General features: G+C 40.3%; 12 protein-coding genes across 21 annotated transcripts in view; 2 read left to right on the top strand and 10 right to left on the bottom strand.

The window, feature by feature from the left end:
- Positions 1-3,353: 3,353 nt before the first annotated feature.
- On the bottom strand, positions 3,354-16,733 carry dglucy (D-glutamate cyclase). Of its 2 annotated transcripts, none has more exons than XM_080479415.1 (16): positions 16,699-16,733; positions 15,837-15,950; positions 15,668-15,751; positions 12,752-12,905; positions 12,050-12,136; positions 11,368-11,521; positions 10,724-10,874; positions 10,525-10,647; positions 10,093-10,308; positions 9,605-9,722; positions 8,480-8,622; positions 8,298-8,397; positions 8,041-8,189; positions 7,439-7,558; positions 6,114-6,274; positions 3,354-5,039 (listed from the first exon to the last, which is right to left on the bottom strand). In XM_080479415.1, the coding sequence occupies exons 3-16, from the start codon at positions 15,741-15,743 to the stop codon at positions 4,878-4,880; spliced, it is 1,914 nt and encodes a 637-aa protein (XP_080335541.1). In that variant the 5' UTR covers positions 15,744-15,751; positions 15,837-15,950; positions 16,699-16,733; the 3' UTR covers positions 3,354-4,877. The 2 variants fall into 2 exon arrangements, with proteins under 2 accessions (XP_080335541.1, XP_080335540.1); XM_080479414.1 differs by lacking the exon at positions 16,699-16,733 and adding an exon at positions 16,273-16,292.
- Positions 16,734-19,349: 2,616 nt separating this feature from the next.
- Positions 19,350-45,881, top strand: apoba (apolipoprotein Ba). The gene is made up of 29 exons (XM_080479827.1): positions 19,350-19,479; positions 20,482-20,520; positions 21,536-21,648; positions 21,780-21,925; positions 23,308-23,455; positions 23,559-23,702; positions 24,787-24,911; positions 25,000-25,076; positions 25,325-25,781; positions 26,665-26,797; positions 26,902-27,048; positions 27,133-27,335; positions 28,253-28,442; positions 28,523-28,651; positions 28,779-28,982; positions 30,284-30,448; positions 30,535-30,740; positions 30,845-31,027; positions 32,002-32,132; positions 32,494-32,704; positions 32,872-33,044; positions 33,135-33,310; positions 33,976-34,097; positions 34,191-34,564; positions 34,661-42,223; positions 42,311-42,422; positions 43,146-43,178; positions 43,303-43,489; positions 43,629-45,881. Exons 1-29 carry the CDS (start codon positions 19,428-19,430, stop codon positions 44,799-44,801), a joined length of 13,116 nt encoding a protein of 4,371 aa, XP_080335953.1. The 5' UTR covers positions 19,350-19,427; the 3' UTR covers positions 44,802-45,881.
- A 2,963-nt stretch (positions 45,882-48,844) lies between these two features.
- Positions 48,845-54,563, top strand: ldah (lipid droplet associated hydrolase). Of its 3 annotated transcripts, none has more exons than XM_080479486.1 (7): positions 48,845-48,943; positions 49,976-50,121; positions 50,449-50,583; positions 50,674-50,843; positions 52,068-52,308; positions 52,695-52,777; positions 52,859-54,563. In XM_080479486.1, the coding sequence occupies exons 2-7, from the start codon at positions 49,992-49,994 to the stop codon at positions 53,045-53,047; spliced, it is 948 nt and encodes a 315-aa protein (XP_080335612.1). In that variant the 5' UTR covers positions 48,845-48,943; positions 49,976-49,991; the 3' UTR covers positions 53,048-54,563. The 3 variants fall into 3 exon arrangements, with proteins under 3 accessions (XP_080335612.1, XP_080335613.1, XP_080335614.1); XM_080479487.1 differs by having other exon boundaries at positions 49,976-50,099; positions 52,859-54,050; XM_080479488.1 differs by having other exon boundaries at positions 48,858-48,943; positions 50,477-50,583; positions 52,859-54,050.
- Positions 54,564-55,258: 695 nt separating this feature from the next.
- gdf7 (growth differentiation factor 7) lies at positions 55,259-57,962 on the bottom strand (the record flags this gene model as incomplete). The annotated part of the gene is made up of 2 exons (XM_080479828.1): positions 55,259-56,190; positions 57,725-57,962. The coding sequence occupies 2 exons, from the start codon at positions 57,960-57,962 to the stop codon at positions 55,259-55,261; spliced, it is 1,170 nt and encodes a 389-aa protein (XP_080335954.1).
- A 2,333-nt stretch (positions 57,963-60,295) lies between these two features.
- Positions 60,296-63,038, bottom strand: LOC308119970 (interferon-inducible GTPase 5-like). Its single transcript, XM_080480300.1, has 3 exons — positions 62,952-63,038; positions 62,023-62,601; positions 60,296-61,727 (listed from the first exon to the last, which is right to left on the bottom strand). Exons 2-3 carry the CDS (start codon positions 62,585-62,587, stop codon positions 61,090-61,092), a joined length of 1,203 nt encoding a protein of 400 aa, XP_080336426.1. The 5' UTR covers positions 62,588-62,601; positions 62,952-63,038; the 3' UTR covers positions 60,296-61,089.
- A 4,982-nt stretch (positions 63,039-68,020) lies between these two features.
- On the bottom strand, positions 68,021-82,743 carry LOC308119497 (interferon-gamma-inducible GTPase 10-like). 4 transcript variants are annotated; one of them, XR_013935960.1, is made up of 4 exons: positions 80,911-81,077; positions 79,587-80,165; positions 77,814-78,882; positions 68,021-68,434 (listed from the first exon to the last, which is right to left on the bottom strand). XR_013935960.1 is itself a non-coding variant. In XM_080479532.1 (4 exons), the coding sequence occupies exons 3-4, from the start codon at positions 80,149-80,151 to the stop codon at positions 78,245-78,247; spliced, it is 1,203 nt and encodes a 400-aa protein (XP_080335658.1). In that variant the 5' UTR covers positions 80,152-80,165; positions 80,911-80,998; positions 82,565-82,743; the 3' UTR covers positions 76,058-78,244. The 4 variants fall into 4 exon arrangements, 3 of the variants coding, with proteins under 3 accessions (XP_080335658.1, XP_080335657.1, XP_080335656.1); XM_080479532.1 differs by lacking the exon at positions 68,021-68,434 and adding an exon at positions 82,565-82,743 and having other exon boundaries at positions 76,058-78,882; positions 80,911-80,998; XM_080479531.1 differs by lacking the exon at positions 68,021-68,434 and adding an exon at positions 82,565-82,731 and having other exon boundaries at positions 76,058-78,882; positions 80,911-80,986.
- LOC308119647 (interferon-gamma-inducible GTPase 10-like) lies at positions 69,131-70,364 on the bottom strand (the record flags this gene model as incomplete). Its single annotated transcript, XM_080479795.1, has 3 exons — positions 69,131-69,146; positions 69,302-69,503; positions 69,800-70,364. The coding sequence occupies 3 exons, from the start codon at positions 70,362-70,364 to the stop codon at positions 69,131-69,133; spliced, it is 783 nt and encodes a 260-aa protein (XP_080335921.1).
- LOC308119648 (interferon-inducible GTPase 5-like) lies at positions 71,051-72,783 on the bottom strand (the record flags this gene model as incomplete). The annotated part of the gene is made up of 2 exons (XM_080479796.1): positions 71,051-71,922; positions 72,219-72,783. 2 exons carry the CDS (start codon positions 72,781-72,783, stop codon positions 71,285-71,287), a joined length of 1,203 nt encoding a protein of 400 aa, XP_080335922.1. The 3' UTR covers positions 71,051-71,284.
- Positions 82,744-89,729: 6,986 nt separating the features above from the next.
- LOC308119680 (interferon-gamma-inducible GTPase 10-like) lies at positions 89,730-91,458 on the bottom strand (the record flags this gene model as incomplete). The annotated part of the gene is made up of 2 exons (XM_080479829.1): positions 89,730-90,609; positions 90,906-91,458. Coding segments are annotated over 2 exons (786 nt in total), but the record flags the coding sequence as incomplete, so codon positions are not given.
- A 3,287-nt stretch (positions 91,459-94,745) lies between these two features.
- Positions 94,746-102,991, bottom strand: LOC308119502 (interferon-gamma-inducible GTPase 10-like). 4 transcript variants are annotated; one of them, XM_080479540.1, is made up of 5 exons: positions 102,831-102,991; positions 101,216-101,291; positions 99,604-99,691; positions 98,268-98,846; positions 94,746-97,563 (listed from the first exon to the last, which is right to left on the bottom strand). In XM_080479540.1, the coding sequence occupies exons 4-5, from the start codon at positions 98,830-98,832 to the stop codon at positions 96,926-96,928; spliced, it is 1,203 nt and encodes a 400-aa protein (XP_080335666.1). In that variant the 5' UTR covers positions 98,833-98,846; positions 99,604-99,691; positions 101,216-101,291; positions 102,831-102,991; the 3' UTR covers positions 94,746-96,925. The 4 variants fall into 4 exon arrangements, with proteins under 4 accessions (XP_080335666.1, XP_080335667.1, XP_080335665.1 ...); XM_080479541.1 differs by having other exon boundaries at positions 99,604-99,679; positions 101,216-101,303; positions 102,831-102,981; XM_080479539.1 differs by having other exon boundaries at positions 101,216-101,303; positions 102,831-102,973.
- Positions 102,992-109,110: 6,119 nt separating this feature from the next.
- Positions 109,111-112,366, bottom strand: LOC308119968 (interferon-inducible GTPase 5-like). The gene is made up of 3 exons (XM_080480298.1): positions 112,214-112,366; positions 110,890-111,468; positions 109,111-110,593 (listed from the first exon to the last, which is right to left on the bottom strand). The coding sequence occupies exons 2-3, from the start codon at positions 111,452-111,454 to the stop codon at positions 109,956-109,958; spliced, it is 1,203 nt and encodes a 400-aa protein (XP_080336424.1). The 5' UTR covers positions 111,455-111,468; positions 112,214-112,366; the 3' UTR covers positions 109,111-109,955.
- A 30,101-nt stretch (positions 112,367-142,467) lies between these two features.
- LOC308120049 (interferon-gamma-inducible GTPase 10-like) overlaps positions 142,468-143,078 on the bottom strand; it is a 14,725-nt gene continuing 14,114 nt past the window's right edge. The window contains exon 4 of the transcript XR_013936013.1: positions 142,468-142,881. The gene's annotated coding sequence lies outside the window, so the exon portion shown is untranslated. The remainder of the gene's footprint in view (positions 142,882-143,078) is intronic.

Below are 143,078 nucleotides of genomic sequence, written 5' to 3' on the forward strand. Positions count from 1 at the left end.
AAGGTGTATTGTTTTAAATGTTTTCAAGATATAGGTTTATTGTAAGTGTAAGCAAGTCTCACGTGGTACAAATCTTTCAGAATATGAATGCACACAGTAAGCATAAGTCAAAGTGGTGGTCTAACTCTTAATGCTATATCCTCACAGTGATGAATGTGATATAGAGTATTTTTTATAAAGCTCTGAAAACTATATGCTCGAATAGAAGGCCTTTTTCTTGAACGACGTGTGATTGCATTTTGTGTTTTTTTTAATCTAATTTCTATATTACAGTTTGAGCTCAGCACTTTTGTTGCATTATCTACCAGTTATTACATTATATTTTATCACAATTTGGGTCGTTGTTACCATATTGTACCCTAAGAAAGGACAAGATCCCAAAATATAGTCCACATTTCATTATTTAAACTAACTGGATGCGACCGACTGCACGTTTTATTCCAGAACATAAAAACACAGAGCCTCATGTTGATCAAGACGTTTTTAGAAACAGGTTTTAGAAAACTAGATGAGATGAAAAGTAGAAGGAAAGCAAACTATAATACCCAAGGTTATGGAAATGCATTACATCAAATATCTACAAGGACAGAGTCGCAGTGTGTGTTTGTGTTTATTACTGCTGTGTGAATCTGTTTAAACTGTCTTTCCTGTGAGGATAAAAGTTCATGTGACCCATTCAAAACTTTAAATAATTAAATGTTATGCTGAATACATGGTTTAGGGTTAGGTTGAGGTCTGAAACGTGTGTGTGTGTCTCTGTCCTTCTCCCCATGTTATCCCTGTGATGGACGACCAACCGGTCCGGAGTGTGGGCTGTGGTGAGTTCAGGCACAAACATTCATTTTATATGCAGGGGAAAAAAAATGTAATGAAGTCAACATATTGATTGTTTGGATGATGCCCACTGATCAATAGGCCTTTTGAGATCATCCAATAGACAGCCAGTAAGTAAGTAAGTAAGTACAGAGATGTGGTTAGGAGCCGCTGTTCTCTGACTGATGCTCATAAAGTCAGTTGTATTTCCTCCTGGCTTTGAATAAATCCAATGGTTTCCTTTTATGGACCACAACTTCTGTCCTGATGGGTCAATGGGCAACAAAGTTGACGTCTCAAAAAGAGCAATAACGCACACACACCCATATAGACTCAATTTAGAAAACACCCATTTACCCAACATGCATGTTTTTAAGAGTTTGATATCTGGTAAACGATGGCAGAGTCAGACCACGCTCATTTAAGTGTGTTTAATCAGTATTGTTGTGATGAAACGATGTGATGCATTTTTTTCCACCATGTCTGCTTGTGTAGCGTTGAACATGTGTCACTCCGATGCCATTTTAAGTCACGTTAATGCAGAAGGTTGGAATATTTAAATGGGGTCGTGTGCTCTGCTTGCCACAATGAGCTTTGTAAACATAATAGCACAGAATCTGATTATTTTAAGCTGGTTGAAATAAAGTGGAAGAAAAGTCAGTAGTTTTACTGATGACAAATCAACATCCTATTAGTAAAACTGAATGCAGCAATACTTTCATGTGGCTCAGTATCTGCGTTACTACCTCAGCGTCTGGTGAAGTACCGGGATTATATGATGGGCTGGACGAGTGTTTGTTGGTGTTTATTGGTTTTGGGGAGATTAATAATGACAGTCGTCAGGTGAATCAAAAGCTGAGAATGAAAACGAGCGTGAGTGGAAAACCAAAAGTGTTCGTCTGTGCGTGAGTGTGTTTGTTTTTGTAGCAGAGTCCTTCCTCTGGGGGGACCTGCAGTGTCAAATGAGAGCGAACAAGTGCAGAGAGTGTGTGTGTGTGTGTGTGTGTGTGTGTGTGTGTGTGTGTGTGTGTGTGTGTGTGTGTGTGTGTGTGTGTGTGTGTGTGTGTGTGTGTGTGTGTGTGTGTGTGTGTGTGTGTGTGTGTGTGTGTGTGTGTGTGTGTGTGTGTGTGTGTGTATTAATCTTGGCAGTATTGGCTGCTGCTGGCTGCAGCTGCTGGCCAGCAGGATGTCGCCTTAAACCCGTGTCATGTGAGGGTCAAAGGTCACAGTTGAATAAGAGATGAGGGGAGATGAGAGCGACAGCAGGACGTCACAGAAGATGAAAAGCGAGTTTAAAAAAATAAAAAATCTATCTTCCATTCTGTCGCTTTTACACATAAAACATTTACTGGATCTGCGTTTCATCTGCCTCCCTGAGGAGTTATTAAACTGGAGGATGAGGATGATGATGATGATGATGCACCAGCAGCTCATCAATTCTTACACGTCATTCCTCATTGTCCGGTTGTGCAAAATGTTGATGGAGGGCGGTGAATTGAGGAACCGCATTGCACTGGAGCAGAAACCACATCGGCAGGCCGCCGGCCAGCGCTGTGTGGGGGCGGGGCTGGGAGCCGGGTGTCCCATCATGCACCCTGAGCCTCCAGGTACCGCCAGCTCGCATGTTAGGGCGGCGGCGCCGCGCGACATCGACCTGCTTTATTTTAATGTCACCACACATAGACGCCCCGGCCTAACTGAGCCTTCCAAGCAGAGTCTGATTAGTTCCTGTTATTGCAGCCACAGTCTAGAAATAGTTCATGTTTTGAAGAAAGCAGCTCGTCTAAACCACGTCTGGGAAAGGCGACCTCAGTTGTTTACAGCGCCGTCTCTCCCTCAACAGCTTCGCACCAGGGTGATTACAAATGCACGGGAACCTATAGAGGGAGTGAAACGATTTTCTGCTCTTTGAGTGCAGAAGAGCATTTGTATGAAAAGCGGTCGGTCACTCAGCGGTTTGCACTGTCGCCTCACCGCGACTCCCTGGTTCCTCTCTCGTCTATTAGCCGCACAAGACCCCGGATCGATGGATAGGATAGATGCCATTTAAAACGGGCTCAAGTAAGTCGGTGTCGGATCAAAATTCTGCACGCTTAACAGGACCCGTTTGCTGCATCAACACAATGCGTTTTCATTTAACTTTAAAACCGCCAGCAGCTGACGACGTTTAGTTTCACTGCATCGACATGAACGAACCCTCGTCTGTTAGCGTAGGGTCTTTAACATTTAAAATTTAAATGAATAAAATATGATAACGGAATAAACCATAACGAATCATTTGCATATTTTGTGCACAGCATAAACTCACCTGCGCCTTCTCCGGTAATGGTTAAAATAATTACCTGCAGTAGAAATTAACTCTACATGTTGAGGATGAAAAAGAGGTTTTGGTTCCTCGACTTGTTTGCATACAAAGCTTCATTTGTCTCATTCATACTGTACGCTAACTGACAATAAATACTCTTGATTCTCGTCGATGGTCAACATTAACTTAAAAATAAAAACGAGGACGCATCAAAAGTTCTTTTTTCATTTTTATTCAAATCACAATCGACATCATTTTCCATGAAATAGTAAATAATGAAATGTGAGAAGGGGAGTTGCAGATTTATACAGTCGATCAGATTTCCTTTTCACAAAAACATGAACATTCATCTTTGCGACTTATTTTTGACAATACTCATCTGAATACTTCAGGTGCTTCATATAAAAAGTAAAAAAAAAAAAAAAAACAGTTCCTGCAAAAAAAAAAAAGCTGAATTATTGACACAAGAATTTAACTTTTCAAAAGCACGAACTTGAATTTAAAAACAAACCACGATCTGTTACTAGATTAAACATAAGTACAATGACGCACCTATCAGTTACAGTCTCGGGACTTAAATTAAGAAGCAACTGAAATATCAACGCATACCCTCTGGGACCACTAGATGGCACTGTACGGCAAAAGGAACGCTGCTACAGTACTGACAGTGAAAGCAAAATGTTGCTAAAATAAAAAGATCCACAGCAGAATTTGAACTGAATATTATAGAGACACTTTCATGACATGTTGTACGTTAAGTAATTATAAAAAAATTGCCTATTGTGTAGTTTTTCCAGATTAACAAGTGAAAAACTTACTGAACTTATGTGAAATTGCACTAAAATGTGTCTCCTTTGAAAGAAAATTCTTATTAAAACAATTAATAAAAGGAATATAAGAGTTGGAGACGAGCATTATTGTCTGAGAAATGTTCAAAACTCAATTGGAAAAAGTCCCTAAAATGTATTTTATAAAAAGAAAAGTGGGGATTCCTGTAGACAAAGAAAACACAACTTCATGACATTTTGGATGATGCAATAATAAAAGCACAAGAATTTAAAAAAGTTTTTGAGGTACACATGCTTCAACACCGGAGTGATGAAAAGTCAAAATCTACTATTCATTCATTGTTGTGTAATGGAACAATCACAGCTTTGCAAAAAATGTTTTAAAAACTAGACTAAACATTGATTACCATCATGTTTGTTCATAAATCTATTTTACAGCTCTGATTTATTTACTATCAAGGCAGCAGAGGCGGAGGGGAGGGGGTAGTCGATTTTTTTTGGGGGGCCGATTCCAATATTGGGGGGAAAAAATTATTCTGATGACTGATATTTTTAGCAAACTAGTTAACTTACCACCGAGGTAAAGTGTTCGGTTCAGTAAATGCCGCTTGACTTACTCACTCGTCACTACTTCACTCTGCTGTGGGCCGACTGAAGTGTGACAAGATAGGAATTGGAAGCGCCCTCTACTGGATACGTAACACAATGACATCAGAAAAACAAAATTTTCCCTGTATTTTATTAGTTTAAAAAAAACAACAACTAACATTGGCGTTGTGCAGCCAACGTCTGGCCGATTAGCGATTATTCTTTAATGGCTATAATCGGCCGAATAAGTCGGTCAAGCCTTACAAGGCAGCCGTGAAAATCTCAGTGCAACACTCAATCAATCAATCTGGAACTCGAGCTGAATCGTTTCCCAGGACCATCGGATGAATAAGCCCCTTTTAGAAAACACAGCAGGGGCTGGTTTAGGGGTTTCTTCTGGCGGGGCTTGTTGTTGCTTCCAGCAGTCTGGTGATGATGTCGGAGTGAGTGGGGTGAAAGGTCAAGCCGTCCACCTCCATGGCCAGGTGACCCGTCTTCCCACTCCGGATTCCAAAACTCACCAGGGTGGAGAGGAAAGACTCCTCCTGGTAACGACAACCACACAGACGAGTGTTGCTGTTCAGGGCGGCGCTGTGATGTTGTTATACAACTCGTTATACACTCGGAGTGTGAGAGAGAAGCTGGTCGCTGTCGGAGACGGTTTTGGGGAGAGAATACAGTCGATGGGCATTTTGAGGGGAAGAAGGGAGGCTGAGGTCGACTGTGGAGTCGAGCTGCAATTTTCTTTAATCACTTCAAGCAACCCTTTCCACATCAAACACAGTCGCTGGAACCAAAATGACTGTTTAGTTAAGTGACTCACTGTTGCTTGGAAAAGAGAAGCTGATGTGCTTCTTTTTAGGTTTTCATTTTAGAGTCAAAAACTAAATACTCTTTGCTACTTATGGTATTTTCCCTTCGCTTCTTTAATAAAAATCTTAGTATAACTTATGTCACAATGTTTTTGTTGCGTTAACTTGTATTGTTTAAACTGAGTGGACAAGAAGCCAGTGAATGCAGCAGTATGAAATCTGTTCTCTGCTTTTGTTTTGGGGATAACTTTTAAGACCTGTGATAGATTTTATGTTGCAGTAACATCAGAAACGCTGGTTCCTTTTACTGCTCGATTGACTTCTGAGCTCAGGTATGTTCCAAATATATTAAGGCCACGTTTACACATACCCAGGTTTTTACAAAAACTGACATTTCCCCCCTCTACATTTAGAAAAAACTCTTCATTGACTCGGACCTGCGTGTACACCTTGTTCAGAGCTGCTGTGAGCAGCCGAGCCTGTAGGGGGCAGTGTAATGAGAAGCATGAAGCCATGATAGCCAATCAGAATCCTGGAAAAACAATAAATATCTGCCTGCCACCTTTTCAGAAGTAAACAGAGACACAGAGTTTTGCTAAAGTGCCACTGTGGCCGCAGTTTTCAGAAATCATCGTTTGTGGTGAGTCGTCACTGCGTATATGTGTAACCGCGCGGCCCAAACGCAGAAAAATATCACCGTTTTTTTTTTTTTTAAAAGACCCGGTTACGTGTAAACTTGGGTAGATGTTTTAACTGATCCAACCCAAGATCCATATAAGTAGGGGGTGGTGGGAGTGGATCTGTTACCTTTTCCACAGATGGCAGGTTGGAAGTCCAGTCCAGCAGGTGCTCTTTTGGGGTCTCGCCGTCCGGTCCCAGTCCTCGCTTCACATAGCGCTGGTGTGACGGACACGTTCGGAGCAGGTAGAGCCCACAAGCCACAGCATATCCTCCCCAGTTAGACACACCTGCAGCAAGAAGGAAATGACAGGAAGATGCCCAGTTAGTTCATTTAAGTTTTGGTTTTTAGAAGTAAACAAAAAAGGTTCTCAAGATAAATGGACATCGAGAAAAAGATTAAAGGAAGAGTAGAGCACAAACTAAAGATTGATTGACTTTTAACTTTAGTTCACTTGTAACTTAAATGTAAATTAATTTTCTGAATCACTTTGACAACAATATCTTAAAAAAAAATGATTCAAATCGTATCAAAACCATTGTTTCCTCTATTCCTGATTGTTTTTCCATCAACTATCTGACTTCGCAGCATGATGTCAACGTTGGCTTCCTTTTCAAGAAGCTGCCTGTGTGTTGGTAGTTTATTTGAAGCGGATTATAGAGGATCTTCCTCCACTTAACTGCTGTAAGCTCATGTTGTGCCCCCCTATAAGAACTTTATTAGCAGTACTGACAGATTTTGGGGGGGAAATTACTTCCTGTTTTGTTTTATTTTGCTTCATTGAACACGCTGCCCCCGGACTAATCCCACCTCTCCTCTCCTATCTATTCATTCATTTCTATTACATTTCTTTATACTTAAATAATTTTTCTACTTTTCTATTATTTATTGTTATTATTATTCTGATTGCTTTTATTCAATTAAATTTTTTATTTTATTTTCACATTTAATTCATTATTATTATTATTATTATTATTATTATTATTTATTTTGCCTTAAGTTTTGTTTTTAGTGTGGGGGGGGGGGGGGGGTTCAGGAATTTTTTTTGGGGGGGGGGGGGGTTTCTTAAGTCCCTGCAATAATGTGCAGTATGCTTAATGACCTCTGTCTGTATAAATCTTGTTGAAATCTGTTACCTTTCATTTGCTATGATAATAATAATTTTAAAAAATAAGAACTTTCTTCTTTATACTTCACTTCTACATTTTAAATCAGGCAGCATAACTTTAAATAAATACCGGCCAGTTGCAGCTGGTTTCGTTGTTTATCTACAGCGTTTGCGGTTTTGTGAGTGGAAGTCTGCTTTATCTACAAAGTCGGTTCAAGAGTGAAGGGTGTGCGTGTGTGCATGCGTGTGTGTGTGTGAGAATCCCCATTGCTCTCGTCATTATCCAGTAATCTGGCCTGTTTACATTCACATGTGCGCTCAGTGTGGAGGTCTGGACGTCCGTACCAGCAGTAATGGCGTAATCGGCGGGAACATCACAGGCTATGAGGCTCCCTTTGGGCATCAGGCTCACCACTCTATCCTTCACTTTGCCCATCCCCAACTCGTTGCCGCCGTCTCCGATTCCTACAGGAACACATAGGACACCTGCTTAGGCAAACTGAGGCCACGACAAGGGAGAGACAAACACCCGTTAACGTCATGAGTGAAGGGCACAGCCACAATATATACCGACAAGTCTCTGGGACAAAGTTCAGAATGTCAACAGCGCCCTCTGGTGTTACAAATGGCTTCGTACAACATTTTCAGGAAGACGTGAATGCAACAGTAACATTCATTTTTCACGAAGTCCAATAAAAGATAGAGCTTTTTTTTCCTGTTGAAAGAAGCTTTGAATTAAGTTAAATTTACCATGTCATTAATACGCCATCAGATATGTGAATAATCTTCAAAAAAAAAAGTCTTTAAATAGTCGTTTAGAGTAGTAAAACCAAACCTGTCTCTGAGGTTAAAAGGCAATACACACAAAGCATTACAGTTACTCCATTATGTCCGGCAAAGCAGCAGCTACTAAATGAACAAACGTTTCGAACTAGGCGTTTCTGTACCTGTAGTGATGATTCCCGATATGTCCTTGGCAGCAATAAACAGATTATCTATGGGATCCACCAGATGTTTGATGTTCACTGCCCTCATGTTGTAATAATTTCCATCTGCAGCACGTCCGCTGCGCTCAATCGCCAAAAGGTGGTCGTACCTGTTGAATCCAAAAGTCTTACGTCACCGCTGAAGCCGCTTTATGTTTAATTATAGACGTGACGTGTTTCCACTGAGAGCACAAGGGTGAATCCACCAATCGGCCCACCTGGGTTTGTCCGGGTCTCCATTGACACACAGGAAGTGGCGTGCAGATTCTGGACCACTGTCTTCAAAAGTGACCAATGGGATATGGGTTTTCAGCACTCCTGCGGGTACAAGGAAAGATGGTCATATTCGGTGTTAACCGCAGCTCCGGATTCAGGGTCACTGGTTTGATCCCCCCCCCACCTGTGGTCACAGCCCGATCGATGAGTGCCTTGTTCATCTCCACGGCTCTGCTGTCTGTCACCATCGTCACCTGTTTCCCCAAAGACTGCAGCATGGTGGCAATAGCGATGGCTCCGGGGGGCCCGTCGGTCTCATCAGGAGGGCTAACGGGCCAAACACAAAGACCATGTTGAGGACACAAAACACGTTTACACATATTCATATACAAAAATCTTATAATCGCTTTTTTGACTTTGTCTTCGTGAAGGAACCCATCGGTGGAATATATAAAGCAACAAGAGAAAGATGTTGTTTTATTAAATTGATTTGTTGGAAGCAGAATATCTTTGTGGGGAGTGAAAGTGTTCCCAGTCCGCATTGGTCTTTATCTATCGAACTGGTGACGAGGTGGTGGTGCAGCCAAACCGTTGGGCACCTTGGAGGCGCTACTTTGCAGCTTCCAAGACTTAAAAGATCTGCTCCTAACATCTGGGTGCCAAATATAAGCAGGATATAGTTAAAAAAAATTATTAAATCCTCTCCAAATATTACATTTTTATAGTCTAAATTATCGTTTTGTTTGTTTATTGACTCAATTTTTTTTCTTTTATTTAGCTGTGAACCACTTTAAAACATAAATGTAGTTCCTACTACTATATCAATTTGGTTCATCTCTAGAAGGAATCTCTAGATTCACTTAGAACAAAGCAAATTAATGAACGCATAAAGTTAAAAGATCACTGCTGGGAACTGACGCCACCTTTTCTCTTCCACGTGGAGCGTTTTGTTAGTTGAACCCAAACGCAGACACTAAAATGTAAAAACGAGCCGTTTGGGAGCGGAATGCCTCGCAGCGAGATAACAGCCTGCATTCCTATTTACACATATATGAAAATCCGATCAGTTCACCGTCTCACTATATGATGGCAGCCATTCAACTGTGTGTATCGAGTAATGAGATGCTGCACCAGGTCTATTCCTGGTCGCGCCTTAAGCTAAAGGTTCATAAAAGTCGCCTCGTATCGGGAAAAAAAGATGCATTACAGACCCCCCCCTCATGTACTGAATAATTCACAAGAGCCCCACAATAAATGTTGTGAAACTGCGTCTACCGCTGACGGCGCGTTCAGGTGGAAATGTACGTACTTGTGCATGTAGTGCGTGGGAAAACCTGTTGTTATGGCAACGGAGGAGGAGTGAGAGAGTGCCAGACAGGAGCGCAGAAGTTCATCCTGGACAAACAAAGCTTTGATTCCTCGTTGACCTGATGACGGAAAGAAAACAGAGGCTTTACAACCAGCTCATAACCAAACCGGAACTTTATTCTTAAACATTTAGATGGCAAATTAAATTTGGAAGCACAGAAATGGAGGTTTGTGCCCAAATACTCGTCAGTACCAGTGGCAATATGTTTGTTACGTGAACTCCACAGTATCAACAAAGTAATATTTAATAACTCGCAGAAACTGAAAGCTCAAGATATCAAAAAAGATAAAAATGACTTGCCAACTGCACATTTGACATTTCCAAAGCTGCTAAATCTTTTTCACTAATTGAGAAAAATGCCTTTGTGTATCTAATTTGAGAAACTGCACTGACATGTGCATGCATAGAGATCTTTATTACATGTTTACCTGGGTCCTCTATGATGATATTTTCCAGCTGTCTGATCTTCTCCACTGCGAGTTGAGACGCCAGGCTGTAGAGCAAAGGACTGCGAGACAGCTCGAAGCAGAGGGGCGTGAGCTCCGGCGTGAGATTGACGCACAGAACGTCCTCGGACGGAGGAGAGTCTCGGACGTCGGTCAGGAACATACAACCTGGAGAATGACTGAACGCCAAGGACGGCTCTGGGGAAAAAAATAAATAAATAAATAAAAATACATGTTATGTTCTCAACGTAACGCACCTTAAAGCTCCATCGATTCTAAAATGGTTGAAACGGCTTGAAACGAGAACATCGCTGCCTGCAATTATACAAATACTAAAAGCATTTCTGTCAAGAGTTTGCACTTCAGGACTCTGCGGCCATAAGTATAGATGGACGGGTGAAACGTGCTGCTCACTGCTGCTGAGGATCGCCTCTATAGCCGTCACCCCACACGCCCAGAAGGCTGGCACATCACCGGGCTGCAGCTCCACTCTCTCCCCGTACTCCGGTCTGGACAGGTCCTTTATGCCTAACAAAGCTGCACACAAACAGTCATGGAGTGTGCAGACGTCTTCATGCGCTGGTGAGTCATGTGCATTGAGTTCAATTTTTACCTGGGTCTCCTATGTGTACAGGAGCTCCATGTGCTAGTGGGTTAAGATGCGTCGCCTCCACTACTATGTCCAGCATGCTGGCTGGGATCGGGCGCATAGTGACCACTAGGGGGCAGCTGAATGCCCCTGCAGGAACACAGCGAACCGCCGTCTGAAAATGCGTAAAAAATAAAGATGCTGGGGGAACGATTCGCTTCAAAGTGTCAGGCAAGTAAAAGGGAAATTTACTGTACTTCCTCTTATGAGTTTGTCTGATCGAATCTAGTAAACCCAATTATACAACTATAGTGAATAACATTGTTCGAGTTTTTGGTCTTTAGCAGAGGTGATGGTTTACCTACACGTATGAGAAGTAATGACTGGATTTGTTTCATGTTTTGCATGAAAAAAACATATATGTAATTCTGACTGTGTGTTGCTTAAGATCTTTGTCTTACAGTTCTCTGTGTGTACGCAAACAGGTGTAGACTTTTTCTTTTTCACACTGAATCACCGCTTCGTGACCAACACAGTGGCTTACCCTGCAAAATGCTTAAACCAGAGATCAACAGTCTTTTTCAGAAAGAGAGTCTTCAGTTGCAAAGGTGATCTTAGTGCTGCTCAGTTAAATGAGAGTTTAACTGTGATGGTAATTGGCATCATACCCGGTACATGCTGACATTTCTGCCTTGCTCCACGTTCCTGACCGGGACTCCGGCTTTCTTCAGTTTGCCTTCGAAGCCAAAGCTGCAGCCCAGATAGAAACACACCATGTCGGACAGAGGACCGGCTCGCTCGTCCTGCTGCTTTGGCACGGTCCTGAAAGAAGGGAAACAAGATGCAGGGGAGATGAGACGATGAAAAATAAATGTAACACTGTTAAAAGGTTGACCTGAATTACTACTTCAAACTAAACGTATAGAATACTTTTTAAGATTCTTGCTCATAGATTTGTTGGCCCTAATGTGCTATAATTGCCCACAAATACTAACACACATGATATGTTGTCTTTTTTCTTTAAAGTTATTCTGGAGAAAGTTTTTTCAGCTGTGAGCGCCTCGATAGTTCATCTTCTGTGACTGAAAATTCTAGCCTTTTGCTATTTACATTTATTTTTTTTACAATTACCTAGTAATTAAGGCAAATAGGAAGCAAGTTAATGAAGAAGAGAGTAATTCCCTTACATCGTGTTGACTTTTATTATTAAATAGAGCGTTGTATGTTTACAAGAATGTATTTCTGAATGAGGGGACAATTCCAGCATATCAAAGCCCAAATACATGTCTTTATACCCAGGATTCCTTTCAGGAACAATAACTGCCCTGTCAGTAAAGTCTGTTAACGTACCCCGGGTCACCGTCGTAACTCTGTAGACTGGACACGGAGTTGACCAGGCGACCCTCCTGGTACACACAGTACTGTGAGATATCGGTCCTGTTTACACAGAAAATACATCCAGAAGAGCAAAAATATAAACAAGGAGAGTCCAGGTGAAACATAAAGTTTGTAAAGCCAGATTGCATCGTAAAACAGAAAACAATTCCCTATACTATTACCTGTACTGACATTTTTTATTTTAATTTATTTATCATAATTTTTTTAAATCTCAAGATGCCATTACCGTGTGTGTGTGTGTGTGTGTGTGTGTGTGTGTGTGTGTGTGTGTGTGTGTGTGTGTGTGTGTGTGTGTGTGTGTGTGTGTGTGTGTGTGTGTGTGTGTGTGTGTGTGTGTGTGTGTGTGTGTGTGTGTGTGTGTGTGTGTGTGTGTGTGTGTGTGTGATGATGGGTTAAAAAGAAATCTCCACGAAAACAGAGAAAAAGGAGATGTCATTCAAGGCAGCTGAAGGCGAGTTTATAAACAATCAGCAGAAGAATGAAGAAAAAGATTTACGAGGCACTAAAGACGTTTCGACAAACATTTAAATAACGTTTTACTAATGTTTGTCTCTCAGGGGGTTTAATTAAAACCCATTACTTTTATGAATTGAGGGTTTATTCCAGTTTATTAAAAAAAAAAAACTTGTCTGTGTGTGTGTTGTTCGTCCTTACCTTATGTCGGCATGTTCAGCCAGAGGGGGACAGGCCGTCTCTCCCAATTTACTGCGATAGAGGAGCGGCAAGGGGGCCGGATTACTATGACAGAACGCTTCAAAATCATCGGCCAGATGATGAGGCAGGACGACGACGTTGGCCTGTTGGTATCCTGACAAACAGGTTAACGCACATCACAACAGGCACATCACAAACGGTGGAAGAAAAACGTCCTGACAGTTTAATTAATAAAACGACGTGACGGAAGAACGAGGCTCGGAGCGCGATACGCCGTCTCTCACCATTGGCGAGTCCACTGGTCGTGGTTATCCGGGCGTCCTGTCGCCTGATTAACAGCCTCAGTTCAGCCGGACTCAGGCCGTCTAAATGATCGGACCGCTGCATATCTCAGCAGCTCAACAGTCTTGTGTAAGCTACTCTAACCTGGATGGGCGGGTGAATCCCGCTGTTGTAGAGAGTGGTCTAACCTGAAGAGTCACCAGGGTTAATGTTTGTCTGAAGACGAGTTAGAAGTGGTTTAATCTTTGAAAAGCACAGTGGTTGAAGATGCGTGAGAAACAATAATGGGGAGGAATCTGTATGAAAGATTTAAAAGAGAAAAGCAGAGGTATGTGTTTAGCTTTGATTTTCACGCTATTTCTATACACATCTATGTAGGCGATGATGCATTCGTATAAGTTTGAGTACGAGTTTATGGCACCAAGGACACCTTAAATAAATTGACAACTTTTGTTATTTTCCGTCTTGTGCTCAGTGTCAGTAATGCAACACACGAAATGTGAAAATACATGGTTTCCCTGTGTGTATGTTTTTCTCCCACAGTCCAAAACACATATGCATTTGTGGTGAATGCAAGCGTGTGTGTTTTTTCTCTCTATGTTTGCCTGGAGGAGGAATGGAACTGAAGGTGGATGCCAGACCAAAAACATCTTCATCGCCCCCTTGTGGCTCACTACAGTATATACAGGTACTTCTCAAAAAATTAGCATATTGTGATAAAGTTCATTATTTTCCATAATGTAATGATAAAAATTAGACTTTCATATATTTTAGATTCATTACACACAACTGAAGTAGTTCAAGCCTTTTATTGATTTAATATTGATGATTTTGGCAAAAAAGTAAAGAAAAACCAAAAATCCCCATCTCAAAAAATTAGCATATCATGAAAAGGTACTCTAAATGAGATATTAACCTAATCATCTGGAGCACCACACCCACCCTTGAATCAAAGAATTAACTCTAAACACCTGCAAAAGATTCCTGAGGCTTTTAAAACTTCCCAGCTGTTTCATTACTCAAAACCGCAATCATGGTAAGACTGCCGACCTGACTGCTGTCCAGAAGGCCATCATTGACACCCTCAAGCAAGAGGGTAAGACACAAAAAGAAATTTCTGAGCGAATAGGCTGTTCCCAGAGTGCTGTATCAAGGCACCTCAGTGGGAAGTCTGTGGGAAGAGAAAAGTGTGGCAAAAAACGCTGCACAACCAGTAGAGGTGACCGGACCCTGAGGAAGATTGTGGAGAAGGACCGATTCCAGACCTTGGGGGACCTGCGGAAGCAGTGGACTGAGTCTGGAGTGGAAACATCCAGAGCCACCGTGCACAGGCGTGTGCAGGAAATGGGCTACAGGTGCCACATTCCCCAGGTCAAGCCACTTTTGAACAAGAAACAGCGGCAGAAGCGCCTGACCTGGGCTACAGAGAAGCAGCACTGGACTGTTGCTCATTGGTCCAAAGTACTTTTTTCGGATGAAAGCAAATTTTGCATGTCATTCGGAAATAAAGGTTCCAGAGTCTGGAGGAAGACTGGGGAGAAGGACATGCCAAAATGCCTGAAGTCCAGTGTCAAGTACCCACAGTCAGTGATGGTCTGGGGTGCCATGTCAGCTGCTGGTGTTGGTCCACTTTGTTTTATCAAGGGCAGGGTCAATGCAGCTAGCTATCAGGAGATTTTGGAGCACTTCATGCTTCCATCTGCTGAAAAGCTTTATGGAGATGAAGATTTCCTTTTTCAGCATGACCTGGCACCTGCTCACAGTGCCAAAACCACTGGCAAATGGTTTACTGACCATGGTATTACTGTGCTCGATTGGCCCGCCAACTCTCCTGACCTGAACCCCATTGAGAATATGTGGGATATTGTGAAGAGGAAGTTGAGAGACACCAGACCCAACACCGTGGATGAGCTTAAGGCCGCTATCAAAGCATCCTGGGCCTCCAGAACACCTGAGCAGTGCCACCGGCTGATTGACTCCATGCCACGCCGCATTGAAGCAGTCATTTCTGCAAAAGGATTCCCGACCAAGTATTGAATGCATAACTGAACATAATTATTTGAAGGTTGACTTTTTTTTTATTAAAAACACTTTTCTTTTATTGGTCAGATGAAATATGCTAATTTTTTGAGATGGGGATTTTTGGTTTTTCTTAACTTTTTTGCCAAAATCATCTATATTAAAACAATAAAAGGCTTGAACTACTTCAGTTTTGTGTAATGAATCTAAAATAAATCAAAGTCTAATTTTTATCATTACATTATGGAAAATAATGAACTTTATCACAATATGCTAATTTTTTGAGAAGTACCTGTATATCATGAACTATGTCAGGGGCTAAACCACAAATCTAAACTGAAAACATGAATGAGCACTACAAAAAAGTTTTTTTTGTTTTTAAGGTGATTTCAAATACATTGCTTGATTGTTCAAATGTGACACATCAAAATTTTAAAGTCGACCTGATGTCTGGACTGAGCTGTTTTTGAGAAAAATTGAGACTTTCGATAGGGTCGAGACTTCAGCAGGAAATGATGTGCTCGTGCAAAACATTACATCTTCACTCGCGTACAGTGGGAAGAAATAGAACTGCGTCGTCCTTCTGAATCTTCTGCCCGTGTTCTTGCGTCTCACCTTTGTCCATGGCAGCGCTACAAACGCTCCTGGAGAATCTGAGGGAACGCCTGGCAGCTCTTAATGCAGGCAGCATTGTCTCACCTAGACGGAAGCACAAAGGGGATTGTTCCCAGCAGTAGAATGTGGAGGGGAAGAAAACGTAGGATCTGCCAGACTGAAGGTTTACCTGCCAGTTAATGTAACTGATGTATGTTGTGTGTTGGTCACTTTCGTCTTTAGAGATCCACAAGAGATCCCCTCTCCCGTAGATCAGCAAAAGGGGTACCAACAGAAAATACACCTGACGAGATAAATCCAAAAACAAAATCCTGTAAGTATTTAATAAATAAAATATCACTAATGCGCATGGCCATAAAGCACAATGAATACTAAAAAGTATATTTATAAATAAAAGCTAATTATGCTCATGCTAATGTAAGAACAAATAACAGTTTCTCTATAAAGCATGTTGGGTGAAAACAATACAAATTGCTTATTCTTTTTATTCTATTAAATATGCCCTTGTCACATTTACATATTAAATACTGCTTGACCAGCTTTCTGGTCGTTATTGTTAGTTTTCCTTCTGATGCTTGCAGACACACCACATACATTGAGAATACCATTTCCTGCCACATAATACGATGACGCCACGTGAAGAATGAAATAAAAGTTTAGTACTTGAAGGCTTGAAGCTGCTGTTTTCTACATGACTGCGGAACAAGAGAGACCTCAGTCACACAAACTCGGCGGAAGTCGGGATGAAATGTGTTAGAAAATAAAAGAAAAATGAAAACATTACTATATTATAGTTTGTGGGAGTCACACCTGCGATTGACTTACTACTAATAAGTATTAGTTTGCGACAACGGTAATCACAGTGTATTTTAAAACTTCTATGAGTAAAACACAACTAGCAGAAAATCAATTTTTATCAAATGAAGAGACGCGACTGTAACGTTATTCACCGTTTGCTCGCATGTAGCACGCTGATGACTTTAAACGGTAAGTAGTTAACTCAAAGCTTTGCGTGTTTGTTATTTTCAGACCTTTTAAAAGGTGTTTTCTTGCTTTTGTGAGTCGCTTACAGCCAAGCTCGTCAGAGCTACAGACGAGCTACAGAGTGAGGACACCGCGACGGAAATGACGCGTCTGGTGAACTTTCAGAATAAAAGCCCCTCATCCACAGTTTGTAAACAATCTGTTAACACGACCTCTAAAAAGTCGGTAAACATAATCTGTAAACAGTTTCACAGTCTGTAAAGTCTGTGCACACGATCTGTACATACAGTTTGTACACATTGTTGTATAGACCACGTAACTTCCGGTTTCACAATCAAAGCACAGACATCCAGGAGAGCTATAATATTAGTGGCACGTGATCATGACAAATGAATGGTCTTTATTCTACGGAGATTTTCTTTGCCACTTTCAGACCAGTGTCTTAAAAAGTGTCATTTCCTCATTGTCAGAAAATCTTTTTTTCTTCTTTGATCACGTAAAGGGTTCATTCTTCATCTCCACATTGCTTAATATTTCTAAAGGTGGCAAGTTTGATTCTTGAATTTTCTGTGACTGGTGTCATTGAAAATTATTTTTGTTTATTTTTTGGACGATGTTCATTTCAACTGAGGTAATTCTGGCAATAGGGTATAGCGATGTCCTGTCAAGATTGTCTTTTATTTCTTGAAACAAGGGTGTACTGTTAAATTTGCAAAGTCGGTCTAAATTTGGAGAAATATGAATTCTAATGTATTGATTTTATTTTCCTGTTCTTTTTAAGACTGGATTGACATGTTAGAATATTTTGAATCCATAAGCCATGTTTACTGTATGTTTACTGTAAACGTATTATTCATCAGCCTTCAGTACAAAAGAGGATTATGAAGTGCATTTGCAAAAAAACAAAACAAACAACAAAAAAAACGGCCTCGACAGAGCTTGAATTGGCATGACTTGGATGTGTTTTAACTTCTGGTTGGAGACCTTTTTTGTTTACCTTTTGAAATGACCGGTTCTTTTAATGTACAACCAAAGTCCGCAAAAAAAAAAAACCCCAGCATTTGGGTTTGTGAGACAAGAATAACAGTGCCCTACTTTTTGCATGAGCAAATACAATGACTGCTGTAAAACTATTACATGTAAATGTATAATTGTTCATTTTGCTGGACAGGGTTGCTTTAATTTGACTTCACAATTTTATCCTGCGATGCTTTTAGGAGTATTGATCTTAACTAAAAAACACAGTGGCATTACAGGCTGTCCTTTAACCTTTACCACAAATGATTTCTGAGAATCTAATCAGGAAAAAGCTGAGGCAGGTCACACTTTTAGTCACTATTCAGTCACTGTTTGCATTTCCTTTACAAAAATGTAGAAACATAAAAACTACAAGCCCCACTCACCGACAGTTGAGGGGCAAGTTGGTCAATAACATTGTTGGTATAGACTAACATAGAGGAGATGTAAACAGATGTAGATGGATGTTTAGTCCTTTGTGCACCACTGCACTGTAAAATAGACACACAACTATGTGGTGGAAACCAGTGAATACGCAGAGGGACACGCCTGACACACCTTTGTCGATGGACACGATTTGTCACAACATTCACAAGGGTGAAGTGAAACCTTGACGTCTATATGAAGAAGATGCAGTTTCATGTCACCCCTTGGCCACTCGTTTCAGATCAGAGTATCTTCGAGTGAAAGTAAATGCATGGAAAATGTTAGAAGAGTGAACGAGATGAAAAAGATATCCAGAAAAACTGCAGAACTAAAATGTCACATGCTGAAATTATTATGCGAGTATTCTGGATGTTTAAACACAGACAGTGCAATGATAGTTGTCAAATAAAGGAAGTATACGTACTGTACCTAAGCCGGATCTTTATCTTTGTAGTCCATATGCACCTGCCCATATTTACCCTGAATACACTCTGTGACCTATTATATTTGTCGGCGAGTTATCATAGTGACCCCTATGGACAGGAAATGTGGCACCGTGTACAGGTGATTCTTAAAACAAACTTCACAGAGAAACTTTTATGTAAATGGGGATGCAGAAACCGGCAAGACTCTCCACGGTGCTGTTCAAACCAGCGTGATACAGCCATGAATGTACAAACTGTTGTTGTTCCAGCAAGACAACTGTATTTAGCCTGAGATAGTGTCTCTTCTCTGCCGCTGCCACCAAGCGACTCCATCCATCCATCCATCCATCCATCTGAGCAGAAATAAGTATGAAACCCAATTTTGCAAAAAATATAGTAAACATACATAAAACCGCCACATCAAATTTTTACTTTTCTGATGCTGGAGGATGGAAAGATGAAACTACAATTTAACCTGAAGTAGAAAATGCATTTATTTCGGTGATTTGTTTTTTCATGACTTATTGGCATTGGTATTGGCGTACTGATGGAAGTACGTATGACAATCTGATTTCAGCATCCACTTGTGCTGAGTGTAGATAATACATCAGGTTGAATAAGTATTTTTATTTTTTTTTCTAAGAAAACAATTCAATTATTTGATTTGTAATGTTTAATTCTCCTGGCAGAAGAGTAAAAAAAAAGCCTTTAGCTCTTGTCAGAGTTTGAACTTTGAAATAACCTCCTGGGCTTCGCTGTGCGTGATGTCACTGGTACACAGGGCGACAAAGAAGAGCGGCTTTATATAAGCTCTGAACGGAGGGGTTCGCACTGCAAGTTCAGCTTGAGAGGACTGGAGATCACAGAGGAGACCATTCTATATTCCCTTCTTTCTCTTTTGGCCCGTAATGGGTTACAAGCTGTGTCTGCTTCTGCTGCTGAGCAGCTACGCTGTGGCTCGTGAGTAAAACACACACTTTTATTTCTATATTATCATTAGAAAATCTGCACAAAAATCCCTGTGGAATTATTTGTAAATGAAGAAAAAAAGTTGTAATTAACACGTCAAATCCCCAAACTATGATGTAAACACTTGGAATTAATGTCTTCTTTGCTTATTTACACTTTTGCATAAAGGCCAATATAGTAGTAATATCCCAGCTTCGTTTTACATCCTGGTTTACTGTCACTTACTTTGATAGTCACATTCAAAGTAATACTTTGAAACTCAGGTCGAGTATGCATGTTTGCTTATAACGCAGTGAAACGTCGAGACGTGCACAACGCGGGTGAAATACTGATTCCAGGAGGTGTAAATAGATTGATGTTGTCATATTAGCCCATAAGGAACTCAGATGGTGCAGCTGCCATGTATCTATTGAGCGATCCTGAAAAATTCCTCATACAGCTTTATTCTTGACTTTAACTCATGAATTGTTTCCCCTTTGTAGATCTTGAGATGTTATATTTAAAATATCCCTAAATGCTGTTGCTGGTTTTTCCACAAGATTCTGTTTTCGGAAGTTTGCCCATAAAAAAAATATTTGAGATACAAACCATTTGAGTAAAGTTAGTAAAAACACTCTTTGTGCAGGGAACTGTGGTGTTTTGTTGTTTACCACAGTGAGTTAATCCTTATCCCAAAACACTGGGTCCAATCCGACCCACACAAATAGTTGTGTTTGCTCAGATAACATGTGCCGCATCAGGCCGACGTTTCATCATACAGACCGCCTATCTATCATGAATCCAACATGAATTCATTTTCTAAAGTGATACGGGCAGAAGACGTCCATCAATGCTGAGCATCAATTAAAAAAAAAAAAAAATTTCGCTTCATTTATCTTGCGAACTGTTTTCTTATTATTGTTGAAATATCTTCAACTATATTTACTATATTTTATATATATTAACTCCATGCCTGTCGACCATCATCCTGTCTCTGTTTCTTTGTTTTTCCAGAGGACAGTATTGACAGTGAGCGATCTCCAACATGTGTGTGTAAGTTGTGATTTACTCATCGACACACTTTTCAGGTGTCTGTTCAAAAATAACCATCATATGCGAGCATCGTTTTTTTTTTCTTCTTTTTTTAATGTTTTCTTCAGGTGTTAATCATTTGAATTTGAGTGTTTGTACACAGCGAGGGGAGGGAAGTGATACACTGCTGCAAACAGACACATTGACCTGCCAACAGATCAATGGTGGCTTTGAACACATGACCTGTTTTCTGGAGATAACGTCGAGGCCTCATGGACTCTTGCTCTTTGCTGTTTGTGATTTCGGACAATTGCTAATGCGTCATATTTTAAAAAAAATTTTTAAAAATTTAAAATCTCACTTACCTGCTGCTGTGTCTGAAGCCGGCTGCCAGGCGATGATGTGGAAATTTAATGGTGAACTAAAGACTATGAGAAACCTTAAACACCTTCTCTTTAAAAGTGTGTGATTGGCTTGAAATCATTTTTGTTTCATTAGCATGTTTTGCTTTAGCAGGAGCAAAGTGCTTCAAGAGGAAAACTAGTGATGGAAGTGATATGTCAGAAAATAAACCAGCTCATAAGTTAATATGATTTTTAAATCGGTAAAGTGGTTAGAAACCGTTTCTAAAGTTTCAGTGGTGAAAATATTTCCAACTGCTGTCTTTCTCTGTCCTTCTAACCAAGCTGGCTGTTTGCATTAGTCTTACTAAATAGTTACTATTTCACTAAACTCTGGAATACCAGGGTCTCATCCCGATCTAACTCGGTTCTCTTGAAGCAACACGAAAGATGTCAAACATTGATATCTCCCTCAATTCATACGCTTAATTAGCGTTATCACACTCATATTACAGTTATATTCCTTTTATAAGCTCTGTCTACTTCTGTATGCATGTTGGTACTTTATATTTTCCTTTCATTTATTATTTTGTTTGAAGCACTAAAATCCAGATTATCGAGTTCGTCACCTCTAATTAACTGTTGTCCCAAAATGATGGAGTGCAAGACTTTGTGATCATGTTAATGTGTTGCAGTGGCAGCCAGATTCAAGCCCTATAAGAAATATGTATACCGGTACACCACGGAGAGTCAGAATGGCGTGGTGGGCACGGCCAACCTAAGAAATGGCCCAAAAGTCTCATGTCAGGTACTCGTCTGTTCTTTTTTCTTTTCTTTTTTTTTGTTTTTAACCGAATGTTGTCCGTTTACCTGATAAAAAATGACCTGTTATCTCTCTGCTTTTCCCCTGACCGTGCATCCGCCATCACGTGTTTTCAGGTCGAGATCGAAGTCCCCCAAATGTGCTGGTTCATCCTGCACACGACGGACTGCTCTCTCAGTGAGGTGTCCGGCATGGATCCCCAGGGCCAGCCGGTCTACAGCCAGGCCCCCACTTCGGATACCTTCAGGGCTGCCATGGAAAAGTCAGTGTTGACTCGTTTTCTCGCAATTATCTGGTTCACTATTCAGAGAAGAGGCTTTAAATACGTGTGGGAGTACAGTGAGATTTAAAAACCATCGCTGCAGTCGCAAGAACGGTGTTAGGTTTGATATGTAAGCAATGTGACCTTGTTGGTAAAATCAGAAAAATTAAACAATCATCGCTGAAATATGCAGTGAGGCTACAAGCTGATTGTGTGGCTTTTCAGATGCAATGTCTCCTGTAGCCGCAGTTGGAAATAAATCCTAAAAATATATTCAATAGCATTTTTAAAGTGAGTAAAGAAGCAATAAATATACAAATATCCACACCCTTCATTGGTTTATAGATTTTGCCTTCACAACTTTGGGTACTTTTGCATTTGGCACGTCAAAACCAATAAAGACACACAATGAACCAGACAAGCAGATAATTGGTCTTGTGAAACAAGACAAACAAGACAAGGGCTCGACTTTCCGCTATTCGGCCAATGAATAATTAATATAAGATCAATAATAGATAAAGAGAAACCACAAGAAAAACACAAGAAAACCTTCCAGAGATTAAAAAAAAAAAAAAAAAGCAGTCACTAACATAAATCAGGATAAGAACATTTAAATGAAGAGTGATGATAATAAATGGAGCTAAAAAATGGATAAATAGAATAAATACGATAAAGTTCAATGTCATTGGGTCTTATTCAGTTCAGTGACGGCGGCAGGAACAAAGCTGAAACATAAAGTCATAAACATATAAAGTACATACTGCATTTTAACAAAGAACATACAAACTAATTTAGTGAACAAATAAGATGAATCACTGACTGACACATAAATAAATAAATGAATAAATAAATAGATAGATAGATAAATAGATAAATAAATAAATAAATAAATGTCAACACTAGATGGGCCTTGCAATATGATTTTTAGTGGGAGTTTTGAAATGAATAGAGCACTTCAAAAACAAATGAACAAACTAAATCTCTGAAGATGTAGTAAAGTATTAGAAAAATCGTAAAAAAAAAAAAAAAAGTGATTTAATTTTGGCAAAGAACATATCTAAACCAAAAAATAATAAAAAGAAATGCACCAGCCAGTATAACAAATATAGTTTTGTTTTTGTTTTGTTTTCATATGAAGCAGATGTAGTATAATTGAAGATGAATGCACGATTAAAATGCTTTTTGAATTAAAAAAACAAACAAACGAACAAACAAGGAAAGACACAGACCTTTATCAAGGATTTGTGCACGACGGTGAAACAGAACTGTTCCTTTTAAATCACGGCCTCATTATCATAGGGAGAAAAGGTCGTTCACAGATGTTTTAAAAATAACATGCCTGACGATCCATTTTCATATTGCTTGTGCTTTGAAAACCTCAGGAACGCTCTGAAATTCACAGTGGAGAATTTCCCCGGCGTGGAGCTTTTCCCCGAGCCGGACGAGCCGGTCAACATCCTCAATATTAAGAGAGGAATCATCTCTGCTCTGGTTGTCCCCATTTTGGAGGAGGAGAGGGAGACGCGACTGGTCAGTGTCTTTTCCCCAAACATGAGAGACCAGTTTAACCCTCTGCTGAAAAGTTCATATTCATGAGGCGACCGGACGCTTTCTTACTTTTGTTATTCCCCAGAACACAGTGCATGGGGATTGTTTCACTTACTATTCATTGGACCGCGCGACCATGGACGTGACACTGTCGAGAGATCTGTCCAAATGTGAGGAGTTTTACGGCAGGGCGCTTCCCAACAGCCCTCTGGCCCTGGTGCAAAAACTGGTGAGCATTTCCCTACGATTTGATTTGTGTCCAGACGTAATATGTGTCATACCTTCACACTATTTCAACAAAGAAAAAAGTATGTGAACACTCTCCTGCTTTTTTTTAATTAAGCATTAAATGGGATCCTCTAAGTCTCCGGATGTAGACAGACAAATTTCTCGTGCTTTGTTTGTATTGCACCCATTTCATGTACAGCACTTTGTGATTTTTATCTGTGAAAAGCACTTTATAAATAAACTTCACTCACTTACAAACACCTAATATCTCTTGAACAGTTTTAATATTTAATGTCAAACTCAGCCATTAAACCTCTCCAGTGAATAAATAAAAGTCTATTGATGTGGCCCTTGCCTTTCAAAAAGTAGATATTCAAAATATTGATGATTTGGCCTTTAGGTTCATTATCACAAACTAAGCTATTACGTGGATAGTCCACAAAGGTAAATTCTCCAAAATTGAACATAACTCTAGGTGTAGGGTTTTCTCCCAAATTTCCTAATGGCAAAATACTGTGTGGATTGATGATATTTAGGTTGAATTGTTGGGGAAAAACACAGTACAGTGCGTAGGAGCATACCAAAATCACCCCCACTGTAAAGGTGGAAGGGGGTGTCTTGTTTTTGTTTTGTTTTTTGCTGTGTTTGAAACGACAATTCTGTCCACCAGTTGAAGTGCAGGAGATTTTGATTTCAACAACTAGGACTTTTCAAATAGTTTTTATAATTTTATTGCTAATCTACCTCTGACACACATTTATCAAAAAAATCATCCAAAATAACTGGAGCGACCTTGTTTCTCATTTCAACCACTTTTCAGATCTTTCTATGAAACAACATTCTTTTTTTTTTAAGTCACGACTCCAATGAGCTGACCAGTAATAACTCCATCTGAAAGCACATTGCCTTTGCCAATGTTACTTCTGTCAATTGGACTGTGGATGACGAATGCACATCCGTCAGTGTGGTCAAGTCAGCCTGCTATTGTCGGGCCAAAAACCACCTTCCATATTTGATTTCACACTTTTGACATTTATTACTTCAGTAACCAAATTAACTAAAAAAACGTCTTTCTCCATTTGCAGCATCGCCCCTTGTCTAAGCTGATTACAAGCTCTCAGGACTGCAACTATCAGTTCGACACAAAAGGAAAACACATCACCACCGGGAGGTGCACAGAAAAACACCTTTACTCGCCTTTCTCCAATGGGTAAGTCAATATCTTGGTCCATGTCGTTGTGTTTGGATCACATGTTAGGAACTCTTTGGCACGATGCCTCTTTCATCCTTCTTTTCAGGGAGAGCGGAATATCCTCAGTCGTGACTCAGGAGCTCAGCTTACAGAACGCCAAAAGGATCAGCAACCGAGGAGTTGGTGAGCTCATCTCTTCCAGCATCTGTATTCGTGTGTGGTGTCGCATGGTGTTGTTAAATTGTGGTTTTTGGAAGAGATTCCAAGCTGAGGTATGGTCATGATAGAGTTTTCTCATCCGGTCAAAAGCAGCTTTCAGGAAGGGGGAGGCCTTAAAGAGACCAAACCCAAGACCTTCTTTCATCAAATAATGATTTATTTATTTTTCATATATATTAATTTCTGTCATTATCAACTGTGTGTACGCACAGATGTGAACCGTAACCACAGAAAGCCCCTCCACTTTGAAGACCCTGATGACAAAGCTCCACTCCAGACAAAAGAGACGGTTCTGAGCACGTTCCGGGAACTTGCAGCTCTGGCCAACACGGAGCAGGGCCAGAAGAGGGCCGGCCTGTTCCACAAGCTAGTGTCCAGCATGCGCGTCCTGAGGAACGAGACTCTGAGCCGAACGGTGGCGGAGATGTTTGATACGTCAGGCTGGCTCACCTGGCAGGCCCTGTTCCAGTGTGGCACCTCGGAGTGCACCAGCGCCATGCTCCAGATCATTCGGACCATTGATGGAGTGTCGCTGGAGGTGGACGCGCTGGTCTACGGCCTGGGCCTGCTTGCTGACCCTGATGAGGCGGGTGTCCGTGACATGCTCAGCATGGCTCAGTACAAACAGAGCAAAGCAATCATGTACGCCCTGGCCAACACAGTTGAGAAGTAAGCCAACGTTCCCCGTGCATGTTAGTCTTAGGCCACGTTTACACATACATGGGTATTTGGAAAAAAATGTGATATTTCTCCGCGTTTGGGCCGCGCATTTACACATAAACGCAGCTACGACTCACCACAAACGATGATTCTTGAAAACTCCGGCCACAGTGGCGATCTGGAAAAACTCCATGTCTCTGGTTGCATCGAAATGGGGGGTAGGTGGATATCTACGTCACAATTTGTGACGTCTTGTTTTTTTCCTGGATTTTGATTGGCTATCATGGCTTCATGCTTCTCGCTACACTGCCCCCTACAGGTTTGGCATGCCCATAGCAGCTCTGAACCAGGTGTATATGCGAGTCCACGTAAATGAAGATTTCTTTTTGAAAGGTAGAGGGGGAAATATCTGTTTTTGTAAAAGCCCAGGTACATGTAAACGTGGCCTTAAATTCAAATGTGATGTCCTGAAGCAATACATGATGACACAGCTTGGTGAACACCTATATCAGTGCTTGTTGTTTTCAATTCTTTCTAGAAATTTCTTGATATTTATTGCTTACGTTATTTATTCCAAACATTAAGTCCAACATAACAGCAATAGGCCTACAATTAAAAGCAGTTGGCCTTATGAGGTAAAAAGAGATGTTCTCCTAATTTGCATTTTTGTCATTACTTCCATGGCTTTGACTCGTTATAAGATTAGGTGGGAAAACCTTATGCTGTGTGCATACTTGTATGTGCATTATCCATTTAAAAAGCTGCAACAACCATGGAGAACAAAAAGTCAATACACCCTGGACGAAATCTTTAAAACTGAATTCACAAGCTACATCCAAATGGCTACATTAAAAAAACCACAACAACTAACTTCTCTTTTTCTTGTCCACAGGTTCCACAATTCAGAAGTCACCCCAGTGGTCACAGACGTGTCAAAGTTTATGGAAACACTCTTGGATGACTGCTCAGGAGAAATCAGAGATACAGAAGTCGACCCTGAGGAGACGTACTTCCTCGTTCTCAAGGTACATCAGTCATCATCACACAAGCCTTTCACAGGGATTGAAGTCTCACGATGCATCAAGAGTCTGACCTGACTTGACGATGATTTTTGTCTCAAAATCTCTAGGTTGTTGGTGTCATGGGTCACGCCATGCAAGATGTTAGCCCCGGCCTGATTAATTCAATTTCACAGTGTGCAAAGAAAAAAGATTTGTCATTGGCGACTCAGAAAGCAGCTATACAGGCCTTCAGGAGGATGGACTTGAATGTTGAGGTAGAATTAAATATCTAAATACTATTCTTCATTGTTTTTCTATTCCAAAATGACTGAATAACATTATCACCCGGTTGGTCACAGATCAAAAATGTTCTCATGGAAGTGTACCAGGACACTAAGAACCCTGCTGAGAAACGCATCGCAGCTTACCTGATTCTCATGAAGAACCCAGACATCGCGCTGGTTAGAGACGTGACTAACAACTTTGAGAAGGAACCAAACGAGCAGCTCAAAAGTTTTGTGCTCTCCCACCTGAACAACATCCGCATGTCAAAAAATCCAGAGTGAGTGATCAGTTGGCATTTTCTATCATGTTTCCTGTTCAAATGAAGTACCTCACCTCTGAAAATGATTGTTGACGTTTAGAATGGTGTTTTGGGACGTTCACATGCTGGCTTGGGCGAACGTTCTGGCACAACCTACATATTTTACTTTTTCATATTGAGCAGTAATGACAAAATGAAGACATGATTCTCAATTATTTCCTGTTTCTGGAATATTTATTGTGTGAAATTTAATAATAATTGTAATGTATTTTCTAAAATATGTCAAAGTAGGAGGCCAATTAATATCTCAAACTAAATTACCTTTGCTGAGATAACTGTTATATAACTGTGCTATTAAAGTAAACTGAACAATAGTCGGTAGTAGCCACCAAAACTTTACAAAAGAACTGATCAAAGCAACAACAAAAACAAAAAAAACTAAAAAGTCTAAAGATAAAAACTTAAAGGGCTCATATTTTGCAAAATTCACTTTCTAAAGGTTTTCCAACAGTACTAATCGTCCACATACCAGGAATGACGCCCCAGAAGTGAAGAAAGTCTGTCCTCTCTCTCCCTGGCTTGTTTAAATTGGCTGATTTCACATCATCAGGTCATGATATTAAAAAAATATATATACAAACGCTGTCAGCATAAATTCAATATTTGGATTCCATGAAGGCATTTTTTATTTTATTTTATTTTATTTTATATAATATAATACAGTCTGTCACTGTGTACAGAATCTCTCAGTCCCAAAAAGGATTTAACCAAGGAGAAAAGTAAACAAATCTACAATATGCACGTGTGAATTTGCAGATTTTGTTCAAAATGTGTACATCAAACATTGGCTTCTTCTATGCACCCTTTTGACTGCAAGAGAAATATCGTTTTTTCTCTCGATGTTATCTCAGTAATAATGTTCCTCCTTTCTACAGAGTCAGTAGGTTCATTGAGCTCATCTTGAGCGACATGCCAATGTTGAATAAAATGTCGGGCAACTACAAAGTAGACTCCCCATTGGGCTCCATACAGAGTAACTTAATCTTTGATGACGACACGTTACCTAAGGAGATGATGCTCGGAGGAAATATAAAAGTTTTTGAAGACGACTATGACATTTTTGAGGTATCGTATGAAGTCCTTGCTTACAATTTAAAAAAAAAAACAATTCACAAATATGTTTATAAATTATCCTCTTTCTCAAGGTGGGCATGGAAGGGAATGGATTCAAGCCAACATTTGATGCGCTTTTTGGCGAGAACGGTTTCTTCCGTGAATCCATCTCCAAGATCATGGACAGAGTTTCCCCCCAGAAAAACAGAATGAAGAGACAGGTACATTTATTTATTGATTTATTGAGTTATAATATTTTTATGATATGCATCTATGGAATGATATGATCCACCTGACATATTGCGCATGAGAACAAACCTAAAACGTTCATTGATAATATCATTTCAGGTTCCAGAGAGTCTTTTCAGAGACATCACTAATGCTTTCCAGAAGCTCTTGGACGATGTGCGTTTCTCATCTTCACCTGAAGCCATCGCCTATCTCCGGCTTCTGGGAAAAGAGATAGGATACATGAAGAGCACAGACATGAGACAAATGCTTCAGACTTTCCTCATGTACCAACATGCCTTCATGAGGCTGCTACCATCCAAGGTCAGAAGCTTAATTTTATGAAGCAATAAAAGGAGAAGAAAGGAACATTTTTGCTGTACATGACTCAAAAATACTAAAAATGTTATAATGGTGCAATAATAATGTAATTTGAATTTGAATTTGAATTCAAATTTGAATTTGAATTCATTGTAAGGAAAGCCTCTTGAGATGCAACATCTCGTTTACAAGGGGGACCTAATACATTTTCAACTCATGTAATAGCACCACATTTTGTAATAAACTGCCGCATTTTGTAATTAAATTGTTACATATTTTAACAGTTATTACAAAATGTGGGTGTTCCACTTCTTTTTTTTTTATGAAAATGTGAAAATTTTGTGCATTGTGTAAGACATTTTGCCCTTTATTTGTATGCATGGTTCTACATTTAATAATGAGAAAAAAAAAATCAAGATTATGCACATGTCCTGCCAACATAGCTATGGCAGAATGTCGGGCTCTAAATCAGGTTGAACTTTTTAGATCACCTGCCATTGTGGCTGATAGATTTTTAAAGTTACAAGCCAAACAGTATTTCCACCAGCCATTTCTTTTTTTCTTGAAGAAATTAAACCAGATTGTAAAGTGCCACTGAGTGCAATTCATCATTTAACCCACATTTTGTAATAACTGTTCTAATATGTAACAAGTTATTACAAAATGCGATGTTATTACACAGTGTGTTGGAATGTATTACATTATTACATATTGCACCATTATTACATAATGCGGCGCAACAGGGCATCAAAACATCAGAATTTCAACTCCAGTGAATATGCTTCACTTTAACAGTCTGAGAGTATATAGTGCTGATATACAGCAGTAAACTGAGCTGAATTCTACAATCAACATTAGATAGAAAATAATTAAAGAAAAACTGATTGGTTTGTATCTATGCTCAGCTCCAGCAGCAACTTGCAAAATTGTGATGCTGGTATCAAACTACAAGCACTTAATGCAGCTTTTTGGGAGGATCAATATGAATAGCAAGGATATAGCCAGTCAAGAAATGAACCTTGGAGTTCTCTTTCGAGATGATCGCAGTGATTAGGGAAACCTTGAGCCCAACATTTTTGGATGTTGATGTGGAATAGAGGCAGGGGATAGTTTGACATGGAGAGCAATGAACGATATGGCGCCCCCGGAAGGGAGCAGCCTAAAGACTTGATGTATGTGTGTGCCTTTTAACATCAAACTGCACACCGTACTCTGTCTGAATGTGTAATCTATTACTCCAGAGGCAACTACTTGAGGTTTTGAAAGTCAACCAACTCAATCTTACCCTGTTTTATTTTCCAAAGGCCTTTTCTGCCTTAACGTCCAGCACTGAAAACCAAGTTTTTGGTCACTACATCTTCATGGAGAACGCCTTCTCTCTACCCACTGCCTCTGGCTTCCCTCTGAAATACTCACTGGCAGGCGTTTCTGCGCTTGGCGCCAAAGGAGGCCTGCTTCCCTCAGCAAAGGTAAATTAGTGTGTGTGTGAGTGTGTGTGTGTGTGTGTTCTATGAAGTACTGCTATAAGTATAAGCTCTTAAAAAATCCTCTACAGACCGAACTGTCCTTCATGCCTTCGGTCGGGCTGGAATTCATTACCGAAATGGGAGTGCACATCCCAGATTTTGTGGACGCCGGGATTGAGATGCACACCACTTTGTTCCATGAGAGCTCCCTCAACGCTAAAATGACCTTTAACAAGAACCAAGTTAAGCTGTCCATTCCTGCTCCCACCACAAGCACTCAGTTGTTCAGCGTCAGGTAAGTGGCGGCACCTTAGAATGACGCGAAACTCTATCAGTGTATCGATGCATACGTACTGTGGTACTCCCTCACCACTCTTTTTCTCTCTTGATGAAACACAGCAATGAGCTGCTTTCCGTCTCGTCTGGTAAAACAAGACAAGTGCCGTCTGTGATGGACGACAAGGCAGAGTCGGTTGAGTGCCAGCCTCTAGTCAGCGGCCTCAACTTGTGCACTATAACGCGTTACCCTAACGCCACCTCAGCAGACCAAGCCCCGTATTACCCACTGACTGGAGAAACTAAGTAAGAGGAAGCGATACTGGAGTACTAATATTTTTATTCTGGCTTATGAAATCACATTGTTGTCAGATTTAGTCATTTATTTTTTGTGTGAAAAATAATGTCTGTGTATATTTCCAAAACAAATCCTATTGTTGCAGTCGGGTTCATTTCCACAGGGTTACCAAAGAAATTGAATTAAATATGAGACATAGGTAGGACAGTAGGAAATATGTAGCTGTAGAATCTTGATCCCTTCTGCTTACAAGGAGACCCAAGATATTATACTCTTAGATTATATAATAAGTATGGAAAAAAAAGAGTTTTTTTTCAAACCACAATCTCCATGTGGAAACAACAAAATGCATTGGGTTGGATCAATATCCAAATTATAACACTCATGAAGCTCTCTCTGCTGTGATTTTGTGTCATTAGACCAAACGTTAGAGCGTCATAAGATTTTTATGTCCCAATTGTAAACATTATTTATTTCAATGCTAAATGATTGATTTTACCAAATTACCCTAGTTTTATTTTATTCTTTTATTTTTTTAATCACTGTATTGTAATGCCACTAACTTAAAAATGTATTTTTCTATTTGTTCAAGCGACTTTTAAAACTATTATCTATTTAATGATTGTCTTGTGTATAACCCACCCATGCTCTCCTATGTCAAGTTGCTGAATGGCATCATTATTCTTTTCTCCCCTTTTAATCATTTTCGCCATCAGAGTTCGCAATAGATTAGTTTTATAGCGAGAAGACATTGAGTAAAAGCTTTACTTTCAAATAGAAATTAGATTTTGATACTATTTCAGTTGCTGGGAACAAAATATGACAATAAAATAATCCAAATGAGAGCCTTTTCAACTAATATCAAGCTTTCCGAGGATCATCTGATAGTTCATCTTTATGGAGTTGATACTTTCATTAATCAGTTGATACCTCAACTACCCTAAATGAGTCCCAGTTAATAAAACCTTTGTTACTTTCTCAGGTTTGCTGTTGAGATTCGGCCCACAGGGAAGGTTTCTGAATACACAGCCACCATCTCTGATGAAACTCTCAGAGAGGGTAAAAAGGGTCGTCACAAGGTGGAAACTCTGAAGCTGACCCTGAAGGCAGAAGGTACCGTGATCAAGTCTGAAAATGTGTGTGAGCACTTTGCATGGCAGCGCTCGTTAGTGTGTGTGTGTGTGTGTGTGTGTGTGTATTATTGTGCATGCGAATAGATGCATGAGACTGACCACATAAAGTGTGTTGATACTGCTCATGCTGTAACATAGTAAAGTAATTTAATTCATATCTTAAAAATGGAATATAGTCCTTACTAAGACGGAAGTCAGAGTATGAAATACTTGAACTGTACTAGTGCAAAATACATTAACTCTCAGCATAGGGCTTGGAGTGATGTGACGTTTATTATGTATGAATATGCGTCAGCTGAAATTTCTAAAACATTAATAAGCTTTTCTTCTCCTACCTCAAGGAGACGAATCTACAGAGGCCACCATAGCCTTGAAATACAATCGGAATAAACACATCTTGTCCACTGAGGTTGTCATTCCCGACTATGACGTGGAAGCAGGCATCAAGCTGGCTTTGACCGACAGCGACAGTAATGGACTGAAGATGCGCGGCGTCACCATCGACGTCACAAACAAAAACATTCCCCAGGTGACTGTTGTTGGACGCACAAGGTACGTGGGTCTATCAACCGAACTTCAAGTCTTTCTATTCATTGATAACGTTAAAGGACCAGCTTGACTTTTTACGTTTTCCTGAAAGAAACAATATACTCGCACAGAATTCTCCACAAATAAACGTGCGATTTTATCAACCCACATGCATTTGTTTTGCAACATAGACTTGACAAAATGAGAGATGCCATGCTGCAACTCCAGATGGTTATCCCGTCACTTAATACAGATGCATCCATCACTGCAAATCTGAGGAAGGATGAGAATATGCTCATGGACCTTGAAACAGTCGTCCAACTCCCCGAAACATCCTATCAACAAAAGGCTTCCCTGAGATATGGTACTTCAAATCATCAACACAGAAAACTGAGTTATTGCATTCTCCTTATAGACGTATTGAAAGGTGATTTGGGGATTTTTCTCTTCACAGATGATGACAAGTTTGAACTGGAAATGAAATCAAACTTGGATTCAGAGATACAAAAGATGATACCAAATCTGGAAAATCACCACAGGAGGCTTCAACAGCTTATTGATAATATCCTGGACCATAAAGTAGCAAAGACTGACATGAAACTGAGACACATTGTCACCAAAGGACTTGAGGTAGGTTTGTTTTTGTTTTGTTTTTTCATTATTAGGTTTTTGTTGTTGCTTTTGAACCGTAATTACCTAAACATGGAGACTGTTTGTAAGCAAGCCCACTTCATCTAAACACCATCAATTTTCCAAAGTATATTTATTTGCTATGGACTTCATCCTAATAAGAGGGACAAAAATTTCTTTCTGCTTCCACAAGCAGTTTTAACATCTCATATTGAGTCGGGTTTTATTCAATTCAATTCAATTCAAATGCTTTATCGTCATTGTCATAAATACAACACAATTCTGTTAGAGCATCACAACCCAACATAGTATGTTGTAGGAAAAAAAAGTACATTGATTACTTTAAGGTGATAAATAGAAGGAAAAAAAATATGAATTATGCTTCTTTTCCCTCTGAAGTTTGGAAAATGATTGCTTTAACTATTTTTTTTTTCTTTTCTGTGAGTAATATGTCCCCTGTGATATAGCCATAACTTTACTTGCAGATGAATTAAGCAAACTACAAATCATTTGAGTAGTAAATGTTTTCCTAAGCCTGCAGTAAGTAAGGCTGTCTCATAATGGGAGTGTTCAAAAAAAATTATTAATCAGTGTAGTGCAGTAAAGTTCCATTATTACTACATAGTGTCATAGTGTATTGTAATTCTCTTTATGTTCCTCTGAAGGCAGGAAACATTTGGCTGGACAAACTGACAGCAAGCGTCCCCTATCTCACTAATCTTCGAAGTAAGAGGAGCACTTCAGATCTTACTCTGCCCGCCCTGCCTGAAAAGCTGTTTTTGCAATCGTGAGTGTTTTAACGTTACAGTTAAAAAGTCAATCACCTTCAAAATATCACTGAGCATAAACTATATCTGATGTCTTTGTTTTAACTCAACAGTGACAGCTTGCTCCGATACCAGTTCAACAAGGAGAGAATGGCCGTGTCGTTGCCTCTTCCATTCGGAGGCAAAAAGTCTGAGGAGCTGAACATCCCAAACACTCTTTCTGTCCCGGTCATAGATGTACCAGAGTTAGGCCTGTACATCCCAGCCAATAGCTACCAGCTACCAACGTTCACCATACCACCTTCTTTGGATTTTACCGTTCCGCTCCTCGGCTTGGCTGAAGCGTCCACCAAGATCAACAGCAACTTCTACAGTTGGGAAGGGTCAGTCTCTGGTGGCAACAACACCGTCGATGTCCCCAGCTATGTGGCACACTACAAGGCGATGGCTCAAACTCCTTTTTGCCTGTTGTCATACAAGCTTGAAGGTAACGTCGCTTTTATAATGAAATCGTCAAAGATATCCTTTTTTTTGAATGTTAAGACACTAAGAGTGATATCCTTTTTTTTTCTTTTGTTTCAAGGAACTGGGATGATGTCTGGAAGACCTGATGATAATCTCAAGTATCTAGTGAATAACTCCTTCAGTCATTGCCTCGTAGACACAAGCTTCAGTGTCTTAGAAACATTAAGGGTAACAGATAAATTGAACGCCAGAGCAAATTACAAGTTTGAAGCGTCGAGTCCCTTAGGCCTGCAAGCTTCTCTCTACTACTCTGCCCAGTCCACTTCCACTCTGGATTCAGATGAAATCTCAGGAGACGGCACTGTGGACGGGTCATTCAAAATGGGCTCGTTCTACGCAAACACGTCTTACACGAACAGCTACAATGTGCGTCCATTAGATCGAGAGGGGAGAGGGGAGTCCACCATGCATTTTGATTCACCAATCATCGAGGTTGACAACACGATCCAAGGAGTTTATGCAAATGACGAGTTGAAAATTGTGTCCAAAACAAATGCCCAAAAAGACATTCTCAAACATGTAGCAGAGCTGAAGTATAAAAATGCACAGTTGACCCTGAAGTGCAATACCATTGCCAAAGCCTTGGGTAAATCGCTGAGTAACAAAGTGGAACTTGGTGCGTCCAGTGACATGGCTCTGGTCCGAATTGAGTCGCAGGCAGAAGATGATACAAACAGGGCTTATTCACTTATCACTGGACTCCTGGACTCAAATGGGCTCGAGCTAAACTCTGAGGGTACCGTCATCTTTGACACAGGTCGTGGATTGCACAAGGCTTCAGTGAAAATCGGTAAAAATGGTCTCACCACAAGTGGAACTAACAGCATTCAGTGCAGTCCTGTGACATTGGAGAATATCTTCAGTTGTGGTATAGATAGCAATGGAGCATCCATGTCCTCTACTATGAAAGCAATGGCTGAGGAGGGCAAAGGAGAGATGAAAATTGAGGGTAAAATCACCCCGACCGAAGCCTCTTTTATTGGTGACCTTGAGGGCCATGCATATGACGGAACCACAACGAACAACGTGAATATGGCGCTGAACAGAAGAGGACTTACCCTTAGAGGCAACAACAGAGGAACAATGAAGCAGATGGAAACTGAGAATAGCCACACTCTAACCCTCACTTTGTGGACGCTCAATTTGCGCTCCAAGACCAAAAACTTCCTCGGTGACGACGTCCACTACAAACACAATGCCGTGGTTGATATGAAGCCGTTCGTTATGGGAGTCGACCTGACAAACGACCTGAAGTTATATGACGTCAGTTTGAACAATGAAGGCCACTTGAAGCTCGAGCCAGTTAAGGTGGATCTCAGTGGAAGTTTGAAGGCGGCGTATGGAGACGACCACAACATGAGGCACTCCTATGAACTGACCTATAACGACATGGCTGGCACAGTGAAAAGCAGCACTTCCGGGAACCTAAAGGACACCCAGCTGAGTCACAACTGCGAAGTGGAATTTGCGGGGCTCTCCTCAACGTCAAACTGTGAGGCGCGAATAAATTCGGCTCCTCTTCGCTTCGACGGCACTATTCGCACAATGGCGCTGCCTTTCAGCCTCACGGTCGACGCTCTTGTGAACAGCGATGGAGAAATCCATCTAAACGGAAAGCACACTGGACAATTGTACAGCAAGCTGTTGCTGAAAGCCGAGCCGCTGGCACTTGCTTACTCGCATGACAGCCGAGTATCGGCCACACATGAGCTCTCGAACGGCGACGCTTCCACTAATCTAGACAACAAAATTGAAGGCCTCTTAACTCCGAGCGACCAACATTTGAAGTGGAATGTGAAATCTAAACTCAATGACCACAGTTACCAGCAAGATATTAGCGCTTACAATAATCCAGAGAAGGTTGGGTTGGAGTTTTCGGGGGTACTGTCGACAGGGATTTTAGGCAAATTGATGAGGTCCGCCCCAGAAATGCAAGAATACAGCATGGCTGGTTTCCTCAAATATGACAAGAACAGTGACTGTCACATAATACACATTCCCTTCATTGAGAGTTTCCCTGCTGCTTTTGAGCAGCTCAAGAACACACTTGTGCAAGCCTTGGAATCCCTACAACAGTACGTTAACAATTTAGACATGAATCAGCTCATCACTGATTTTAGAGTCAGCTTGGACCAGCTGCCGAGGCAAGTGAGTGACCTCATGCAAGCAATGGATTTGGAAAACAAAGTGAATCAAGTAAAGGCAAAACTTGATTACATGATCAATGAATTTGGAATAACATTGGATGACCTGGAGCTTGCAGTGAAAAACCTGATACAAAACTTGGAGAATGTTCTAAGGCATATTTTCGTCAACACTCGTAACTTTCTCCTCGACGTTGCGAACTATATCAGAGAAGGACACTTTGCCGACAAGGTAACATCCCTTTTTGTGAATATTGGGAATAATCTACAAGGCTTCGATGATAAATATAAAATCATTGAGAAAGTCATCAAAATGCTAGATGTTATTGATGACATCATTAAGCAGATTGATTTACAGAAACTTGGAGAAACCAGCGCTGCTTTCCTGCAAAACCTTGATGCGAAATATGGAATTTTGAATACAATGAGAACTAGACTGCCTTATATAAAGGATGCTATAGAGACTTTTGACATCAACCAGTCTTTACAAAACATCAAAAATCATCTTCTCTCAATTGATTGGGCAGCGTATGTTGAACAACTAAGAGATATTGTCCCATCATTAGAAATAGCATCCGTTATGGAATCTATGAATGACGTTATTGTTAACTGGATTGATGAATATGAAATACCCAATAAGCTAAATGCAGTATATTCCTACCTCAAGGATTTAGTTTTGAAATACAATCTTGACGATACGTTTAAAGAATTCATGGATCGGGCCGTTGTTCTCGTGAATGACTTTAAACTTGCCGAGACAGTGAAGTCAATGACTGAAACTTTGAAATCCATCAATTATGAGTCTTTTTATAACAACATAATGCAATTTCTGTATAGTGTCACAGACCAACTCAAAGCGATTGACTTCAAGAAAAGCATTGATGACCTTAACAAGAGTATTTCATCCACGCTTAAGGCAATGAAGAGCTTTGACTACAATAACTTTGTTGATGAGGCTAACAACAAAATTGCTGAATTTACTCAATATGTCAATGACCACATTAAAACATATGAGATTGTGCAGAAAATTGAGGCCCTTAGAGATTTCTTCAGGGAAATTCAAAGTTCTATTTTCGCATACTTGGAAGAACTCAAAAACACCAAGGTGGCTGATGCGCTAAAGAATCTAAAAAATGTGATTGACACTACATTTTACAATGACTTAAAAATAAAAGTGCAGGACATGCTTGAGGATGCGAGACAGAGAATCTCTGACATGGATATTCGAGACGAAATGTACAAGTACCTCCGAAGAGCAAGTGAATCCTACAGCAACATCGTCGCCTACATTTCTGCACAGTTTGACCAAGTAATGAAAAAGATAAAAACGGTGGTCCAGGACGATGTCCTTTATGAACTAAAACGAGTTGTAGATCGTATTCTGGCCAGGCTCAGAAAAGCTGAGATTGAGATTCCCTCTTTTACCGTTCCGCTCACTGACCTTGTTGTACCAGCATTTGCAGTGAATCTGAACAAACTCCAGGATATCACCATTCCTGCTAAAATTTCACTCCCTGAATTCACCATCCTCAACACATACACAATCCCTGCCTTGACTATAGACTTTGAGGAGATCAAAGCTAAGGTGATCGCCATCATAGATGACATCCGAGAATTTGAGCTCCAGACCCCTGACCCCGAGGACATCTTTGGTGATCTAAAAGTTCTCTACCTGTCCGATCTACCAGATGTCACACTCCCGGAAATAACTCTTTTAGAAATAAATGTGCCAGTCATCACAATTCCTAAATTAAACCTTAATGACTTCAAAATCACAATGCTTCCGATTCCTGAAATCAAACTTCCCACAGTTCCAACTGACATTTGTATCCCAGTTTTTGGAAAACTTCATGGAGAATTCAACCTGAACATCCCACAGTACACGCTGTTAACCACTGCAAAAATTGAAAACTCGACTACCAATCTGAAAAGCCCACAGTTTACAGCCAGCCTCACGTCGCAAGCCAAATCTTCCGTGGAGGCCCTGGAATACATGTTTGAAGCCACTGCTCAGGTGGAAGCTCCCAGAATGAAAAAATTGTTGTTCAAGGAGACGGTCAAAGCTACACACATGACCTTCTCTTTTGACCATGAAGGATCCTTGTCACTCACTGGACCCTCTGCCGAGGCCTCTGCGAAGACTGCTGCCAAAGCTACAACCCCAATGTACACCGCAGACTTGATTAACAATATGGCACTAACATTATCTGATGGAATCCGTGCAACCATGGACACAACCTACAACCACAACATGAACATCCCATCAATTGAAACTTCAAATCAGGCGTCCGTGAAGCAAAACGTAGCAGCTACAATCGAACCGGGCAAAATTACAGTGACTGCTGACACTGCCGGTGATGGAAAGTGGACTATTCAAGACTACTCTGATGAGGGTACACATAAAAGCAATGTCGAATTTGACATCAATTCTAGTGTCGCAAAGTTAACTTTTGTGGAGGAAACTGACTCCAAGGCAGTCAAAATGAAGAAAACCCTGAAAGCTGAAGCTGTGAGTTTGAGTCATATGACTCTTGAAGCCAGATGCGAAAGTGAAATTCCATCTGTCAAGAAGAGCGTTCTAGTTTTGAATGGGGAAGCTCATATTGGGGATTTAAAAGTTGCAATCACAGCCACTCATGACGCTGAGTTCAATGAAAATGTGATGGGATCTATGTCCAACTCATTGGACTTTATGGCCCACCCCTTTGAGATTGTCCTAGATGTTAAAAACAAATTAAACTCAAAGATGTTCTTCCCCCTAAAACTCACTGGCAAGCTCGATGTCGAGCACAATTATGGTCTGGTCCTCAACTCTGACAAACAGCTTGCATTTTGGTTGGCTTTGGCACGGTTCAATCAGTACAAGTACAGTCACAACATGAAAGCTGAAAACAATGAAATGGACATCTTTTTCCATGCGTCGGCAAATGGAGAGGCTAATTTGGAGTTTTTGACTGTCCCTCTCTCTATCCCAGAGATTACCATACCTTTTCTTGAAATCACCACTCCACAGGTTATCGACTTTTCTCTGTGGGAAAATGCTGGACTCAAAAACTTGCTTGCCACCCCTCAGCAATCCTTTGATATGAATCTGAAGCTTCAGTACTCCAAGAACCCTGACGCGCACAGCTTCGAACTGCATCTCGAACCATTCTATAATGCTTTCAGTGACAACGTCAACATTATCCAGGCTCAGTTTGAAGGCTCCCGAGACAGAGTGGTTGCACTCTTGCAAGATTCCTACAACCAAGCAAAGTCCCAGTATATCAAACACAAAATTGACACTTCCAGCATCCCTCCCAGAATCTTCAGAGTCCCAGGATATAAAATACCAATTTTGAATATCGAGGTTTCTGCTTTCAGGGCTGAAATGCCAGCTTTTAGCTACTTTGTCCCCAAGGAAGTCAGTACACCAAGCTTCAAAATGCCAGCACTGGGATTCTCTGTGCCGTCCTATACCCTTGTGCTACCAACTTTGAAGTTCCCTGTCATCCATGTTCCAGAAACTTTGAGTGATTTGAAACTACCCAGTTTCAGCCTGCCAGTCATGCAGAACAGCATTGTGATCCCAGCTATGGGTAACATCACTCTTGACTACTCCTTCAAATCCACTGTGATCACCTTGACAGCTAATGCAGGCCTTTACAATCAGTCTGACATCGTTGCTCGGTTCGGTGGTTCGTCAACTTCAGTGTTTGACATTCTGAACTCCAAAATTGATGGCACCACAAGCTTGACAAGAAAGAGAGGACTAAAATTGGCCACAACTGTGTCCTTGGAGCACAACAACATAGAAGCAAGTCATGAATGTGCAATCAGCCTCAACAAAAGGAACATGGAAGCTTCTGTAGCTAACGCTGCAAAAATCAATCTGCCATTCCTCAATCTGGAAATTAATGAGGAGCTTACTGGAAATACCAAGACCAAGCCAAATCTTTCATCTAAAAATAAAGTGAAGTACATGTTCAATATTCCCCTGATCGAGTCAGTAGGCAAAGGGAACCTTGATATGAACTTGGAACTAGAAGCGCTTTCTTCTTATGTGTCGTTGGAGACTTCTACGAAAGGGAAGACAGACATAACATTGATGGACAGCCTCAATGTTGCTGGAGATCTTGAGAATATTGCCAGCTTCTATCTTAATGCCAATGGCCTTCGCTCCACTATGAGGACTACCTTAAACTCCAACACTGACAAGCAGGAGAGGCAAAAACGGAGCTCAAACAACAACATCTTACTGTTCAACTTGAATAAGAACATGGCTCTTGAAGTTTCCTTGCGTCGTATATTTGCAACCCTTGATTACTCAAGCAATAACAACATTGAGTTTTCATCTTTCGACTCAAATGGAAAGCACGTTGTAAAGGGAGAACTTGACTTTGTCCCTTTAAGAACTCTCAAGACGACATTGAATATTGATGCAAGCCAAGCCAGTAGTTTAGGGAACGTTGGACTCGTTCAGAACATTAACCTTGTCGCCAGCCCTGAGAGGCAGTCTTTCTCCTGGAGCGGTAAGGAACAACTGGCCTCTTTCATCCATGCTTGTGACTTCCTCATGTCAAATGATGAATTTGATACACGAGTGGACTTAACTGGATCCGTGGAAGGCCATCTAGCATTCTTGAAGTCAATAAAGCTTCCTGTTTATCAGAAGACTCTCTGGGATGTGCTCAAGTTCGAACAGGTCACAGATATGGACAACTTGCAATTCCTTAATTTCTCGTCGGGTATCGTATACACAAAGAGCATGGACGGTCAGGAGTTTGCGATACCGTTTAAGCTATTTGAAAATGGTGTCACTTTTAAGGTTCCTGAGGTTAGATTTCCAATACCCTCTTGGCAAAAATCAGTTCGAGACTCAATACGGAACATTGACATGCGACTTGAAAACAGTGATGTACCTGCTCATCTCAGTCTGCCCCCAGCAATTACAGTTCCAGCATTTGATATTCCTTTCACCACTCTCAGTGTTGCTGCCTTTACGATTGATCCCAAGAATTTTAACATACCAAAGGTGATCACAACCGATGCCTTTGAAATCATGCTGCCCGGCTTGCCAACGTTATCAGTGCCCAGTTACAATATTGACACAGAATATCTACGGGAGAAAATGTCATTCCTTAAATTTAAGATGCCACAATATGAAATCACAGTCTCATCATTCACACTACCAAATTCTTTCACGGTTAGCGAGCGTACCTTCAGCCTCAGTGACATCACAAACTCGATTTTGAACTTTGAGCTTCCAACCATCGTAATTCCAGAGCAAAAGATTGAAATCCCAGAAGTTGAACTGAATTTGCCCACAAGTGTGTTCATACCAAACTTTGGAGCTCTCAGCGCCACTTTTAAGGTTTCCTCCCCCATTTATAACGTGTCAACAACCGCTGCTGTGGAGAAGAAGGACTCCGATCTCGTAACTTCACTGAATTCTATCTGCACATCGACCCTGATCTTCTTGGAATATGACCTCACAGGTAAGACTGGCAACGCACTACCTTTTTGTGTGAATTGCCACTTCTAAGACCTTCAGTCAATATTTTATTCTCCCTATGTTTTTATAGCTCTTGCAACTTTGCGATATGAAGACGGAGTAATGAATCTGAAAGGGAAATGCAACCTGATTCACAATGATGTGAATGTCGAATGGCAGCATGTTTTGGCACACAACCTAAGGTAAGAGTTCACCGCACAAGACAAAATTGTGTTATTGACCAGAAAGCCACATTTGACCATTTGACCATTCGTGAAGTTACATGGTATTGGTATGTGGGGTGGTAGTATACTGTACTAACCATATGTGGTTCCAGGTAAAAGCGTCACATTTGTTTGTAAATATTTTATTTGCATATGAATTAAACATTTTGAATGGACTTAGGTCCTCTTTCTAGTTCTCAGCCGACTGTTCTTGGCCAAGGCCCCTGCTTTTCTTGTAAACCTTCACAGGGCACTCATTGAAATACTGGAGAATTGTTGAATCATTTCTTACCACATTTCTGTGGAATTCATGTTTTATAAAATCTGTCAAAAGTATAAAACTCACTAAAATATTTAGCTATTTCTAGTACAGAACAATATTCAAGTGGGATGCATTTTTCACTTGATTATATGTTAAATGGTGCCTACGTAATCCGTCGAGTTGTACTTTTCCACGTTATAATGTCCTTTTCTTAGTCTAAATACAATTTACAAGATGCATTGGTAATGTGTTTGAAAATCACCACCACAACCACTTTTCAATTAAATGGTTAACAAACACAGCTACTTTTTTAGTAACCCTGCCGAGAAACTAAGATTTCTCCATGGAGACAGTGAATAACTGGATTACACCTTATCGTGATCATAAAGTCTTGTTACCATTGTTGATTAATAAAATATTTATCCGTTTGTTCCTTTTAGAACAAAGCGCCAAACCTCACTGGCTGATTCAACGTAAGTTCTCTTGTCAACTAAACAATGATGTTTTGCTCTTTTTTTTTGCAAACTGGCTAAAACCGTTCACAAACACAATTCAACCAAGTACGCTTCACTAAATATTTCTTCTGCCTCGTTAAAGGGAATCTCTACATACACTCAACGTCGACGTCAAAAGTCCAACGTTTGTCGATGGGAACTTCCGCTTTGCCTCGCGCAAAGATGGCATCACAGCATCTGTGTCTTCGCCGTCATGTGGTTTTCTTGGATTGCACTTTCTGAAGAGAACCCCTTCGCAGCTTTATGGAAAACTCTTCAGTCGCTATCTGGTAATACAATCCTTAATGTCTTTTATTTGAACGTAGTACCAATCACTTCTTAAGTACATTGTAGATTGACGCTCAGTATCATTCACCTTAGCACTCATTATAGTATTTATTCCTTTTCTGTTTCTCTCCTCTAATTCAGTCTTCACCCGAGCGGGATATTGACGTTCTAACGGCCAAAGCGACGCTGAAAAACTCAGACAAGCTGACGTTTCAGACGTCGTGGAACTGGGAGTTCTTCAATGATGCGATTGAAGGTACCAAGGTCAAAATCCCCGCTGTGATAGACGCTGTGCTCAAGTTCATCAACAAGTATCACACCTACCACTTTGGCTTTGACGTCAACCGCGGCGGTATGAAGCTGAAAAACACGTTGTCCAATGTCGTAGAGCGAGCCTACCATGAGGCCCCCATGTCCTTTGACGCAGTGCAGGACGCCGTCCACAACCTTGGTGATCAGGGTAGAGATTTGTACAGGAAGGCATCGGGCAGCCTGATGTCCATGAGCACGGAGGATGTTCAGAAGGGTGTCGCTCATGTGTTCAGGCAGATCAAAAGTCATAGTGAGGGTTTATTTATGAGTCTGCTATATGGAGTCGATCATTTTTTACGAAGCACAACCATCGCAGTACCAGGGACAGACAAAAAGGTGTCCCTGCTCGAGATGCTCCAAGAAGCTCATCGCTCTGTTTTAAGAGCCATTGACGGAGCACTCAACGGGATCGCAAGTCTCCTTTCCGATATTAATCGACGCATCAGAGAAACCATATCTGGTGCTGATCATGTATTCAGGGACATTGATGTGAAAGAACTGAAGTCTGTCGAAAAGTCTTTGATGAGACCGATAAACCGCTTCGTAGACGCTGTGCTCGATTTTGTTGCAACGGCAATTAAAGGTATGAATGAAGTCATCGAAGAAAATGCAGGAGATATCCTCATCTACCTAAAAGATAAAAACATGAAACTTTCCTCTCAAGTCGATACCATTCATGCAGATGTTCGCCAGTTTGCAAAACTACATTCCGGGGAAGCAAAGAACCTTGCGGCCGAGTATAAAGACCTCATCAAACTACAGATTCAAGACGCCTACAATGCTTTTAATATGGAGCCAGTGATTAATGGAATCGCAGATCTGATCACTCAATTGCAGGTATTTTTCATTAACGGATCTACCGAACTTGGAGATTCGATAAGAAAGGCTTCCCAGAACACAGCTCCGTACGTTCGAGTAAGCAATAAGAAAATGGACATTGAAGTTCCTCTACCCTTCTTTTGGAAGTCTTTCAGCGATTGGCCAACGCATTTCAGACAGTGATTAAACTTGGACCGCTCACCAAAGTGGTTGTATGGAAAAGAAATGATAAGTCTGTGAAAAAAATGTTTAACTTTGTTTTATGCCAATAAAATGTACTTCAAAGATATTTTATTGTATGTTAAATATATGTGTTATTGCCATGTGCGATTCCTTTAAGACTGTTACCAACCAGTGTTTTCTTGTGTAATTTCCTGTTTCTTTATGGTGTTTAATTAAAAAAATAAAATGTTAAATACAACTTTTTGGTATTGTGATGTTGCCATAAAGGAAATATGTCAGTATAAATAAAGCAAGCTCCTAACATCTGGAAAGAAAAAAAACCCCAAAAAACCCAACAACCTCTAAGTGGAAACTGGGGTACCAGGACATGGATCACAATGATTTTATCCAGATGGCATTTTCCAGTCTCTGGGGTGGGTTAGTTAGTAATTTGAATTCTTAACACTTCATGTTATGAAAGATAAGATTATTTTTTCCCATATTTACAGTATAAATTCACCAACATTTCAAACATTCTTTTTTTTTTTTGCATTATTTCAAAATTGCAACCCTGTCACTAGAGTAAAAAAATGAAAGCACCCAATGAAAGCCTTTTTTTTTTTTTTACCTGTACTAGTTAAGTAAAATATTTTTTTCTGTTGTCTGGGTCTCAGTAATTCTTTTTTTTAATTTTTTTTGGCTCTGATTAAAAAAACACATGCCTCTATGCAGAAGATTCTTTGACTCAAAACCAAGATTAAATTGTGTTTCTGCATATGCCCACCTGGAAAAGTAAATCCAATTTTTCATGTTGTGTATGTTGAGAAGATAAATATTGTGGGTGTATTTTCCTTAAAATGTTACTGTGATATTGTGACAGCGTTATCATATGGCATTTAATAGTTTAAAAAAAACTAAATAAAAGAGGATTTGATCATTAATATGGATTCCCTTTACAAATGAAATTAAAAGAGTATCTCATATTTAATCACTTAATTAATGGGTGAGCTTTTTCTACGTGTGTGAGTGTTTCACCTCGAATAACAACGTCTAAGAAGGTTAACATATAATCCTGCGGATTAAAGAAAATTGATTGAAAGCATTTTTTGTGTTGTGGCTTTCTCCATGATATATTTTTTTGTACCTAACTTATTTTCCCATCCATAAGTGAAGAGAAGATCCTGCTCGTGGAAAACTTTGTTTTTCATTCAAAATTAACACTAAAGGCCGAACACCAACATGGTGAAGTCGCACTATAAACCTAAACAAACTCATGGCCTTTGTCTGAACTTCTGTGATGACGGAATGTTGAGAGAAATAACGTAAAATGATCTGACTGGAGATCATTTTCCTCTTCCATCAAATCAAAAGGGAAAAGATTTCAGCCGAGCAATGGCATTAACATAAAAAGACAATATGCCGGTCTTTGGAGAGAGAAAAGGGAAATTTAAGTTGGTTTTGCGAGACATATTATTAACTTCTCTGTGGTTTTACCACATGTCATCACGGTTCAGAGAGAAGGCAGGCTCTGTATTTGAGTGATTTTCATGATTTATATTAAAGAATGATGTTCTTTGTCCATACGAGGTGTGGACAGCCATCACAGAGACGCTGTCATGACGAAGCCCAGACTGAACAAAAGGGATACTGTGCAACCTGTCGGAGGAAGTCCACAACCTGCATAAACAACAGGCCGCACGCACAACATGCGCCTGCAAACACGTTGGCTTTTCACTGATAAATGTGGTGATTCAAGATGATTTAATCACTGGCAGATCAAGTCAAGACCAGACTGGGTGCAGGTCAGAAGGTCATATCCTTTTTAATGTGCTTTTTTTTTTTTTTTTTTTTTTAAATGAACTGTAAATGTGAGAATAAAGTAGCTACTCATGCAACTCAAAGACAACATTTTAATATCAAGTTATGTTAGAATTGTGTTGAGTAAAATTAATTTAAATGAAGATTATTACCATAACTATGTCTGATTCTGATAGCTGCAACAAGTTTTGTGTGTATAAACGTTCAATTTCAATATTCGAGTTTTATTTATTTATTTATTTGTTTGTTTGTTTACAGGAGTACATTTCCTGCAACACTTACATTTTTCACTGTAGTGGTGTTGTTATGGTGATATTTACCTGTATGAAAATCATCACAGTCGACGCCTATAAAATACTGCTATTGAACAATTTTCATGAAGTATTGACATTTTAAGGAGAGCTTTTGTGTTGCCGTTTGTCTTTGTACTGTATAAGCTTTTATAACGATTTCCCCATCATAAAATCCTTTCTTTTTTTGCAGTAGTAGCATTAAAACAATATTTACATTATCAACGTAATGTATCTGATATCGCATATATTTCTTTTACTGTTTAATAGATCTTTTTTGCAGTAGTAAAGAAGCAAATTGGATTTATTTTCAGTGGGCCAGTTACATTGAAATCTGTTCTGTCTGTTTTTAATAATGTAATCAAGAATGTCAATATAACAGTAAAAACAATGGTTCCTGTCTTTTCTGAAAATAAAAAAAGATAAATAAATTTTCTACAGTCAACTGAAAAAATACTAATAATTTAAATTACACACTTTTGGTTAATGAAATGAAATAGTTAATAATAAGTTGATATATGAATGTTTTTGTTCAAAACTTTGATGGAAAATGGCTGAAAACACCCTAAAGTACAATTAAGTAAGTTTTCGTTAACACAGTATCTTCTATGTTTTTGAATGAAAATATTGCTTTTACACCACAGTGACCTTTTGTTATAATTAAAAAGTCTGCAGACTGTGGCATGCAGGTGTCATCAGCACCTTTAGGTTGTATCCTATTAGTCGAAATGTCATGTGTGTTTTTCTCTCTCTCTCTCTAATCCCTGGTGAACATCCTTTCTTTGTCACCACCTGCAGAAGTTCACCTGCTGACTTTCCACCAGAAACCAGCCTGCAATAGAACAGTGCACAATTATTTCACTAAAGGTCAGTAAAACAGGCCGCAAGAAAGCGATTCTCAAGTCCACTCAGATTCTCCTCGTTCGCCACCTGAAGAGAGAACGAACACTGTTCCTCTTTTTGGTGTTTTTGCGATGTGAATCGTTGATGATGATAGTTTCGGCTCCTTTTAAGATGAGGGGGACCGAAGACATCCAAAATATACCGAGATGTGTCAATTCTACATTATTTTGTTATTTTAGATCTGTAGTTTGGGGTCACATTAAAGTTTCCTTTTGCGGCTTTTCCTTAAGTGTACAGAAATAGGCGGCAAACAAACGTTTAGTTCCTATGCCCCTAAACTGTGGAACAAATTCCCTAAACACATGAGGACTGCTGACACACTGACTTCATTTAAATCAGGACTTAAAGCACTACTATTTGCTTTGGCTTTCCAATGAACAATAGGTTTTGCTTAATTTGTTACCTTTGTCTACATAAGCTTTTACATTACCTATTCCCCCTTGTATGTCTTTCTTACGTGCTTTGTTATTAATTTATGTCATATTGTTAATAGCTTAAGATTAATTTGTTTATGCTATTTCCTTTATTTCCTTCTAACACTGTGAACTGCCTTGCCCGAATCGTACTATAGAAATGAATTTAGCTTGCCTTGTTATTTTTTTTCACCATAATTATTATAGTTAATATATTCTTATTCTTATTCTTATTCTTATTCTTATTCTTATTCTTATTCTTATTCTTATTTTTATTCTTATTCATATTCACTAAACTGACAAATTAAGAATATATGATATAACAATATGAGTATTTCATATTAGATACTTATTGTATGAGTAAGTATACAGAGTTAAAAGTTAGGACGAGCTATGTTTAATCTTGCTCCGGGAGAAAGAAGGTAAAGGAGGATGAAGGACTAACTTTTTGAGCGTATGGAAACACATATCATCATCATTACCTGTATTTATGTTTGTGTTTATTTTTTAATTCATGATTGAATTGGATGAATACATTTACACTGTTTAGTTTCATAGCCTCACTATGCAGCTACACTTCTGAACACCAGGGGGCGGTCATGAAACAATTGAATGACGCAGACACGCTTTACGCGCAGCTGACCAATCAGAGTGCAGCAGGAAGCAGCAGGCTTTTCTGTCACACAGACGAGCTGTCAATGGGGAGGATAAACTTCATCTTTTTACGTGTTTTTATAAGGTAAACGATACTTTGACGAGCTTCACTCCCTCCTGTGTTCACCAAAATACCTACGACGGCTTTGAAAGCAAACGTCAGCCGCTACTTGGTTCGTTTTAACGAGTTTAAAGCCCGTGTTTGTGCTAACGTTGCTCACATGTCTTCTGGACATAAGATGCTGCATTAAGGATTCATACTGTAAATCTGAGCACCGACATATGGGGTATAAAGGCTGTTTGCATGGATTTAAAATGGTATACTGGGCCTGTTTTTAACTAACGATTAGGTCCTAAAGAGTATAAACAACACTGGTGGATACTTTAAAAGATTTAAATTGAATCTAAAAAATGTTTTGATTTCACTACGAGTTCACTATTGAGATTAGCTGGAATAGAGTTAGTTTTTTATTGTTTTTTTTTAATAGAACAGACTATTTAACCTTTTACCTCGATAACATGCGTCACCTTTGTACCCTGCTGATAAACTATCAGCTCCTGCAACTACGGTACCACATCATTCAAGTTATTTTATGGCCTAAACGTTTATCACTTCTGGAAAAATCAACACAGCTTCCAACTGGCCACTTTGGATTAAATTATTGTGCCACAAATAAATCGTCAATTTGTCCAAAAACGTAAATGTAGGATTACACAGTTTTATTTGCTTTTGTTCCCGGGAGGGTCGTAATATGGTAAATTGCCATTACTTGTGTAGAACTTATAGATATGGTCATTTTGAAATTACTGACTTTTGGTAACATTTTTTAAGCAAAATTAGTTTTAGTGAGTTTGAGTTTGAACCCTAACATCTCAGAACTGAAAAAAGGTATAATATGAAAGTGCTACGTACTCGTTATTTAGGATATTTACATGATTCATTTGAAACGGAAAGCCGGTCTTTTCGAAGATTTTTCTGAAATCCAAAGAAGTGACTTGAAACAACCCAGAAGTGTGTTTGATTGACAGCTGTGTGTGTCTCTTGATTCTGGACGTTACTTTAAGGAAAATGCTGAATCTAAAGTCTCAGTTCTTGTTTTCTCTCGTTTGTCGACAGCTAAGAGACGGACAGCATGATGACTGACGGGATGGACGAGCCGCACACAGACTTCATTTTCTGTTGTGGAGCCGCCACAGAAGTCCTTAAATTTGGCTCCTGCCGCTTACACTCGGGACACAAGGTGCTCTTTCTCATCATGCCAGGTGATATGTGAAAATGTTCTGTTATAAGGCAAGGCAAGTTCATTTGTATAGGGACGAGGCTGCGAAGATAAAACTGAAAAAACATTCAGATTATTCACTTTTCTCTTTCATATTATTCATTCGGAATTTACTGGAGGTCCTTTTTCTACCCCTCAGTTTTTTTTGTAATAGACCACAAATTAAATAGGAATTGCAAACATCTGGTTTGTTTGCGGCCGGTTGAAATGAGGCTGAATCTACTTAGTCCAGCCGCGACCACTGCAGATGCACAGGTGGCCTTGCACAACATTTTGAAACGTGCTATTCTTTCTGTCATATCGCATACAGGTAACCCGGGTGTTGTCGGTTTCTACAGAACCTTCATGCAGACGCTTCACAGCATGTTTGGATACAGCCACCCAGTCTGGGCTGTAAGCCATGCTGGCCACTGCGTGCCCCCGGTCTCCATGGACATGGTAGAAGGTGTGGAACCTCATTTTTCCACTGATTCACACAATAGGAAAAATTCAAAACACATTTTAATCAGCTGCTTTTTTTTTTTCTCAAACGCAGATGCCTCCTCGGCAGCCGAGAGCGGCGTGTTTGGTCTGAACGGGCAGATCGAGCACAAGCTGGCATTCATCAGGAAACACGTGCCCGCAGAAACCAGCCTGGTTTTGGTGGGACACTCCATCGGTTGTTACATTATTCTGGAAATAATGAAGAGGAATCCTGAACTCAAGGTGAAATTCATTTTTATTTATTTTATTTTTTTTGTGACTCACAGGTTGCTTCTGTCTCAACAAAACGGCAAATTACACACTTAATTGAAATGGTCTTCTCCAAGTAATTCAGCTGCAATTCATCATTTCATTAGTTTTATTGGTTGCAGAGCGAAAACCCCAAAACCTAAACAATCAACAGATTGTATTAATCTTTGGAAGCTACTTAGGACATTTTGCACATAGCAAAACAGAAAATGCTCAAGTAATTAAGCCAATAACATAATAACTTAGAATAATGTGGTGAAATGTACATCCATAATGAGAAAGTGCTGCATAGTATTTATCCTGAATGAATGAATATGATGACTATACCTTCCACTTTTGGGACTTAACTGCACAACATTTGCAAAAAATAACAAATGCAGTCCTATGTTGTGTATTATTACATTATTGACTGGAGCTATTATGTGTTCAAAGAATTTGTAATGATTTTTCAACAATGTAATAACCATTCACTAAATTTAATTACATTATTGCCAAGATATGTATTTTTTTGGCATTGTTGCATTTAAAATGGCCAAAACTGTCGTATTATTATTACATTATTGGTTGCTAGTTGTGATAGTCGTAATGAAAATGAACAGTATTGCAGTTATTATGTATGAATGAAGCATGAACCAAACAAAGATTAATAATATGCCATATAAGGGTTTGAGTTGTTTTGAAGGCTGCAGAGTTGAGTGTATTTTGAGGTTTGGTTTGTTATTATCATTCCAAAATTAGTAGAAAAAGTAAGGAAATATATATTTGGTACATTATTTCATGATTTTTATATGAATCTCATTGGAAAGCTCCTTTATTTTACTTTTAAACGGTGCCACATTTGTAATGAACATGTCCTTTGAGCAGTAGAAAACAAAGAGCAAAGAGGCTTGGATAAACGTTATAAACACCTACAAACGTCTGCTCAGCTCAGTGCAGCCAGTTAGATCGTACATATATTAAATCATTCTCAAATTTTGAACTCATTTGGTGTCTTTATTAGATCTGACTTTGCAGAAACAGCAGAGCCTGGACTTCCTCTCACGTCGCATTATATTTGAAGCGGGCCGATCAAATAACATGAAAATCCCTTTTTATATATTCAGGGAGTTTCCCCGAAATCTCCGGGTGAATATTTCCCCTCCTTTGTTGTCTGTCACACTGATTGTTGCTCTCTTCTCTTTCTGTTTTTGAGCGAAGGTCCTGAAGGCCGTCATGCTGTTTCCCACAATCGAGCGCATGGCTGAGACTCCTCAGGGGAAGGTGATGACCCCCATGTTGTGTCACATGCGCTACGTGGCCTACCTGCCCTTGTTCCTGCTCTCACTGCTGCCCGAGAGCCTCAAAGCCGGTTTGATCAAACTGGTGTTTGGCGGCATTCGCTCCCTGGACCATTTTGTCCTCCAGCCCACTGTGGGTCTGCTCAGTGGGGACAGTGCAGGTGGGTCGTGTGTTGTTTTTCCTCTCCAGTGGCTCTTGTAGTGTTTATAATGGCTTGTTGTGTCGCTGGCTATAGCGGGAGCCGCCAATTATAATTCCCCCGAGCGACAAAACATACTTATATACTCTTCTGTACCACTCTTTTGTCAGATTAGGTTAGTCGATCCCTGCTCACTCTGACCCTGGACACGTCACCAGTCCACTCAAACTCATGAGAACCAAATAGTAGCCTGAAAGCCAAATATGGAACTCGGCCAATTTGACATTCTAACAAACCTTGAAAGTGGAAATGGGGATTTAATTTCCAGAAACTCTCAAGTTTGCGTCCCATTTCATTTTTAGAGAACAAGGTGATTAAATCTGTGTATTTTCTTTTCCTACTCACAGCCAATGCCATGTATATGGGAGCTCAGGAAATGAGGGAAGTCCTGGAACGAGATAATGAAACCATCAAGGACAATCTGAACAAAGTAAGAAAATACTTAGTATTGACATATTCCGTGTTTGTCGAATGGAAGAAACGAGCAGTAAACTCTTGTTTATGGTTGCAGCTTATATTTTACTATGGAGCCACAGATCACTGGTGCCCGGTGCAGTATTACCATGACATCAAGCGGGACTTCCCCCACGGAGACTTCAGACTGTGTGCAAGCGGTTTCCGACACGCCTTCGTTCTGGATTCGGGGCGGGAAGTCGCCAAAATGGTGGCGGAGTGGATCCGAGGCGACGTGAGGACGTGAGTTTGTTCTCGGCTTCCTGCGTCTGTCACAGCAGACACACGACGGCCAAACCTACCCACAGCGACCACGGGGCTTATTCACAATGAATGGTTTAGTTTTGGAGTAATGTAAAGAATAATTCATGTACCTCATTTGTGTAAATGACGTGCATTAGTTTAGAGGTAGTGCAAATCTTAAATGCAGTTGTCATGGTAACCGTGGAGCAAAACTTTTTATTACAGAGAAAATGATCAACTCTGAACAGTCTTTTGTAACCAGCGTCAGCCTCCAAACTGAAGGCAGTAACTGGAAAGCACTTTAATAAGAAAACAAACAAAGAAAACAACAACAGAGAAACACAATGTGGGGGCTCATTGCTTTGCCTGGTCTGAAGATGTCAAAATCAGATTTGTATGTCAAAGAAAAAACATATTTTAAGACACTCTAGAATCTCAATTCAACCTGTAAACTACCATTTTTTTCTTATTGTTTAATGCCCCTGCTTTCACATATTTGTCAGGTTGAGGCTGTTTACCAGCATTTCTCGTTGCAGTAAAGGTTTTTGCAATTTAGAAATTACATTACAGACTTCCTGAGAGCTATTGTAAGTCCAAAAGGTTGGGAAACACTCTCCACTGATAAAACAGAAAAAGAAAAAATAATTGTTCTTGCTAAGACAAAATATTCAATGAAAATCCAAATTGTCAGCCATAATTATTGTATTTCCTGTTTTCACATATTTTAGTGTCTTTTCTTACGAGATACAAAAAAAACTTAGCAATTTTCCTTCGAACACACCTGAAGGATTTGTTATACCAGAATTTTTTTTAAAACATTTTGGGGGTTCACTTTCTGTGTCGCCCCTTCAGGAGGCGAACCCTACACTCTAAATACCACTACTCTAAATCCATTCATTCCTTTGTTCTTGTCCAGCATCTTTATCTATAATGTCTTTACTGGTGCCACGAAAAACCAGAGCTACCTCTTGTTAAATACAGAGAATGAAATAAAAACACATGGACTTACATACTTGCCTTTTTGGGGGGGGGGGGGGGTATTTAGGCATTTGTTTTGACACAGGATGTGTACGTAAAGGTAAAGATGCCACAAGGATGATTAGCTTTTTTCTGTTATTTATTGAAAACTTTTAGACATATTGTTCTTGGTACAAGCATGTAGACCCTTGACTTAAGACAATAATGTTTCTCCTTTCATTCAATCTTTATTTATGAACCATTTTCATACACAATGTGTCATAAACAGAGCCCCTCCCTCAGACCCCCCCCCATCCCATCATCCCCATGTAATGAGAGTAGTAAGAGTAATGCTGATCTGTTCATCGGAATGTTTCAACAGTTTTAAACTCACAGCAAGAAATGTCCTTGTTCCAATCCTAAATTGGCCATAATTGTAAATGTATGTTGTTGTTTTTTTGTTTTTTTTATCTCTCTGTATGGCCTCATTACCTATCAAGGGTTAATGGGATTATATAGGAACAAGCCGGCCCTGCATATAAACAGTATGTTAAACAGACACCAAAGCTGAAGTTTCCAAAATGCCTTTTCCAGTGTTGCATTCATTACATCGACATTTTATTTACATTTCAACGTCGTTAACAATTAAAGGTCATCATTTTAAGTTCAAAACTCATAATAACAATGAACTTACTGATATTTTTTAACATCGCTATACCAGTTTGTTGATATAAATAATATAATAAAAAATATTAAGTTAATAGACTCATTTAAAAAACACGCACACTCACACACACCCGCACACGCACACACACACACACACACACACACACACACACACACACACACACACACACACACACACACACACACACACACACACACACACACACACACACACACACACACACACAGACAGAACAAAGGCACAATGGTAATGGGAACATTTTCAGTGTATTTAATTATCATATTTGACTAATTAAACTTTTCATTTTCCAATACAACTTGACATTTTTCACAATTCCTTCTATATTTTCTTCCTTTTGACATTATTCCTAATAAATCAAATTCATTCTTACCGTTTTTGACATTTTTTTCCCCCTAATGAGCTGTCAGTTGATACAAGTAGAATGAACAAATATGGAATTTTCCCCAAAATTGTGGTTCGATCAAGTAATATGAGGATATATCGAACATCTAAACATGTGAAAAGTATCACCACGTTTATGATCAGTGTCCTATATCCTGATTCTTGGTGCTACCAGCATCCACAGCTCTCCACCACCATGTCCTCGTACTGCTTGTAGACCACGTTGCTCCCTGAGTCGATGTAGAGGATGCTGATGGGACTGAGCTTGGAGGGAACACAGCAGCTGGGCGGGCTGATATTGGGGTCGATGGAGTTCATGAGGGTCTGTATGACGGCGTGGTTGGTGGGCTCCAGGTGGGATCGCAAGGGGAAGTCGCACACCCCCTCGCAGTGGTGCGCCTCGTAGTCCAGGGGGGCAATGATCCAGTCGTCCCAGCCCAGATCTTTAAAGTTCACGCGGAGGGGTTTTCGGCTGCAGCGGGTCCTCCTGCGGCCGGATCTCCTTCCAGCTGCTCCCCTTCTCCCCGGCGACGCGCCGAATGACCGCTTGGACATGGCTCTGTGGCCGTGGCCCCGCTTCTTCTTTTCGCGCGCTGGGACAGGTTCCTGAGGTATCGGAAGCCTCTTCTCCACAATCTCGGTGAACAGATTCCCACTGGTGTCCGTGTGAAGGAAGGTCACCAGCAAGGCTTTCTCCTGCGGCAGCCGAGCGTGCCGGCCAAGCCCCAGGAGCAGCGGGTCGGCCACTTCGTTGGTAAGTTCAGATGTGGCCAGGAGGTGGAAGCATGCCTGCGGCGGATCGGTGGGATTCCTTAGTCGGACCTTCATGCTGGACCACACGTCAAACACCTCCCACCTGGGAAGGCCACCGTCCAGAACCTCCACGGTTCTGGAGTCCAGTAGCTGTCCTTCCGACGTGCCCTCCGGAGAGCAGGAGTACAGGCGGATGTTGTAAAGGTTACCCCCAGTTGTGAGGGCAGTCAGGAGGTCGGTCGGGGGCTCCCTGAGGATTCTCAGCTCGGCCTCCACCAGCTCCTCCACCCTCACCAGGCTGGACAAGTCAAAGATGTAGCGCTGACCACTCTCCCACGATGGGAGATCTGCAAATGAAAGGGAGAAACCATAAAACCTCTCGATTCATTAATACCTCAACCATCTGTCTTCTTTAGCTGCCTTATCCACGGAGGGACCTTTCCCACCTCTCATGTATCAGGGACCCGCTAGTCCGGGGCTGAAACACTCATAACTTCAGCCAATCTAGAGAAAAACACTTTGTCTTTAGATTGTGGAAGGAGGTCAGGCTACCAAAAGAAACTCCACACAGAATTGTCTTGCTTTGCAAGCTTTTTCTGACCGTGAAGATCCGTGCTATGAAGCAAAATGGTGCCAACAGCATCACCACATAGTAAGGCTGCACAATATTTCAACACTTGAATCAGTAGGTTGTTTGCTAAACTTGGCTGAGGATGACTCGTTCATTCATATCAACTGTGTTGGACCCTAATTATGTTTTAATCCTGCAGGACTGCGGCTCCCCGGGACAGGTAATGTGTACTACAATTAGGTTTTTCATTTATAAGTATAATGTAAGTTTCTGATGGTTTTTTACTTAATAACTTCTCTATATCTCTATACTTTATACCTGTTACATCCTCAAAGCTGCTGTAGCCACACTGACAGTTTACAGTAACAACAGTAATGTATTTGAACATAACCACCAACAACGTTTTCAAGGCATTGTACACCAATAAGGGTTTCTTTCTTTTTTCCCTTTGCATAAAGATTTTAACATTTCATCACTCGAAGTAGATTCTGTAATTTTTGATTTTTACCAATCAATCTCTGACCACTAAGAGAAAAACAGTGTCACCACAACACATGAGGCTATTATACCAGGACAGGCCAAATCTGATCTCATGGAGGTATGACATTCTGAAATACATTTCAGTAGAAAAAGGGGGGAAAAAGAGGCATCAGTACAAAATATTCTATTTGTGACATCGGGGCTTTGAAGAGAAGTATTTACTGTTATATGCATAACTGTGTCCCACATAAATATAACTTGCCAAAGTAATACAAAGAATCTTCACATTAAGAGAGTAAAATCACAAACAGGATTGCACATATTAAGAGCATGAAATGACGGCCCTTCAGACATGAAGCTGACATGATTTACTTATTTGAAATTGCTGCCTGAGATGCACTTTGATACATTCTGGTGGTTTTCATTTATTTATATAATTCCTTTCCTTTCAGTTCATTTAATTTTCATTTCACATTTAATTAATGACTTATCTGGTTTTTCCATCTATCTTTTTTGGCAACTTAAGTTGACATTGCAAAGTAAATACATTTTATTTTACTATTTCGCCGCTTTGTGAACTTTGCTCTTTGAATAGTTGTTTAAATGAAGAGTTCATTATTTCCATTGCATGAAGGCATATTCTTTGTCTATTCCATTGACATCTCTTTGCTGTTTATAGTTAATTTTTTTATGGCTTCATTTCTTATAGTAGTTATCACAATAGTTTAAAACCAAATCAAACCATGAAGTGATTATAGAAGATTCGTTGTATAATTCTAAACTTAAGTGTCTTCTTTTTAAAAACGCACTTCAAGAAACGGTCCTCTAACCTTTCCCTTGGTCCACAAAGCTCGTCACCGTGTTGGCAAAGCCCGTGTCCTTGGGCAGCAGCGTGGACAGCGTCCGGTACAGGAACATCATGTAGTCGTGGAGAAACACGGTGCCGTTGAACGCGCGGTCTCTCCTCCCCGCGCCGGTGCGCGCGGCTGCGCTCCACTGCGCCATGACGCACAGCGCGACGCAGAGCAGAGAGGCCGCAGTCCGAGCGGCCGTCTGACGCACAGTCATCGCGTCAGGTGCGAAGCCACAGGTGGGACTGCGAGATCCGAGGATCCCAGTGCGATAAACTGGCTGACATGATGATCATGACGCTCTTCATAGGCCGGCCGACCTGTGGACAGGTGCACGTGCGCACACCGCCCTCCCCGCGCCCCTGACATGAAACCCGATTTTGGATTAATGTCAGAGGTGTTGATTTTTTTCTCTCTCCTTCTCACAAGAGCAGCCAACCTACAGATCACATGTCGCATCTTTGATGCATTCTCGATTAATTACGGCTGCGTGATTTTAAACCATAGATAACTAGTTTTAAAAGAAAATTGCCTGAAGAATGAAATAATTCCTGCGATACCTCAGGTGAGAAATAATATTTTGGCTGCGACCTGAAAGTGTAGTGTTGTCCACCTTAATGTGAATTAAGTCGGCCTCTGAGCTCTCGGATTTAGAAGTTGGATGGTAATGGACCTACATGTCTACAACTTAAAACACAACAGTCTCTGCAAATCATTCACACCGTAATAACAAAAACGTTTCATTTCACTTTAATTAGATCACTTTAACTCATTTGTAGGTGAGGACAAACAGAGAACTAGACTCGTTTCTGAGTGTTGGTTAAATGACACTCTGGATTATGATGTTGATTAAAACAGGATACAACATATCCACATAAATCTACCTAAACAACAGTGACACCTGCTGGACTTTAACCTACAAAACACCAATCCCTCAGATCAATGGCAATTAACAGGTATTAAATACATTAATTTATGCTATTTGACGACACACGACTCTCGTGGCCCCATTTGTCAGGACAGTAACTCCAGTCTTGCAGCCACTAGGTGGCGCACCAACACCACCAAATGGACTCAGCCAGAACTGATACACCCACTCTGATACAATTAGTTGGTAAACGGTTTAAAAAAACACTTGATTAAAATTATTATTATTTTTATTAGTAGTAGTAGTAGTAGTAGTAGTAGTAGTAGTAGAAGTAGAAGTAGTAGATCAAATTTGGTTTACACTTGCACAGTCGCTGTTGATATTTGGGAATGCAGTGTGGTGGTGGATCATCTGCTAAATGAACGACAGTGTCATTGGTTGCTGATTTGTTCAGCATTACTTTAGTCAATCTGTCTCCTCTGGAGTCGTTGGTATAATAATGATTGATAACTGTGGGTGGTGGCTGTTCTTTCATTGTTTAAATTCCACTGTTGCTTTGGTCCTGTGTGTGTTCCGAACATGAGTATGCTTTTCACTGACGGCTGTCACATGATCAGACTAACTATAAAGTATAGTTATCTTGTAAAGTGTAATTATAAAGATTAAACAGTAAACACAACATCTATTACAAGTTTCACAAGTAATATATTTGGGTGACACTTGTAGCTCCTCCCAACTGAAATATGTCCACGTATAGCTCTGCAGCCAGGAGCATGCACACAAATCATACAGACATGTCAATATAATGCACAAACTATTCTGCTGCTATAGAAGTCACATTGAGCTTTAACCAGATCATGGTTCTGTCTGAAGGAACCATCCACCATTGTATTATAAGTAGGAAATATGGACAAATTCTAACCCCACTCAGGTCACTGAAACCTCAGTAATTGCAACTGCCTTATTCCTGTTATACTAATATAGTTTCTTTGTCCTCATTTTCTACCAATATGTTGAGTCTAAGTCTAACTGGTGGCTCTAAAGTAGCCATATCGCTGTCAGTGTGTGTAGTAATGGTGCTCCTTGTGATATAAATGTCTAGGACCCTTTGGCAGCTTTATTAGACCCCACAAAAAAGATGAATAAAGCCACTGTAGGTGATTGGATGATTGCAATAATAGCTTTACAGTAAAATGTCAGCTGTTTACAAATGATTTTTGTCTATCTAGGTTATCTATCTATCCTAATGTAATAACACCCCATGCGCGAAATATGTGAATAAAAAACGAGTACTCTTAATATTTGATTCTATTTTTAGGTAAAAAGTCTTGCTGAAAGCTAAAGTGTTGTAGAGCCGGCGGTACGCATACAGGAACAAGGTTTGTGGCATCATATTTCCGCAGCTTTATCACCGCTTTTGGTGCAGAAGCCTGGGGCCGGAACGCGGCAGGGACCTCACTGTCACCGTCTTCAGCCATTCGCGCTGCCTCTGGGCGGCCAGCTCGCAGCTCACAGGCGACGAGGCATCCTCCACTCTTTGGCTATCCAGGCTACTGTCTCTTTGCTGCAGCAAGCTGCATCTTGAGAGGGATGTGTTCCTTAGGAGATTCCATCCTGATTCGAGTTCTGACACCAACGTAGCGCCGGCAGTGCGCATACAGGAACAAGGGATGAGCTGTTTTACTCGAAAATGCCTTTATTTTGAAATCATTTTCACTTGCTCCGCTCCGAGGGGTGTCCTCAACAGCCACCTTACCTTGGCTGAGGGTGTGACGCAATGCACGTAAATCCTATGTAAGAAAAGACACACAAATACACAAACTATAACTGACTTTAACAGTTCAACTGAAATGTAACTAGAGCAACTCATAAACAAAATTACAAGCATTTCCCATGATCCTTTGTGCCCCCCCCCCTCCCCGCAACAGTATTCATTAAAAAGTGAGAGAAATCATCAAAATCTGAATGATTACTGTTGTAGATCCTCAATGTGCCCACATGAACGCAATAAATCTCCATCAAGCCTCATAAAACAACTCAACGTCTCTTCAACCAAACTAATAACATAAACGACAACAAAACAAAAAATATACTTTTGTTACACGACTGCTTGCAAATTTCAACAGGAAACTAAGAACAAAGAAAAACAATGATTGAAAAATGAATAATATCTTGTTGTACAACCTCAATATGACCACAAGAGGTCAGTGAAGACTTTGATAATATACATCTGATTGTTATGCTGGTATAGATGTTTAAATGATTGTCACCCACTGTCAACATTACTTGTAAAAGGTGTTGATGTTTAAGATTACACTAATACATAAATCTTTGCTGCGATAAATGAGGAGCCCTTACATTACATACAGTCCACACAGATATTCAGCTCATACTCTTGTGTTACACTCGTAATTAACTCCTATTTAATCTGCTCAGAAAAACAGGAGTGAACACGACTTTGACCTGTGACACAGAATCACACTTCAGTGTTTTTTTTAACAGCCTTTTCAAACACTTTCTGAGCATCAGCAGCAATCAGGTCGAGCAAATAATTCAGAATTTTGTAAGTGGTATAACCAGAGAGGCACATTGCTATTGGGATCCCAATAAAAAGGAGGAGTCTGGAAACTTCCTCTGCAGCCATTAATACTGCTACCATTGCAAGTGGGGTCAACAGCTTCTGAATGAGGTCAGGGGTGATTTCTGTTGCTCCCAGTTGTGAAGTAATGACAGAAACCAGGTCAGAGTATGGTACACCTGAGGAGGCAGCAAGCCTCTTCAGTGAATTCACATCAAGCCCAAACCCGAAGACATATTTTGTGACAAGACATGCCACCAAGGTCAGATCAACAGCAGTAGAAAGTCCAGGGATCGGTACGGCTGCTACAGCTGAAGATAGAAGCACATAATATTTGATTTGTGCTTGGTAAGCATCTTTCTTCTTCTTGATTATCTCCATGCTGATATTGGGCATTGCATAGAGAAAAGCATTACTCTTGTGTCGAGGAAGTTCTCTCTCTAATGTCTCCTGTAACAAGTGGAAATCAAAGAGGTCGGACTTAATGCTGGACACCAGGAAGACCTGTGGAGCCTCAAAGCCTTGATCACGAAGACCTGCAGGTGTCAAAGAAACAGACAATCATCTTGTTGGAAAGATTTGAAGAGAAAAAAGACTGAAACTAAAATTTAAAATGCATTTATTCTCAGTTATGTTGCTTTTTAATTGTATTTGTCAGGTAATGTCTGCCTTGAAGTTGCACCATCATCATCTCTACCACTTCATCCAACCCAGGTTGTGCAGGGCTGAGACCTATTTACAATAGGCAATGGCAGGGTACACTCTGGACGGATTCTCTGGTGAAACATGAACACAATACTCTCTACTTAGTAATTTAAAAAGAGTACTTACCTTTAATGCAGTCTTCTCTGATGACTTCGAGAGTCTTCTTTCTGTTGAAATTGCTCTTCTGACTTCTTTTTGCCTTGGATAAATCAATGTCGATCTGCGAACGGAGAAAGTAGAACTTTTTCCCCATCCTGTTGATCTCCAGAGCGAGTTTCACGTCGTTTTCTTTGAAGCGAGAGGCTGAGATGATGATGAAGAAGTCAAACTTCTCAAATCCAACCAGCTCCAAGTACTTATCAGCTGGGAACTTGGTTGTGCCAACACCAGGGAGATCCCATAATATGACATTGGGGAGGCTGGGATGAGGATACGCTTTAACCTCTTTGGTGGTTTCAACAACTCCAGTTGGGGCGGCTCCTTCATCGCCGTCTTCAATGCCTCTGAAAGCATTAATAAAGCTGGATTTTCCAGAGCCACATTCTCCAGTGATGGCAATGTTTAGTGGAGTGTTCTCCTTCTTATCTAAATACACTTTGACCAGTTCAACTCCTTCAGCAGGACTTTTCTTTATTGCTTCTTGAATTTCCTTGAGTTCGTCACCCGTAATCACGTCGTATTGATTATCCATGGCTGTCCTAGAAGCTGAGAAACATAGAAATAACCATCATTTTCTGGTTAAACAAAGAAGGATATACAGTTTTGATTTGAACAATTTAACAAAGTGAAGTCCTGAACCTCGATAGATTCATGACAAACTCAATTATGTCTTCATGCAGTGTAACTGCAAATGTATATCATTTGAAAAATTTTAAATGGACATTTAATTCTTCAGATTTTAATATTTAAAAATAATCTACCTCTCTCTCTCACTCACACATAAACACAGATACACAAACACAGATCTTTAAATTCAACTTCATTAGCATAGTTTATTCTGTTTTTTTGAGAGAAATCTGTTCAATAAATTCAAAATGAGACAGATTAGAACTCACTTGGATTTCCTCCACAGAGCAGAAGCTGGAGCAGAAACACCGTCCTGACAGGGAAGAAAGGGATCTTATCAGCTAGACACTGAGGAGCCTTCTAGTTTCACGTTGAGAAATTGGCTTTATACCACAGTAATGCCCAGTCACCTGAGGCAGGCCCCGCCTGTCACCATGGAACCAAGAACCAAACATTTAATAAACAAATAAATTAAATAATTGTATAATAAAATTGTATGATAAGAATAATAATAGCAGTTGCAGAATATTTAACTCACAAAGATTTAATATAGAATCGCAAGACAGTCACAAAATGTCTGAGCTGAGGATTGTAGTCTAGGTAAGTAAGAAGGGTGACGCACACACACACACACACACACACACACACGGAACTACACGGAGTCGAACAATGGTTCATTCTAACGTCTTCATGCTTGATCCGAAACTCATGCAACTTCCTCTTTGTGTGTTTATGACTTGGAGCAACGTGGTCTACAAGCATTACGAGGACATGGTGGTGGAGAGCTGTGGATGCTGGTAGCACCAAGAATCAGGATATAGGACACTGATCATAAACGTGGTGATACTTTTCACGTGTTTAGGATGTTTGATATATCCTCATATTATTTGATCGAACCACAATTTGGGGGAAAATTCCATATTTGTTCATTCTACTTGTATCAACTGACAGCTCATTAGGGGGAAAAAAGGGTAAGAATGAATTTGATTTATTAGGAATAATGTCAAAAGGAAGAAAATATAGAAGGAATTGTGAAAAATGTCAAATTGTATTGGAAAATGAAAAGTTTAATTAGTCAAATATGATAATTAAATACACTGAAAATGTTCCCATTACCATTGTGCCTTTGTTCGGTGTGTGTGTGTGTGTGTGTGTGTGTGTGTGTGTGTGTGTGTGCGCGCGCGCGCGCGCAGGCGGGCTGCTGGAGTCTGCCCCTTCCTTATATGGTGTGTGACAGGATGTTCATGTTGGGTCTCACACATGAACACAGATACACAAACACAGATCTTGAAATTCAACTTCATTAGTATAGTTCATTCTGTTTTTGAGAGAAATCTTTTCCATTACCGTAAATAAAAATGAGACCGATCATAACTCACTCGGATTCCCTCAACAGAGCAGAAACTGGAGCAGAAACACCGTCCTGTGTGTGTGTGTGTGTCTGTGTGTCTGTGTGTGTGTGTGTGTGTGTGTGTGTGCGTGCGTGCGTGCGTGCGTGTTTATGTTTCTGGAATCTGTCCTTTCCTTATCTGGAAATCATGTGTGTGGCAGGATGTTCATGTTGGGTGGAGTTTGAACTTGAATCAGCAATGCAGCTGTTTCTTCCTGTTTCTATGCCAATATTGAAATTCATTGTCAAACCCAGATGGAAGAAAGTAATGTTTATTTGATATTAGAAAATACCTGCAATAATGCTTTTAGTCAAAATACTACAGTCGTGTATTAAGGATGATGTAAGTGTTGGTCGAGGGTCGGATAATAATTCCGTCTGGACCCAGTCCTCATTTACAGACGTGGCTTCAGCAGCGGCCTCTTTCTTGTGGCGCTTTCCTTTAGACATTTTGTTGTTCAGTCATGAAAAGGTGATACTGTCAGAACGATATCCTGGTGTTGTCCACTTGTCAGAGGCAAGAACGGTCTGTCTGAAGTTAACTTATAAAAGTATGATTCTTTAAAAAGGGTCATTCCAGTCAGGAGTTCTGCACAAACACGTCCTCACACACTGCTGCTCCAACTTCTCCAACTTCTCCAACTTTGATTGTTTTCATTTCTCATTCAAATATGGTGAAGAGACAAAAATGTGCACTGTGGGAGGTCTGGTGCTGGCTCAGCCACGCCCTGGTTGTACAATCCTTCCCAAACCGTGCTGGCATGCCATGCAATGAGAGCGTGCTGCTGCTTCCTCTGCATCTCTTTCAACATTTTTATCATCACTTTTGGTTTCTTTCTTCCCGGTTGACACTCAGTCGTGAGCGACTAAAACCAAAAAAAACAGAATACCTGATTTGGCTGCAAGTCACCACGACATGCTGACAGTGTTTCACCCTTGTAATGTGCCAGAGGAGTGTTGTGTCATCGCGTTTGTTGAGCAACGTCCTTCAAGTATCAATAGCAGAAATTCAAGCACAAACTCTGTTTCCTGAGATCAAACCCTGGATTTCTGGGATGTTTCAGATCGTCTGGGCCGAGCTGGGTGAATGACACTGAGACGTCCTGTAACATTTATAGAGCAGAAGATAATTTCATGGTCTGCCAACGCGGTGTTTGAGTATTGTTGTGGATCAAATCCTAAGTGACTATGTCCAGCTTTTCTTCATTCTCATCACTATTCATGTTATGCTTTGCTAAAACCTCTTTGCACTCCTGGATCACTGTGAGGAAACACAATATTCTTTCCTGGTAAGAATAATACATGGTATTCTAGGGCAGTGGGATCAGGTGCAGCTTGGTTTTTGCACTGGCAGCCACTTTGAGCATCAGGAAGCAACGATTAGAAGAGTTTGACCTTTTCACCAAGAACCAACTAATTAGTTTTGATTGTTCAGACGGTTATTGAGCAAATTGAGGACAGTTGTACGGACAAGAGGGTGAATCTGAGAGGTAACTACACACAAAATCCAGCACCGTCAGGGCAAAAGAAAACATGGAGTCAGGGGGATATATCAGGCAATATTCAACTATCAACCATTTGAAAATTTCTATTTCTTTTTTGTGAGGAACCTGTGGTGTCTTTGAGCCAGGCACTTCTGTCTAAGATCACATGAAGTAAGTTTCCAAGACACCCTTCTCATATTAAGGAAATCAGGAACATATTAACTTGGAAATGATGAAAAATGAGTCCATGCATTTTAACCTTAAGATTGAACTTTATTAATCAGTATTCAGGATGTCACAGTAAGCATGAAAGAATGGACTCCTCCCTTATTATTATTCTTTTTCATTTTCTCCATTTAAAGTCCAAAATAGGACTTGAACCAATCTACTGAATGTACAAAGATCAGAATGAACAATACCATTATGTCTGACAGAGGTGATAATCCTGCATTATCCCAATATGATCCATCAATTGGATCTTTGGCACACTGTCTCTAATAATAACTTGCATAAGCATCATTACTTCTCTTTAGTTTGTAAAGTTTAAGAAGCTACTACTAACTGAAGGAGCCCCATGTTCCTGTACAGGCCTGGCTGATCTTCACTTCTAATGTTCAGAAAATGTGCTTTGATTGTTGTAAAGTTCCCCAGTCGGCAGATTTGTGGGTCCAGTGGGAAGGCAAATCTTGCAAGTTTTGTTGTGACGTCACTAAAGTCCTGCCAAACAGTATCAAGCTTCGTACATGACCAGGTGCAGTGCATAATTGAGTCCTCTTCTGTACCACATCCAACACGTGTCTGGTCGCTCAGGTTTATATCTTTGGTGTGATATAGAGTTGGTGAAGAAGGTTATAATGGATTAATCTATATCTTGCATTAGTCGTGGTCGACAAACTTCCTTGACACAACTTTAACCACAGCTCATTTCTATTTTGGTTTGTTTGTGTGTTGAGTCCTACAACAAGAAAGTCACAAATATCAAACCAATGGACCAGAGAATGATCGCGACAAAATGAAATATCTCAAATCAAAACACAATAAAACATATTCATATTGAACAAGTGACATAAATGTACATAGTCAACAGTGACACCTGCTGGACTTTAACTCACAAAACACGAATCCCTCAGATAAATGTCAGTTAACAGGAATTAGCACATGTACATTAATTTATGCTATTTGAAGACACACCTTTCTCTCATGGCCCCATTTGTCAGGACAGTAACTCCAATCCTGCTGCCAGTAGGTGGCGCACCAACACCACCAAATGTACTCAGGCAGAACTGATACCCCCACTATAACACAGTCAGTATGGTAAACGGTTAAATAAATAAAATATAATAATGATAATAATTATAATAAGTAGTAGTAGTAGTAGTAGTAGTAGTAGTACATCTTATGTAAATGTTGTTTACACTTGCACAGTTGCTGTTGATATTTGGGAATGCTGTGTGGTGGTGGATCATCAGTTAAATGACTGACAGAGTCAGTGGTTGCTGTTTTGTTCAGAGTTGCTTTCGTCAATCTGTCTCCTCTGGAGTCGTTGGTATAATAATGAATGATAACAGTTGCTTTGGTCCTGTGTACGTTTCCAACATGGTTATGCTTTTCACTGACAGCTGTCACATGATCAGACTGACTATAAAGAATAGTTATAATGTAAAGTGTAATTTTAACGATTAAACTATAAACACAACAAAATATATTACAAGTTTCACAAGAAATATATTTGGGTGACACTCGTAGCTCCTCCCAACTGAAATATGTCCACGTATAGCACTGCAGCCAGGAGCATGCACACAAATCACCATACAGACATGTCAATATAATGCACAAACTATTCTGCAACTATTGTAGGAGCCAGATATGGTATTATTGAAAGTTGGGTATTTGTTTGTACCTGTGTGTTTACATTTTGTGGCGCTGACGTCATATGCTAATATGCTGGGGCAATCAATGAGCAAACAGGTGTTGACCCCGGAAGGGTAGCACAGGTTTTTGACCGCTTTGGCAGAGTTTGTGAGGCAATGCTCGTGTTTTGTTTTCTGATGATTTTCATCTAATATCCTTTTGCACTGAAATTAAGACTTTTGTATCGTACCGGATCTGTGGACTCAGTTTTCTAAATAGGAAATATGGGAAAATTCAAATTCCACCCAGGTCACTGAAAACCTCATTAATTGCAGCCATTTTAGTATTTTCACAAAATCAATCAATCAATCAATCAATCACCAGCACATCATTGCTGATAGTAGTGACTTTACAGCAACCACATTATTCTTATTAATCATTTTGTAATATAGCTTCTTTGTCCATATTTTCTACCAATATGAAATTGTCTGTAACTGGTGGCCCTAAAGTAACCATATCGCTATCAGGTGCTCCTTGTGATTTACCTGTCCAGGACCCTTTGGCAGCTTTATTAGACCCCACAAAAAAATATGAATGACGCCATTGCAGAAGCTTGAATTAAGTAGCTTTATTATTATATAGTAAAATGTAAGTTCTGGTTACAAATGATTATTAATGTAATAAGACCCATCGCAAAAGACGTGACCACAAAATAAGTACTCTTGAAAATACTTCATTCTATTTTGGGGTAAAAAGCCTTGCTGAAAGCTAAAGTATTCATTACCAAGTGAGAGAAATCATCAAAGTCTAAATGATTAATGTTGTAGATCCTCAATGTGTCCACATGAAAGCAACAAACATCATCAGGCCTCAGAAAACAACTCATCGTCTCTTGAACCAAACTAATAACATAAACAACAACAAAACAGAAATATACTTTTGTTACACGACTGCTTACAAATTTCCACTGGATACTGAAAACAAAGAAAAACAATGATTAAAAATTAATAGTATCTGGTTGTACAACCTCAATATGACCACAAGAGGCCAGTAAAGATGCTGATAATACACACATATCATTATAACCCAGTCATATAAATCAACTTCAGGAAAGGCTCAAACAAAAATAACACAATTATAAGTAGAGGTTGTAAATTATATTGTTTAATCTATAATTCCACTGCATTATACCACTCAATAATCTGAAGATATCTGATTATTATGCTGGTATAGATGTTTCAATGATTGTTACCTGCCGTCAACATTACTTGTAAAAGGTGTTGATATTTAAGATTACACTAATACATAAATCTTTGCTGCGATAAATGAGGAGCCCTTACATTACATACAGTCCACACAGATATTCAGCTCATACTCTTGTGTTACACTCGTAATTAACTACTCTTTAATCTTCTCAGAAAAACAGGAGTGAACACAACTTTGACCTGTGACACAGAATCACACTTCAGTGTTTTTTTTAACAGCCTTTTCAAACACTTTCTGAGCATCAGCAGCAATCAGGTCGAGCAAATAATTCAGAATTTTGTAAGTGGTATAACCAGAGAGGCACATTGCTATTGGGATCCCAATAAAAAGGAAGAATCTGGAAACGTCCTCTGCAGCTATTAATGCTGCTACCGTTCCAAGTGGGGTCAACAGCTTCTGAATGAGGTCAGGGGTGATTTTTGTTGCTCCCAGTTGTGAAGTAATGACAGAAACCAGGTCAGAGTATGGTACACCTGAGGAGGCAGCAAGCCTCTTCAGTGAATTCACATCAAGCCTAAACCCGAAGACATATTTTGTGACAAGACATGCCACCAAGGTCAGATCAACAGCAGTAGAAAGTCCAGGGATCGGTACGGCTGCTACAGCTGAAGATAGAAGCACATAATACTTGATTTGTGCTTGGTAAGCATCTTTCTTCTTCTTGATTATCTCCATGCTGATATTGGGCATTGCATAGAGAAATGCATTACTCTTGTGTCGAGGAAGTTCTCTCTCTAATGTCTCCTGTAACAAGTGGAAATCAAAGAGGTCGGACTTAATGCTGGAAACCAGGAAGACCTGTGGAGCCTCAAAGCCTTGATCACGAAGACCTGCAGGTGTCAAAGAAACAGACAATCATATTGTTGGAAAGATTTGAAGAGAAAAAAGACTGAAACTAAAATTTAAAATGCATTTATTCTCAGTTATGTTGCTTTTTAATTGTATTTGTCAGGTAATGTCTGCCTTGAAGTTGCACCATCATCATCTCTACCACTTCATCCAACCCAGGGTTGTGCAGGGCTGAGACCTATTTACAATAGGCAATGGCAGGGTACACTCTGGACGGATTCTCTGGTGAAACATGAACACAATACTCTCTACTTAGTAATTTAAAAAGAGTACTTACCTTTAATGCAGTCTTCTCTGATGACTTCGAGAGTCTTCTTTCTGTTGAAATTGCTCTTCTGACTTCTTTTTGCCTTGGATAAATCAATGTCGATCTGCGAACGGAGAAAGTAGAACTTTTTCCCCATCCTGTTGATCTCCAGAGCGAGTTTCACGTCGTTTTCTTTGAAGCGAGAGGCTGAGATGATGATGAAGAAGTCAAACTTCTCAAATCCAACCAGCTCCAAGTACTTATCAGCTGGGAACTTGGTTGTGCCAACACCAGGGAGATCCCATAATATGACATTGGGGAGGCTGGGATGAGGATACGCTTTAACCTCTTTGGTGGTTTCAACAACTCCAGTTGGGGCGGCTCCTTCATCGCCGTCTTCAATGCCTCTGAAAGCATTAATAAAGCTGGATTTTCCAGAGCCAGATTCTCCAGTGATGGCAATGTTTAGTGGAGTGTTCTCCTTCTTATCTAAATACACTTTGACCAGTTCAACTCCTTCAGCAGGACTTTTCTTTATTGCTTCTTGAATTTCCTTGAGTTCGTCACCCGTAATCACGTCGTATTGATTATCCATGGCTGTCCCAGAAGCTGAGAAACATAGAAATAACCATCATTTTCTGGTTAAACAAAGAAGGATATACAGTTTTGATTTGAACAATTTAACAAAGTGAAGTCCTGAACCTCGATAGATTCATGACAAACTCAATTATGTCTTCATGCAGTGTAACTGCAAATGTATATCATTTGAAAAATTTTAAATGGACATTTAATTCTTCAGATTTTAATATTTAAAAATAATCTACCTCTCTCTCTCACTCACACATAAACACAGATACACAAACACAGATCTTTAACAGTTCAACTGAAATGTAACTAGAGCAACTCATAAACAAAATTACAAGCATTTCCCATGATCCTTTGTGCCCCCCCCCTCTCCCCGCAACAGTATTCATTCAAAAGTGAGAGAAATCATCAAAATCTGAATGATTACTGTTGTAGATCCTCAATGTGCCCACATGAACGCAATAAATCTCCATCAAGCCTCATAAAACAACTCAACGTCTCTTCAACCAAACTAATAACATAAACGACAACAAAACAAAAAATATACTTTTGTTACACGACTGCTTGCAAATTTCAACAGGAAACTAAGAACAAAGAAAAACAATGATTGAAAAATGAATAATATCTTGTTGTACAACCTCAATATGACCACAAGAGGTCAGTGAAGACTTTGATAATATACATCTGATTGTTATGCTGGTATAGATGTTTAAATGATTGTCACCCACTGTCAACATTACTTGTAAAAGGTGTTGATGTTTAAGATTACACTAATACATAAATCTTTGCTGCGATAAATGAGGAGCCCTTACATTACATACAGTCCACACAGATATTCAGCTCATACTCTTGTGTTACACTCGTAATTAACTCCTATTTAATCTGCTCAGAAAAACAGGAGTGAACACGACTTTGACCTGTGACACAGAATCACACTTCAGTGTTTTTTTTAACAGCCTTTTCAAACACTTTCTGAGCATCAGCAGCAATCAGGTCGAGCAAATAATTCAGAATTTTGTAAGTGGTATAACCAGAGAGGCACATTGCTATTGGGATCCCAATAAAAAGGAGGAGTCTGGAAACTTCCTCTGCAGCCATTAATACTGCTACCATTGCAAGTGGGGTCAACAGCTTCTGAATGAGGTCAGGGGTGATTTCTGTTGCTCCCAGTTGTGAAGTAATGACAGAAACCAGGTCAGAGTATGGTACACCTGAGGAGGCAGCAAGCCTCTTCAGTGAATTCACATCAAGCCCAAACCCGAAGACATATTTTGTGACAAGACATGCCACCAAGGTCAGATCAACAGCAGTAGAAAGTCCAGGGATCGGTACGGCTGCTACAGCTGAAGATAGAAGCACATAATATTTGATTTGTGCTTGGTAAGCATCTTTCTTCTTCTTGATTATCTCCATGCTGATATTGGGCATTGCATAGAGAAATGCATTACTCTTGTGTCGAGGAAGTTCTCTCTCTAATGTCTCCTGTAACAAGTGGAAATCAAAGAGGTCGGACTTAATGCTGGACACCAGGAAGACCTGTGGAGCCTCAAAGCCTTGATCACGAAGACCTGCAGGTGTCAAAGAAACAGACAATCATATTGTTGGAAAGATTTGAAGAGAAAAAAGACTGAAACTAAAATTTAAAATGCATTTATTCTCAGTTATGTTGCTTTTTAATTGTATTTGTCAGGTAATGTCTGCCTTGAAGTTGCACCATCATCATCTCTACCACTTCATCCAACCCAGGGTTGTGCAGGGCTGAGACCTATTTACAATAGGCAATGGCAGGGTACACTCTGGACGGATTCTCTGGTGAAACATGAACACAATACTCTCTACTTAGTAATTTAAAAAGAGTACTTACCTTTAATGCAGTCTTCTCTGATGACTTCGAGAGTCTTCTTTCTGTTGAAATTGCTCTTCTGACTTCTTTTTGCCTTGGATAAATCAATGTCGATCTGCGAACGGAGAAAGTAGAACTTTTTCCCCATCCTGTTGATCTCCAGAGCGAGTTTCACGTCGTTTTCTTTGAAGCGAGAGGCTGAGATGATGATGAAGAAGTCAAACTTCTCAAATCCAACCAGCTCCAAGTACTTATTAGCTGGGAACTTGGTTGTGCCAACACCAGGGAGATCCCATAATGTGACATTGGGGAGGCTGGGATGAGGATACCCTTTAACCTCTTTGGTGGTTTCAACAACTCCAGTTGGGGCGGCTCCTTCATCGCCGTCTTCAATGCCTCTGAAAGCATTAATAAAGCTGGATTTTCCAGAGCCAGATTCTCCAGTGATGGCAATGTTTAGTGGAGTGTTCTCCTTCTTATCTAAATACACTTTGACCAGTTCAACTCCTTCAGCAGGACTTTTCTTTATTGCTTCTTGAATTTCCTTGAGTTCGTCACCCGTAATCACGTCGTATTGATTATCCATGGCTGTCCTAGAAGCTGAGAAACATAGAAATAACCATCATTTTCTGGTTAAACAAAGAAGGATATACAGTTTTGATTTGAACAATTTAACAAAGTGAAGTCCTGAACCTCGATAGATTCATGACAAACTCAATTATGTCTTCATGCAGTGTAACTGCAAATGTATATCATTTGAAAAATTTTAAATGGACATTTAATTCTTCAGATTTTAATATTTAAAAATAATCTACCTCTCTCTCTCACTCACACATAAACACAGATACACAAACACAGATCTTTAAATTCAACTTCATTAGCATAGTTTATTCTGTTTTTTTGAGAGAAATCTGTTCAATAAATTCAAAATGAGACAGATTAGAACTCACTTGGATTTCCTCCACAGAGCAGAAGCTGGAGCAGAAACACCGTCCTGACAGGGAAGAAAGGGATCTTATCAGCTAGACACTGAGGAGCCTTCTAGTTTCACGTTGAGAAATTGGCTTTATACCACAGTAATGCCCAGTCACCTGAGGCAGGCCCCGCCTGTCACCATGGAACCAAGAACCAAACATTTAATAAACAAATAAATTAAATAATTGTATAATAAAATTGTATGATAAGAATAATAATAGCAGTTGCAGAATATTTAACTCACAAAGATTTAATATAGAATCGCAAGACAGTCACAAAATGTCTGAGCTGAGGATTGTAGTCTAGGTAAGTAAGAAGGGTGACGCACACACACACACACACACACACACACACACACACGGAACTACCCGGAGTCGAACAATGGTTCATTCTAACGTCTTCATGCTTGATCCGAAACTCATGCAACTTCCTCTTTGTGTGTTTATGACTTGGAGCAACGTGGTCTACAAGCATTACGAGGACATGGTGGTGGAGAGCTGTGGATGCTGGTAGCACCAAGAATCAGGATATAGGACACTGATCATAAACGTGGTGATACTTTTCACGTGTTTAGGATGTTTGATATATCCTCATATTATTTGATCGAACCACAATTTGGGGGCAAATTCCATATTTGTTCATTCTACTTGTATCAACTGACAGCTCATTAGGGGGAAAAAAGGGTAAGAATGAATTTGATTTATTAGGAATAATGTCAAAAGGAAGAAAATATAGAAGGAATTGTGAAAAATGTCAAATTGTATTGGAAAATGAAAAGTTTAATTAGTCAAATATGATAATTAAATACACTGAAAATGTTCCCATTACCATTGTGCCTTTGTTCGGTGTGTGTGTGTGTGTGTGTGTGTGTGTGTGTGTGTGTGTGTGTGTGTGTGTGTGTGTGTGTGTGTGCGCGCGCGGGCGGGCGGGCTGCTGGAGTCTGCCCCTTCCTTATATGGTGTGTGACAGGATGTTCATGTTGGGTCTCACACATGAACACAGATACACAAACACAGATCTTGAAATTCAACTTCATTAGTATAGTTCATTCTGTTTTTGAGAGAAATCTTTTCCATTACCGTAAATAAAAATGAGACCGATCATAACTCACTCGGATTCCCTCAACAGAGCAGAAACTGGAGCAGAAACACCGTCCTGTGTGTGTGTGTGTGTCTGTGTGTGTGTGTGTGTGTGTGTGTGCGTGTGCGTGCGTGCGTGCGTGCGTGCGTGCGTGCGTGCGTGCGTGCGTGCGTGTGTGCGTGTTTATGTTTCTGGAATCTGTCCTTTCCTTATCTGGAAATCATGTGTGTGGCAGGATGTTCATGTTGGGTGGAGTTTGAACTTGAATCAGCAATGCAGCTGTTTCTTCCTGTTTCTATGCCAATATTGAAATTCATTATCAAACCCAGATGGAAGAAAGTAATGTTTATTTGATATTAGAAAATACCTGAAATAATGCTTTTAGTCAAAATACTACAGTCGTGTATTAAGGATGATGTAAGTGTTGGTCGAGGGTCGGATAATAATTCCGTCTGGACCCAGTCCTCATTTACAGACGTGGCTTCAGCAGCGGCCTCTTTCTTGTGGCGCTTTCCTTTAGACATTTTGTTGTTCAGTCATGAAAAGGTGATACTGTCAGAACGATATCCTGGTGTTGTCCACTTGTCAGAGGCAAGAACGGTCTGTCTGAAGTTAACTTATAAAAGTATGATTCTTTAAAAAGGGTCATTCCAGTCAGGAGTTCTGCACAAACACGTCCTCACACACTGCTGCTCCAACTTCTCCAACTTCGATTGTTTTCATTTCTCATTCAAATATGGTGAAGAGACAAAAATGTGCACTGTGGGAGGTCTGGTGCTGGCTCAGCCACGCCCTGGTTGTACAATCCTTCCCAAACCGTGCTGGCATGCCATGCAATGAGAGCGTGCTGCTGCTTCCTCTGCATCTCTTTCAACATTTTTATCATCACTTTTGGTTTCTTTCTTCCCGGTTGACACTCAGTCGTGAGCGACTAAAACCAACAAAAACAGAATACCTGATTTGGCTGCAAGTCACCACGACATGCTGACAGTGTTTCACCCTTGTAATGTGCCAGAGGAGTGTTGTGTCATCGCGTTTGTTGAGCAACGTCCTTCAAGTATCAATAGCAGAAATTCAAGCACAAACTCTGTTTCCTGAGATCAAACCCTGGATTTCTGGGATGTTTCAGATCGTCTGGGCCGAGCTGGGTGAATGACACTGAGACGTCCTGAAACATTTATAGAGCAGAAGATAATTTCATGGTCTGCCAACACGGTGTTTGAGTATTGTTGTGGATCAAATCCTAAGTGACTATGTCCAGCTTTTCTTCATTCTCATCACTATTCATGTTATGCTTTGCTAAAACCTCTTTGCACTCCTGGATCACTGTGAGGAAACACAATATTCTTTCCTGGTAAGAATAATACATGGTATTCTAGGGCAGTGGGATCAGGTGCAGCTTGGTTTTTGCACTGGCAGCCACTTTGAGCATCAGGAAGCAACGATTAGAAGAGTTTGACCTTTTCACCAAGAACCAACTAATTAGTTTTGATTGTTCAGACGGTTATTGAGCAAATTGAGGACAGTTGTACGGACAAGAGGGTGAATCTGAGAGGTAACTACACACAAAATCCAGCACCGTCAGGGCAAAAGAAAACATGGAGTCAGGGGGATATATCAGGCAATATTCAACTATCAACCATTTGAAAATTTCTATTTCTTTTTTGTGAGGAACCTGTGGTGTCTTTGAGCCAGGCACTTCTGTCTAAGATCACATGAAGTAAGTTTCCAAGACACCCTTCTCATATTAAGGAAATCAGGAACATATTAACTTGGAAATGATGAAAAATGAGTCCATGCATTTTAACCTTAAGATTGAACTTTATTAATCAGTATTCAGGATGTCACAGTAAGCATGAAAGAATGGACTCCTCCCTTATTATTATTCTTTTTCATTTTCTCCATTTAAAGTCCAAAATAGGACTTGAACCAATCTACTGAATGTACAAAGATCAGAATGAACAATACCATTATGTCTGACAGAGGTGATAATCCTGCATTATCCCAATATGATCCATCAATTGGATCTTTGGCACACTGTCTCTAATAATAACTTGCATAAGCATCATTACTTCTCTTTAGTTTGTAAAGTTTAAGAAGCTACTACTAACTGAAGGAGCCCCATGTTCCTGTACAGGCCTGGCTGATCTTCACTTCTAATGTTCAGAAAATGTGCTTTGATTGTTGTAAAGTTCCCCAGTCGGCAGATTTGTGGGTCCGGTGGGAAGGCAAATCTTGCAAGTTTTGTTGTGACGTCACTAAAGTCCTGCCAAACAGTATCAAGCTTCGTACATGACCAGGTGCAGTGCATAATTGAGTCCTCTTCTGTACCACATCCAACACGTGTCTTGTCGCTCAGGTTTATATCTTTGGTGTGATATAGAGTTGGTGAAGAAGGTTATAATGGATTAATCTATATCTTGCATTAGTCGTGGTCGACAAACTTCCTTGACACAACTTTAACCACAGCTCATTTCTATTTTGGTTTGTTTGTGTGTTGAGTCCTACAACAAGAAAGTCACAAATATCAAACCAATGGACCAGAGAATGATCGCGACAAAATGAAATATCTCAAATCAAAACACAATAAAACATATTCATATTGAACAAGTGACATAAATGTACATAGTCCACAGTGACACCTGCTGGACTTTAACTCACAAAACACGAATCCCTCAGATAAATGTCAGTTAACAGGAATTAGCACATGTACATTAATTTATGCTATTTGAAGACACACCTTTCTCTCATGGCCCCATTTGTCAGGACAGTAACTCCAATCCTGCTGCCAGTAGGTGGCGCACCAACACCACCAAATGTACTCAGGCAGAACTGATACCCCCACTATAACACAGTCAGTATGGTAAACGGTTAAATAAATAAAATATAATAATGATAATAATTATAATAAGTAGTAGTAGTAGTAGTAGTACATCTTATGTAAATGTTGTTTACACTTGCACAGTTGCTGTTGATATTTGGGAATGCTGTGTGGTGGTGGATCATCAGTTAAATGACTGACAGAGTCAGTGGTTGCTGTTTTGTTCAGAGTTGCTTTCGTCAATCTGTCTCCTCTGGAGTCGTTGGTATAATAATGAATGATAACAGTTGCTTTGGTCCTGTGTACGTTTCCAACATGGTTATGCTTTTCACTGACAGCTGTCACATGATCAGACTGACTATAAAGAATAGTTATAATGTAAAGTGTAATTTTAACGATTAAACTATAAACACAACAAAATATATTACAAGTTTCACAAGAAATATATTTGGGTGACACTCGTAGCTCCTCCCAACTGAAATATGTCCACGTATAGCACTGCAGCCAGGAGCATGCACACAAATCACCATACAGACATGTCAGTATAATGCACAAACTATTCTGCAACTATTGTAGGAGCCAGATATGGTATTATTGAAAGTTGGATATTTGTTTTTACCTGTGTGTTTACATTTTGTGGCGCTGACGTCATATGCTAATATGCTGGGGCAATCAATGAGCAAACAGGTGTTGACCCCGGAAGACAATGATTAAAAATTAATAGTATCTGGTTGTACAACCTCAATATGACCACAAGAGGCCAGTAAAGATGCTGATAATACACACATATCATTATAACCCAGTCATATAAATCAACTTCAGGAAAGGCTCAAACAAAAATAACACAATTATAAGTAGAGGTTGTAAATTATATTGTTTAATCTATAATTCCACTGCATTATACCACTCAATAATCTGAAGATATCTGATTATTATGCTGGTATAGATGTTTCAATGATTGTTACCTGCCGTCAACATTACTTGTAAAAGGTGTTGATATTTAAGATTACACTAATACATAAATCTTTGCTGCGATAAATGAGGAGCCCTTACATTACATACAGTCCACACAGATATTCAGCTCATACTCTTGTGTTACACTCGTAATTAACTACTCTTTAATCTTCTCAGAAAAACAGGAGTGAACACAACTTTGACCTGTGACACAGAATCACACTTCAGTGTTTTTTTTAACAGCCTTTTCAAACACTTTCTGAGCATCAGCAGCAATCAGGTCGAGCAAGAAATTCAGAATTTTGTATGTGGCATAACCAGAGAGGCACATTGCTATTGGGATCCCAATTAAAAGGAAGAATCTGGAAACTTCCTCTGCAGCCATTGATGCTGCTACCATTCCAAGTGGGGTCAACAGCTTCTTAATCAGGTCAGGGGTGATTTTTGTTGCTCCCAGTTGTGAAGTCATGACAGAAACCAGGTCAGAGTATGGTACACCTGAGGAGGCAGCAAGCCTCTTCAGTGACTTCTCGTCAAGCCCAAACCCGACCACATATTGCCCGACAACGCCCGCCACCAAGGCCAGATCAACAGCAGTAGAAAGTCCAGGGATCGGTACGGCTGCTACAGCTGAAGACACGGCAGCATGATACTTGATTTGTGCTTGGTAAGCATCTTTCTTCTTCTTGATTATCTCCATGCTGATATTGGGCATAGCATAGAGAAATGCATTCCTCTTGTGTTGAGGAAGTTCTCTCTCTAATGTCTCCTGTAACAAGTGGAAATCAAAGAGGTGGAGGTCAAAGCTGGACACCAGGAAGACCTGTGGCGCCTCAATGCCTTGATCACGAAGACCTGCAGGTGTCAAAGAAACAGAAAATTATTTTGTTAGAAAGAATTGAAGAGAAAAAACCCACAAAGAGACAAAGTAATCTACAGTTATATACAGGAAATACTGAGAACGGAAAGTAGTGAAATGTGTATTTAAATGTGCATTATAAAAAAAAAAAAAAGACGAACTGATGGTTAAAAGTGTTGTGGAATTTAGTGAGACAGAATCAACAAACAAATCATTCGAGTGTTTCTATTAGCCTCTATTCAAACTCTTGGCTTGTTGGAACAGGACAGGTACAACAAGTTTGGGCGTGATGTGATGCTGTCAATTATTCATTTACCTCAGGATGTTTTTAGTGCTTCAGGAATAAGTAGAAAAAACTAAACAAAAATACTTCTGTATTCATCCAGAATGGGAGGAGGATAATTCTTTATTTCATATGAAATATGAGTGTGGCTTTGATAAGAAAAAAAACTGATTATGTGTACAATGTGTACAACAAACTGTCACAAAGCATTTCAACACTCAATAAGGAAAAATACTTTCTGTTTCAGTCCACATCCTGATTCACTCGGGTGTAAAACTGAGTTTTTGTTTCTCAAACAGACAAAACTCCTCTTTATGTTTAACTCACTAAATGAGTGAGTGAGAAGCAACTAAAAAAATCCTCTCGTGAGAAATGAACAATACACTCTCCTTAGTTTTTTATAGAAAAAGTACTTACCTTTCATGCAGTCTTCTCTGATGTCTTGGAGAGTCTTCTCTCTGTCGAAATTTCTCTTCTGTTTTCTTTCCTCGTTGTATACATCACTGTCGATCTTTGAACGGAGAAAGTAGAACTTTTTCCCCATCTTGTTGATCTCCAGAGCGAGTTTCACGTCATTTTCTTTGAAGCGAGAGGCTGAGATGATGATGAAGAAGTCAAACTTCTCAAATCCAACCAGCTCCAAGTACTCAGCAGCTGGGAAGTTGGTTGTGCCAACACCAGGGAGATCCCATAATGTGACGTTGGGGTGGCTGGGATGAGGATACGCTTTAACCTCTTTGGTGGTTTCAACAACTCCAGTTGGGGCGGCTCCTTCATCGCCGTCTTCAATGCCTCTGAAAGCATTAATAAAGCTGGATTTTCCAGAGCCAGATTCTCCAGTGATGGCAATGTTTAGTGGAGTGTTCTTCTGCTTATCAAAATATGCATTGATCAGTGCAACTCCTTCTGCAGGACTTTTCTTCATTGCTTCTTGAATTTCCTTGAGTTCGTCACCCGTAATCACGTCGTATTGATTATCCATGGCTGTCCTAGAAGCTGAGAAACATAGAAATAACCATCATTTTCAAGTTAAACAAAGAAAGATACAGAGTTTTGATTCAAAAAATCTGACAAAGTGAAGTCCTGAACCTCGATAGATTCATGACAAACATGACTGCAGGCTGATGTAACTCAATTATGTCTTCATCCATTGTAACAAAAGTGTAAAAGTTTTCAATTGTCTGAACGGACAATGAGTTTCTCAGATTTTCTTATTCAAAAGAATTAAAAAAAATATGTAATTGATGTATACATCACATTTTCAGGTAGGCCGACCCTCAAACATAAAAGTCATCGGAAACATAGTGGTGGTGGCTGCACTTCTTTCAAACAATCTACAAATATTATTTGCCTTATTTAATGTTTGAAATTCAAGGCCATTTTACTCAATGTGGTCTCCTTTGCCACTGCGATATGAAGTTCTGCACCTCTATGGGCAGTATAAGATCATCTGAAGGCAATAAATCATTTGATAATGAGAAATGAACAATGCAAATTTGTAAATACCCATATTTGTTTTTAAAAGAAAACAAAACTTTGAATGATAACTTTAAGTTTTGGAACAGCAAATACAGGGTGTATGTAAATCATTCAGAGCGTACTGAAAGCAGTACAACGCGTAGTACTTCTTTTATTTTTACAGAAACTAGTCAAACAAAACTGTTTATTTTGAGAGAGAGAGAGAGAGAGAGAGAGAGAAAATCTGTTCAATACATTCAAAATGAGACTCAATATTACTCACTTGGATTTCCTCCACAGAGCAGAAGCTGGAGCAGAAGCAGCGTCCTGAATGACCGTTGATACAGTAAGATCGGGACCTGGAGGACAATCTGTTTTATAATAGTTTGGAAGGAAGGAAGGAGGGAAGCTGTTCTGTATCAACCAGACAATGAAGAGCCTTTTAGTTTCACTTTGAGAATTTGGCTTTACACCCCAGTTACACCCAGTCAGCTGAGGCAGGGCCCCGCCTGTCACCATGGAAAGAACCAAACATATAAGGAGCAATAAGCTATAAGCCTTGTTTTCGTGGATGTAACTATTCAGTACAACCAGTACAAGGTATGTCAATGAAAGGGAAAACCTAAAAATTCTATAAAGGGACTCCAAGTCTGAGTAAAATATTTTCAGGCTTCATATATCTTGTATTTTAGTTTCTCCAAGGGTACAAAAGATAGTACCTCCCTTAACCCTCCAAAAATCCTCAAATTTTGCTCTCACCTTTTGTCCTCGAGGTCAATTTGACCCCAAGCACGTTCGCCTCAAGGAAATTATTCACATAAAATTGTTGACCAAGTTTTCTTGTTGGGCAATTTGTTTATTTGTTGAATACATAAATAATCCCTTGAAAATGAGTGAGTTGACCTGTCCTCTAGCATTTGGAGTGCACATTCATGATTCTCAAACCATACGGATTGTAAACAGGGGTAAACGTTGCACCCCCTTGACCCAAAACTCCCTTTTTGCAGAACGTTTGCCATCTTGTGGCTGTTTATTCTGTCTCCCTGAGGCTTTTCATTAGGAAATTCTCCTGACACTCAGTAAGGAAAAACTTTGTAGATTACAAAACACTCAACATTCTTTCAAAGACAGGGCTATTTGCAGAGCGTTTGCTATTCGGGCCCCTCGGCTCTGGAATTTCCTGCCAGAGGATCTCAGACAGGCAAACTCAGTATCCTGGTTTAAGTCTAAACTTAAAACACATTTTTATCGCTTGGCTTTTATAAACTGATATTCTCTTGTTTTTAGTATTTATTTCTTCTCTCTATTTTTGTCTGCTTTGTATTTCATTGTTTCAAATGTTATTGTGGTTTTAATGTAAAAGCACTTTGTAACTGAGTTTTAAAAAGTGCTATACAAGAAGTTATGATTATTATTAGTACGAGTATTATTATTAGTATTAGTAACATCTGAAGGCAATCAATCATTCAATAATGAGAAATGAACATTGCAAATTTCTAGATACCCATATTTGTTTTTAAAAGAATCAAAAACTTTGAATGATAACTTTAAGTTTTGGAACAGCAAATACAGGATGTCTGTAAAATATTCAGAACGTGCTGAAAGCAGTAAGACGCGTAGTACTTCTTTTATTTTTACAGGAATTAGCAAAAGAAAACAGTTTATGTTCTGCAAATTTTCAAAGAAGAGAAGACAATGACAATCAAAGCAATGATGAACTCGTGAAATCCTTCATCTTCTCAGGCCTGTTTAGGAATGTTGCTGACGTCAATTGTGATACATTCATATTCGTTTGTGGATTGGACAAATGGTTTGAGAGAGAGAGAGAGAGAGAGAGAGAGAGAGAGAGAGAGAGAGAGAGAGAGAGAGAGAGAGAGAGAGAGAGAGAGAGAGAAGATCTGTTCAATACATTCAAAATGAGACTCAATATTACTCACTTGGATTTCCTCCACAGAGCAGAAGCTGGAGCAGAAGCAGCGTCCTGAATGACCGTTGATACAGTAAGATCGGGACCTGGAGGACAATCTGTTTTATAATAGTTTGGAAGGAAGGAAGGAGGGAAGCTGTTCTGTATCAACCAGACAATGAAGAGCCTTTTAGTTTCACTTTGAGAATCTGGCTTTACACCCCAGTTACACCCAGTCAGCTGAGGCAGGGCCCCGCCTGTCACCATGGAAAGAACCAAACATATAATAAACAATAAGCTATAAGCCTTGTTTTCGTGGATGTAACTATTCAGTACAACCAGTACAAGGTATGTCAATGAAAGGGAAAACCTTCTACAAATTCTATAAAGGGACTCCAAGTCTGAATAAAATATTTTCAGGCTTCATATATCTTGTATCTTAGTTTCTCCAAGGGTACAAAAGATAGTACCTCCCTTAACCCTCCAAAAATCCTCAAATTTTGCTCTCACCTTTTATCGTCGAGGTCAATTTGACCCCAAGCACATTCGCCTCAAGGAAATTATTCACATAAAATTGTTGACCAAGTTTTCTTGTTGGGCAATTTGTTTATTTGTTGAATACATAAATCATGAGAGAGGAGAGAGAGATAGAGATAGAGAGAGAGAGAGAGAGAGAGAGAGAGAGAGAGAGAGAGAGAGAGAGAGAGAGAGAGAGAGAGAGAGAGAGAGAGAGAGAGAGAGAGAGAGAGAGAGAGAGAGAGAGAGAGAGACCATCCCCACACCCCAGACCAAGAAGAGAAGGCTTCTTCTGCTTATCTTCTTGAATTTCCTTGAGTTCCTCACTCATAATCACGTCCTATTGATCTTCCATGACTGTCCTAGAAGCTGAGAAAAACTTGAATAATCATCATTTTCTGGTTAAACAAAGAAGGATTTACAGTTTTGATTTGAACAATTTAACAAAGTGAAGTCCTGAACCTCGATAGATTCATGACAAACATGACTGCAGGCTGATGTAACTCAGTTATGTCCTCATGCACTGTAACAAAAATTTAAAAGCTGTCTATCATTTGAAAAATGAAAAATGGACATTTAATTCCTCAGATTTTATTATTTTTTTCAAAAATGTACCTCTCTCGCTCACTCACACATGAACACAGATACACAAACACAGATCTTGAAATTCAACTTCATTAGTATAGATCATTCTGTTTTTGAGAGAAATCTTTTCCATTACCGTAAATAAAAATGAGACCGATCATAACTCACTCGGATTCCCTCAGCAGAGCAGAAACTGGAGCAGAAACACCGTCCTGTGTGTGTGTGTGTGTGTGTGTGTGTGTGTGTGTGTGTGTGTGTGTGTGTGTGTGTGTGTGTGTGTGTTACTGGAATCTGTCCTTTCCTTATCTGGAAATCATGTGTGTGGCAGGATGTTCATGTTGGGTGGAGTTTGAACTTGAATCAGCAATGCAGCTGTTTCTTCCTGTTTCTATGCCAATATTGAAATTCATTGTCAAACCCAGATGGAAGAAAGTAATGTTTATTTGATAGTAGAAAATACCTGCAATAATGCTTTTAGTCAAAATACTACAGTCGTGTATTAAGGATGATGTAAGTGTTGGTCGAGGGTCGGATAATAGTTCCATCTGGACCCAGTCCTCATTTACAGACGTGGCTTCAGCAGCGGCCTCTTTCTTGTGGCGCTTTCCTTTAGACATTTTGTTGTTCAGTCATGAAAAGGTGATACTGTCAGAACGATATCCTGGTGTTGTCCACTTGTCAGAGGCAAGAACGGTCTGTCTGAAGTTAACTTATAAAAGTACACTGCTCAAAAAAATAGAGAGAACACTAAAATAACACATCCTAGATCTCAATTAATGAAACATTGCAGTTGAAAGTCTTAATTCAATACATAGTAGAGTGCATTGAGAACAAGATAACATAACAATGATCAATGTAAATTCAAATTATTATCCCATGAACGTCTGGATTAGGAATCAAACTCAAAATAAAAGTAGAGAATCACATTGCAGGCTGATCCAGCGTCAGGTAAAATTCCTACAGACGAGTCAAAATGAGGCTCAGTAGTGTGTGTGGCCTCCCCACATCGCCTGGGCTTCTGATGAGGCGGCGGATGTTCTCCTTGGATCAAAGCATCAGTCAACTCCTGGACAGTCTGTGGTCAACGTGTGGTTGGTGGATGGAACCAGACATGATGTCCAGATGTGCTCAGTTAGATTCAGGTCTGGGGAGCGGGCAGGCCAGTCCAGAGCATCAATACCTTCCTCATGTTCCTGTACAGGCCTGGCTGATCTTCACTTCTAATGTTCAGAAAATGTGCTTTGATTGTTGTAAAGTTCCCCAGTCGGCAGATTTGTGGGTCCGGTGGGAAGGCAAATCTTGCAAGTTTTGTTGTGACGTCACTAAAGTCCTGCCAAACAGTATCAAGCTTCGTACATGACCAGGTGCAGTGCATAATTGAGTCCTCTTCTGTACCACATCCAACACGTGTCTTGTCGCTCAGGTTTATATCTTTGGTGTGATATAGAGTTGGTGAAGAAGGTTATAATGGATTAATCTATATCTTGCATTAGTCGTGGTCGACAAACTTCCTTGACACAACTTTAACCACAGCTCATTTCTATTTTGGTTTGTTTGTGTGTTGAGTCCTACAACAAGAAAGTCACAAATATCAAACCAATGGACCAGAGAATGATCGCGACAAAATGAAATATCTCAAATCAAAACACAATAAAACATATTCATATTGAACAAGTGACATAAATGTACATAGTCAACAGTGACACCTGCTGGACTTTAACTCACAAAACACGAATCCCTCAGATAAATGTCAGTTAACAGGAATTAGCACATGTACATTAATTTATGCTATTTGAAGACACACCTTTCTCTCATGGCCCCATTTGTCAGGACAGTAACTCCAATCCTGCTGCCAGTAGGTGGCGCACCAACACCACCAAATGTACTCAGGCAGAACTGATACCCCCACTATAACACAGTCAGTATGGTAAACGGTTAAATAAATAAAATATAATAATGATAATAATTATAATAAGTAGTAGTAGTAGTAGTAGTAGTACATCTTATGTAAATGTTGTTTACACTTGCACAGTTGCTGTTGATATTTGGGAATGCTGTGTGGTGGTGGATCATCAGTTAAATGACTGACAGAGTCAGTGGTTGCTGTTTTGTTCAGAGTTGCTTTCGTCAATCTGTCTCCTCTGGAGTCGTTGGTATAATAATGAATGATAACAGTTGCTTTGGTCCTGTGTACGTTTCCAACATGGTTATGCTTTTCACTGACAGCTGTCACATGATCAGACTGACTATAAAGAATAGTTATAATGTAAAGTGTAATTTTAACGATTAAACTATAAACACAACAAAATATATTACAAGTTTCACAAGAAATATATTTGGGTGACACTCGTAGCTCCTCCCAACTGAAATATGTCCACGTATAGCACTGCAGCCAGGAGCATGCACACAAATCACCATACAGACATGTCAATATAATGCACAAACTATTCTGCAACTATTGTAGGAGCCAGATATGGTATTATTGAAAGTTGGGTATTTGTTTGTACCTGTGTGTTTACATTTTGTGGCGCTGACGTCATATGCTAATATGCTGGGGCAATCAATGAGCAAACAGGTGTTGACCCCGGAAGGGTAGCACAGGTTTTTGACCGCTTTGGCAGAGTTTGTGAGGCAATGCTCGTGTTTTGTTTTCTGATGATTTTCATCTAATATCCTTTTGCACTGAAATTAAGACTTTTGTATCGTACCGGATCTGTGGACTCAGTTTTCTAAATAGGAAATATGGGAAAATTCAAATTCCACCCAGGTCACTGAAAACCTCATTAATTGCAGCCATTTTAGTATTTTCACAAAATCAATCAATCAATCAATCAATCACCAGCACATCATTGCTGATAGTAGTGACTTTACAGCAACCACATTATTCTTATTAATCATTTTGTAATATAGCTTCTTTGTCCATATTTTCTACCAATATGAAATTGTCTGTAACTGGTGGCCCTAAAGTAACCATATCGCTATCAGGTGCTCCTTGTGATTTACCTGTCCAGGACCCTTTGGCAGCTTTATTAGACCCCACAAAAAAATATGAATGACGCCATTGCAGAAGCTTGAATTAAGTAGCTTTATTATTATATAGTAAAATGTAAGTTCTGGTTACAAATGATTATTAATGTAATAAGACCCATCGCAAAAGACGTGACCACAAAATAAGTACTCTTGAAAATACTTCATTCTATTTTGGGGTAAAAAGCCTTGCTGAAAGCTAAAGTATTCATTACCAAGTGAGAGAAATCATCAAAGTCTAAATGATTAATGTTGTAGATCCTCAATGTGTCCACATGAAAGCAACAAACATCATCAGGCCTCAGAAAACAACTCATCGTCTCTTGAACCAAACTAATAACATAAACAACAACAAAACAGAAATATACTTTTGTTACACGACTGCTTACAAATTTCCACTGGATACTGAAAACAAAGAAAAACAATGATTAAAAATTAATAGTATCTGGTTGTACAACCTCAATATGACCACAAGAGGCCAGTAAAGATGCTGATAATACACACATATCATTATAACCCAGTCATATAAATCAACTTCAGGAAAGGCTCAAACAAAAATAACACAATTATAAGTAGAGGTTGTAAATTATATTGTTTAATCTATAATTCCACTGCATTATACCACTCAATAATCTGAAGATATCTGATTATTATGCTGGTATAGATGTTTCAATGATTGTTACCTGCCGTCAACATTACTTGTAAAAGGTGTTGATGTTTAAGATTACACTAATACATAAATCTTTGCTGCGATAAATGAGGAGCCCTTACATTACATACAGTCCACACAGATATTCAGCTCATACTCTTGTGTTACACTCGTAATTAACTACTCTTTAATCTTCTCAGAAAAACAGGAGTGAACACAACTTTGACCTGTGACACAGAATCACACTTCAGTGTTTTTTTTAACAGCCTTTTCAAACACTTTCTGAGCATCAGCAGCAATCAGGTCGAGCAAATAATTCAGAATTTTGTATGTGGTATAACCAGAGAGGCACATTGCTATTGGGATCCCAATTAAAAGGAAGACTCTGGAAACGTCCTCTGCAGCTATTAATGCTGCTACCGTTCCAAGTGGGGTCAACAGCTTCTGAATGAGGTCAGGGGTGATTTTTGTTGCTCCCAGTTGTGAAGTAATGACAGAAACCAGGTCAGAGTATGGTACACCTGAGGAGGCAGCAAGCCTCTTCAGTGAATTCACATCAAGCCTAAACCCGAAGACATATTTTGTGACAAGACATGCCACCAAGGTCAGATCAACAGCAGTAGAAAGTCCAGGGATCGGTACGGCTGCTACAGCTGAAGATAGAAGCACATAATACTTGATTTGTGCTTGGTAAGCTTCCTTCTTCTTCTTGATTATCTCCATGCTGATATTGGGCATTGCACAGAGAAATGCATTACTCTTGTGTCGAGGAAGTTCTCTCTCTAATGTCTCCTGTAACAAGTGGAAATCAAAGAGGTCGGACTTAATGCTGGACACCAGGAAGACCTGTGGAGCCTCAAAGCCTTGATCACGAAGACCTGCAGGTGTCAAAGAAACAGACAATCATATTGTTAGAAAGATTTGAAGAGAAAAAAGACTGAAACTAAAATTTAAAATGCATTTATTCTCAGTTATGTTGCTTTTTAATTGTATTTGTCAGGTAATGTCTGCCTTGAAGTTGCACCATCATCATCTCTACCACTTCATCCAACCCAGGGTTGTGCAGGGCTGAGACCTATTTACAATAGGCAATGGCAGGGTACACTCTGGACGGATTCTCTGGTGAAACATGAACACAATACTCTCTACTTAGTAATTTAAAAAGAGTACTTACCTTTAATGCAGTCTTCTCTGATGACTTCGAGAGTCTTCTTTCTGTTGAAATTGCTCTTCTGAATTCTTTTTGCCTTGGATAAATCAATGTCGATCTGCGAACGGAGAAAGTAGAACTTTTTCCCCATCCTGTTGATCTCCAGAGCGAGTTTCACGTCGTTTTCTTTGAAGCGAGAGGCTGAGATGATGATGAAGAAGTCAAACTTCTCAAATCCAACCAGCTCCAAGTACTTATCAGCTGGGAACTTGGTTGTGCCAACACCAGGGAGATCCCATAATATGACATTGGGGAGGCTGGGATGAGGATACGCTTTAACCTCTTTGGTGGTTTCAACAACTCCAGTTGGGGCGGCTCCTTCATCGCCGTCTTCAATGCCTCTGAAAGCATTAATAAAGCTGGATTTTCCAGAGCCACATTCTCCAGTGATGGCAATGTTTAGTGGAGTGTTCTCCTTCTTATCTAAATACACTTTGACCAGTTCAACTCCTTCAGCAGGACTTTTCTTTATTGCTTCTTGAATTTCCTTGAGTTCGTCACCCGTAATCACGTCGTATTGTTAATCCATGGCTGTCCCAGAAGCTGAGAAACATAGAAATAACCATCATTTTCTGGTTAAACAAAGAAGGATATACAGTTTTGATTTGAACAATTTAACAAAGTGAAGTCCTGAACCTCGATAGATTCATGACAAACTCAATTATGTCTTCATGCAGTGTAACTGCAAATGTATATCATTTGAAAAATTTTAAATGGACATTTAATTCTTCAGATTTTAATATTTAAAAATAATCTACCTCTCTCTCTCACTCACACATAAACACAGATACACAAACACAGATCTTTAACAGTTCAACTGAAATGTAACTAGAGCAACTCATAAACAAAATTACAAGCATTTCCCATGATCCTTTGTGCCCCCCCCCTCTCCCCGCAACAGTATTCATTCAAAAGTGAGAGAAATCATCAAAATCTGAATGATTACTGTTGTAGATCCTCAATGTGCCCACGTGAACGCAATAAATCTCCATCAAGCCTCATAAAACAACTCAACGTCTCTTCAACCAAACTAATAACATAAACGACAACAAAACAAAAAATATACTTTTGTTACACGACTGCTTGCAAATTTCAACAGGAAACTAAGAACAAAGAAAAACAATGATTGAAAAATGAATAATATCTTGTTGTACAACCTCAATATGACCACAAGAGGTCAGTGAAGACTTTGATAATATACATCTGATTGTTATGCTGGTATAGATGTTTAAATGATTGTCACCCACTGTCAACATTACTTGTAAAAGGTGTTGATGTTTAAGATTACACTAATACATAAATCTTTGCTGCGATAAATGAGGAGCCCTTACATTACATACAGTCCACACAGATATTCAGCTCATACTCTTGTGTTACACTCGTAATTAACTCCTATTTAATCTGCTCAGAAAAACAGGAGTGAACACGACTTTGACCTGTGACACAGAATCACACTTCAGTGTTTTTTTTAACAGCCTTTTCAAACACTTTCTGAGCATCAGCAGCAATCAGGTCGAGCAAATAATTCAGAATTTTGTAAGTGGTATAACCAGAGAGGCACATTGCTATTGGGATCCCAATAAAAAGGAGGAGTCTGGAAACTTCCTCTGCAGCCATTAATACTGCTACCATTGCAAGTGGGGTCAACAGCTTCTGAATGAGGTCAGGGGTGATTTTTGTTGCTCCCAGTTGTGAAGTAATGACAGAAACCAGGTCAGAGTATGGTACACCTGAGGAGGCAGCAAGCCTCTTCAGTGAATTCACATCAAGCCTAAACCCGAAGACATATTTTGTGACAAGACATGCCACCAAGGTCAGATCAACAGCAGTAGAAAGTCCAGGGATCGGTACGGCTGCTACAGCTGAAGATAGAAGCACATAATATTTGATTTGTGCTTGGTATAAGCATCTTTCTTCTTCTTGATTATCTCCATGCTGATATTGGGCATTGCATAGAGAAAAGCATTACTCTTGTGTCGAGGAAGTTCTCTCTCTAATGTCTCCTGTAACAAGTGGAAATCAAAGAGGTCGGACTTAATGCTGGACACCAGGAAGACCTGTGGAGCCTCAAAGCCTTGATCACGAAGACCTGCAGGTGTCAAAGAAACAGACAATCATATTGTTAGAAAGATTTGAAGAGAAAAAAGACTGAAACTAAAATTTAAAATGCATTTATTCTCAGTTATGTTGCTTTTTAATTGTATTTGTCAGGTAATGTCTGCCTTGAAGTTGCACCATCATCATCTCTACCACTTCATCCAACCCAGGGTTGTGCAGGGCTGAGACCTATTTACAATAGGCAATGGCAGGGTACACTCTGGACGGATTCTCTGGTGAAACATGAACACAATACTCTCTACTTAGTAATTTAAAAAGAGTACTTACCTTTAATGCAGTCTTCTCTGATGACTTCGAGAGTCTTCTTTCTGTTGAAATTGCTCTTCTGACTTCTTTTTGCCTTGGATAAATCAATGTCGATCTGCGAACGGAGAAAGTAGAACTTTTTCCCCATCCTGTTGATCTCCAGAGCGAGTTTCACGTCGTTTTCTTTGAAGCGAGAGGCTGAGATGATGATGAAGAAGTCAAACTTCTCAAATCCAACCAGCTCCAAGTACTCAGCAGCTGGGAAGTTGGTTGTGCCAACACCAGGGAGATCCCATAATGTGACATTGGGGAGGCTGGGATGAGGATACGCTTTAACCTCTTTGGTGGTTTCAACAACTCCAGTTGGGGCGGCTCCTTCATCGCCGTCTTCAATGCCTCTGAAAGCATTAATAAAGCTGGATTTTCCAGAGCCAGATTCTCCAGTGATGGCAATGTTTAGTGGAGTGTTCTCCTTCTTATCTAAATACACTTTGACCAGTTCAACTCCTTCAGCAGGACTTTTCTTTATTGCTTCTTGAATTTCCTTGAGTTCGTCACCCGTAATCACGTCGTATTGTTAATCCATGGCTGTCCCAGAAGCTGAGAAACATAGAAATAACCATCATTTTCTGGTTAAACAAAGAAGGATATACAGTTTTGATTTGAACAATTTAACAAAGTGAAGTCCTGAACCTCGATAGATTCATGACAAACTCAATTATGTCTTCATGCAGTGTAACTGCAAATGTATATCATTTGAAAAATTTTAAATGGACATTTAATTCTTCAGATTTTAATATTTAAAAATAATCTACCTCTCTCTCTCACTCACACATAAACACAGATACACAAACACAGATCTTTAAATTCAACTTCATTAGCATAGTTTATTCTGTTTTTTTGAGAGAAATCTGTTCAATAAATTCAAAATGAGACAGATTAGAACTCACTTGGATTTCCTCCACAGAGCAGAAGCTGGAGCAGAAACACCGTCCTGACAGGGAAGAAAGGGATCTTATCAGCTAGACACTGAGGAGCCTTCTAGTTTCACGTTGAGAAATTGGCTTTATACCACAGTAATGCCCAGTCACCTGAGGCAGGCCCCGCCTGTCACCATGGAACCAAGAACCAAACATTTAATAAACAAATAAATTAAATAATTGTATAATAAAATTGTATGATAAGAATAATAATAGCAGTTGCAGAATATTTAACTCACAAAGATTTAATATAGAATCGCAAGACAGTCACAAAATGTCTGAGCTGAGGATTGTAGTCTAGGTAAGTAAGAAGGGTGACGCACACACACACACACACACACACACACACACACACGGAACTACCCGGAGTCGAACAATGGTTCATTCTAACGTCTTCATGCTTGATCCGAAACTCATGCAACTTCCTCTTTGTGTGTTTATGACTTGGAGCAACGTGGTCTACAAGCATTACGAGGACATGGTGGTGGAGAGCTGTGGATGCTGGTAGCACCAAGAATCAGGATATAGGACACTGATCATAAACGTGGTGATACTTTTCACGTGTTTAGGATGTTTGATATATCCTCATATTATTTGATCGAACCACAATTTGGGGGCAAATTCCATATTTGTTCATTCTACTTGTATCAACTGACAGCTCATTAGGGGGAAAAAAGGGTAAGAATGAATTTGATTTATTAGGAATAATGTCAAAAGGAAGAAAATATAGAAGGAATTGTGAAAAATGTCAAATTGTATTGGAAAATGAAAAGTTTAATTAGTCAAATATGATAATTAAATACACTGAAAATGTTCCCATTACCATTGTGCCTTTGTTCGGTGTGTGTGTGTGTGTGTGTGTGTGTGTGTGTGTGTGTGTGTGTGTGTGTGTGTGTGTGTGTGTGTGTGTGTGTGCGCGCGCGGGCGGGCGGGCTGCTGGAGTCTGCCCCTTCCTTATATGGTGTGTGACAGGATGTTCATGTTGGGTCTCACACATGAACACAGATACACAAACACAGATCTTGAAATTCAACTTCATTAGTATAGTTCATTCTGTTTTTGAGAGAAATCTTTTCCATTACCGTAAATAAAAATGAGACCGATCATAACTCACTCGGATTCCCTCAACAGAGCAGAAACTGGAGCAGAAACACCGTCCTGTGTGTGTGTGTGTGTCTGTGTGTGTGTGTGTGTGTGTGTGTGCGTGTGCGTGCGTGCGTGCGTGCGTGCGTGCGTGCGTGCGTGCGTGTGTGCGTGTTTATGTTTCTGGAATCTGTCCTTTCCTTATCTGGAAATCATGTGTGTGGCAGGATGTTCATGTTGGGTGGAGTTTGAACTTGAATCAGCAATGCAGCTGTTTCTTCCTGTTTCTATGCCAATATTGAAATTCATTATCAAACCCAGATGGAAGAAAGTAATGTTTATTTGATATTAGAAAATACCTGAAATAATGCTTTTAGTCAAAATACTACAGTCGTGTATTAAGGATGATGTAAGTGTTGGTCGAGGGTCGGATAATAATTCCATCTGGACCCAGTCCTCATTTACAGACGTGGCTTCAGCAGCGGCCTCTTTCTTGTGGCGCTTTCCTTTAGACATTTTGTTGTTCAGTCATGAAAAGGTGATACTGTCAGAACGATATCCTGGTGTTGTCCACTTGTCAGAGGCAAGAACGGTCTGTCTGAAGTTAACTTATAAAAGTATGATTCTTTAAAAAGGGTCATTCCAGTCAGGAGTTCTGCACAAACACGTCCTCACACACTGCTGCTCCAACTTCTCCAACTTCGATTGTTTTCATTTCTCATTCAAATATGGTGAAGAGACAAAAATGTGCACTGTGGGAGGTCTGGTGCTGGCTCAGCCACGCCCTGGTTGTACAATCCTTCCCAAACCGTGCTGGCATGCCATGCAATGAGAGCGTGCTGCTGCTTCCTCTGCATCTCTTTCAACATTTTTATCATCACTTTTGGTTTCTTTCTTCCCGGTTGACACTCAGTCGTGAGCGACTAAAACCAACAAAAACAGAATACCTGATTTGGCTGCAAGTCACCACGACATGCTGACAGTGTTTCACCCTTGTAATGTGCCAGAGGAGTGTTGTGTCATCGCGTTTGTTGAGCAACGTCCTTCAAGTATCAATAGCAGAAATTCAAGCACAAACTCTGTTTCCTGAGATCAAACCCTGGATTTCTGGGATGTTTCAGATCGTCTGGGCCGAGCTGGGTGAATGACACTGAGACGTCCTGAAACATTTATAGAGCAGAAGATAATTTCATGGTCTGCCAACACGGTGTTTGAGTATTGTTGTGGATCAAATCCTAAGTGACTATGTCCAGCTTTTCTTCATTCTCATCACTATTCATGTTATGCTTTGCTAAAACCTCTTTGCACTCCTGGATCACTGTGAGGAAACACAATATTCTTTCCTGGTAAGAATAATACATGGTATTCTAGGGCAGTGGGATCAGGTGCAGCTTGGTTTTTGCACTGGCAGCCACTTTGAGCATCAGGAAGCAACGATTAGAAGAGTTTGACCTTTTCACCAAGAACCAACTAATTAGTTTTGATTGTTCAGACGGTTATTGAGCAAATTGAGGACAGTTGTACGGACAAGAGGGTGAATCTGAGAGGTAACTACACACAAAATCCAGCACCGTCAGGGCAAAAGAAAACATGGAGTCAGGGGGATATATCAGGCAATATTCAACTATCAACCATTTGAAAATTTCTATTTCTTTTTTGTGAGGAACCTGTGGTGTCTTTGAGCCAGGCACTTCTGTCTAAGATCACATGAAGTAAGTTTCCAAGACACCCTTCTCATATTAAGGAAATCAGGAACATATTAACTTGGAAATGATGAAAAATGAGTCCATGCATTTTAACCTTAAGATTGAACTTTATTAATCAGTATTCAGGATGTCACAGTAAGCATGAAAGAATGGACTCCTCCCTTATTATTATTCTTTTTCATTTTCTCCATTTAAAGTCCAAAATAGGACTTGAACCAATCTACTGAATGTACAAAGATCAGAATGAACAATACCATTATGTCTGACAGAGGTGATAATCCTGCATTATCCCAATATGATCCATCAATTGGATCTTTGGCACACTGTCTCTAATAATAACTTGCATAAGCATCATTACTTCTCTTTAGTTTGTAAAGTTTAAGAAGCTACTACTAACTGAAGGAGCCCCATGTTCCTGTACAGGCCTGGCTGATCTTCACTTCTAATGTTCAGAAAATGTGCTTTGATTGTTGTAAAGTTCCCCAGTCGGCAGATTTGTGGGTCCGGTGGGAAGGCAAATCTTGCAAGTTTTGTTGTGACGTCACTAAAGTCCTGCCAAACAGTATCAAGCTTCGTACATGACCAGGTGCAGTGCATAATTGAGTCCTCTTCTGTACCACATCCAACACGTGTCTTGTCGCTCAGGTTTATATCTTTGGTGTGATATAGAGTTGGTGAAGAAGGTTATAATGGATTAATCTATATCTTGCATTAGTCGTGGTCGACAAACTTCCTTGACACAACTTTAACCACAGCTCATTTCTATTTTGGTTTGTTTGTGTGTTGAGTCCTACAACAAGAAAGTCACAAATATCAAACCAATGGACCAGAGAATGATCGCGACAAAATGAAATATCTCAAATCAAAACACAATAAAACATATTCATATTGAACAAGTGACATAAATGTACATAGTCCACAGTGACACCTGCTGGACTTTAACTCACAAAACACGAATCCCTCAGATAAATGTCAGTTAACAGGAATTAGCACATGTACATTAATTTATGCTATTTGAAGACACACCTTTCTCTCATGGCCCCATTTGTCAGGACAGTAACTCCAATCCTGCTGCCAGTAGGTGGCGCACCAACACCACCAAATGTACTCAGGCAGAACTGATACCCCCACTATAACACAGTCAGTATGGTAAACGGTTAAATAAATAAAATATAATAATGATAATAATTATAATAAGTAGTAGTAGTAGTACATCTTATGTAAATGTTGTTTACACTTGCACAGTTGCTGTTGATATTTGGGAATGCTGTGTGGTGGTGGATCATCAGTTAAATGACTGACAGAGTCAGTGGTTGCTGTTTTGTTCAGAGTTGCTTTCGTCAATCTGTCTCCTCTGGAGTCGTTGGTATAATAATGAATGATAACAGTTGCTTTGGTCCTGTGTACGTTTCCAACATGGTTATGCTTTTCACTGACAGCTGTCACATGATCAGACTGACTATAAAGAATAGTTATAATGTAAAGTGTAATTTTAACGATTAAACTATAAACACAACAAAATATATTACAAGTTTCACAAGAAATATATTTGGGTGACACTCGTAGCTCCTCCCAACTGAAATATGTCCACGTATAGCACTGCAGCCAGGAGCATGCACACAAATCACCATACAGACATGTCAGTATAATGCACAAACTATTCTGCAACTATTGTAGGAGCCAGATATGGTATTATTGAAAGTTGGATATTTGTTTTTACCTGTGTGTTTACATTTTGTGGCGCTGACGTCATATGCTAATATGCTGGGGCAATCAATGAGCAAACAGGTGTTGACCCCGGAAGACAATGATTAAAAATTAATAGTATCTGGTTGTACAACCTCAATATGACCACAAGAGGCCAGTAAAGATGCTGATAATACACACATATCATTATAACCCAGTCATATAAATCAACTTCAGGAAAGGCACAAACAAAAATAACACAATTATAAGTAGAGGTTGTAAATTATATTGTTTAATCTATAATTCCACTGCATTATACCACTCAATAATCTGAAGATATCTGATTATTATGCTGGTATAGATGTTTCAATGATTGTTACCTGCCGTCAACATTACTTGTAAAAGGTGTTGATATTTAAGATTACACTAATACATAAATCTTTGCTGCGATAAATGAGGAGCCCTTACATTACATACAGTCCACACAGATATTCAGCTCATACTCTTGTGTTACACTCGTAATTAACTACTCTTTAATCTTCTCAGAAAAACAGGAGTGAACACAACTTTGACCTGTGACACAGAATCACACTTCAGTGTTTTTTTTAACAGCCTTTTCAAACACTTTCTGAGCATCAGCAGCAATCAGGTCGAGCAAATAATTCAGAATTTTGTATGTGGCATAACCAGAGAGGCACATTGCTATTGGGATCCCAATTAAAAGGAAGAATCTGGAAACTTCCTCTGCAGCCATTGATGCTGCTACCATTCCAAGTGGGGTCAACAGCTTCTTAATCAGGTCAGGGGTGATTTTTGTTGCTCCCAGTTGTGAAGTCATGACAGAAACCAGGTCAGAGTATGGTACACCTGAGGAGGCAGCAAGCCTCTTCAGTGACTTCTCGTCAAGCCCAAACCCGACCACATATTGCCCGACAACGCCCGCCACCAAGGCCAGATCAACAGCAGTAGAAAGTCCAGGGATCGGTACGGCTGCTACAGCTGAAGACACGGCAGCATGATACTTGATTTGTGCTTGGTAAGCATCTTTCTTCTTCTTGATTATCTCCATGCTGATATTGGGCATAGCATAGAGAAATGCATTCCTCTTGTGTTGAGGAAGTTCTCTCTCTAATGTCTCCTGTAACAAGTGGAAATCAAAGAGGTGGAGGTCAAAGCTGGACACCAGGAAGACCTGTGGCGCCTCAATGCCTTGATCACGAAGACCTGCAGGTGTCAAAGAAACAGAAAATTATTTTGTTAGAAAGAATTGAAGAGAAAAAACCCACAAAGAGACAAAGTAATCTACAGTTATATACAGGAAATACTGAGAACGGAAAGTAGTGAAATGTGTATTTAAATGTGCATTATAAAAAAAAAAAAAAGACGAACTGATGGTTAAAAGTGTTGTGGAATTTAGTGAGACAGAATCAACAAACAAATCATTCGAGTGTTTCTATTAGCCTCTATTCAAACTCTTGGCTTGTTGGAACAGGACAGGTACAACAAGTTTGGGCGTGATGTGATGTTGTCAATTATTCATTTACCTCAGGATGTTTTTAGTGCTTCAGGAATAAGTAGAAAAAACTAAACAAAAATACTTCTGTATTCATCCAGAATGGGAGGAGGATAATTCTTTATTTCATATGAAATATGAGTGTGGCTTTGATAAGAAAAAAAACTGATTATGTGTACAATGTGTACAACAAACTGTCACAAAGCATTTCAACACTCAATAAGGAAAAATACTTTCTGTTTCAGTCCACATCCTGATTCACTCGGGTGTAAAACTGAGTTTTTGTTTCTCAAACAGACAAAACTCCTCTTTATGTTTAACTCACTAAATGAGTGAGTGAGAAGCAACTAAAAAAATCCTCTCGTGAGAAATGAACAATACACTCTCCTTAGTTTTTTATAGAAAAAGTACTTACCTTTCATGCAGTCTTCTCTGATGTCTTGGAGAGTCTTCTCTCTGTCGAAATTTCTCTTCTGTTTTCTTTCCTCGTTGTATACATCACTGTCGATCTTTGAACGGAGAAAGTAGAACTTTTTCCCCATCTTGTTGATCTCCAGAGCGAGTTTCACGTCATTTTCTTTGAAGCGAGAGGCTGAGATGATGATGAAGAAGTCAAACTTCTCAAATCCAACCAGCTCCAAGTACTCAGCAGCTGGGAAGTTGGTTGTGCCAACACCAGGGAGATCCCATAATGTGACGTTGGGGTGGCTGGGATGAGGATACGCTTTAACCTCTTTGGTGGTTTCAACAACTCCAGTTGGGGCGGCTCCTTCATCGCCGTCTTCAATGCCTCTGAAAGCATTAATAAAGCTGGATTTTCCAGAGCCAGATTCTCCAGTGATGGCAATGTTTAGTGGAGTGTTCTTCTGCTTATCAAAATATGCATTGATCAGTGCAACTCCTTCTGCAGGACTTTTCTTCATTGCTTCTTGAATTTCCTTGAGTTCGTCACCCGTAATCACGTCGTATTGATTATCCATGGCTGTCCTAGAAGCTGAGAAACATAGAAATAACCATCATTTTCAAGTTAAACAAAGAAAGATACAGAGTTTTGATTCAAAAAATCTGACAAAGTGAAGTCCTGAACCTCGATAGATTCATGACAAACATGACTGCAGGCTGATGTAACTCAATTATGTCTTCATCCATTGTAACAAAAGTGTAAAAGTTTTCAATTGTCTGAACGGACAATGAGTTTCTCAGATTTTCTTATTCAAAAGAATTAAAAAAAATATGTAATTGATGTATACATCACATTTTCAGGTAGGCCGACCCTCAAACATAAAAGTCATCGGAAACATAGTGGTGGTGGCTGCACTTCTTTCAAACAATCTACAAATATTATTTGCCTTATTTAATGTTTGAAATTCAAGGCCATTTTACTCAATGTGGTCTCCTTTGCCACTGCGATATGAAGTTCTGCACCTCTATGGGCAGTATAAGATCATCTGAAGGCAATAAATCATTTGATAATGAGAAATGAACAATGCAAATTTGTAAATACCCATATTTGTTTTTAAAAGAAAACAAAACTTTGAATGATAACTTTAAGTTTTGGAACAGCAAATACAGGGTGTATGTAAATCATTCAGAGCGTACTGAAAGCAGTACAACGCGTAGTACTTCTTTTATTTTTACAGAAACTAGTCAAACAAAACTGTTTATTTTGAGAGAGAGAGAGAGAGAGAGAGAGAGAGAGAGAGAGAGAAAATCTGTTCAATACATTCAAAATGAGACTCAATATTACTCACTTGGATTTCCTCCACAGAGCAGAAGCTGGAGCAGAAGCAGCGTCCTGAATGACCGTTGATACAGTAAGATCGGGACCTGGAGGACAATCTGTTTTATAATAGTTTGGAAGGAAGGAAGGAGGGAAGCTGTTCTGTATCAACCAGACAATGAAGAGCCTTTTAGTTTCACTTTGAGAATCTGGCTTTACACCCCAGTTACACCCAGTCAGCTGAGGCAGGGCCCCGCCTGTCACCATGGAAAGAACCAAACATATAATAAACAATAAGCTATAAGCCTTGTTTTCGTGGATGTAACTATTCAGTACAACCAGTACAAGGTATGTCAATGAAAGGGAAAACCTAAAAATTCTATAAAGGGACTCCAAGTCTGAGTAAAATATTTTCAGGCTTCATATATCTTGTATTTTAGTTTCTCCAAGGGTACAAAAGATAGTACCTCCCTTAACCCTCCAAAAATCCTCAAATTTTGCTCTCACCTTTTGTCCTCGAGGTCAATTTGACCCCAAGCACGTTCGCCTCAAGGAAATTATTCACATAAAATTGTTGACCAAGTTTTCTTGTTGGGCAATTTGTTTATTTGTTGAATACATAAATAATCCCTTGAAAATGAGTGAGTTGACCTGTCCTCTAGCATTTGGAGTGCACATTCATGATTCTCAAACCATACGGATTGTAAACAGGGGTAAACGTTGCACCCCCTTGACCCAAAACTCCCTTTTTGCAGAACGTTTGCCATCTTGTGGCTGTTTATTCTGTCTCCCTGAGGCTTTTCATTAGGAAATTCTCCTGACACTCAGTAAGGAAAAACTTTGTAGATTACAAAACACTCAACATTCTTTCAAAGACAGGGCTATTTGCAGAGCGTTTGCTATTCGGGCCCCTCGGCTCTGGAATTTCCTGCCAGAGGATCTCAGACAGGCAAACTCAGTATCCTGGTTTAAGTCTAAACTTAAAACACATTTTTATCGCTTGGCTTTTATAAACTGATATTCTCTTGTTTTTAGTATTTATTTCTTCTCTCTATTTTTGTCTGCTTTGTATTTCATTGTTTCAAATGTTATTGTGGTTTTAATGTAAAAGCACTTTGTAACTGAGTTTTAAAAAGTGCTATACAAGAAGTTATGATTATTATTAGTACGAGTATTATTATTAGTATTAGTAACATCTGAAGGCAATCAATCATTCAATAATGAGAAATGAACATTGCAAATTTCTAGATACCCATATTTGTTTTTAAAAGAATCAAAAACTTTGAATGATAACTTTAAGTTTTGGAACAGCAAATACAGGATGTCTGTAAAATATTCAGAACGTGCTGAAAGCAGTAAGACGTGTAGTACTTCTTTTATTTTTACAGGAATTAGCAAAAGAAAACAGTTTATGTTCTGCAAATTTTCAAAGAAGAGAAGACAATGACAATCAAAGCAATGATGAACTCGTGAAATCCTTCATCTTCTCAGGCCTGTTTAGGAATGTTGCTGACGTCAATTGTGATACATTCATATTCGTTTGTGGATTGGACAAATGGTTTGAGAGAGAGAGAGAGAGAGAGAGAGAGAGAGAGAGAGAAGATCTGTTCAATACATTCAAAATGAGACTCAATATTACTCACTTGGATTTCCTCCACAGAGCAGAAGCTGGAGCAGAAGCAGCGTCCTGAATGACCGTTGATACAGTAAGATCGGGACCTGGAGGACAATCTGTTTTATAATAGTTTGGAAGGAAGGAAGGAGGGAAGCTGTTCTGTATCAACCAGACAATGAAGAGCCTTTTAGTTTCACTTTGAGAATCTGGCTTTACACCCCAGTTACACCCAGTCAGCTGAGGCAGGGCCCCGCCTGTCACCATGGAAAGAACCAAACATATAATAAACAATAAGCTATAAGCCTTGTTTTCGTGGATGTAACTATTCAGTACAACCAGTACAAGGTATGTCAATGAAAGGGAAAACCTTCTACAAATTCTATAAAGGGACTCCAAGTCTGAGTAAAATATTTTCAGGCTTCATATATCTTGTATCTTAGTTTCTCCAAGGGTACAAAAGATAGTACCTCCCTTAACCCTCCAATTATCCTCAAATGTTGCTCTCACCTTTTGTCCTCGAGGTCAATTTGACCCCAAGCACGTTCGCCTCAAGGAAATTATTCACATAAAATTGTTGACCAAGTTTTCTTGTTGGGCAATTTGTTTATTTGTTGAATTCATAAATAATCCCTTGAAAATGAGTGAGTTGACCTGTCCTCTAGCATTTGGAGTGCACATTCATGATTCTCAAACCATACGGATTGTAAACAGGGGTAAACGTTGCACCCCCTTGACCCAAAACTCCCTTTTTGCAGAACGTTTGCCATCTTGTGGCTGTTTATTCTGTCTCCCTGAGGCTTTTCATTAGGAAATTCTCCTGACACTCAGTAAGGAAAAACTTTGTAGATTACAAAACACTCAACATTCTTTCAAAGACAGGGCTATTTGCAGAGCGTTTGCTATTCGGGCCCCTCGGCTCTGGAATTTCCTGCCAGAGGATCTCAGACAGGCAAACTCAGTATCCTGGTTTAAGTCTAAACTTAAAACACATTTTTATCGCTTGGCTTTTATAAACTGATATTCTCTTGTCTTTAGTATTTATTTCTTCTCTCTATTTTTGTCTGCTTTGTATTTCATTGTTTCAAATGTTATTGTGGTTTTAATGTAAAAGCACTTTGTAACTGAGTTTTAAAAAGTGCTATACAAGAAGTTATGATTATTATTAGTACGAGTATTATTATTAGTATTAGTAACATCTGAAGGCAATCAATCATTCAATAATGAGAAATGAACATTGCAAATTTCTAGATACCCATATTTGTTTTTAAAAGAATCAAAAACTTTGAATGATAACTTTAAGTTTTGGAACAGCAAATACAGGATGTCTGTAAAATATTCAGAACGTGCTGAAAGCAGTAAGACGCGTAGTACTTCTTTTATTTTTACAGGAATTAGCAAAAGAAAACAGTTTATGTTCTGCAAATTTTCAAAGAAGAGAAGACAATGACAATCAAAGCAATGATGAACTCGTGAAATCCTTCGTCTTCTCAGGCCTGTTTAGGAATGTTGCTGACGTCAATTGTGATACATTCATATTCGTTTGTGGATTGGACAAATGGTTTGAGAGAGAGAGAGAGAGAGAGAGAGAGAGAGAGAGAGAAGATCTGTTCAATACATTCAAAATGAGACTCAATATTACTCACTTGGATTTCCTCCACAGAGCAGAAGCTGGAGCAGAAGCAGCGTCCTGAATGACCGTTGATACAGTAAGATCGGGACCTGGAGGACAATCTGTTTTATAATAGTTTGGAAGGAAGGAAGGAGGGAAGCTGTTCTGTATCAACCAGACAATGAAGAGCCTTTTAGTTTCACTTTGAGAATCTGGCTTTACACCCCAGTTACACCCAGTCAGCTGAGGCAGGGCCCCGCCTGTCACCATGGAAAGAACCAAACATATAATAAACAATAAGCTATAAGCCTTGTTTTCGTGGATGTAACTATTCAGTACAACCAGTACAAGGTATGTCAATGAAAGGGAAAACCTTCTACAAATTCTATAAAGGGACTCCAAGTCTGAATAAAATATTTTCAGGCTTCATATATCTTGTATCTTAGTTTCTCCAAGGGTACAAAAGATAGTACCTCCCTTAACCCTCCAAAAATCCTCAAATTTTGCTCTCACCTTTTATCGTCGAGGTCAATTTGACCCCAAGCACATTCGCCTCAAGGAAATTATTCACATAAAATTGTTGACCAAGTTTTCTTGTTGGGCAATTTGTTTATTTGTTGAATACATAAATAATGAGAGAGAGAGAGAGAGAGAGAGAGAGAGAGAGAGAGAGAGAGAGAGAGAGAGAGAGAGAGAGAGAGAGAGAGAGACCATCCCCACACCCCAGACCAAGAAGAGAAGGCTTCTTCTGCTTATCTTCTTGAATTTCCTTGAGTTCCTCACTCATAATCACGTCCTATTGATCTTCCATGACTGTCCTAGAAGCTGAGAAAAACTTGAATAATCATCATTTTCTGGTTAAACAAAGAAGGATTTACAGTTTTGATTTGAACAATTTAACAAAGTGAAGTCCTGAACCTCGATAGATTCATGACAAACATGACTGCAGGCTGATGTAACTCAGTTATGTCCTCATGCACTGTAACAAAAATTTAAAAGCTGTCTATCATTTGAAAAATGAAAAATGGACATTTAATTCCTCAGATTTTATTATTTTTTTCAAAAATGTACCTCTCTCGCTCACTCACACATGAACACAGATACACAAACACAGATCTTGAAATTCAACTTCATTAGTATAGATCATTCTGTTTTTGAGAGAAATCTTTTCCATTAAATAAAAATGAGACCGATCATAACTCACTCGGATTCCCTCAGCAGAGCAGAAACTGGAGCAGAAACACCGTCCTGTGTGTGTGTGTGTGTGTGTGTGTGTGTGTGTGTGTGTGTGTGTGTGTGTGTGTGTGTGTGTGTGTGTGTGTGTGTGTGTGTGTGTGTGTGTTACTGGAATCTGTCCTTTCCTTATCTGGAAATCATGTGTGTGGCAGGATGTTCATGTTGGGTGGAGTTTGAACTTGAATCAGCAATGCAGCTGTTTCTTCCTGTTTCTATGCCAATATTGAAATTCATTATCAAACCCAGATGGAAGAAAGTAATGTTTATTTGATATTAGAAAATACCTGCAATAATGCGTTTAGTCAAAATACTACAGTCGTGTATTAAGGATGATGTAAGTGTTGGTCGAGGGTCGGATAATAGTTCCATCTGGACCCAGTCCTCATTTACAGACGTGGCTTCAGCAGCGGCCTCTTTCTTGTGGCGCTTTCCTTTAGACATTTTGTTGTTCAGTCATGAAAAGGTGATACTGTCAGAACGATATCCTGGTGTTGTCCACTTGTCAGAGGCAAGAACGGTCTGTCTGAAGTTAACTTATAAAAGTACACTGCTCAAAAAAATAGAGAGAACACTAAAATAACACATCCTAGATCTCAATTAATGAAACATTGCAGTTGAAAGTCTTAATTCAATACATAGTAGAGTGCATTGAGAACAAGATAACATAACAATGATCAATGTAAATTCAAATTATTATCCCATGAACGTCTGGATTAGGAATCAAACTCAAAATAAAAGTAGAGAATCACATTGCAGGCTGATCCAGCGTCAGGTAAAATTCCTACAGACAAGTCAAAATGAGGCTCAGTAGTGTGTGTGGCCTCCCCACATCGCCTGGGCTTCTGATGAGGCGGCGGATGTTCTCCTTGGATCAAAGCATCAGTCAACTCCTGGACAGTCTGTGGTCAACGTGTGGTTGGTGGATGGAACCAGACATGATGTCCAGATGTGCTCAGTTAGATTCAGGTCTGGGGAGCGGGCAGGCCAGTCCAGAGCATCAATACCTTCCTCATGGAAGAACTGTTGACACACTTCAGTCACATGAGGCCTGGCATTGTCCTGCATCAGAAGGAACCAAGGGCCCACTGCACCGGCATCTGGTCTCACAGTGGGTCTGAGGATCTTATCCCGGTACCTAATGGCAGTCAGGGTACCTCTGGCTAGCACATGGAGGGCTGTGGGGCATCCAAAGAAATGCCTCCCCACACCATTACTGACCCACCGCCAATCCGCTCATGCTGGAGGATGTTGCTGCAGCAGAACGTTCTCCTCATAGCACCCTGGTGAAGTCTGTTTCTGACAGTTTGAGCAGAAACATCACATTAGTGACCTGCTGGAGGTCATCTTGCAGGGCTGCTCCTGTTTCCTTTTGCTCAAAGGAGGAGGTAGCTGTCCTGCTGCTGGCTTGTTGCCCTCCTACGCCCTCCTCCATGTCTCCTGGTGTACTGTCCTGTCTCTTGGTATCTCCTCCATGCTCTGGACACTGTGCTGGGAGACACAGCAAACCTTCTTGCCACAGCTCACATTGATGTGCCGTCTTGGATGAGCTGCACAACCTGAACAACTTGTGTTGGTTGGAGACTCGCCTCATGCTGCCTCTAGGACTGAGAACACTGACAAAATTCAAAAGTGACCAAAGTGTGTGATACGTGGAGTTACATTGTGTTGTTTAGTTGTTCCCTTTATTTTTTTGAGCAGAGTATGATTCTCGAAAATTGTTCACTCCAGTCAGGAGTTCTGCACAATCATGTCCTCACACACCGCTGCTCCAACTTCTCCAACTTTGATTGTTTTCATTTCTCATTCAAATATGGGGAAGAGACCAAAATGTGCACTGTGGGAGGTCTGGTGCTGGCTCAGCCACGCCCTGGTTGTACAATCCTTCCCAAACCGTGCTGGCATGCCATGCAATGAGAGCGTGCTGCTGCTTCCTCTGCATCTCTTTCTACATTTTTATCATCACTTTTGGTTTCTTTCTTCCCGGTTGACACTCAGTCGTGAGCGACTAAAACCAACAAAAACAGAATACCTGATTTGGCTGCAAGTCACCACGACATGCTGACAGTGTTTCACCCTTGTAATGTGCCAGAGGAGTGTTGTGTCATCGTGTTTGTTGAGCAACGTCCTTCAAGTATCAATAGCAGAAATTCAAGCACAAACTCTGTTTCCTGAGATCAAACCCTGGATTTCTGGGATGTTTCAGATCGTCTGGGCCGAGCTGGGTGAATGACACTGAGACGTCCTGTAACATTTATAGAGCAGAAGATAATTTCATGGTCTGCCAACACGGTGTTTGAGTATTGTTGTGGATCAAATCCTAAGTGACTATGTCCAGCTTTTCTTCATTCTCATCACTATTCATGTTATGCTTTGCTAAAACCTCTTTGCACTCCTGGATCACTGTGAGGAAACACAATATTCTTTCCTGGTAAGAATAATACATGGTATTCTAGGGCAGTGGGATCAGGTGCAGCTTGGTTTTTGCACTGGCAGCCACTTTGAGCATCAGGAAGCAACGATTAGAAGAGTTTGACCTTTTCACCAAGAACCAACTAATTAGTTTTGATTGTTCAGACGGTTATTGAGCAAATTGAGGACAGTTGTACGGACAAGAGGGTGAATCTGAGAGGTAACTACACACAAAATCCAGCACCGTCAGGGCAAAAGAAAACATGGAGTCAGGGGGATATATCAGGCAATATTCAACTATCAACCATTTGAAAATTTCTATTTCTTTTTTGTGAGGAACCTGTGGTGTCTTTGAGCCAGGCACTTCTGTCTAAGATCACATGAAGTAAGTTTCCAAGACACCCTTCTCATATTAAGGAAATCAGGAACATATTAACTTGGAAATGATGAAAAATGAGTCCATGCATTTTAACCTTAAGATTGAACTTTATTAATCAGTATTCAGGATGTCACAGTAAGCATGAAAGAATGGACTCCTCCCTTATTATTATTCTTTTTCATTTTCTCCATTTAAAGTCCAAAATAGGACTTGAACCAATCTACTGAATGTACAAAGATCAGAATGAACAATACCATTATGTCTGACAGAGGTGATAATCCTGCATTATCCCAATATGATCCATCAATTGGATCTTTGGCACACTGTCTCTAATAATAACTTGCATAAGCATCATTACTTCTCTTTAGTTTGTAAAGTTTAAGAAGCTACTACTAACTGAAGGAGCCCCATGTTCCTGTACAGGCCTGGCTGATCTTCACTTCTAATGTTCAGAAAATGTGCTTTGATTGTTGTAAAGTTCCCCAGTCGGCAGATTTGTGGGTCCGGTGGGAAGGCAAATCTTGCAAGTTTTGTTGTGACGTCACTAAAGTCCTGCTAAACAGTATCAAGCTTCGTACATGACCAGGTGCAGTGCATAATTGAGTCCTCTTCTGTACCACATCCAACACGTGTCTTGTCGCTCAGGTTTATATCTTTGGTGTGATATAGAGTTGGTGAAGAAGGTTATAATGGATTAATCTATATCTTGCATTAGTCGTGGTCGACAAACTTCCTTGACACAACTTTAACCACAGCTCATTTCTATTTTGGTTTGTTTGTGTGTTGAGTCCTACAACAAGAAAGTCACAAATATCAAACCAATGGACCAGAGAATGATCGCGACAAAATGAAATATCTCAAATCAAAACACAATAAAACATATTCATATTGAACAAGTGACATAAATGTACATAGTCAACAGTGACACCTGCTGGACTTTAACTCACAAAACACAAATCCCTCAGATAAATGTCAGTTAACAGGAATTAGCACATGTACATTAATTTATGCTATTTGAAGACACACCTTTCTCTCATGGCCCCATTTGTCAGGACAGTAACTCCAATCCTGCTGCCAGTAGGTGGCGCACCAACACCACCAAATGTACTCAGGCAGAACTGATACCCCCACTATAACACAGTCAGTATGGTAAACGGTTAAATAAATAAAATATAATAATGATAATAATTATAATAAGTAGTAGTAGTAGTAGTAGTACATCTTATGTAAATTTTGTTTACACTTGCACAGTTGCTGTTGATATTTGGGAATGCTGTGTGGTGGTGGATCATCAGTTAAATGACTGACAGAGTCAGTGGTTGCTGTTTTGTTCAGTGTTGCTTTCGTCAATCTGTCTCCTCTGGAGTCGTTGGTATAATAATGAATGATAACAGTTGCTTTGGTCCTGTGTACGTTTCCAACATGGTTATGCTTTTCACTGACAGCTGTCACATGATCAGACTGACTATAAAGAATAGTTATAATGTAAAGTGTAATTTTAACGATTAAACTATAAACACAACAAAATATATTACAAGTTTCACAAGAAATATATTTGGGTGACACTCGTAGCTCCTCCCAACTGAAATATGTCCACGTATAGCACTGCAGCCAGGAGCATGCACACAAATCACCATACAGACATGTCAATATAATGCACAAACTATTCTGCAACTATTGTAGGAGCCAGATATGGTATTATTGAAAGTTGGGTATTTGTTTGTACCTGTGTGTTTACATTTTGTGGCGCTGACGTCATATGCTAATATGCTGGGGCAATCAATGAGCAAACAGGTGTTGACCCCGGAAGGGTAGCACAGGTTTTTGACCGCTTTGGCAGAGTTTGTGAGGCAATGCTCGTGTTTTGTTTTCTGATGATTTTCATCTAATATCCTTTTGCACTGAAATTAAGACTTTTGTATCGTACCGGATCTGTGGACTCAGTTTTCTAAATAGGATATATGGGAAAATTCAAATTCCACCCAGGTCACTGAAAACCTCATTAATTGCAGCCATTTTAGTATTTTCACAAAATCAATCAATCAATCAATCAATCACCAGCACATCATTGCTGATAGTAGTGACTTTACAGCAACCACATTATTCTTATTAATCATTTTGTAATATAGCTTCTTTGTCCATATTTTCTACCAATATGAAATTGTCTGTAACTGGTGGCCCTAAAGTAACCATATCGCTATCAGGTGCTCCTTGTGATTTACCTGTCCAGGACCCTTTGGCAGCTTTATTAGACCCCACAAAAAAATATGAATGACGCCATTGCAGAAGCTTGAATTAAGTAGCTTTATTATTATATAGTAAAATGTAAGTTCTGGTTACAAATGATTATTAATGTAATAAGACCCATCGCAAAAGACGTGACCACAAAATAAGTACTCTTGAAAATACTTCATTCTATTTTGGGGTAAAAAGCCTTGCTGAAAGCTAAAGTATTCATTACCAAGTGAGAGAAATCATCAAAGTCTAAATGATTAATGTTGTAGATCCTCAATGTGTCCACATGAAAGCAACAAACATCATCAGGCCTCAGAAAACAACTCATCGTCTCTTGAACCAAACTAATAACATAAACAACAACAAAACAGAAATATACTTTTGTTACACGACTGCTTACAAATTTCCACTGGATACTGAAAACAAAGAAAAACAATGATTAAAAATTAATAGTATCTGGTTGTACAACCTCAATATGACCACAAGAGGCCAGTAAAGATGCTGATAATACACACATATCATTATAACCCAGTCATATAAATCAACTTCAGGAAAGGCTCAAACAAAAATAACACAATTATAAGTAGAGGTTGTAAATTATATTGTTTAATCTATAATTCCACTGCATTATACCACTCAATAATCTGAAGATATCTGATTATTATGCTGGTATAGATGTTTCAATGATTGTTACCTGCCGTCAACATTACTTGTAAAAGGTGTTGATATTTAAGATTACACTAATACATAAATCTTTGCTGCGATAAATGAGGAGCCCTTACATTACATACAGTCCACACAGATATTCAGCTCATACTCTTGTGTTACACTCGTAATTAACTACTCTTTAATCTTCTCAGAAAAACAGGAGTGAACACAACTTTGACCTGTGACACAGAATCACACTTCAGTGTTTTTTTTAACAGCCTTTTCAAACACTTTCTGAGCATCAGCAGCAATCAGGTCGAGCAAATAATTCAGAATTTTGTAAGTGGTATAACCAGAGAGGCACATTGCTATTGGGATCCCAATAAAAAGGAAGACTCTGGAAACGTCCTCTGCAGCTATTAATACTGCTACCGTTGCAAGTGGGGTCAACAGCTTCTTAATGAGGTCAGGGGTGATTTTTGTTGCTCCCAGTTGTGAAGTAATGACAGAAACCAGGTCAGAGTATGGTACACCTGAGGAGGCAGCAAGCCTCTTCAGTGAATTCACATCAAGCCTAAACCCGAAGACATATTTTGTGACAAGACATGCCACCAAGGTCAGATCAACAGCAGTAGAAAGTCCAGGGATCGGTACGGCTGCTACAGCTGAAGATAGAAGCACATAATACTTGATTTGTGCTTGGTAAGCATCTTTCTTCTTCTTGATTATCTCCATGCTGATATTGGGCATTGCATAGAGAAATGCATTACTCTTGTGTCGAGGAAGTTCTCTCTCTAATGTCTCCTGTAACAAGTGGAAATCAAAGAGGTCGGACTTAATGTTGGACACCAGGAAGACCTGTGGAGCCTCAAAGCCTTGATCACGAAGACCTGCAGGTGTCAAAGAAACAGACAATCATATTGTTAGAAAGATTTGAAGAGAAAAAAGACTGAAACTAAAATTTAAAATGCATTTATTCTCAGTTATGTTGCTTTTTAATTGTATTTGTCTGGTAATGTCTGCCTTGAAGTTGCACCATCATCATCTCTACCACTTCATCCAACCCAGGGTTGTGCAGGGCTGAGACCTATTTACAATAGGCAATGGCAGGGTACACTCTGGACGGATTCTCTGGTGAAACATGAACACAATACTCTCTACTTAGTAATTTAAAAAGAGTACTTACCTTTAATGCAGTCTTCTCTGATGACTTCGAGAGTCTTCTTTCTGTTGAAATTGCTCTTCTGACTTCTTCTTGCCTTGGATAAATCAATGTCGATCTGCGAACGGAGAAAGTAGAACTTTTTCCCCATCCTGTTGATCTCCAGAGCGAGTTTCACGTCGTTTTCTTTGAAGCGAGAGGCTGAGATGATGATGAAGAAGTCAAACTTCTCAAATCCAACCAGCTCCAAGTACTTAGCAGCTGGGAAGTTGGTTGTGCCAACACCAGGGAGATCCCATAATGTGACGTTGGGGTGGCTGGGATGAGGATACCCTTTAACCTCTTTGGTGGTTTCAACAACTCCAGTTGGGGCGGCTCTTTCATCGCCGTCTTCAATGCCTCTGAAAGCATTAATAAAGCTGGATTTTCCAGAGCCAGATTCTCCAGTGATGGCAATGTTTAGTGGAGTGTTCTTCTGCTTATCAAAATATGCATTGATCAGTGCAACTCCTTCTGCAGGACTTTTCTTTATTGCTTCTTGAATTTCCTTGAGTTCGTCACCCGTAATCACGTCGTATTGATTATCCATGGCTGTCCTAGAAGCTGAGAAACATAGAAATAACCATCATTTTCAAGTTAAACAAAGAAAGATACAGAGTTTTGATTCAAACAATCTGACAAAGTGAAGTCCTGAACCTCGATAGATTCATGACAAACATGACTGCAGGCTGATGTAACTCAATTATGTCTTCATCCATTGTAACAAAAGTGTAAAAGTTTTCAATTGTCTGAACGGACAATGAGTTTCTCAGATTTTCTTATTCAAAAGAATTAAAAAAAATATGTAATTGATGTATACATCACATTTTCAGGTAGGCCGACCCTCAAACATAAAAGTCATCGGAAACATAGTGGTGGTGGCTGCACTTCTTTCAAACAATCTACAAATATTATTTGCCTTATTTAATGTTTGAAATTCAAGGCCATTTTACTCAATGTGGTCTCCTTTGCCACTGCGATATGAAGTTCTGCACCTCTATGGGCAGTATAAGATCATCTGAAGGCAATAAATCATTTGATAATGAGAAATGAACAATGCAAATTTGTAAATACCCATATTTGTTTTTAAAAGAAAACAAAACTTTGAATGATAACTTTAAGTTTTGGAACAGCAAATACAGGGTGTATGTAAATCATTCAGAGCGTACTGAAAGCAGTACAACGCGTAGTACTTCTTTTATTTTTACAGAAACTAGTCAAACAAAACTGTTTATTTTGAGAGAGAGAGAGAGAGAGAGAGAGAGAAAATCTGTTCAATACATTCAAAATGAGACTCAATATTACTCACTTGGATTTCCTCCACAGAGCAGAAGCTGGAGCAGAAGCAGCGTCCTGAATGACCGTTGATACAGTAAGATCGGGACCTGGAGGACAATCTGTTTTATAATAGTTTGGAAGGAAGGAAGGAGGGAAGCTGTTCTGTATCAACCAGACAATGAAGAGCCTTTTAGTTTCACTTTGAGAATCTGGCTTTACACCCCAGTTACACCCAGTCAGCTGAGGCAGGGCCCCGCCTGTCACCATGGAAAGAACCAAACATATAATAAACAATAAGCTATAAGCCTTGTTTTCGTGGATGTAACTATTCAGTACAACCAGTACAAGGTATGTCAATGAAAGGGAAAACCTAAAAATTCTATAAAGGGACTCCAAGTCTGAGTAAAATATTTTCAGGCTTCATATATCTTGTATTTTAGTTTCTCCAAGGGTACAAAAGATAGTACCTCCCTTAACCCTCCAATTATCCTCAAATGTTGCTCTCACCTTTTGTCCTCGAGGTCAATTTGACCCCAAGCACGTTCGCCTCAAGGAAATTATTCACATAAAATTGTTGACCAAGTTTTCTTGTTAGGCAATTTGTTTATTTGTTGAATACATAAATAATCCCTTGAAAATGAGTGAGTTGACCTGTCCTCTAGCATTTGGAGTGCACATTCATGATTCTCAAACCATACGGATTGTAAACAGGGGTAAACGTTGCACCCCCTTGACCCAAAACTCCCTTTTTGCAGAACGTTTGCCATCTTGTGGCTGTTTATTCTGTCTCCCTGAGGCTTTTCATTAGGAAATTCTCCTGACACTCAGTAAGGAAAAACTTTGTAGATTACAAAACACTCAACATTCTTTCAAAGACAGGGCTATTTGCAGAGCGTTTGCTATTCGGGCCCCTCGGCTCTGGAATTTCCTGCCAGAGGATCTCAGACAGGCAAACTCAGTATCCTGGTTTAAGTCTAAACTTAAAACACATTTTTATCGCTTGGCTTTTATAAACTGATATTCTCTTGTCTTTAGTATTTATTTCTTCTCTCTATTTTTGTCTGCTTTGTATTTCATTGTTTCAAATGTTATTGTGGTTTTAATGTAAAAGCACTTTGTAACTGAGTTTTAAAAAGTGCTATACAAGAAGTTATGATTATTATTAGTACGAGTATTATTATTAGTATTAGTAACATCTGAAGGCAATCAATCATTCAATAATGAGAAATGAACATTGCAAATTTCTAGATACCCATATTTGTTTTTAAAAGAATCAAAAACTTTGAATGATAACTTTAAGTTTTGGAACAGCAAATACAGGATGTCTGTAAAATATTCAGAACGTGCTGAAAGCAGTAAGACGCGTAGTACTTCTTTTATTTTTACAGGAATTAGCAAAAGAAAACAGTTTATGTTCTGCAAATTTTCAAAGAAGAGAAGACAATGACAATCAAAGCAATGATGAACTCGTGAAATCCTTCGTCTTCTCAGGCCTGTTTAGGAATGTTGCTGACGTCAATTGTGATACATTCATATTCGTTTGTGGATTGGACAAATGGTTTGAGAGAGAGAGAGAGAGAGAGAGAGAGAGAGAGAGAGAGAGAGAGAGAGAGAGAGAGAGAGAGAGAGAGAGAGAGAGAGAGAGAGAGAGAGAGAGAGAGAGAGAGAGAGAGAGAGAGAGAGAGAGAGAGAGAGAGAGAGAGAGAGAGAGAGAAGAGAGAGAGAGGAGGAGAGAGAGAGAGAGAGAGGAGAGAGAGAAATCTGTTCAATACATTCAAAATGAGACTCAATATTACTCACTTGGATTTCCTCCACAGAGCAGAAGCTGGAGCAGAAGCAGCGTCCTGAATGACCGTTGATACAGTAAGATCGGGACCTGGAGGACAATCTGTTTTATAATAGTTTGGAAGGAAGGAAGGAGGGAAGCTGTTCTGTATCAACCAGACAATGAAGAGCCTTTTTCTTCTGCCATCAGCTAAGTGTTTCTTAACTTAACTTAGACAGCGAGCTTAACACAAAAGAAATGGCCCCAGAAACGACAGGACTCAGGGTGTCTTTCATGTCCGTAGACCATCTCTTAAATTTGTAAAACTGTAAAACAGATACAAAAATACATCAGTATTTCAATATACGTACAAAACTCAAATAAAAGAGTGTATAACTTATTATACATGTCACATATCACAACACACATAACATGTTTCAAAATTGCTTAGCTTAAACTTAGCATAGCAAACGATTTATGTGGACATCAAGTAAATAAACATTTACAACAAGTGATAAAGCACTGCAAAACATTAAAAGTAGTTGGTAACTTACAGATTATGTCTTGCCAAGGTAACTCAGGAAAAAGTGCACAGAGGAGCGATTTACATGTGAACTCCTTCAGTGCTGCTCTCAAAATGGTGTCCTTAGCCTGCTGCTTACAGGTGGAGGCCAATAGGTGGCAGTAACACAAACAAAGTAAATACCATAGAAGTTAGAAAAAACTGAATTATTACTAACCAGTGACTTCTTATGAGCATACAGAGGATTACACATCCATTCCAAATAAATCAACTTAAAAACTTAATATATATAAATGTGCCGACATCTGAGGGACAGAACACTCCCCGTCTGACATCTAGATGTCACCCATAACTAATGGCAAAGAAACACTTATTTCCTCTAAACATTGTCCTTAGACACCAACAGAACAACTTCACTTATTGGTCGGAGATAACATCTGTGTTCACCCTTACGGAAAACCGTAACCTCAACTTTTCGAACATGACCATCAGCGCTGGGAAATGTTTTTGATATCAGTCCAAGTGGCCAGTTATTCCTGTGTTCAAGGGATTCCTTCAGCAGAACTACATCTCCTGTTTGCAAGTTGGGTGTAACTGCTTTCCACTTGCGGCGGTGCTGAAGCCCTGTGATGTATTCCTTTTGCCAACGGCTCCAGAAGGTATTGGCTAAGTGCTGTACACGCCTCCACTGCGCCCTAAATAAGTCACGGTTTTCAAACTGACCTGGTGGTACTGGAGGAGTGCCAACTTTTTGCGTGAGTAACATTGCAGGGGTAAGAATGGCTGGGTTTTCCGGATCTGTGGAAACTGTTGTGAGTGGTCGTGCATTTACTATTGCCGTCACTTCAGCCAATAACGTCACAAGTGTTTCATGTGTGAGTTTTCCATTTTTATCTTTCAGCAGCATAGCGTCCAGGATCTTGCGTGTGACCCCTATCATCCGTTCCCATGAGCCTGCCATATGAGATGCGTGAGGCGGATTAAAGTGCCACCTACAGCCAGTGTCTTTGAGAAAGTTGTTGATTTTGTTGTCGTGACAACCTTGTTTGTTAATTTGTAGTTCTTTGCAGGCGCTTACAAAGTTTGTTCCACAATCTGATCTGAGGAGTTTAGCGGCACCCCTGATAGCAAAAAAGCGACGCAGTGCATTTATGAACGATGATGTGTCCATCGATTCAATAACTTCAATGTGTATGGCACGTGTACTCATACAAGTGAATATGACCGCCCACCTTTTTGCATCTGCTTGACCTCCACGTGTTTTTCTGACTGAGACGGGCCCTGGACCAAATACATCAAGGCCTACATGTGTGAAAGGAGGGTCTGTGGACAACCTATCCTCTGGTAGGTCAGCCATGATCTGCTCTTGTTGTTTCCCTCTGAGTCTGCGACACGTAACACATTTGAATATTACGCTGCTTATTGTTCTTTTGCCCCCTACAACCCAAAAACCCCCTGCTCTAACTGCCCCTTCCGTGAAATGCCTGCCTTGATGGTGCACCTTTTCATGAAAATGCCTTATTATGAGCTGGGCCAGGTGGTGTTTACCAGGGATGAGAATGGGGTTTGTTTCATCTGACTGTAACTGTGCTCTTTTTAGGCGCCCACCGACTCTCAGGATGCCATTAATGTCCATGAATGGGTTCAGTCCGCTGAGTGGGCTTGAGTTTTTTAGAGGAGCTCTCTGTTCTATTTGCTTTATTTCTTCTCTGTAAAGCTCTCTTTGGACAGTGCGAAGGACTGTGATTTTTGCTTGGTCAAGTTGGTTTTCATTTAAATGCTCACTGCATTTGTGCCAGCCATAACATGTGTTTTCAGGACTGTTTTTGAATGACTGGGCTGTGTGTTTTAATTTAGCAACGGCTCCAAGTAACACATTCCAACTTGAAAACCTTTCAAATCTTGCACTACCAAGCGTGGCTTTTGACATAGTAGTGGCACAGGTAGTAACCTCAGGACGCAGTTCACTATCAGTCTCTGGGTGTACAAGTTCAAATGTCTGTGTCTCCGTTTCACTCTGCTTTGAATCGGTGAGGAAATCAGGTCCGCTGAGCCATGTAGAGTTAGAGAGCTGCTCAGCGGGTAGCGAGCGTGTGGCATGATCAGCTGGATTTAGATGAGTGGGCACGTAATCCCACTGGTCAAGTTGGGTGAAACGTCTGATGCGCTCTACTCTATTGTGGACATACACGTAAAATCGTCTCTTTTTGTTTGAAATGTAACCAAGCACTACTTTTGAGTCTGTGAAAAAGCTCACCCGATCAACTGTGATGTCTAGTTCCTCCAAAACTAGTTCTGCGACCTCGACAGCCAGCACCGCTCCACAGAGTTCAAGCCTTGGTATGGTGATGTCCGGTTTAGGAGCGAGTCGTGCTTTGCCGAGAAGAAAGCCCACTTCACTGTGTCCTTCTGCATCTGTGAGTTTGAGATACGCGACGGCGCCTACGGCTTTAATGGAGGCATCACAGAAGGTGATGATCTCTTTCCTTTTCGCTGCAGACAGTGGTATTGAGGTGTACATTCTGGGGATTTCAAGCTGTTTTAGGTGCTTGAGAGAGTCTTTCCACTGCTGCCACTGCTCTAACTTGTCTTTAGGCAGTTCACTGTCCCATTCGCTAATGTTAGTGGAAATGTCTCTGAGTATGGTTCGGCCTTCTACAATGACCGGGACAGCAAAACCGAGGGGGTCGTACACACTATTAATTACGGAAAGTACTCCCCTTTTGGTGAATGGTTTTTCATTTACGGTTACCTGAAACTTGAACAGGTCTGTAGCAAGGTCCCAACCCAAGCCCAGGCTGCGCTGCATGGGAGGGGCTGTCTGACCAAGCTCGAGGCCCTGTGTGTCTGCTGCGAGGTCCTCAGCTGGGAAGGCACTGGTAATAGCGGGACAGTTGGATGAGATTTTGTGCAGGCGGATGTTACACTGTGCTAGCATTTTCTGAGCTCTACGAAGTACGTCCACTGCTTCATCTGCTGAAGGGAACGATTTTAGTCCATCATCAACATAATAGTGACGTTCAATGAACTCCCTTGCTTCACTGCCAAATTCCGCTTCCCCTTCCATGGCTGTTTTCTTAAGCCCATAGATAGCGACTGATGGAGATGGGCAGTTTCCAAAAACATGTACCCGCATCCTGAACTCCATTACTTCTCCATCCAAATTATGGTTTCTGAACCACAGAAAGCGTAGATAGTCGCGATGGTCCTCTCTGACCAAAAAGTTGTAAAACATTTGCTCTACATCTGCCATGACTGCATATGGATCAGACCGGAAGCGTAGCAGAACTCCCACAAGACTGTTGTTGAGATCTGGCCCTTTTAGCAGCACATCATTAAGAGAGACATTGTCACATTGAGCGCTTGAGTCAAAGACCACCCTAATCTTGCCTGGCTTTTGGGGGTGATAAACACCAAAACTAGGGAGATACCAGCATTCTTGGTCGGGTGAGAGAGGAGGGGCTGGTTCAGCATGGCCTTTGCTAAAGATTTTCTCCATAAAGTCAACATAATGCTCTCTCATTTCAGGTTTCTTTTTCAGTGTTTTGCGGAGTGACATTAAACGAGTGAAAGCTTGTTCCCTGTTGTTGGGCAGACGCTGTCTGGGGGAGCGAAATGGGAGTGGGGCTACCCAGTTATTTGCCTCATCTTTGATTAGTTCTTTTTGCATAATATCCAAGAATAAAGAATCTTCCTCAGAAAGTGCTACTTTATCATCATCTGTTGTTTGTTGGAATAGCTGTGCGCCCAGTTCATTTTGGGGGATGTGAAGAGTGGGACACGTTTCTGTGTATTTCTCTCTGATATGGATTGTGCTCGTACAAGGAGTGAAAAGGCTGGGACGACCATTGCTTAGAATATTGGTCTTGAAAGAGTTCACACTGGGTCTATGAGCACCTGATAGGCAGACATCTCCCACGACTACCCACCCCAGGTCGAGGTGTTGGGCATAAGGTGCATTGTTGGGGCCGTTTACCTGACTGCGGACCTTGTGGGCTTGAATGATATCCCTCCCGAGGAGGAGAAGAATGTCTGCTTTTGGGTCCAGTGGAGGGATCTGCGATGCAATCTGCTGAAGATGAGGATGAGCAGCTGCTGCCTCAGGAGTGGGAATCTCGTTTCTGTTATCAGGAATCTGATCACATTCCACTAGTGTGGGCAGCAGCATGGTTACTTTTCCATTCACACTCTCAATAACAAAGTCATTAGCTCTGCGCCCCCCTGTGTCCGATATTCCAGCACATGTTCTCATAGTGTATGGGAGAATATTGCCTTCCACGTTAAACATATCAAAGAAGGCCGATCTTGCTAGAGATGAATTGCTTTGATCATCTAACATAGCGTACATTCTCCTTTTCTTTTCTGGGGAAGTGCGGGGGTACACATTGACAAGGCATATCTTGGCACATGATTTACCTTGTAGGCCTGGACCACATATTTCTGTGCAGCTAGCTGTAGTGACAGGGCTTGGAGGGCCAGGCTCCCCGCCGTGGCTCTGTGACAGAGGGTCAGAGTCTTTAAGAGCCCACGGCGGTGGACCCGCGTGCATGGCGGACACATGCGAGTCACTATTGCACTCTGAGCACTGTATGACGGCTTTACAGTCTTTAGCTCTGTGACTCGTGGATGAACAACATTTATAACATATGAAGTGTTCTTTAAGCAGACCTTTTCTTTCATCCAATGTTTTCATTCTAAACCCTCTGCATCTAACAAGTGCGTGTGGCTTATGGTGGACGGGACATTGCTTGTCTGGGTTGAGAGTGGTTGTTTTAATGTTGCTGCTCGCTTGACTTATCTCAGTTTTATTCACCGCCACAGGAACTCTGTTTGTTTGTCTGATTTGTCTAAATTGAGTTTTGTCTATGTTTGGAGTTACTATGTTAGAACTGTGTAACATGAAACTAGGATCTGTTTTCATTTCGGCATGGTCATTCACAAACTGTACAAAGTATGAGAATGGAGGATAGAATGCACCATGGTCTCTTTTGTATTTTGTCCCGTGTTTTACCCATGACTCTTGTAAGCTGTATGGGAGCTTCTCAACTATTGGATTTATCCCTCTTGGAGTGTCAAGAAAACTAAGGCCTGGCAGATAACCTTCATTTTGTGCATACTCTAACTCGAGCAAAAGATCTGCGAGCTCCTGCAATAGGTGAGTGTCTTTATGGGATATTTTTGGAAAAGTCTGTAAACGTTGGAACATTGATGCTTCGATTACCTCTGGAGAGCCGTAACTCTTATCTAGACGTTGCCATAGGCGCTGCAGACCAGCCTCCGGGTTGTTCACGTGTACCGCCCTGATCCTCAGAGCGTGTTGAAGTGACTCCCCGCCGAGCCACTTGGTGAGTAGGTCGAGCTCTTCGCTGGCTTTGAAGTTGAGCCCTTGAGTAGCGTTGTGAAACATGGACTTCCAGGATACGTAGGACTCTGGCCTGTTGTCGAAAACCGTGATCCCCGTTGTCAGCAGGTCGCGGCGTGCTAAGTAGGCTGCGAGGTCTGATAGTTCTGTTTGTGGGCGAGGTGAAGGTCTGGTTTCATTACTTTCTTCTTTTTTTACAAGTCCTTTGTCATCATTGAAATGAGTGTTAACAAAGTCTTGTGCACGTCTAATGGAAGGAGGTGTCTTTACAGGAATGCCGGTGTCAGCGAGGTTTACAGCACTGTGTACAGCCTCATCAGCTGCCGCCTCCAGGACCTGAGCCGCTGCGAGCGCTGCTTCAGCCTCACCCTCGACCTTCAGAGCATTTAGTGTTGCCTCAATGCGTGCCTTCTCGACCTCCATGTCTATTTGGCGTTTGGCGTACTGGGCTCTGGTGCGGGCCGCTTCTGCGTCTGCTCGTGCTTTTGCTGCAGCTTGACTGGTGATTGAACGGCGTGAGCTGCGTGAACTGCGTGACAGGCTCTCCGACCTGGTTTCCTGGGAGAAGGGTGGAGAGTCTCTCGATTCTGACATCTTGGGAAGCAGAGTATCTTGACGTGTAGATAATCTTTTTACTCTTCTGCCATCAGCTAAGTGTTTCTTAACTTAACTTAGACAGCGAGCTTAACACAAAAGAAATGGCCCCAGAAACGACAGGACTCAGGGTGTCTTTCATGTCCGTAGACCATCTCTTAAATTTGTAAAACTGTAAAACAGATACAAAAATACATCAGTATTTCAATATACGTACAAAACTCAAATAAAAGAGTGTATAACTTATTATACATGTCACATATCACAACACACATAACATGTTTCAAAATTGCTTAGCTTAAACTTAGCATAGCAAACGATTTATGTGGACATCAAGTAAATAAACATTTACAACAAGTGATAAAGCACTGCAAAACATTAAAAGTAGTTGGTAACTTACAGATTATGTCTTGCCAAGGTAACTCAGGAAAAAGTGCACAGAGGAGCGATTTACATGTGAACTCCTTCAGTGCTGCTCTCAAAATGGTGTCCTTAGCCTGCTGCTTACAGGTGGAGGCCAATAGGTGGCAGTAACACAAACAAAGTAAATACCATAGAAGTTAGAAAAAACTGAATTATTACTAACCAGTGACTTCTTATGAGCATACAGAGGATTACACATCCATTCCAAATAAATCAACTTAAAAACTTAATATATATAAATGTGCCGACATCTGAGGGACAGAACACTTTTAGTTTCACTTTGAGAATCTGGCTTTACACCCCAGTTACACCCAGTCAGCTGAGGCAGGGCCCCGCCTGTCACCATGGAAAGAACCAAACATATAATAAACAATAAGCTATAAGCCTTGTTTTCGTGGATGTAACTATTCAGTACAACCAGTACAAGGTATGTCAATGAAAGGGAAAACCTTCTACAAATTCTATAAAGGGACTCCAAGTCTGAGTAAAATATTTTCAGGCTTCATATATCTTGTATCTTAGTTTCTCCAAGGGTACAAAAGATAGTACCTCCCTTAACCCTCCAAAAATCCTCAAATTTTGCTCTCACCTTTTGTCCTCGAGGTCAATTTGACCCCAAGCATGTTCGCCTCAAGGAAATTATTCACATAAAATTGTTGACCAAGTTTTCTTGTTGGGCAATTTGTTTATTTGTTGAATACATAAATAATCCCTTGAAAATGAGTGAGTTGACCTGTCCTCTAGCATTTGGAGTGCACATTCATGATTCTCAAACCATACGGATTGTAAACAGGGGTAAACGTTGCACCCCCTTGACCCAAAACTCCCTTTTTGCAGAACGTTTGCCATCTTGTGGCTGTTTATTCTGTCTCCCTGAGGCTTTTCATTAGGAAATTCTCCTGACACTCAGTAAGGAAAAACTTTGTAGATTACAAAACACTCAACATTCTTTCAAAGACAGGGCTATTTGCAGAGCGTTTGCTATTCGGGCCCCTCGGCTCTGGAATTTCCTGCCAGAGGATCTCAGACAGGCAAACTCAGTATCCTGGTTTAAGTCTAAACTTAAAACACATTTTTATCGCTTGGCTTTTATAAACTGATATTCTCTTGTCTTTAGTATTTATTTCTTCTCTCTATTTTTGTCTGCTTTGTATTTCATTGTTTCAAATGTTATTGTGGTTTTAATGTAAAAGCACTTTGTAACTGAGTTTTAAAAAGTGCTATACAAGAAGTTATGATTATTATTAGTACGAGTATTATTATTAGTATTAGTAACATCTGAAGGCAATCAATCATTCAATAATGAGAAATGAACATTGCAAATTTCTAGATACCCATATTTGTTTTTAAAAGAATCAAAAACTTTGAATGATAACTTTAAGTTTTGGAACAGCAAATACAGGATGTCTGTAAAATATTCAGAACGTGCTGAAAGCAGTAAGACGCGTAGTACTTCTTTTATTTTTACAGGAATTAGCAAAAGAAAACAGTTTATGTTCTGCAAATTTTCAAAGAAGAGAAGACAATGACAATCAAAGCAATGATGAACTCGTGAAATCCTTCGTCTTCTCAGGCCTGTTTAGGAATGTTGCTGACGTCAATTGTGATACATTCATATTCGTTTGTGGATTGGACAAATGGTTTGAGAGAGAGAGAGAGAGAGAGAGAGAGAGAGAGAGAGAGAGAGAGAGAGAGAGAGAGAGAGAAGATCTGTTCAATACATTCAAAATGAGACTCAATATTACTCACTTGGATTTCCTCCACAGAGCAGAAGCTGGAGCAGAAGCAGCGTCCTGAATGACCGTTGATACAGTAAGATCGGGACCTGGAGGACAATCTGTTTTATAATAGTTTGGAAGGAAGGAAGGAGGGAAGCTGTTCTGTATCAACCAGACAATGAAGAGCCTTTTAGTTTCACTTTGAGAATCTGGCTTTACACCCCAGTTACACCCAGTCAGCTGAGGCAGGGCCCCGCCTGTCACCATGGAAAGAACCAAACATATAATAAACAATAAGCTATAAGCCTTGTTTTCGTGGATGTAACTATTCAGTACAACCAGTACAAGGTATGTCAATGAAAGGGAAAACCTTCTACAAATTCTATAAAGGGACTCCAAGTCTGAATAAAATATTTTCAGGCTTCATATATCTTGTATCTTAGTTTCTCCAAGGGTACAAAAGATAGTACCTCCCTTAACCCTCCAAAAATCCTCAAATTTTGCTCTCACCTTTTATCGTCGAGGTCAATTTGACCCCAAGCACATTCGCCTCAAGGAAATTATTCACATAAAATTGTTGACCAAGTTTTCTTGTTGGGCAATTTGTTTATTTGTTGAATACATAAATAATGAGAGAGAGAGAGAGAGAGAGAGAGAGAGAGAGAGAGAGAGAGAGAGAGAGAGAGAGAGAGAGAGAGAGAGAGACCATCCCCACACCCCAGACCAAGAAGAGAAGGCTTCTTCTGCTTATCTTCTTGAATTTCCTTGAGTTCCTCACTCATAATCACGTCCTATTGATCTTCCATGACTGTCCTAGAAGCTGAGAAAAACTTGAATAATCATCATTTTCTGGTTAAACAAAGAAGGATTTACAGTTTTGATTTGAACAATTTAACAAAGTGAAGTCCTGAACCTCGATAGATTCATGACAAACATGACTGCAGGCTGATGTAACTCAGTTATGTCCTCATGCACTGTAACAAAAATTTAAAAGCTGTCTATCATTTGAAAAATGAAAAATGGACATTTAATTCCTCAGATTTTATTATTTTTTTCAAAAATGTACCTCTCTCGCTCACTCACACATGAACACAGATACACAAACACAGATCTTGAAATTCAACTTCATTAGTATAGATCATTCTGTTTTTGAGAGAAATCTTTTCCATTAAATAAAAATGAGACCGATCATAACTCACTCGGATTCCCTCAGCAGAGCAGAAACTGGAGCAGAAACACCGTCCTGTGTGTGTGTGTGTGTGTGTGTGTGTGTGTGTGTGTGTGTGTGTGTGTGTGTGTGTGTGTGTGTGTGTGTGTGTGTGTGTGTGTGTGTGTGTGTGTGTGTGTGTGTGTGTGTTACTGGAATCTGTCCTTTCCTTATCTGGAAATCATGTGTGTGGCAGGATGTTCATGTTGGGTGGAGTTTGAACTTGAATCAGCAATGCAGCTGTTTCTTCCTGTTTCTATGCCAATATTGAAATTCATTATCAAACCCAGATGGAAGAAAGTAATGTTTATTTGATATTAGAAAATACCTGCAATAATGCGTTTAGTCAAAATACTACAGTCGTGTATTAAGGATGATGTAAGTGTTGGTCGAGGGTCGGATAATAGTTCCATCTGGACCCAGTCCTCATTTACAGACGTGGCTTCAGCAGCGGCCTCTTTCTTGTGGCGCTTTCCTTTAGACATTTTGTTGTTCAGTCATGAAAAGGTGATACTGTCAGAACGATATCCTGGTGTTGTCCACTTGTCAGAGGCAAGAACGGTCTGTCTGAAGTTAACTTATAAAAGTACACTGCTCAAAAAAATAGAGAGAACACTAAAATAACACATCCTAGATCTCAATTAATGAAACATTGCAGTTGAAAGTCTTAATTCAATACATAGTAGAGTGCATTGAGAACAAGATAACATAACAATGATCAATGTAAATTCAAATTATTATCCCATGAACGTCTGGATTAGGAATCAAACTCAAAATAAAAGTAGAGAATCACATTGCAGGCTGATCCAGCGTCCGGTAAAATTCCTACAGACAAGTCAAAATGAGGCTCAGTAGTGTGTGTGGCCTCCCCACATCGCCTGGGCTTCTGATGAGGCGGCGGATGTTCTCCTTGGATCAAAGCATCAGTCAACTCCTGGACAGTCTGTGGTCAACGTGTGGTTGGTGGATGGAACCAGACATGATGTCCAGATGTGCTCAGTTAGATTCAGGTCTGGGGAGCGGGCAGGCCAGTCCAGAGCATCAATACCTTCCTCATGGAAGAACTGTTGACACACTTCAGTCACATGAGGCCTGGCATTGTCCTGCATCAGAAGGAACCAAGGGCCCACTGCACCGGCATCTGGTCTCACAGTGGGTCTGAGGATCTTATCCCGGTACCTAATGGCAGTCAGGGTACCTCTGGCTAGCACATGGAGGGCTGTGGGGCATCCAAAGAAATGCCTCCCCACACCATTACTGACCCACCGCCAATCCGCTCATGCTGGAGGATGTTGCTGCAGCAGAACGTTCTCCTCATAGCACCCTGGTGAAGTCTGTTTCTGACAGTTTGAGCAGAAACATCACATTAGTGACCTGCTGGAGGTCATCTTGCAGGGCTGCTCCTGTTTCCTTTTGCTCAAAGGAGGAGGTAGCTGTCCTGCTGCTGGCTTGTTGCCCTCCTACGCCCTCCTCCATGTCTCCTGGTGTACTGTCCTGTCTCTTGGTATCTCCTCCATGCTCTGGACACTGTGCTGGGAGACACAGCAAACCTTCTTGCCACAGCTCACATTGATGTGCCGTCTTGGATGAGCTGCACAACCTGAACAACTTGTGTTGGTTGGAGACTCGCCTCATGCTGCCTCTAGGACTGAGAACACTGACAAAATTCAAAAGTGACCAAAGTGTGTGATACGTGGAGTTACATTGTGTTGTTTAGTTGTTCCCTTTATTTTTTTGAGCAGAGTATGATTCTCGAAAATTGTTCACTCCAGTCAGGAGTTCTGCACAATCATGTCCTCACACACCGCTGCTCCAACTTCTCCAACTTTGATTGTTTTCATTTCTCATTCAAATATGGGGAAGAGACCAAAATGTGCACTGTGGGAGGTCCGGTGCTGGCTCAGCCACGCCCTGGTTGTACAATCCTTCCCAAACCGTGCTGGCATGCCATGCAATGAGAGCGTGCTGCTGCTTCCTCTGCATCTCTTTCAACATTTTTATCATCACTTTTGGTTTCTTTCTTCCCGGTTGACACTCAGTCGTGAGCGACTAAAACCAACAAAAACAGAATACCTGATTTGGCTGCAAGTCACCACGACATGCTGACAGTGTTTCACCCTTGTAATGTGCCAGAGGAGTGTTGTGTCATCGCGTTTGTTGAGCAACGTCCTTCAAGTATCAATAGCAGAAATGCAAGCACAAACTCTGTTTCCTGAGATCAAACCCTGGATTTCTGGGATGTTTCAGATCGTCTGGGCCGAGCTGGGTGAATGACACTGAGACGTCCTGTAACATTTATAGAGCAGAAGATAATTTCATGGTCTGCCAACGCGGTGTTTGAGTATTGTTGTGGATCAAATCCTAAGTGACTATGTCCAGCTTTTCTTCATTCTCATCACTATTCATGTTATGCTTTGCTAAAACCTCTTTGCACTCCTGGATCACTGTGAGGAAACACAATATTCTTTCCTGGTAAGAATAATACATGGTATTCTAGGGCAGTGGGATCAGGTGCAGCTTGGTTTTTGCACTGGCAGCCACTTTGAGCATCAGGAAGCAACGATTAGAAGAGTTTGACCTTTTCACCAAGAACCAACTAATTAGTTTTGATTGTTCAGACGGTTATTGAGCAAATTGAGGACAGTTGTACGGACAAGAGGGTGAATCTGAGAGGTAACTACACACAAAATCCAGCACCGTCAGGGCAAAAGAAAACATGGAGTCAGGGGGATATATCAGGCAATATTCAACTATCAACCATTTGAAAATTTCTATTTCTTTTTTGTGAGGAACCTGTGGTGTCTTTGAGCCAGGCACTTCTGTCTAAGATCACATGAAGTAAGTTTCCAAGACACCCTTCTCATATTAAGGAAATCAGGAACATATTAACTTGGAAATGATGAAAAATGAGTCCATGCATTTTAACCTTAAGATTGAACTTTATTAATCAGTATTCAGGATGTCACAGTAAGCATGAAAGAATGGACTCCTCCCTTATTATTATTCTTTTTCATTTTCTCCATTTAAAGTCCAAAATAGGACTTGAACCAATCTACTGAATGTACAAAGATCAGAATGAACAATACCATTATGTCTGACAGAGGTGATAATCCTGCATTATCCCAATATGATCCATCAATTGGATCTTTGGCACACTGTCTCTAATAATAACTTGCATAAGCATCATTACTTCTCTTTAGTTTGTAAAGTTTAAGAAGCTACTACTAACTGAAGGAGCCCCATGTTCCTGTACAGGCCTGGCTGATCTTCACTTCTAATGTTCAGAAAATGTGCTTTGATTGTTGTAAAGTTCCCCAGTCGGCAGATTTGTGGGTCCGGTGGGAAGGCAAATCTTGCAAGTTTTGTTGTGACGTCACTAAAGTCCTGCCAAACAGTATCAAGCTTCGTACATGACCAGGTGCAGTGCATAATTGAGTCCTCTTCTGTACCACATCCAACACGTGTCTGGTCGCTCAGGTTTATATCTTTGGTGTGATATAGAGTTGGTGAAGAAGGTTATAATGGATTAATCTATATCTTGCATTAGTCGTGGTCGACAAACTTCCTTGACACAACTTTAACCACAGCTCATTTCTATTTTGGTTTGTTTGTGTGTTGAGTCCTACAACAAGAAAGTCACAAATATCAAACCAATGGACCAGAGAATGATCGCGACAAAATGAAATATCTCAAATCAAAACACAATAAAACATATTCATATTGAACAAGTGACATAAATGTACATAGTCAACAGTGACACCTGCTGGACTTTAACTCACAAAACACGAATCCCTCAGATAAATGTCAGTTAACAGGAATTAGCACATGTACATTAATTTATGCTATTTGAAGACACGCCTTTCTCTCATGGCCCCATTTGTCAGGACAGTAACTCCAATCCTGCTGCCAGTAGGTGGCGCACCAACACCACCAAACGTACTCAGGCAGAACTGATACCCCCACTATAACACAGTCTCTTCTGCCATCAGCTAAGTGTTTCTTAACTTAACTTAGACAGCGAGCTTAACACAAAAGAAATGGCCCCAGAAACGACAGGACTCAGGGTGTCTTTCATGTCCGTAGACCATCTCTTAAATTTGTAAAACTGTAAAACAGATACAAAGATACATCAGTATTTCAATATACGTACAAAACTCAAATAAAAGAGTGTATAACTTATTATACATGTCACATATCACAACACACATAACATGTTTCAAAATTGCTTAGCTTAAACTTAGCATAGCAAACGATTTATGTGGACATCAAGTAAATAAACATTTACAACAAGTGATAAAGCACTGCAAAACATTAAAAGTAGTTGGTAACTTACAGATTATGTCTTGCCAAGGTAACTCAGGAAAAAGTGCACAGAGGAGCGATTTACATGTGAACTCCTTCAGTGCTGCTCTCAAAATGGTGTCCTTAGCCTGCTGCTTACAGGTGGAGGCCAATAGGTGGCAGTAACACAAACAAAGTAAATACCATAGAAGTTAGAAAAAACTGAATTATTACTAACCAGTGACTTCTTATGAGCATACAGAGGATTACACATCCATTCCAAATAAATCAACTTAAAAACTTAATATATATAAATGTGCCGACATCTGAGGGACAGAACACTCCCCGTCTGACATCTAGATGTCACCCATAACTAATGGCAAAGAAACACTTATTTCCTCTAAACATTGTCCTTAGACACCAACAGAACAACTTCACTTATTGGTCGGAGATAACATCTGTGTTCACCCTTACGGAAAACCGTAACCTCAACTTTTCGAACATGACCATCAGCGCTGGGAAATGTTTTTGATATCAGTCCAAGTGGCCAGTTATTCCTGTGTTCAAGGGATTCCTTCAGCAGAACTACATCTCCTGTTTGCAAGTTGGGTGTAACTGCTTTCCACTTGCGGCGGTGCTGAAGCCCTGTGATGTATTCCTTTTGCCAACGGCTCCAGAAGGTATTGGCTAAGTGCTGTACACGCCTCCACTGTGCCCTAAATAAGTCACGGTTTTCAAACTGACCTGGTGGTACTGGAGGAGTGTCAACTTTTTGCGTGAGTAACATTGCAGGGGTAAGAATGGCTGGGTTTTCCGGATCTGTGGAAACTGTTGTGAGTGGTCGTGCATTTACTATTGCCGTCACTTCAGCCAATAACGTCACAAGTGTTTCATGTGTGAGTTTTCCATTTTTATCTTTCAGCAGCATAGCGTCCAGGATCTTGCGTGTGACCCCTATCATCCGTTCCCATGAGCCTGCCATATGAGATGCGTGAGGCGGATTAAAGTGCCACCTACAGCCAGTGTCTTTGAGAAAGTTGTTGATTTTGTTGTCGTGACAACCTTGTTTGTTAATTTGTAGTTCTTTGCAGGCGCTTACAAAGTTTGTTCCACAATCTGATCTGAGGAGTTTAGCGGCACCCCTGATAGCAAAAAAGCGACGCAGTGCATTTATGAACGATGATGTGTCCATCGATTCAATAACTTAAATGTGTATGGCACGTGTACTCATACAAGTGAATATGACCGCCCACCTTTTTGCATCTGCTTGACCTCCACGTGTTTTTCTGACTGAGACGGGCCCTGGACCAAATACATCAAGGCCTACATGTGTGAAAGGAGGGTCTGTGGACAACCTATCCTCTGGTAGGTCAGCCATGATCTGCTCTTGTTGTTTCCCTCTGAGTCTGCGACACGTAACACATTTGAATATTACGCTGCTTATTGTTCTTTTGCCCCCTACAACCCAAAAACCCCCTGCTCTAACTGCCCCTTCCGTGAAATGCCTGCCTTGATGGTGCACCTTTTCATGAAAATGCCTTATTATGAGCTGGGCCAGGTGGTGTTTACCAGGGATGAGAATGGGGTTTGTTTCATCTGACTGTAACTGTGCTCTTTTTAGGCGCCCACCGACTCTCAGGATGCCATTAATGTCCATGAATGGGTTCAGTCCGCTGAGTGGGCTTGAGTTTTTTAGAGGAGCTCTCTGTTCTATTTGCTTTATTTCTTCTCTGTAAAGCTCTCTTTGGACAGTGCGAAGGACTGTGATTTTTGCTTGGTCAAGTTGGTTTTCATTTAAATGCTCACTGCATTTGTGCCAGCCATAACATGTGTTTTCAGGACTGTTTTTGAATGACTGGGCTGTGTGTTTTAATTTAGCAACGGCTCCAAGTAACACATTCCAACTTGAAAACCTTTCAAATCTTGCACTACCAAGCGTGGCTTTTGACATAGTAGTGGCACAGGTAGTAACCTCAGGACGCAGTTCACTATCAGTCTCTGGGTGTACAAGTTCAAATGTCTGTGTCTCCGTTTCACTCTGCTTTGAATCGGTGAGGAAATCAGGTCCGCTGAGCCATGTAGAGTTAGAGAGCTGCTCAGCGGGTAGCGAGCGTGTGGCATGATCAGCTGGATTTAGATGAGTGGGCACGTAATCCCACTGGTCAAGTTGGGTGAAACGTCTGATGCGCTCTACTCTATTGTGGACATACACGTAAAATCGTCTCTTTTTGTTTGAAATGTAACCAAGCACTACTTTTGAGTCTGTGAAAAAGCTCACCCGATCAACTGTGATGTCTAGTTCCTCCAAAACTAGTTCTGCGACCTCGACAGCCAGCACCGCTCCACAGAGTTCAAGCCTTGGTATGGTGATGTCCGGTTTAGGAGCGAGTCGTGCTTTGCCGAGAAGAAAGCCCACTTCACTGTGTCCTTCTGCATCTGTGAGTTTGAGATACGCGACGGCGCCTACGGCTTTAATGGAGGCATCACAGAAGGTGATGATCTCTTTCCTTTTCGCTGCAGACAGTGGTATTGAGGTGTACATTCTGGGGATTTCAAGCTGTTTTAGGTGCTTGAGAGAGTCTTTCCACTGCTGCCACTGCTCTAACTTGTCTTTAGGCAGTTCACTGTCCCATTCGCTAATGTTAGTGGAAATGTCTCTGAGTATGGTTCGGCCTTCTACAATGACCGGGACAGCAAAACCGAGGGGGTCGTACACACTATTAATTACGGAAAGTACTCCCCTTTTGGTGAATGGTTTTTCATTTACGGTTACCTGAAACTTGAACAGGTCTGTAGCAAGGTCCCAACCCAAGCCCAGGCTGCGCTGCATGGGAGGGGCTGTCTGACCAAGCTCGAGGCCCTGTGTGTCTGCTGCGAGGTCCTCAGCTGGGAAGGCACTGGTAATAGCGGGACAGTTGGATGAGATTTTGTGCAGGCGGATGTTACACTGTGCTAGCATTTTCTGAGCTCTACGAAGTACGTCCACTGCTTCATCTGCTGAAGGGAACGATTTTAGTCCATCATCAACATAATAGTGACGTTCAATGAACTCCCTTGCTTCACTGCCAAATTCCGCTTCCCCTTCCATGGCTGTTTTCTTAAGCCCATAGATAGCGACTGATGGAGATGGGCAGTTTCCAAAAACATGTACCCGCATCCTGAACTCCATTACTTCTCCATCCAAATTATGGTTTCTGAACCACAGAAAGCGTAGATAGTCGCGATGGTCCTCTCTGACCAAAAAGTTGTAAAACATTTGCTCTACATCTGCCATGACTGCATATGGATCAGACCGGAAGCGTAGCAGAACTCCCACAAGACTGTTGTTGAGATCTGGCCCTTTTAGCAGCACATCATTAAGAGAGACATTGTCACATTGAGCGCTTGAGTCAAAGACCACCCTAATCTTGCCTGGCTTTTGGGGGTGATAAACACCAAAACTAGGGAGATACCAGCATTCTTGGTCGGGTGAGAGAGGAGGGGCTGGTTCAGCATGGCCTTTGCTAAAGATTTTCTCCATAAAGTCAACATAATGCTCTCTCATTTCAGGTTTCTTTTTCAGTGTTTTGCGGAGTGACATTAAACGAGTGAAAGCTTGTTCCCTGTTGTTGGGCAGACGCTGTCTGGGGGAGCGAAATGGGAGTGGGGCTACCCAGTTATTTGCCTCATCTTTGATTAGTTCTTTTTGCATAATATCCAAGAATAAAGAATCTTCCTCAGAAAGTGCTACTTTATCATCATCTGTTGTTTGTTGGAATAGCTGTGCGCCCAGTTCATTTTGGGGGATGTGAAGAGTGGGACACGTTTCTGTGTATTTCTCTCTGATATGGATTGTGCTCGTACAAGGAGTGAAAAGGCTGGGACGACCATTGCTTAGAATATTGGTCTTGAAAGAGTTCACACTGGGTCTATGAGCACCTGATAGGCAGACATCTCCCACGACTACCCACCCCAGGTCGAGGTGTTGGGCATAAGGTGCATTGTTGGGGCCGTTTACCTGACTGCGGACCTTGTGGGCTTGAATGATATCCCTCCCGAGGAGGAGAAGAATGTCTGCTTTTGGGTCCAGTGGAGGGATCTGCGATGCAATCTGCTGAAGATGAGGATGAGCAGCTGCTGCCTCAGGAGTGGGAATCTCGTTTCTGTTATCAGGAATCTGATCACATTCCACTAGTGTGGGCAGCAGCATGGTTACTTTTCCATTCACACTCTCAATAACAAAGTCATTAGCTCTGCGCCCCCCTGTGTCCGATATTCCAGCACATGTTCTCATAGTGTATGGGAGAATATTGCCTTCCACGTTAAACATATCAAAGAAGGCCGATCTTGCTAGAGATGAATTGCTTTGATCATCTAACATAGCGTACATTCTCCTTTTCTTTTCTGGGGAAGTGCGGGGGTACACATTGACAAGGCATATCTTGGCACATGATTTACCTTGTAGGCCTGGACCACATATTTCTGTGCAGCTAGCTGTAGTGACAGGGCTTGGAGGGCCAGGCTCCCCGCCGTGGCTCTGTGACAGAGGGTCAGAGTCTTTAAGAGCCCACGGCGGTGGACCCGCGTGCATGGCGGACACATGCGAGTCACTATTGCACTCTGAGCACTGTATGACGGCTTTACAGTCTTTAGCTCTGTGACTCGTGGATGAACAACATTTATAACATATGAAGTGTTCTTTAAGCAGACCTTTTCTTTCATCCAATGTTTTCATTCTAAACCCTCTGCATCTAACAAGTGCGTGTGGCTTATGGTGGACGGGACATTGCTTGTCTGGGTTGAGAGTGGTTGTTTTAATGTTGCTGCTCGCTTGACTTATCTCAGTTTTATTCACCGCCACAGGAACTCTGTTTGTTTGTCTGATTTGTCTAAATTGAGTTTTGTCTATGTTTGGAGTTACTATGTTAGAACTGTGTAACATGAAACTAGGATCTGTTTTCATTTCGGCATGGTCATTCACAAACTGTACAAAGTATGAGAATGGAGGATAGAATGCACCATGGTCTCTTTTGTATTTTGTCCCGTGTTTTACCCATGACTCTTGTAAGCTGTATGGGAGCTTCTCAACTATTGGATTTATCCCTCTTGGAGTGTCAAGAAAACTAAGGCCTGGCAGATAACCTTCATTTTGTGCATACTCTAACTCGAGCAAAAGATCTGCGAGCTCCTGCAATAGGTGAGTGTCTTTATGGGATATTTTTGGAAAAGTCTGTAAACGTTGGAACATTGATGCTTCGATTACCTCTGGAGAGCCGTAACTCTTATCTAGACGTTGCCATAGGCGCTGCAGACCAGCCTCCGGGTTGTTCACGTGTACCGCCCTGATCCTCAGAGCGTGTTGAAGTGACTCCCCGCCGAGCCACTTGGTGAGTAGGTCGAGCTCTTCGCTGGCTTTGAAGTTGAGCCCTTGAGTAGCGTTGTGAAACATGGACTTCCAGGATACGTAGGACTCTGGCCTGTTGTCGAAAACCGTGATCCCCGTTGTCAGCAGGTTGCGGCGTGCTAAGTAGGCTGCGAGGTCTGATAGTTCTGTTTGTGGGCGAGGTGAAGGTCTGGTTTCATTACTTTCTTCTTTTTTTACAAGTCCTTTGTCATCATTGAAATGAGTGTTAACAAAGTCTTGTGCACGTCTAATGGAAGGAGGTGTCTTTACAGGAATGCCGGTGTCTGCGAGGTTTACAGCACTGTGTACAGCCTCATCAGCTGCCGCCTCCAGGACCTGAGCCGCTGCGAGCGCTGCTTCAGCCTCACCCTCGACCTTCAGAGCATTTAGTGTTGCCTCAATGCGTGCCTTCTCGACCTCCATGTCTATTTGGCGTTTGGCGTACTGGGCTCTGGTGCGGGCCGCTTCTGCGTCTGCTCGTGCTTTTGCTGCAGCTTGACTGGTGATTGAACGGCGTGAGCTGCGTGAACTGCGTGACAGGCTCTCCGACCTGGTTTCCTGGGAGAAGGGTGGAGAGTCTCTCGATTCTGACATCTTGGGAAGCAGAGTATCTTGACGTGTAGATAATCTTTTTACTCTTCTGCCATCAGCTAAGTGTTTCTTAACTTAACTTAGACAGCGAGCTTAACACAAAAGAAATGGCCCCAGAAACGACAGGACTCAGGGTGTCTTTCATGTCCGTAGACCATCTCTTAAATTTGTAAAACTGTAAAACAGATACAAAAATACATCAGTATTTCAATATACGTACAAAACTCAAATAAAAGAGTGTATAACTTATTATACATGTCACATATCACAACACACATAACATGTTTCAAAATTGCTTAGCTTAAACTTAGCATAGCAAACGATTTATGTGGACATCAAGTAAATAAACATTTACAACAAGTGATAAAGCACTGCAAAACATTAAAAGTAGTTGGTAACTTACAGATTATGTCTTGCCAAGGTAACTCAGGAAAAAGTGCACAGAGGAGCGATTTACATGTGAACTCCTTCAGTGCTGCTCTCAAAATGGTGTCCTTAGCCTGCTGCTTACAGGTGGAGGCCAATAGGTGGCAGTAACACAAACAAAGTAAATACCATAGAAGTTAGAAAAAACAGAATTATTACTAACCAGTGACTTCTTATGAGCATACAGAGGATTACACATCCATTCCAAATAAATCAACTTAAAAACTTAATATATATAAATGTGCCGACATCTGAGGGACAGAACACTTTTAGTTTCACTTTGAGAATCTGGCTTTACACCCCAGTTACACCCAGTCAGCTGAGGCAGGGCCCCGCCTGTCACCATGGAAAGAACCAAACATATAATAAACAATAAGCTATAAGCCTTGTTTTCGTGGATGTAACTATTCAGTACAACCAGTACAAGGTATGTCAATGAAAGGGAAAACCTTCTACAAATTCTATAAAGGGACTCCAAGTCTGAGTAAAATATTTTCAGGCTTCATATATCTTGTATCTTAGTTTCTCCAAGGGTACAAAAGATAGTACCTCCCTTAACCCTCCAAAAATCCTCAAATTTTGCTCTCACCTTTTGTCCTCGAGGTCAATTTGACCCCAAGCATGTTCGCCTCAAGGAAATTATTCACATAAAATTGTTGACCAAGTTTTCTTGTTGGGCAATTTGTTTATTTGTTGAATACATAAATAATCCCTTGAAAATGAGTGAGTTGACCTGTCCTCTAGCATTTGGAGTGCACATTCATGATTCTCAAACCATACGGATTGTAAACAGGGGTAAACGTTGCACCCCCTTGACCCAAAACTCCCTTTTTGCAGAACGTTTGCCATCTTGTGGCTGTTTATTCTGTCTCCCTGAGGCTTTTCATTAGGAAATTCTCCTGACACTCAGTAAGGAAAAACTTTGTAGATTACAAAACACTCAACATTCTTTCAAAGACAGGGCTATTTGCAGAGCGTTTGCTATTCGGGCCCCTCGGCTCTGGAATTTCCTGCCAGAGGATCTCAGACAGGCAAACTCAGTATCCTGGTTTAAGTCTAAACTTAAAACACATTTTTATCGCTTGGCTTTTATAAACTGATATTCTCTTGTCTTTAGTATTTATTTCTTCTCTCTATTTTTGTCTGCTTTGTATTTCATTGTTTCAAATGTTATTGTGGTTTTAATGTAAAAGCACTTTGTAACTGAGTTTTAAAAAGTGCTATACAAGAAGTTATGATTATTATTAGTACGAGTATTATTATTAGTATTAGTAACATCTGAAGGCAATCAATCATTCAATAATGAGAAATGAACATTGCAAATTTCTAGATACCCATATTTGTTTTTAAAAGAATCAAAAACTTTGAATGATAACTTTAAGTTTTGGAACAGCAAATACAGGATGTCTGTAAAATATTCAGAACGTGCTGAAAGCAGTAAGACGCGTAGTACTTCTTTTATTTTTACAGGAATTAGCAAAAGAAAACAGTTTATGTTCTGCAAATTTTCAAAGAAGAGAAGACAATGACAATCAAAGCAATGATGAACTCGTGAAATCCTTCGTCTTCTCAGGCCTGTTTAGGAATGTTGCTGACGTCAATTGTGATACATTCATATTCGTTTGTGGATTGGACAAATGGTTTGAGAGAGAGAGAGAGAGAGAGAGAGAGAGAGAGAGAGAAGATCTGTTCAATACATTCAAAATGAGACTCAATATTACTCACTTGGATTTCCTCCACAGAGCAGAAGCTGGAGCAGAAGCAGCGTCCTGAATGACCGTTGATACAGTAAGATCGGGACCTGGAGGACAATCTGTTTTATAATAGTTTGGAAGGAAGGAAGGAGGGAAGCTGTTCTGTATCAACCAGACAATGAAGAGCCTTTTAGTTTCACTTTGAGAATCTGGCTTTACACCCCAGTTACACCCAGTCAGCTGAGGCAGGGCCCCGCCTGTCACCATGGAAAGAACCAAACATATAATAAACAATAAGCTATAAGCCTTGTTTTCGTGGATGTAACTATTCAGTACAACCAGTACAAGGTATGTCAATGAAAGGGAAAACCTTCTACAAATTCTATAAAGGGACTCCAAGTCTGAATAAAATATTTTCAGGCTTCATATATCTTGTATCTTAGTTTCTCCAAGGGTACAAAAGATAGTACCTCCCTTAACCCTCCAAAAATCCTCAAATTTTGCTCTCACCTTTTATCGTCGAGGTCAATTTGACCCCAAGCACATTCGCCTCAAGGAAATTATTCACATAAAATTGTTGACCAAGTTTTCTTGTTGGGCAATTTGTTTATTTGTTGAATACATAAATAATGAGAGAGAGAGAGAGAGAGAGAGAGAGAGAGAGAGAGAGAGAGAGAGAGAGAGAGACCATCCCCACACCCCAGACCAAGAAGAGAAGGCTTCTTCTGCTTATCTTCTTGAATTTCCTTGAGTTCCTCACTCATAATCACGTCCTATTGATCTTCCATGACTGTCCTAGAAGCTGAGAAAAACTTGAATAATCATCATTTTCTGGTTAAACAAAGAAGGATTTACAGTTTTGATTTGAACAATTTAACAAAGTGAAGTCCTGAACCTCGATAGATTCATGACAAACATGACTGCAGGCTGATGTAACTCAGTTATGTCCTCATGCACTGTAACAAAAATTTAAAAGCTGTCTATCATTTGAAAAATGAAAAATGGACATTTAATTCCTCAGATTTTATTATTTTTTTCAAAAATGTACCTCTCTCGCTCACTCACACATGAACACAGATACACAAACACAGATCTTGAAATTCAACTTCATTAGTATAGATCATTCTGTTTTTGAGAGAAATCTTTTCCATTAAATAAAAATGAGACCGATCATAACTCACTCGGATTCCCTCAGCAGAGCAGAAACTGGAGCAGAAACACCGTCCTGTGTGTGTGTGTGTGTGTGTGTGTGTGTGTGTGTGTGTGTGTGTGTGTGTGTGTGTGTGTGTGTGTGTGTGTGTGTGTGTGTGTGTGTGTGTGTGTGTGTGTGTGTGTGTGTGTGTTACTGGAATCTGTCCTTTCCTTATCTGGAAATCATGTGTGTGGCAGGATGTTCATGTTGGGTGGAGTTTGAACTTGAATCAGCAATGCAGCTGTTTCTTCCTGTTTCTATGCCAATATTGAAATTCATTATCAAACCCAGATGGAAGAAAGTAATGTTTATTTGATATTAGAAAATACCTGCAATAATGCGTTTAGTCAAAATACTACAGTCGTGTATTAAGGATGATGTAAGTGTTGGTCGAGGGTCGGATAATAGTTCCATCTGGACCCAGTCCTCATTTACAGACGTGGCTTCAGCAGCGGCCTCTTTCTTGTGGCGCTTTCCTTTAGACATTTTGTTGTTCAGTCATGAAAAGGTGATACTGTCAGAACGATATCCTGGTGTTGTCCACTTGTCAGAGGCAAGAACGGTCTGTCTGAAGTTAACTTATAAAAGTACACTGCTCAAAAAAATAGAGAGAACACTAAAATAACACATCCTAGATCTCAATTAATGAAACATTGCAGTTGAAAGTCTTAATTCAATACATAGTAGAGTGCATTGAGAACAAGATAACATAACAATGATCAATGTAAATTCAAATTATTATCCCATGAACGTCTGGATTAGGAATCAAACTCAAAATAAAAGTAGAGAATCACATTGCAGGCTGATCCAGCGTCAGGTAAAATTCCTACAGACAAGTCAAAATGAGGCTCAGTAGTGTGTGTGGCCTCCCCACATCGCCTGGGCTTCTGATGAGGCGGCGGATGTTCTCCTTGGATCAAAGCATCAGTCAACTCCTGGACAGTCTGTGGTCAACGTGTGGTTGGTGGATGGAACCAGACATGATGTCCAGATGTGCTCAGTTAGATTCAGGTCTGGGGAGCGGGCAGGCCAGTCCAGAGCATCAATACCTTCCTCATGGAAGAACTGTTGACACACTTCAGTCACATGAGGCCTGGCATTGTCCTGCATCAGAAGGAACCAAGGGCCCACTGCACCGGCATCTGGTCTCACAGTGGGTCTGAGGATCTTATCCCGGTACCTAATGGCAGTCAGGGTACCTCTGGCTAGCACATGGAGGGCTGTGGGGCATCCAAAGAAATGCCTCCCCACACCATTACTGACCCACCGCCAATCCGCTCATGCTGGAGGATGTTGCTGCAGCAGAACGTTCTCCTCATAGCACCCTGGTGAAGTCTGTTTCTGACAGTTTGAGCAGAAACATCACATTAGTGACCTGCTGGAGGTCATCTTGCAGGGCTGCTCCTGTTTCCTTTTGCTCAAAGGAGGAGGTAGCTGTCCTGCTGCTGGCTTGTTGCCCTCCTACGCCCTCCTCCATGTCTCCTGGTGTACTGTCCTGTCTCTTGGTATCTCCTCCATGCTCTGGACACTGTGCTGGGAGACACAGCAAACCTTCTTGCCACAGCTCACATTGATGTGCCGTCTTGGATGAGCTGCACAACCTGAACAACTTGTGTTGGTTGGAGACTCGCCTCATGCTGCCTCTAGGACTGAGAACACTGACAAAATTCAAAAGTGACCAAAGTGTGTGATACGTGGAGTTACATTGTGTTGTTTAGTTGTTCCCTTTATTTTTTTGAGCAGAGTATGATTCTCGAAAATTGTTCACTCCAGTCAGGAGTTCTGCACAATCATGTCCTCACACACCGCTGCTCCAACTTCTCCAACTTTGATTGTTTTCATTTCTCATTCAAATATGGGGAAGAGACCAAAATGTGCACTGTGGGAGGTCCGGTGCTGGCTCAGCCACGCCCTGGTTGTACAATCCTTCCCAAACCGTGCTGGCATGCCATGCAATGAGAGCGTGCTGCTGCTTCCTCTGCATCTCTTTCTACATTTTTATCATCACTTTTGGTTTCTTTCTTCCCGGTTGACACTCAGTCGTGAGCGACTAAAACCAACAAAAACAGAATACCTGATTTGGCTGCAAGTCACCACGACATGCTGACAGTGTTTCACCCTTGTAATGTGCCAGAGGAGTGTTGTGTCATCGCGTTTGTTGAGCAACGTCCTTCAAGTATCAATAGCAGAAATTCAAGCACAAACTCTGTTTCCTGAGATCAAACCCTGGATTTCTGGGATGTTTCAGATCGTCTGGGCCGAGCTGGGTGAATGACACTGAGACGTCCTGTAACATTTATAGAGCAGAAGATAATTTCATGGTCTGCCAACACGGTGTTTGAGTATTGTTGTGGATCAAATCCTAAGTGACTATGTCCAGCTTTTCTTCATTCTCATCACTATTCATGTTATGCTTTGCTAAAACCTCTTTGCACTCCTGGATCACTGTGAGGAAACACAATATTCTTTCCTGGTAAGAATAATACATGGTATTCTAGGGCAGTGGGATCAGGTGCAGCTTGGTTTTTGCACTGGCAGCCACTTTGAGCATCAGGAAGCAACGATTAGAAGAGTTTGACCTTTTCACCAAGAACCAACTAATTAGTTTTGATTGTTCAGACGGTTATTGAGCAAATTGAGGACAGTTGTACGGACAAGAGGGTGAATCTGAGAGGTAACTACACACAAAATCCAGCACCGTCAGGGCAAAAGAAAACATGGAGTCAGGGGGATATATCAGGCAATATTCAACTATCAACCATTTGAAAATTTCTATTTCTTTTTTGTGAGGAACCTGTGGTGTCTTTGAGCCAGGCACTTCTGTCTAAGATCACATGAAGTAAGTTTCCAAGACACCCTTCTCATATTAAGGAAATCAGGAACATATTAACTTGGAAATGATGAAAAATGAGTCCATGCATTTTAACCTTAAGATTGAACTTTACTAATCAGTATTCAGGATGTCACAGTAAGCATGAAAGAATGGACTCCTCCCTTATTATTATTCTTTTTCATTTTCTCCATTTAAAGTCCAAAATAGGACTTGAACCAATCTACTGAATGTACAAAGATCAGAATGAACAATACCATTATGTCTGACAGAGGTGATAATCCTGCATTATCCCAATATGATCCATCAATTGGATCTTTGGCACACTGTCTCTAATAATAACTTGCATAAGCATCATTACTTCTCTTTAGTTTGTAAAGTTTAAGAAGCTACTACTAACTGAAGGAGCCCCATGTTCCTGTACAGGCCTGGCTGATCTTCACTTCTAAAGTTCAGAAAATGTGCTTTGATTGTTGTAAAGTTCCCCAGTCGGCAGATTTGTGGGTCCGGTGGGAAGGCAAATCTTGCAAGTTTTGTTGTGACGTCACTAAAGTCCTGCCAAACAGTATCAAGCTTCGTACATGACCAGGTGCAGTGCATAATTGAGTCCTCTTCTGTACCACATCCAACACGTGTCTTGTCGCTCAGGTTTATATCTTTGGTGTGATATAGAGTTGGTGAAGAAGGTTATAATGGATTAATCTATATCTTGCATTAGTCGTGGTCGACAAACTTCCTTGACACAACTTTAACCACAGCTCATTTCTATTTTGGTTTGTTTGTGTGTTGAGTCCTACAACAAGAAAGTCACAAATATCAAACCAATGGACCAGAGAATGATCGCGACAAAATGAAATATCTCAAATCAAAACACAATAAAACATATTCATATTGAACAAGTGACATAAATGTACATAGTCAACAGTGACACCTGCTGGACTTTAACTCACAAAACACGAATCCCTCAGATAAATGTCAGTTAACAGGAATTAGCACATGTACATTAATTTATGCTATTTGAAGACACACCTTTCTCTCATGGCCCCATTTGTCAGGACAGTAACTCCAATCCTGCTGCCAGTAGGTGGCGCACCAACACCACCAAATGTACTCAGGCAGAACTGATACCCCCACTATAACACAGTCAGTATGGTAAACGGTTAAATAAATAAAATATAATAATGATAATAATTATAATAAGTAGTAGTAGTAGTAGTAGTAGTACATCTTATGTAAATGTTGTTTACACTTGCACAGTTGCTGTTGATATTTGGGAATGCTGTGTGGTGGTGGATCATCAGTTAAATGACTGACAGAGTCAGTGGTTGCTGTTTTGTTCAGAGTTGCTTTCGTCAATCTGTCTCCTCTGGAGTCGTTGGTATAATAATGAATGATAACAGTTGCTTTGGTCCTGTGTACGTTTCCAACATGGTTATGCTTTTCACTGACAGCTGTCACATGATCAGACTGACTATAAAGAATAGTTATAATGTAAAGTGTAATTTTAACGATTAAACTATAAACACAACAAAATATATTACAAGTTTCACAAGAAATATATTTGGGTGACACTCGTAGCTCCTCCCAACTGAAATATGTCCACGTATAGCACTGCAGCCAGGAGCATGCACACAAATCACCATACAGACATGTCAATATAATGCACAAACTATTCTGCAACTATTGTAGGAGCCAGATATGGTATTATTGAAAGTTGGGTATTTGTTTGTACCTGTGTGTTTACATTTTGTGGCGCTGACGTCATATGCTAATATGCTGGGGCAATCAATGAGCAAACAGGTGTTGACCCCGGAAGGGTAGCACAGGTTTTTGACCGCTTTGGCAGAGTTTGTGAGGCAATGCTCGTGTTTTGTTTTCTGATGATTTTCATCTAATATCCTTTTGCACTGAAATTAAGACTTTTGTATCGTACCGGATCTGTGGACTCAGTTTTCTAAATAGGAAATATGGGAAAATTCAAATTCCACCCAGGTCACTGAAAACCTCATTAATTGCAGCCATTTTAGTATTTTCACAAAATCAATCAATCAATCAATCAATCACCAGCACATCATTGCTGATAGTAGTGACTTTACAGCAACCACATTATTCTTATTAATCATTTTGTAATATAGCTTCTTTGTCCATATTTTCTACCAATATGAAATTGTCTGTAACTGGTGGCCCTAAAGTAACCATATCGCTATCAGGTGCTCCTTGTGATTTACCTGTCCAGGACCCTTTGGCAGCTTTATTAGACCCCACAAAAAAATATGAATGACGCCATTGCAGAAGCTTGAATTAAGTAGCTTTATTATTATATAGTAAAATGTAAGTTCTGGTTACAAATGATTATTAATGTAATAAGACCCATCGCAAAAGACGTGACCACAAAATAAGTACTCTTGAAAATACTTCATTCTATTTTGGGGTAAAAAGCCTTGCTGAAAGCTAAAGTATTCATTACCAAGTGAGAGAAATCATCAAAGTCTAAATGATTAATGTTGTAGATCCTCAATGTGTCCACATGAAAGCAACAAACATCATCAGGCCTCAGAAAACAACTCATCGTCTCTTGAACCAAACTAATAACATAAACAACAACAAAACAGAAATATACTTTTGTTACACGACTGCTTACAAATTTCCACTGGATACTGAAAACAAAGAAAAACAATGATTAAAAATTAATAGTATCTGGTTGTACAACCTCAATATGACCACAAGAGGCCAGTAAAGATGCTGATAATACACACATATCATTATAACCCAGTCATATAAATCAACTTCAGGAAAGGCTCAAACAAAAATAACACAATTATAAGTAGAGGTTGTAAATTATATTGTTTAATCTATAATTCCACTGCATTATACCACTCAATAATCTGAAGATATCTGATTATTATG

This window comes from Lipophrys pholis (genome assembly GCF_963383615.2).
Source record: "Lipophrys pholis genome assembly, chromosome: 14".
Taxonomy (NCBI): domain Eukaryota; kingdom Metazoa; phylum Chordata; class Actinopteri; order Blenniiformes; family Blenniidae; genus Lipophrys; species Lipophrys pholis.

Coding starts and splice junctions, on each gene's coding strand:
- dglucy (XM_080479415.1), bottom strand. CDS start 15,743: ATGCTGCCTGCATTAAGAGCTGCCAGGCGTTCCCTCAGATTCTCCAGG. Junction 11,522..12,049: donor AGTTACGACGGTGACCCGGG/GTACGTTAACAG, acceptor CCCTTCTTTCAG/GACCGTGCCAAAGCAGCAGG. Junction 8,398..8,479: donor CGATCGGGCTGTGACCACAG/GTGGGGGGGGGA, acceptor TTGTACCCGCAG/GAGTGCTGAAAACCCATATC.
- apoba (XM_080479827.1), top strand. CDS start 19,428: ATGGGTTACAAGCTGTGTCTGCTTCTGCTGCTGAGCAGCTACGCTGTG. Junction 21,926..23,307: donor TTCAGGGCTGCCATGGAAAA/GTCAGTGTTGAC, acceptor TGAAAACCTCAG/GAACGCTCTGAAATTCACAG. Junction 33,045..33,134: donor AAAGGCTTCCCTGAGATATG/GTACTTCAAATC, acceptor TTCTCTTCACAG/ATGATGACAAGTTTGAACTG.
- ldah (XM_080479486.1), top strand. CDS start 49,992: ATGATGACTGACGGGATGGACGAGCCGCACACAGACTTCATTTTCTGT. Junction 50,844..52,067: donor AGAGGAATCCTGAACTCAAG/GTGAAATTCATT, acceptor TTTTGAGCGAAG/GTCCTGAAGGCCGTCATGCT. Junction 52,309..52,694: donor GCTCAGTGGGGACAGTGCAG/GTGGGTCGTGTG, acceptor TCCTACTCACAG/CCAATGCCATGTATATGGGA.
- LOC308119970 (XM_080480300.1), bottom strand. CDS start 62,587: ATGGATAATCAATACGACGTGATTACGGGTGACGAACTCAAGGAAATT. Junction 61,728..62,022: donor CAGAGAAGACTGCATTAAAG/GTAAGTACTCTT, acceptor TGACACCTGCAG/GTCTTCGTGATCAAGGCTTT.
- LOC308119497 (XM_080479532.1), bottom strand. CDS start 80,151: ATGGATAATCAATACGACGTGATTACGGGTGACGAACTCAAGGAAATT. Junction 78,883..79,586: donor CAGAGAAGACTGCATGAAAG/GTAAGTACTTTT, acceptor TGACACCTGCAG/GTCTTCGTGATCAAGGCATT.
- LOC308119502 (XM_080479540.1), bottom strand. CDS start 98,832: ATGGATAATCAATACGACGTGATTACGGGTGACGAACTCAAGGAAATT. Junction 97,564..98,267: donor CAGAGAAGACTGCATGAAAG/GTAAGTACTTTT, acceptor TGACACCTGCAG/GTCTTCGTGATCAAGGCATT.
- LOC308119968 (XM_080480298.1), bottom strand. CDS start 111,454: ATGGATAATCAATACGACGTGATTACGGGTGACGAACTCAAGGAAATT. Junction 110,594..110,889: donor CAGAGAAGACTGCATTAAAG/GTAAGTACTCTT, acceptor TGACACCTGCAG/GTCTTCGTGATCAAGGCTTT.